Raw genomic sequence first — 138,705 nt, 5'->3', positions numbered from 1 at the left:
TAGAGGTTCCCAGTTTGTTTCGAGGTTTTGGCGAGCCTTTTGTGCTAGGATGGGCATTGACTTGTCTTTTTCCTCGGCTTTCCATCCTCAGACTAATGGCCAGACCGAACGAACCAATCAGACCTTGGAAACATATCTGAGATGCTTTGTTTCTGCTGATCAGGATGACTGGGTGTCCTTTTTGCCTTTGGCTGAGTTCGCCCTTAATAATCGGGCCAGCTCGGCTACCTTGGTTTCGCCGTTTTTCTGAAACTCTGGGTTCCATCCTCGTTTCTCTTCAGGGCAGGTTGAGTCTTCGGACTGTCCTGGTGTGGATACTGTGGTGGACAGGTTGCAGCAGATTTGGACTCATGTAGTGGACAATTTGACCTTGTCCCAGGAGAAGGCTCAACGTTTCGCTAATCGCAGACGCTGTGTGGGTCCCCGACTTCGTGTTGGGGATTTGGTTTGGTTGTCTTCTCGTCATATTCCTATGAAGGTTTCCTCTCCTAAGTTTAAACCTCGTTTCATTGGTCCGTATAGGATTTCTGAGGTTCTTAATCCTGTGTCTTTTCGTCTGACCCTTCCAGATTCTTTTTCCATTCATAACGTATTCCATAGGTCATTGTTGCGGAGATACGTGGCACCTATGGTTCCATCTGTTGATCCTCCTGCCCCGGTTTTGGTGGAGGGGGAGTTGGAGTATATTGTGGAGAAGATTTTGGATTCTCGTGTTTCGAGACGGAAACTCCAGTATCTGGTTAAGTGGAAGGGTTATGCTCAGGAAGATAATTCCTGGGTCTTTGCCTCTGATGTCCATGCTCCCGATCTTGTTCGTGCCTTTCATATGGCTCATCCTGGTCGTCCTGGGGGCTCTGGTGAGGGTTCGGTGACCCCTCCTCAAGGGGGGGTACTGTTGTGAATTCTGTGGCAGAGCTCCCTCCTGTGGTCACAAGTGGTACTTCGGCTGATTCTCTCTATGAGCTTCCGTTGGTGGAGGAGAGTGGTACTGCGGCTTCTGAGTTTCCTTCCTCAGGTGATGTGGTGAAGTCGTTAGGTGCTGCTCTATTTAACTCCACCTAGTGCTTTGATCTTGGCCTCCAGTCAATGTTCTAGTATTGGACCTGTTTCCTCCTGGATCGTTCCTGTGGCCTGCTGCTCTGCATAGCTAAGTTCCGCTTTTGTTATTTTGTTTGCTGTTTTTTCGGTCCAGCTTGCTTATTTGTTTTTTCTTGCTTGCTGGAAGCTCTGGGACGCAGAGGGTGTACCTCCGTGCCGTTAGTTCGGTACGGAGGGTCTTTTTGCCCCCTTTGCGTGGTTGTTTGTAGGGTTTTGTGTTGACCGCAAAGTTACCTTTCCTATCCTCGCTCTGTTCAGAAAGTCGGGCCTCACTTTGCTAAATCTATTTCATCTCTACGTTTGTCTTTCCATCTTACTCACAGTCATTATATGTGGGGGCTGCCTTTTCCTTTGGGGTATTTCTCTGAGGCAAGGTAGGCTTATTTTCTATCTTCAGGCTAGCTAGTTTCTCAGGCTGTGCCGAGTTGCATAGGGAGCGTTAGGCGCAATCCACGGCTGCCTCTAGTGTGGTTGGAGAGGATTAGGGATTGCGGTCAGCAGAGTTCCCACGTCTCAGAGCTCGTTCTATGTTTTTGGGTTATTGTCAGGTCTCTGTATGTGCTCTGACTTCTATGTCCATTGTGGTACTGAATTACCTCATCATAACAGGACGCATGGATTCCTCTCAGTATCAGCAGTTTCTTGACAATAATGTTCATGAATCAGTGACAAAGTTGAATTTACGCAGGGAATGTTTTGTGAATTCTGCTTTTGGGCTCCATCCGGTGGTCGTAGATGGTAATGCAGTTGGGCCTGGACTGCAGGATTGGACAGGTGTATCTGCTAATTGCAAAGCTGACTGGGGTATTTAGCTTTGCAGGACTCATTAGTCCCTGCCAGTTGTCTATGTTCTATTGCCAGTAATGGTTCTCTGCCTGGCCTCTCCTGCCTGCTGCCATTTCAGCTAAAGATAAGTGTCTTATTCTTTTTCTTAGGCTCACAGGCTGTGTGGCTGTATTTTTTTGTGCTGTTCTTAGTTTCTATTTTGTTCCAGCTTCGATTGTCCTGTCGTTTTCTCAGTCTGGTTGGATTCGCTGGAGTTGCAGATATACTCTCCACACCTTTAGTTAGGTGGTGGAGTTTTTGTATTTTTCTGCTGTGGATATTTTGTAGATTTTGTGCTGACCGCTCATTATCCTGTACTATACTTCCCTATCTAGGTAGAAGTGGCCTCCTTTGCTAAATCTGTTTTCTGCCTGCGTGTGTCTTTTCCCCTCCTACTCACCGTCATTATTTGTGGGGGGCCGCCTATACTTTGGGGGTCTACTCTGAGGCAAGTCAGTTTTCCTATTTTCCATCTTTAGGGATAATTAGTCCTCCGGCTGTGTCGAGGTGTCTAGGTCTGGATAGGTACACCCCATGGCTACATCTAGTGTCTGTGATAAGTTCAGGGTTAGCGGTCTGTATAGTTACCACTACTCCAGCGAAGGTTTTTTCATGTTGTTCCAAGGCCGCCTGATCATAACAGTACAACTGGCCAACCATGAGTTAATTGCATCTCAGAAGAAGGGAGGAAAGGTTTTGAGCCATTTTTTTTTCCTCAGCCTGTTTTGTCTTCTCCTCCCTCTTAATCTCTGGGTGGCTGAGGAACCTAGTTCTAACATGAATGTTCAGGAATTAGCTTCTCGTGTGGATCAGCTTGCTGCTAGGGTACAGGGTATTTCAGATTATATTGTTCGACTCCTGCTTTAGAACCTAAGATTCCCACTCCTGATTTATTTTTTGGTGACAGATCCAAATTTTTGAGTTTCAAAAATAACTGTAAACTGTTTTTTGCATTGAGACCCCGGTCCTCTGGTGATTCCAACAAGGTTTCAGACGTCTCAACAGGTTGTGTTTTTATTGTGGCGACGCTTCTCATGTCATTTCTGTCTGCCCTAAGCGGACAAAAAGGATCGCCAGTTCATTTACCATCAGTACTGTACAACCTAAATTTCTGTTATCTGTGTCCTTGATCTGCTCATTGTCGTCATTTTCTGTCATGGCGTTTGTGGATTCAGGTGCCGCCTTGAATTTGATGGACTTTGACTTTGCTAGGCGTTGTGGTTTTCCCTTGCAGCCTTTGCAGAATCCTATTCCTTTAAGGGGCACTGATGCTACACCCTTGGCTAAAAATAAGCCCCAGTTTTGGATACAGGTGACCATGCGCATGGCCCCAGCCCACCAGGAAGATTCTCGATTTCTGGTGTTGCATAATTTGCATGATGCTGTCATGCTGGGTTTCCCATGGTTGCAGGTACATAATCCTGTTTTGGATTGGAAGTCCATGTCTGTGACTAGTTGGGGTTATCAGGGGGTTCATAATGATGTTCCCCTGATGTTAATCGCCCCTTCTCCCTCTTCTGAAATTCCGGAGTTTTTGTCTGATTTTCAGGATATATTCGATAGGCCTAAGTCCAGTTTCCTTCCACCGCATAGGGACTGCGATTGTGCTATTGATTTGATTCCAGGCTGTAAGTTTCCTAAGGGTCGACTTTTCAACCTATCTGTGCCTGAACATATCGCCATGCGCAGCTATATTAAGGAGTCTTTGGAGAAAGGGCATATTCGACCATCTTCTTCACCGTTGGGAGCGGGGTTCTTTTTTGTTGCTAAAACAGATGGTTCTTTGAGACCCTGTATTGATTATCGCCTCTTAAATAAGATCACGGTCAAGTTTCAATACCCCTTGCCTTTGCTTTCTGATTTGTTTGCTAGGATTAAGGGAGCTAGTTGGTTTACTAAGATTGACCTTCGGGGGGCTTATAATCTTGTTCGTATAAAGCAGGGTGATGAATGGAAAACTGCGTTTAACACGCCCGAAGGCCATTTTGAATACTTGTGATGCCATTCGGACTCTCTAATGCTCCATCTGTTTTTCAGTCCTTCATGCATGATATCTTCCGGAGTTATCTTGATAAATTCTTGATCATATATTTGGACGATATTTTGATTTTTTCCGATGATTGGGAGTCTCATGTGCAGCAGGTCAGGATGGTATTTCAGATCCTTCGTGACAATGCCTTGTTTGTGAAAGGGTCTAAGTGTCTTTTTGGGGTGCAGAAGGTTTCCTTTTTGGGCTTTATTTTTTCTCCCTCATCTATAGAGATGGATCCGGTTAAGGTTCAGGCCATTCATGATTGGATTCAGCCCACATCCGTGAAGAGCCTTCAGAAATTTTTGGGTTTCGCTAATTTTTATCGCCGTTTCATTGCTAATTTTTCCAGCGTGGTTAAACCCTTGACTGATTTGACTAAGAAGGGAGCTGATGTGGCGAATTGGCCCTCTTCGGCTGTCTCTGCCTTTCAAGAACTTAAACGTCGTTTTTCTTCTGCTCCAGTGTTGCGCCAGCCGGATGTTTCTCTTCCGTTTCAGGTTGAGGTTGACGCTTCTGATATTGGGGCAGGGGCCGTTTTGTCTCAGAGGGATCCTGTTGGTTCCTTGATGAAACCGTGTGCCTTCTTTTCCCATAAATTTTCGCCTGCGGAACGCAATTATGACGTCGGCAATCGGGAGTTGTTGGCTATGAAGTGGGCGTTTGAGGAGTGGCGACATTGGCTTGAGGGAGCTAAGCACCGTATTGTGGTCTTGACCGACCATAAGAATTTGATTTACCTCGAGTCTGCCAAACGGTTGAATCCTAGACAGGCTCGATGGTCCTTGTTTTTTTCTCGTTTTGATTTTGTGGTCTCGTACCTTCCTGGTACTAAGAATGTTAAGGCTGATGCCCTCTCTAGGAGTTTTTTGCCTGATTCTTCTGAGGTCTTGGAACCAGTCGGTATTTTGAAGGAAGGGGTGGTCCTTTCTGCCATTTCTCCTGATTTACGACGGGTTCTTCAGAAATTTCAGGCTGACAAACCTGACCATTGTCCTGTGGGGAAACTGTTTGTTCCTGACAGATGGACTAGTAGAGTGATTTCTGAGGTTCATTGTACTGTGTTGGCTGGTCATCCTGGTATTTTTGGTACCAGAGACTTGGTTGGTACTTGGTGGCCTTCTTTGTCGCGTGATGTGCGGTCTTTTGTGCAGTCCTGTGGGACCTGTGCGCGGGCCAAGCCTTGTTGCTCCCGTGCTAGTGGGTTGCTTTTGCCTTTGCCGGTCCCTGAGAGGCCCTGGACGCATATTTCTATGGATTTTATTTCCGATCTTCCTGTTTCCCAAAGGATGTCGGTTATCGGAGTTGTTTGTGTTATGATCTGGTGGTTTAGGAACAACATGAGACAAGCTCTCAAGGAGGTGGTATCTGTACTGACCGCAAACCCTGAACCTAGCAGCGCAACTAAAAATAGCCGTGGGAGGTACCTGACGCTCCCTAGACCCCTCGGCACAGCCTAAGATCTAACTTCCCCTAAAGATGGAAACAGGAAACCTATCTTGCCTCAGAGAAAATCCCCAAAGGAAAGATAGCCCCCCACAAATATTGACGGTGAGAGGAGGGGAAAATAACATACGCAGAAATGAAATCAGATTTTAGCATAGGAGGCCAGTCTAGCTTGATAGATAGGACAGGAAAGGATACTGTGCGGTCAGTATAAAAACTACAAAACAATCCACACAGAGTTTACAAAAATCTCCACACCTGACTAAAGGTGTGGAGGGTAAATCTGCTTCCCAGAGCTTCCAGCTAAGAGAAATAATCCATACTGACAAGCTGGATAAATATAGAATGCACAGAACAATAAGTCCACAACATGTGGACTGAAATGAGCAAAGCCAGAACTTATCTTTGCTGAACTGGTCAGGAAACCAGGAAAATCCAAGCAGAGATGTGAATCCAGCCAGGAAACATTGACAAGTGGCACTGGCTGAAGGAAAGAGCCAGGCATAAATAGCCGAGCAGAAAGACAATTAGTGGAAGCAGCTGCAGACTGCTAAATCCAAGGAGCAGCCATTCCACTCAAAACCACCGGAGGGAGCCCAAGAGCAGAACTCACAAAAGTGCCACTTACAACCACCGGAGGGAGCCCAAGAGCGGAATTCACAACAGTACCCCCCCCTTGAGGAGGGGTCACCGAACCCTCACCAGAGCCCCCAGGCCGATCAGGACGAGCCAAGTGAAAAGCACAAACCAAATCGGCAGCATGGACATCGGAGGCAGCAACCCAAGAATTATCCTCCTGGCCATAACCCTTCCAATTGACAAGATACTGAAGCCTCCGCCTCGAAAAACAAGAATCCAAAATTGTCTCAACCTCATATTCGAACTCTCTTTCAACCAACACCGGGGCAGGAGGATCAACCGAGGGAACAACGGGCACCACATATCTCCGCAACAAAGATCTATGGAAAACATTATGAATGGCAAAAGAGGCTGGAAGAGCCAAACGAAAAGACACCGGATTGATAATTTCAGAAATCTTATAAGGACCAATAAACCGAGGCTTAAACTTATGGGAAGAAACCTTCATAGGAACATGACGAGAAGACAACCAAACCAAATCCCCCACACGAAGCCGGGGACCAACACACCGACGGCGGTTAGCAAAACGTTGAGCCTTTTCCTGAGACAAAGTCAAATTGTCCACCACATGAGTCCAAATCAGCTGCAGCCTGTCAACCACAGAATCCACACCAGGACAATCAGAAGGCTCAAGCTGCCCCGAAGAAAAACGAGGATGAAAACCAAAATTACAAAAGAAAGGTGAGACCAAAGTAGCCGAACTAGCCCGATTATTAAGGGCAAACTCGGCCAACGTCAAGAAAGCCACCCAATCATCCTGATCAGCAGACACAAAGCATCTCAAATAAGTTTCCAAGGTCTGATTAGTTTGCTCAGTTTGACCATTATTCTGAGGATGAAACGCCGAAGAAAAAGAGAAATCAATGCCCATCCTAGCACAAAAGGCCCGCCAAAACCTAGAAACAAACTGAGAACCTCTGTCAGACACAATATTCTCCGGAATGCCATGCAAACAAACCACATGCTGAAAAAACAATGGAACCAAATCTGAGGAGGAAGGCAGATTGGGCAAAGGTACCAGATGGACCATTTTAGAGAACCGGTCGCAAACCACCCAGATAACAGACATCTTCTGGGAAACAGGAAGATCCGAAATAAAATCCATGGAAATATGCATCCAGGGCCTCTCAGGGACCGGCAAAGGCAAAAGCAACCCACTAGCGGGGGAACAGCAAGGCTTGGCCCGGGCGCAAGTCCCACAGGACTGCACAAAAGTACGCACATCCCGCGACAAGGAAGGCCACCAAAAGGACCTAGCAACCAAATCTCTGGTACCAAAAATCCCAGGATGACCAGCCAACACTGAACAATGAACCTCAGAAATTACCCTACTTGTCCATCTATCAGGAACAAACAGCTTCCCCACAGGACAGCGATCAGGCCTATCAGCCTGAAATTCCTGAAGCACCTGCCGCAAATCAGGGGAGATGGCAGAAAGAATCACCCCTTCCTTAAGAATGCCAACCGGCTCAAGGACTCCAGGAGAGTCTGGCAAAAACTCCTAGAGAGGGCATCAGCCTTAACATTCTTAGATCCCGGAAGATTCAAGACCACAAAATCAAAACGGGAGAAAAACAGGGACCATCGAGCCTGTCTAGGGTTCAGCCGCTTGGCCGACTCCAGGTAAATTAGATTCTTATGATCAGTCAAGACCACAATGTGTTGCTTGGCTCCCTCAAGCCAATGTCGCCACTCCTCAAATGCCCACTTCATAGCCAACAACTCACGATTGCCGACGTCATAATTGCGCTCCGCAGGTGAAAACTTTCTGGAAAAAAAAGCACACAGTTTCATCAAAGAACCATCAGAATTCCTCTGAGACAAAACGGCCCCTGCCCCAATCTCAGAAGCGTCAACCTCAACCTGAAAAGGAAGAGAAACATCCGGCTGACGCAACAGGGGCAGAAGTAAATCGGCATTTAAGCTCCTGAAAGGCCTCAACAGCCGCAGAGGACCAATTCGTCACATCAGCGCCTTTCTTCGTCAAATCAGTAAGGGGCTTAACCACACTGGAAAAGTTGGCAATGAAACGGCGGTAGAAATTAGCAAAGCCCAAAAATTTCTGAAGGCTCTTCACAAATGTGGGTTGAATCCATTCATGAATGGCTTTGACCTTAACAGGATCCATTTCTATAGACGAGGGGGGAAAAATAAAACCCCAAAAAGAGACCTTCTGAACTCCGAATAGGCACTTAGACCCCTTCACAAACAAAGCATTATCACGAAGGATCTGGAATACCATCCTGACCTGCTTCACATGAGACTCCCAATCATCGGAAAAAATCAAAATATCATCCAAATACACTATCATGAATTTATCAAAATAATTGCGGAAAATATCATGCATGAAGGATTGGAACACAGATGGAGCATTAGAGAGCCCGAATGGCATCACAAGGTATTCAAAATGGCCTTCGGGCATATTAAATGCAGTTTTCCATTCGTCACCCTGCTTAATACGGACAAGATTATATGCCCCTCGAAGGTCAATCTTAGTAAACCAACTAGCCCCCTTAATCCAAGCAAACAAATCAGAAAGCAAAGGCAAGGGGTATTGGAATTTGACCGTGATCTTATTAAGAAGACGATAATCTATACAGGGTCTCAAGGAGCCAACCTTCTTAGCAACAAAAAAGAAACCCGCTCCCAATAGTGACGAAGACGGTCGAATATGCCCCTTCTCCAAAGACTCCTTAACATAACTCCACATGGCGGCATGCTCTGGCACAAACAGATTGAAAAGTCGGCCCTTAGGGAACTTGCAGCCAGGAATCAAGTTAATAGCACAATCACAGTCCCTGTGCGGTGGAAGCGAACTGGACTTGGGCTCATCAAATACATCCTGGAAATCCGACAAAAACTCAGGGACCCCAGAAGAGGGGGAAGAGGAAATTGACGTCAAAGGAACGTCACTATGTACCCCTTGACAACCCCAACTAGTCACAGACATAGTTTTCCAATCCAGCACCGGATTATGTTCCTGTAACCATGGAAAACCCAGTACAACAACATCATGCAAGTTATGCAACACCAGAAAACGGCAATCTTCCTGATGTGCTGGAGCCATGTACATAGTCATCTGCGTCCAGTACTGAGGTTTATCCTTGGCCAATGGTGTAGCATCAATACCCCTCAAAGGAATAGGGCTCTGCAAAAGCTGCAAGGAATAACCACAGCGCCTGGCGAATTCTAAGTCCATTAAGTTCAGGGCAGCACCTGAATTCACAAATGCCATGACAGAAAAGGGTCAAATCAGGGTCACAGATAAGAGAAACTTAGGCTGTATAGTACTAATGGTAACAGACCTAGCGACTCTCTTAGTACGCTTAGGGCAATCAGAGATAACATGAGCAGAATCACCACAGTAAAAACACAGCCTATTCTGACATCTGAATTCCTGCCGTTCTGTTCTAGTCAAAATCCTATCACATTGCATAGGCTCAGGACTCTGCTCAGAGGACACTGCCATATGGTGCACAGCTTTGCGCTCGCGCAGACGCCGATCAATCTGAATGGCTAGAGACATAGATTCGCTCAAACCGGCAGGCGTAGAGAAGCCCACCATAACATCTTTAAGGGCTTCAGAAAGACCTTTTCTGAAAATTGCAGCCAGAGCCTCCTCATTCCATTTAGTGAGCACAGACCATTTTCTAAATTTCTGGCAGTATAAGGCTACGTTCAGATTAGCGTTTCCCGACGCTGCGTCGGGAAACGCAGCGGCGACGCACGCGTCATGCGCCCCTATGTTTAACATGGGGGACGCATGCGTTTTTCTTGTTGCGTTTTCCGACACGTGCGTCGGTTTTGACGCTAGCGTCGGACGCAAGAAAACGCAACAAGTTGCATTTTTCTTGCGTCCGATTTCATCAAAAAAACGACGCACGCGTCGCAAAACGCAGCGTTTTTGCGTGCACTTGCACGCGTTTTTTCGTGCGCCGTGCGTTGCGTCGCCGACGCAGCGGCACCCAACGCTAATCTGAACGTAGCCTAATTCTGCCGCTTCCTGACCTTAACACAAGGCCAACAGGGTTTTTTCTGCATGATCCACAGAATTAGGTTCGTCATACAATAATCCGAGTGCTTGAAAAAATGCGTCTACATTCAGTAATACCGGATCCCCTGATTCAAAAGAAAAAGCCCAGTCTTGAGGGTCACCCCGCAGCAAGGATATGATGATTTTTACTTGCTGAATGGGATCACCAGAAGAACGGGGTTTCAAAGCAAAAAACAATTTGCAGTTATTTTTAAAGTTCAAAAACTTGGATCTGTCCCCAAAAAACAAATCAGGAGTAGGAATTCTAGGCTCTAAAGCCGGAGTCTGGACAACATAATCTTGGATACTCTGCACTCTTGCAGCAAGTTGATCCACACGAGAAAACAAACTCTGAACATCCATGCCAGCGCCAAAATCCTGAACCACCCAGAAATCAAGAGGAAAAAAAGAGACAAAACAGAACACAGAAAAAAAAATGGTTCAGAACTTTCTTTTCCTTCTTTTGAGATGCGTTTAATTCATTTTTGGCCACTTGTACTGTTATGATCTGGTGGTTTAGGAACAACATGAGACAAGCTCTGAAGGAGGTGGTATCTGTACTGACCGCAGACCCTGAACCAAGCAGCGCAACTAGAAATAGCCGTGGGGGGTACCTGACGCTCCCTAGACCCCTCGGCACAGCCTAAGATCTAACTTCCCCTAAAGATGGAAACAGGAAACCTATCTTGCCTCAGAGAAAATCCCCAAAGGAAAGATAGCCCCCCACAAATATTGACGGTGAGAGGAGGGGAAAATAACATACGCAGAAATTAAATCAGATTTTAGCATAGGAGGCCAGTCTAGCTTGATAGATAGGACAGGAAAGGATACTGTGCGGTCAGTATAAAAACTACAAAACAATCCACACAGAGTTTACAAAAATCTCCACACCTGACTAAAGGTGTGGAGGGTAAATCTGCTTCCCAGAGCTTCCAGCTAACAGAAATAATCCATACTGACAAGCTGGACAAATATAGAATGCACAGAACAATAAGTCCACAACATGTGGACTGAAATGAGCAAAGCCAGAACTTATCTTTGCTGAACTGGTCAGGAAACCAGGAAAATCCAAGCAGAGATGTGAATCCAGCCAGGAAACATTGACAAGTGGCACTGGCTGAAGGAAAGAGCCAGGCATAAATAGCCGAGCAGAAAGACAATTAGTGGAAGCAGCTGCAGACTGCTAAATCCAAGGAGCAGCCATTCCACTCAAAACCACCGGAGGGAGCCCAAGAGCAGAACTCACAAAAGTGCCACTTACAACCACCGGAGGGAGCCCAAGAGCGGAATTCACAACAGTTTGTGACCGATTCTCTAAGATGGCTCATTTGGTGCCTTTGCCTAAATTGCCTTCTTCTTCTGATTTGGTTCCGTTGTTTTTTCAGCATGTGGTCCATTTGCATGGTATTCCAGAGAATATTGTGTCCGACAGAGGTTCCCAGTTTGTTTCTAGGTTTTGGCGGGCCTTTTGTGCCAAGCTGGGAATTGATTTGTCTTTTTCTTCTGCATTTCATCCTCAGACAAATGGCCAGACTGAGCGAACTAATCAGACCTTGGAGACCTATTTGAGATTCTTTGTGTCTGCTGATCAGGATGATTGGGTGGCTTTTTGCCATTGGCCGAGTTTGCCCTTAATAATCGGGCTAGTTCGGCTACTTTGGTTTCGCCTTTTTTTTGTAATTTTGGTTTTCATCCTCGTTTTTCTTCTGGGCAGGTTGGCTCAACCTTCTGACCTTCCTGGTGTGGATTCGGTTGGCGACAGGTTGCAGCAGATTTGGGCTTATGTTGTGGACAATTTGGTACTGTCTCAGGAGGAGGCTCAACGTTTTGCTAACCGTCGTCGGTGTGTTGGTTCCCGGCTTCGGGTTGGGGATCTGGTTTGGTTATCTTCCCGTCATGTTCCTATGAAGTTTAAGCCTCGGTTTATTGGTCCTTATAGGATTTCTGAGATTATTAATCTGGTGTCCTTTCGCCTGGTGCTTCCGGCCTCTTTTGCTATTCATAATGTCTTCCATTGATCTTTGTTGCGGAAATATGTGGAGCCCGTTGTTCCCTCTGTTGATCCTCCGGCCCCTGTGTTGGTCGATGGGGAGTTGGAATATGTTGTTGAGAAGATTTTGGATTCTCGTTTTTCGAGGCGGAAGCTTCAGTACCTTGTCAAATGGAAGAGTTATGGCCGGGAGGATAATTCTTGGGTTTCTGCCTCTGATGTCCATGCCGCTGATTTGGTTCGTACCTTTCATCGAGCTCATCCTGATCAGCCTGGGGGCTCTGGTGAGGGTTCGGTGACCCCTCCTCAAGTGGGGGGGACTGTTGTGAATTCTGCTTTTGGGCTCCCTCCGGTGGTTGTAGATGGTAATGCAGTTGGGCTTGGACTGCAGGATTGGACAAGTGTTTCTGCTAATTGCAAAGCTGACTGGGGTATTTAGCTTTGCAGGACTCATTAGTTCCTGCCAGTTGTCTATGTTCTATTGCCAGTAATGGTTCTCTGCCTGGCCTCTCCTGCCTGCTGCCATTTCAGCAAAAGATAAGTGTCTTATTCTTTTTCTTAGGCTCACAGGCTGTGTGTCTATTTTTTCGTGCTGTTCTTAGTTTCTATTTTGTTCCAGCTTCGACCGTCCTGTTGTTTTCTCAGTCTGGTTGGATTCGCTGGAGTTGTAGATATACTCTCCACACCTTTAGTTAGGTGGTGGAGATTTTGTATTTTTCTTCTGTGGATATTTTGTAGATTTTGTGCTGACCGCTCAGTATCCTGTACTATACTTCCCTATCTAGGTAGAAGTGGACTCCTTTGCTAAATCTGTTTTCCACCTGCATGTGTCTTTTCCTCTCCTACTCACCGTCATTATTTGTGGGGGGCTGCCTATACTTTGGGGGTCTACTCTGAGGCAAGTCAGTTTTCCTATTTTCCATCTTTAGGGATAATTAGTCCTCCGGCTGTGTCGAGGTGTCTAGGCCTGGATAGGTACACCCCACGGCTACATATAGTGTCTGTGATAAGTTCAGGGTTAGCGGTCTGTATAGTTACCACTACTCCAGCGAAGGTTTTTTCATGTTGTTCCAAGGCCGCCTGATCATAACAGGGATGGATCTTTCAGTAAGACAATGATCCAAAACTCCGCTCCAAATCTACTCAGGCATTCATGCAGAGGAACAATTACACTGTTCTGGAATGGCCATGCCAGTCCACAGACCTGAATATCATTGAACATCTGTGGGATCATTTGAAGAGGGCTGTCCATGCTCGGCGACCATCAAACTTAACTGAACTGGAATTGTTTTGTAAAGAGGAATGGTCAAAAATACCTTCATCCAGGATCCAGGGACTCATTAAAAGCTACAGGAAGCGACTAGAGGCTGTTATTTTTGCAAAAGGAGGATCTACTAAATATTAATGTCACTTTTCTTGTGGGGTGCCCATACTTATGCACCTGTCAAATTTTGTTTGAATGCAGATTGCACGTTTTCTGTTAGTACAATAAACCTCATTTCAAGGCAGAAACATTACTGTGTCCAACAGTTATTAGATATATGAAACTGAAATAGCTTTTGTAAAAAAAAACAATTTTTATAAAACGTTATGCTTAAAATTAATAGGGGTGCCCAAACTTTTTCATATAACTGTTTATACCTGTATGTCCTCTCCCCTCTATATAGTATATACCTGAATGTCCTCTCCTCTGTATATAGCATATACCTGTATGTCATCTCCTCCTCTATATAGTGTATATACCGGTCTGTCATCTCCCCTGTATATAATATATACCTGTGTATCATCTCCCCTGTATATAGTATATACCTGTGTGTCATCTCCTCCTGTATATAGTATACACCTGTATATCATTTCCTCCTGTATATAGTATATATCTGTATGTCATCTCCCTGTATATAGTATATACCTGTGTGTCCTCTCCCCTGTATATAGTATATACCTGTATGTCATCTCCTCCTCTATATAGTGTATATATCTGTGTGTCATCTCCCCTCTATATAATATATACCTGTGTGTCATCTCCTCCTGCATATAGTATATACCTGTGTGTCCTCTCCCCTGTATATATTATATACCTGTGTGTTATCTCCTCCTCTATATAGTATATACCTGTGTGTCCTGTCCCCTGTATATAGTATATACCTGTGTGTCCTCTCCCCTCTATATAGAATATACCTGCATGTCATCTCCTCCTGTATATAGTATATACCTGTTTGTCCTCTCACCTGTATATAGTACATACCTGTATGTCCTCTCCCCTGTATATAGTATATACCTGTGTGTCATCTGCTCCTGTATATAGTATGTACCTGTGTCATCGCCTCCTGTATATAGTATATACCTGTGTGCCATCTCCCCTGTATATAGTATATACCTGTATGTCCTCTCCCTTGTATACAGTATATACCTGTGTCCTCTCCCCTGCATATAGTATATACCTGTGTCCTCTCCCCTGTATATAGTATATACCTGTATGTCATCTCCTCCTCTATATAGTGTATATACCTGTGTGTCATCTCCCCTCTATATAATATATACCTGTGTCATCTCCCCTGTATATAGTATATACCTTGTGGTGCAGTAAAAGGTTTAGTGCTGGACGGAAGATATATTTCTCCCAGCATGATAAGATTTGGCCTGGTTTTTCCCTAAGGTTGAGGACCTGCAGTGATGTCACAATCATGTGATCAGCCCATGTGATAGGTTCCTCACCTGTGGGTGTGGATATAGTCTATGTAATGGAATTTCTTTTTGTTTGGTACGTGTTCTATGTGAGGAGCTAGACTGGAGTGAGCCTGAATTGTTTTTTGTCAGTTACATATGCTGCAAAGGTTGGTGACAAGAGTTATAGCAACACTGGGAATTGCAGCTGGCGGACGCCGCTGACCTGGCAGCCGCTTAGTTAAGCCCGTCCCATGCAAGGGTGAGTCTGAGACCAGTGGTTCTCCAAGCTGGAGTATGTTTGTGTTTTTTCCTTACTTTTTGCTGCCTAATGTTTAAATTGTTAATAAACCCCTGATGTTTGGACTGAAAGCCTGTGTGTTGCTTCATCAATGTGGCCCTGACACTGCCTACCAGATCAAAAACCTACATTTTGGTGGCTTGAATGTGGGCATATGCAGTAAGGTCAGGCTGTTTTTGCTTATTTTTACTTTGGACTCCAGCTTATTGCAATATTGGATTGAAGTTCATTCTCTGTCCTCCGTATTACATGCCTGCACAAGGTAATCTTGCCTTGCACAGGCGTCTACTATGTAGGACAGAGAATGAACTTCAATCCAATATTGCAGCCAGCATGCAGCCAGCGGGTAAGGAAAGGGTGAATAAAAAACCCAAAAACCCCGCCTCCATGGCTGAAGATTGTTCCCTCCAAATTCAGGTGACAGTGTCCCTTTAAAAGACTATCCTACCACACTAGTGATAAACACGGCAAGTTAAAGTTATGAATTGATACTTGGAAGAGACTTTCCTTCATTTTCTGTACTTTGGCCAACAGTTGTCTCACCCAGTGGACAACTGCCGACATCGGTGGCAACCAGGTTACATTCTCCAGAAGTGGGGCATGAACCTGGTGGCCCAGAGGAAGAAGTGTTGGCGGTAGGGGTAACCACCCCTTCAGTAGAAGAGGGGAAACATTCTCCCATAGAAGTGATGGCCAGGGATGTGGAAGACTTGCCGCCAGGACCTGAGTTGTTAGATTTAAATGTATCGGGCAATAATTTTGGTACGGCGCAACTCCGAGACCCTACTTTGGCTCGAGCCATGGAAAATGTACTGTTTATTAACGGGGAACCCCAACTACCTGGGGCAGCCACAGTGTTGCCATGCTTTGAGCTGACCCAAGACCTGTATCAAGTCAAGAAAATACATGGGGAAACGGTAGAGCAGTTACTGGTACGTCAGGCATATCGTAGGCTGGATAAAAACCAAGGAAGAAAGCCCGAAGCAATGTCCAATTATAGAATATATAACAACATTTATTCAAACATATATAACAATGTGTGATAGAATGGGGAAAAATACTAAATAGGGACATTATACCAGGGACATACAGAATTATAGAAGAGTGGCATCAATAAAACACATATCAGCACTTAATATAGACACAATGCGACGTGGAGGGACGCGGGGATGACGGATGGAGATCCCTGGGGCGGATGGAGATCCCTGGAACTCAATGCCGGCCTGCGTTCCACCCAGCCCACTGTCATCAGATGGACGGTGGTCATGTGATGCAAGGTCCTGGAAGGTGACACGAAGACAGAAAAGGTCCTTAAGTTGGCGTTGTGACTTGGCTGAGCCAAAGGTTCAATAAGACCTACATTTATATATGTGAGAAAAATATGGAGAATGATGGGAGAAGGCGTTGGAAAACGAAATAAAGGCAATATGTGGGAAAAGAGAAATACGTAATATGGTGAATATATAAATATAAGTATAAAGTGGGTCAGCTACTAATAGTGAAATATACATATAGGAAAATGCATGGTAGGACATAGGAATAAGGATAGCAAAATATATAAAAATAGAAAATGAAATAAGTAAAAATGCGATACATAAATAATTAGAATTATAAAAATAATGAATGAAAAGAAAACTGGATAAAATAATAATAGATAAATGAACAAGGAAAAAAAAATAACAAATAATAAAATGGATGTTAGAAAATGTAAATAATGATAAAAATAATAATAAATAGAAATAATAACCAATTATGCAAAAAAATTTAATAAATATAAATGAGATGAGGAAAAAGATGGAAAGAAAGTGAATACTAATAATAAAGTGAATATTAACAAATTAATAGTAATATTAGTGGAGAATGCAATGTATAAATATTTGTGAAAATTATTGTGTAAAAATATATATATTTATAAGTGCATATTAATCCAGATTTTAACAGCAACAAATATACATAATATACATAATCATGCACATATACAGTTAGGTCCATATATATTTGGACAGAGACAAAAAAAATTTAATTTTGGTTATAGACATTACCACAATGAATTTTAAACAAAACAATTCAGATGCAGTTGAAGTTCAGACTTTCCTCTTTCATTTGAGGGTATCCACATTAAAATTGGATGAAGGGTTTAGGATTTTCAGCTTCTTAACATGTGCCACCCTGTTTTTAAAGGGACCAAAAGTAATTGGACAATTGACTCCAAGGCTATTTCATGGACGGGTGTGGGCAATCCCTTCGTTATGTCATTCTCAATTAAGCAGATAAAAGGCCTGGAGTTGATTTGAGGTGTGGTGCTTGCATTTGGAAGGTTTTGCTGTGAAGTAAACATGCTGTCAAAGGAGCTCTCCATGCAGGTGAAACAAGCCATCCTTGAGCTGCAAAAACAGAAAAAATCCATCCAAGAAATTGCTACAATATTAGGAGTGACAAAATCTACAATTTGGTACATCCTGACAAAGAAAGAAAGCACTGGTGAACTCATCAATGCAAAAAGACCTGGGCACCCACGGAAGACAACAGTGGTGGATGATCGCAGAATAATCTCCATGGTGAAGAGAAACCCCTTCACAACAGCCAACCAAGTGACCAACACTCTCCAGGAGGTAGGCGTATCAATATCTAAATCTACCATAAAGAGAAGACTGCATGAAAGTAAATACAGAGGGTTCACTGCACGGTGCAAGCCGCTCATAAGCATCAAGAATAAAAAGGCTAGACTGGACTTTGCTAAAAAACATCTAAAAAAGCCAGCACAGTTCTGGAAGAACATTCTTTGGACAGATGAAACCAAGATCAACCTCTACCAGAATGATGGAAAGAGAAAAGTATGGCAAAGGCATGGTACAGCTCATGATCCAAAGCATACCACATCATCTGTAAAATACGGCGGAGACAGTGTGATGGCTTGGGCATGCATGGCTGCCAGTGGCACTGGGTCACTAGTGTTTATTGATGATGGAACACAGGACAGAAGCAGCCGAATGAATTCTGAGGTATTCAGAGCCAGCCAAATGCAGCAAACCGATTGGTCGTCGTTTCATACTACAGATGGACAATGACCCAAAACATAAAGCCAAAGCAACCCAGGAGTTTATTAAAGCAAAGAAGTGGAATATTCTTGAATGTCCAAGTCAGTCACCTGATCTCAACCCAATTGAGCATGCATTTCACTTGTTAAAGACTAAACTTAAGACAGAAAGGCCCATAAACAAACAGCAACTGAAAATCACCGCAGTGAAGGCCTGGCGGAGCATCAAAAAGGAGGAAACACAGTGTCTGGTGATGTCCATGAGTTCAAGACTTCAGGCAGTCATTGCCAACAAAAGGTTTTCAACCAAGTACTAGAAATTAACATTTTATTTAAAATTATTGAATCTGTCCAATTACTTTTGGTCCCTTTAAAAACAGGGTGGCACATGTTAAGGAGCTGAAACTCCTAAACCCTTCATCCAATTTTAATGTGGACGCCCTCAAATGAAAGCTGAAAGTCAGAACTTCATCTGCATCTGAATTGTTTTGTTTAAAATTCATTGTGGTAATGTCCATAACCAAAATTAGAAAAATGTTGTCTCTGTCCAAATATATATGGACCTAACTGTATATCATAAGAAACCATCGTATCGTAGGCTAGTAACGGGCCTAGCGCATGCTCATGTACTCGGTGGGCATTTGGGCCAAAAGAAAACCCTAGACTGAATTTTGCAGCGGTTTTACTGGCTAGGGGTCCATGAAGAAGCTAAACGGCATTGTAATTCCTGTCCAGTGTGCCAGGTAACCAGTCCCCAGCCACACTTTGGTGCCTCTACCTATTATAGAGGTACCTTTCGAAAGAGTCTATAATAGGTAGAGGCACCAAAGTGTGGCTGGGGACTGGTTACCTGGCACACTGGACAGGAAGTACAACACCTCCCTCATTTTCCCTTACTCCCATTCACTACACATTCTGTCAGCTTACACCATAGTAGCTTGGCCCCGATACATGCTCACTAGGTTTATGTCTCCTGTCACCAGAACAGCCGCGACCAGGAACCAACACGCGCTCTTCAAATAGACAGCCGTCACTTACAAGATCCAATCACATTCTTGTGTTGTCAGCACTTCCATTTCTCACTATGTAACACCCCAGGCTGACATTCATTCTTATTACTTATTAACCATTGGGTTACGGATTTGTCTTTTGCTTCAATGGATTCTTTCCCAATAATCCTATTTTTTCAGTCCAATGCTGATCCATCAAGTCCACTAGTGGTGCCCAGCTTTACACCGCTATACCTGTTACTTCAGAACCTTCCAGAACACCAGGTCACATCTCATATAGGAAACTACTGACACAACTCAATAACACCATTTATAAATGATTTATTTACTGGCAAGAACTTTCTCATTCACATCACATACAGGTTTATTCATTCTTTTAGGTGACCTCACTTCATTCATAAGTACTTTTTAATATAATTAATGTATGGAAATGTTTTTTTGTTTTTTTTTCAAGAACCATAATTTGTGTTTGTTTGACGGAATTTCTCATGAACTTTAACATATCGTGCTTTGTTTGGCTTTTTCCCCCCAAAAGACTGCATATAAAACGTTCCAAGCTTGACATGTTCATCCGCTATCAGGTTTTCTCCTGAGGAAGAGGTCCTGCATGACTCTGAAAATCTATTTGAATAAACATTTTTAAGGAAATCTCCATATCTGATAGTCTTCATCAGCAGTGCAGGTACAGACACATTATACCCGGATCAGCTATTCTGCTCGGTCTTTGGCCCCATGTCCGGCAGCAGCTGATTTGTGCATTGAACATGTTGCTGAGGTGCCTGTCATGATCTGGTAATTCAGTACCACAATGGACATAGGAGTCAGAGCACATACAGTGACCTGACAATAACCCAAAAACATAGAACGAGCTCTGAGACGTGGAAACTCTGCTGACCGCAATCCCTAATCCTCTCCAACCACACTAAAGGCAGCCGTGGATTGCGCCTAACGCTCCCTATGCAACTCGGCACAGCCTGAGAAACTAGCTAGCCTGAAGATAGAAAATAAGCCTACCTTGCCTCAGAGAAATACCCCAAAGGAAAAGGCAGCCCCCACATATAATGACTGAGTTAAGATGAAAAGACAAACGTAGAGATGAAATAGATTTAGCAAAGTGAGGCCCGACTTTCTGAACAGAGCGAGGATAGGAAAGGTAACTTTGCGGTCAACACAAAACCCTACAAACAACCACGCAAAGGGGGCAAAAAGACCCTCCGTACCGAACTAACGGCACGGAGGTACACCCTCTGCGTCCCAGAGCTTCCAGCAAGCACGAGAAAAAAAATAAGCAAGCTGGACAGAAAAAAACAGCAAACAAAAAGCAAAAGCGGAACTTAGCTATGCAGAGCAGCAGGCCACAGGAACGATCCAGGAGGAAACAGGTCCAATACTAGAACATTGACTGGAGGCCAGGATCAAAGCACTAGGTGGAGTTAAATAGAGCAGCACCTAACGACTTCACCACATCACCTGAGGAAGGAAACTCAGAAGCCGCAGTACCACTTTCCTCCACCAACGGAAGCTCACAGAGAGAATCAGCCGAAGTACCACTTGTGACCACAGGAGGGAGCTCTGCCACAGAATTCACAACAGTACCCCCCCTTGAGGAGGGGTCACCGAACCCTCACCAGAGCCCCCAGGACGACCAGGATGAGCCATATGAAAGGCACGAACAAGATCGGGAGCATGGACATCAGAGGCAAAGACCCAGGAATTATCTTCCTGAGCATAACCCTTCCACTTAACCAGATACTGGAGTTTCCGTCTTGAAACACAAGAATCCAAAATCTTCTCCACAATATACTCCAACTCCCCCTCCACCAAAACCGGGGCAGGAGGATCAACAGATGGAACCATAGGTGCCACATATCTCCGCAACAAAGACCTATGGAATACGTTATGTATGGAAAAAGAATCTGGAAGGGTCAGACGAAAAGACACAGGATTAAGAACCTCAGAAATCCTATACGGACCAATGAAACGAGGTTTAAACTTAGGAGAGGAAACCTTCATAGGAATATGACGAGAAGATAACCAAACCAAATCCCCAACACGAAGTCGGGGACCCACACAGCGTCTGCGATTAGCGAAACGTTGAGCCTTCTCCTGGGACAAGGTCAAATTGTCCACTACATGAGTCCAAATCTGCTGCAACCTGTCCACCACAGTATCCACACCAGGACAGTCCGAAGACTCAACCTGCCCTGAAGAGAAACGAGGATGGAACCCAGAGTTTTATACATAACCAAAATCCAATTAGTGGACAACCCACCTCAGAGAAACATATTTATACACAAAGGACACCACACCAATAGTGGGTGAATAAGAGGCATAGGCAAAATACTTTACTCATAAAAATAGAATTTTATTACACATATAATTTTAAAAGCCAAACAAGAAGACTCATACGAAAAATGACTGATGGAATACAGAGCAAAAACAATTAAATGGTAAAATGCACTGTGATGAATAGGCTACCCTCAGATAGAATGTCCATACGTATATATAGCTTTAATAAACAAAGTGCCTGATGCATAGGACCTATCCAGTAAAAGTTCAAACAGGGCACAAATATATAACTTCAATTTATATCCTGCCACATGCTATTAGAAAAATGCCTATGGGGCAGAGACATATGTAAACATTAGTGCAGCTCCTGCAAAACAAATCCTCATTTACTCACATCTGTATGTGTCCCGCTCTGGATAACCACCAGTGACCCCGACAGCGCCGTTTCGCCCAATGGCTTCCTCAAATGGGGGCATATATGTGCGCTGCAAACACCCGTGTATTTATACCTCCCCTCTTCTCAGCTGAAATCATTATCGGCATTACCGGCTTGTAAGTGCGCATGCGCCGATTGCCGAAACGCCCTCCAAAACAGTGACTTCCTATACTCCGCGCCTGGAACGCAAGCGTGAGGCGCTCCACGTCACCATAACTGCGCGGAGCAGGAAGTCACAGGGTCGATCCAATCCACGTATGCGTCCACCAGGTACCGAGATGAATACATGCAGTGCTCATGAATATGTAAATGCATAGATAACGCATCATGTTGCACAGATAGAATTGCATACCAAACAATATTCCTTAAAAGTTGCGGTAAAGTATCTCTAAACTATGCAAATACCCAAACTTATGATGGAAAAAATGAAAAATAAAGTGTATTTAAAAAGGCTTATACCTACATATTACAAATTAGATATATACATAAATACTTGATCAAAGCTAAATACCCCAAATACATCTTATAATCATACAATACATTTTATGAAAATAAATAATTTATACACCTAATATACAATAAATAGTGAACCACAACATTATATACAGTTATTACCTACAGCATTTTACATCCAAAATACATATGAATATAATATACAAAGTAGTGAACAAGTGACATGAAATCCAGACAACAGCGTTATATACAATTACTACCTACAACACCTCTCCATCCAAAATACATCCAAATATCCACAAAGGAGAGGAGGGGGAGGGAAAACAGAGAAAAAGGGGAGGTAAAGAAAAAAACAAACACACACACCGGGACAAAATTAAAACATTTTTATAAAACTATATTGATTATCAAATAATTCCTCGGCCGTCAGTAGGGAGAACTCCCATTTCCAATAATCCCAAATATTCAGGCTCTTCCATATTTCCGAATTCCTTTTTCATACCAAGACAATGGGAAAAATTTCCCCCATACCCGATCCTCCTTGAAAAAACAAATGATAATCAGAAAAATTAAAAGTTATAAAATGGCAACACACAAACACAAAATTTAAAACCAGGATATACGGAGAAAATTAGATACCATTAAATGTCTATAGAGATCTCTCCTACAAAAATGCACTGAACCCTAAGCTCTCATTTAAACCTTGTGGAGCCATTGTTCCCAGAAGGTAGATCCACCTACTTTCTTTTTGTGCTAGGATTTTTCCGAGGTTACCTCCTCTGACACCTAGGCTTACCTGGTCAATAGCTTGGATCTTAAGACCTGTGGGATCACATCCATGATATAATCTAAAATGTCTTGGTAGAGTCTTGAGAGTGCTAACATCCTCAATTGTGGATGATTTTTTGATGTCTCTTATGTGCTCCCTTGTTCTCACTCTTAATTCCCGTGTCATTAGGCCTACATAGATCTTGTTGCACGGACAACGGGCGTGATAAACGACACCTTTTGAGACACAGGTCAAGGTCTTCAGTATCTTGTAAACTCTTGACCCATCATGATTCTCAAAAGTAGTACTTTTGAAATGATTATTACAAGCTTTGCAGGAATTGCAGGGAAAAAAAACATTCTTTTCCTTTTTCACCTTTCCCTTTGGGGTGTCAGAGTAATGGCTGTGCACCAGATAGTCATTTAAATTTCTTGACCGTTTTGGCATCATTAAAGGGTAATTTGGTAAAATCCCCTTTAAAATTGGGTCTAATTGCAGTATCCCCCAATGTTTCTGCATAATTGAAACAAGTTCCGGCCATTGCTTGTTGTATTCTGTAGTAAACCTCACTTGATTGGTTGTTCCTATCTCATTTCTCCTCTTTTGAGTATACAACAGATCATCCCTAGAGAGTCTAGATGCCTTTTTGAGACCCCTCTTAATTTGCCTCTTGCTATATCCCCGATCTTCCAACCTTCGAGCAAGGTCCTCCGCCTGATTATTGAAATCCTCTTCTGTGGTGCAGATCCTTTTGATCCTCATGAATTGTCCTATAGGTATGCTATTTAAGGTAGAGCTATGGTGGGCAGAGGACGCACATAGGAGGGTGTTTGTGGCTGTTGGCTTTCTGAAAACATTGGTGACGACTCTTCCATCTGGGAGTGCCTCTATATTTAGATCTAAAAATTCCACTTTTCTACCATAATTAAACGTTAGTTTTATATTGAGGCCATTATGGTTCAATCTTTCCATCAATTCAACCAGGTTTTCCGTAGAATCCTCCCAGATGAAGAGAACGTCATCAATATAACGACTCCAACCCTGAATAGCCTCAATCCCAAAAATGCCATCCCCCTGAAAGATCTCACGTTCCCACAAACCTAAAAATAGGTTTGCATATGCGGGGGCACATTTGGCCCCCATAGCTGTCCCTTGCATTTGCATATAAATGTCTCCATTAAAAATGAAGACATTGTGTTCTAATACAAATTTCAATAGGGTAAGTATTAACCCAATCAAAGGCGGGTCTAGGTTACTCTCATACAAATAATGAGAGGCAGCATTAAGACCATCTTCATGCCTAATGGAGGAGTACAGCGCCTCTACGTCCGCCGTGACAAAGAGTGCACCTTCCTCCAATTGCAAAGAATCTAATCTTTTTAGCATCATTGTGGTGTCCTTTATATATGAAGGCAATGTCAGTACCAGGGGCTGGAGATAATGATCTATGACTGCACATACTATTTCACACAACCCTCCTATTCCTGACACTATCGGCCTTCCGGGTGGGTCTATTGGATCTTTGTGCAGTTTTGGTAAGATGTAAAAAGTAGCCAATTTCGGTTGTAATTTGCTTATTGTCTCGACAAATTTTTTTGGGATGATTCCATCCTCATACGCTGTCTCTAGAATACTGACCAATTCCTGTTGAAATTGTGTCAGGGGGTTGAAACAAAATTTCTTATAGCATCTTTTATTATTTAATATCTTGGCTACTTGCTTTTCATACATCTCACTTGGCCATATGATTGTATTCCCACCTTTGTCCGCCTTTTTTATTACCACACTGTCTAAATCCTGTAGCTCTCTAAGAGCCTTTCTTTCATCATTACTCATATTTGACACCCAATTAGGAATTGTTCACTACTTTGTATATTATATTCATATGTATTTTGGATGTAAAATGCTGTAGGTAATAACTGTATATAATGTTGTGGTTCACTATTTATTGTATATTAGGTGTATAAATTATTTATTTTCATAAAATGTATTGTATGATTATAAGATGTATTTGGGGTATTTAGCTTTGATCAAGTATTTATGTATATATCTAATTTGTAATATGTAGGTATAAGCCTTTTTAAATACACTTTATTTTTCATTTTTTCCATCATAAGTTTGGGTATTTGCATAGTTTAGAGATACTTTACCGCAACTTTTAAGGAATATTGTTTGGTATGCAATTCTATCTGTGCAACATGATGCGTTATCTATGCATTTACATATTCATGAGCACTGCATGTATTCATCTCGGTACCTGGTGGACGCATACGTGGATTGGATCGACCCTGTGACTTCCTGCTCCGCGCAGTTATGGTGACGTGGAGCGCCTCACGCTTGCGTTCCAGGCGCGGAGTATAGGAAGTCACTGTTTTGGAGGGCGTTTCGGCAATCGGCGCATGCGCACTTACAAGCCGGTAATGCCGATAATGATTTCAGCTGAGAAGAGGGGAGGTATAAATACACGGGTGTTTGCAGCGCACATATATGCCCCCATTTGAGGAAGCCATTGGGCGAAACGGCGCTGTCGGGGTCACTGGTGGTTATCCAGAGCGGGACACATACAGATGTGAGTAAATGAGGATTTGTTTTGCAGGAGCTGCACTAATGTTTACATATGTCTCTGCCCCATAGGCATTTTTCTAATAGCATGTGGCAGGATATAAATTGAAGTTATATATTTGTGCCCTGTTTGAACTTTTACTGGATAGGTCCTATGCATCAGGCACTTTGTTTATTAAAGCTATATATACGTATGGACATTCTATCTGAGGGTAGCCTATTCATCACAGTGCATTTTACCATTTAATTGTTTTTGCTCTGTATTCCATCAGTCATTTTTCGTATGAGTCTTCTTGTTTGGCTTTTAAAATTATATGTGTAATAAAATTCTATTTTTATGAGTAAAGTATTTTGCCTATGCCTCTTTTTCACCCACTATTGGTGTGGTGTCCTTTGTGTATAAATATGGAACCCAGAGTTGCAGAAAAACGGCGAAACCAAGGTAGCCGAGCTGGCCCGATTATTAAGGGCGAACTCAGCCAAAGGCAAAAAGGACACCCAGTCATCCTGATCAGCAGAAACAAAGCATCTCAGATATGTTTCCAAGGTCTGATTGGTTCGTTCGGTCTGGCCATTAGTCTGAGGATGGAAAGCCGAGGAAAAAGACAAGTCAATGCCCATCCTACCACAAAAGGCTCGCCAAAACCTCGAAACAAACTGGGAAACTCTGTCAGAAACGATATTCTCTGGAATGCCATGTAAAAACGAACCACATGCTGGAAGAACAATGGCACCAAATCAGAGGAGGAAGGTAATTTAGACAAGGGTACCAAATGGACCATCTTAGAGAAGCGATCACAGACCACCCAAATGACTGACATCTTTTGAGAGACGGGAAGATCTGAAATAAAATCCATAGAGATATGTGTCCAAGGCCTCTTCGGGACCGGCAAGGGCAAAAGCAACCCACTGGCACGAGAACAGCAGGGCTTAGCCCGAGCACAAATCCCACAGGACTGCACAAAAGTACGCACATCCCGCAACAGAGATGGCCACCAAAAGGATCTAGCCACTAACTCTCTGGTACCAAAGATTCCAGGATGACCAGCCAACACCGAACAATGAACCTCAGAGATAACTTTATTCGTCCACCTATCAGGGACAAACAGTTTCTCCGCTGGGCAACGATCAGGTTTATTAGCCTGAAATTTTTGCAGCACCCGCCGCAAATCAGGGGAGATGGCAGACACAATTACTCCCTCTTTAAGGATACCCGCCGGCTCAGATAAACCCGGAGAGTCGGGCACAAAACTCCTAGACAGAGCATCCGCCTTCACATTTTTAGAGCCCGGAAGGTACGAAATCACAAAGTCAAAACGGGCAAAAAACAGCGACCAACGAGCCTGTCTAGGATTCAACTGCTTGGCAGACTCGAGATAAGTCAAGTTCTTATGATCAGTCAAGACCACCACACGATGCTTAGCTCCTTCAAGCCAATGACGCCACTCCTCGAATGCCCACTTCATGGCCAGCAACTCTCGATTACCCATATCATAATTTCGCTCAGCAGGCGAAAACTTCCTGGAAAAGAAGGCGCATGGTTTCATCACCGAGCAATCAGAACTTCTCTGCGACAAAACAGCCCCTGCTCCAATCTCAGAAGCATCAACCTCGACCTGGAACGGAAGCGAAACATCTGGTTGACACAACACAGGGGCAGAAGAAAAACGACGCTTCAACTCTTGAAAAGCTTCCACAGCATCAGAAGACCAATTGACCACATCAGCACCCTTCTTGGTTAAATCGGTCAATGGTTTAGCAATACTAGAAAAATTGCAGATGAAGCGACGATAAAAATTAGCAAAGCCCAGAAACTTTTGCAGACTTTTCAGAGATGTCAGCTGAGTCCAATCATGGATGGCTTGGACCTTAACAGGGTCCATCTCGATAGTAGATGGGGAAAAGATCAACCCCAAAAATGAAACCTTCTGAACACCAAAGAGACACTTTGATCCCTTCACAAACAAAGAATTAGCACGCAGAACCTGGAACACCGTTCTGACCTGCTTCACATGAGACTCCCAATCATCCGAAAAGATTAAAATGTCATCCAAGTACACAATCAGGAATTTATCCAGGTACTCTCGGAAGATGTCATGCATAAAGGACTGAAACACTGATGGAGCATTGGCAAGTCCGAATGGCATTACTAGATACTCAAAATGGCCCTCGGGCGTATTAAATGCAGTTTTCCATTCATCGCCTCGCTTAATATGCACAAGATTATACGCACCACGAAGATCTATCTTGGTGAACCAACTAGCCCCCTTAATCCGAGCAAACAAATCAGATAACAACGGCAAGGGGTACTGAAATTTAACCGTGATCTTATTTAAAAGGCGGTAATCTATACAAGGTCTCAGTGAACCATCCTTCTTGGCTACAAAAAAGAACCCTGCTCCTAATGGCGACGATGACGGGCGAATATGACCCTTCTCCAAGGACTCCTTCACATAACTCCGCATAGCGGCGTGCTCAGGCACAGATAAATTAAACAGTCGACCTTTTGGGAATTTACTACCAGGAATCAAATTGATAGCACAATCACAATCCCTATGCGGAGGTAGGGTATCGGACTTGGGCTCATCAAATACATCCCGGTAATCAGACAAGAACTCTGGAACCTCAGAAGGGGTGGATGACGAAATAGTCAGAAATGGGACATCACCATGTACCCCCTGACAACCCCAGCTGGACACAGACATGGATTTCCAATCTAATACTGGATTATGGACTTGTAGCCATGGCAACCCCAACACGACCACATCATGCAGATTATGCAACACCAGAAAGCGAATAACCTCCTGATGTGCAGGAGCCATGCACATGGTCAGCTGGGTCCAGTACTGAGGCTTATTCTTGGACAAAGGCGTAGCATCAATTCCTCTCAATGGAATAGGACACTGCAAGGGCTCCAAGAAAAACCCACAACGCCTAGCATACTCCAAGTCCATCAAATTCAGGGCAGCGCCTGAATCCACAAATGCCATGACAGAATACGAAGACAAAGAGCAGATCAAGGTAACGGACAGAAGAAATTTTGACTGTACCGTACCAATGGTGGCAGACCTAGCGAACCGCTTAGTGCGCTTAGGACAATCAGAGATAGCATGAGTGGAATCACCACAGTAGAAACACAGCCCATTCAGACGTCTGTGTTCTTGCCGTTCAACTCTGGTCAAAGTCCTATTGCACTGCATAGGCTCAGGTTTAAGCTCAGGTAATACCGCCAAATGGTGCACAGATTTACGCTCACGCAAGCGTCGACCGATCTGAATGGCCAAAGACATAGACTCATTCAGACCAGCAGGCATAGGAAATCCCACCATGACATCCTTAAGGGCTTCAGAGAGACCTTTTCTGAAAATAGCTGCGAGCGCACCTTCATTCCATTGAGTGAGTACGGACCACTTTCTAAATTTCTGACAATATACCTCTATCTCATCCTGACCCTGACACAGAGCCAGCAAATTTTTCTCTGCCTGATCCACTGAATTAGGCTCATCGTACAGCAATCCGAGCGCCAGGAAAAACGCATCAACATTACTCAATGCAGGATCTCCTGGTGCAAGGGAAAATGCCCAGTCTTGAGGGTCGCCACGCAAAAAAGAAATAATAATTCTCACTTGTTGAACTGGGTTACCAGAGGAGCGAGGTTTCAAGGCCAGAAACAGTTTGCAATTATTTTTGAAATTCACAAACTTGGCTCTATCACCATAAAACAAATCAGGAATAGGAATTCTTGGTTCTAACATAGGCTTCTGAACCACCAAATCTTGAATCTTTTGTACATTTATAACGAGATTATCCATTGAAGAGCACAGACCCTGAATGTCCATGTCCACACCTGTGTCCTGAACCACCCAAATGTCTAGGGGAAAAAAAAGGCAAAACACAGTGAAGAGAAAAAAAAAAATGGTCTCAGAACTTCTTTTTTCCCTCTATTGAGAATAATTAGTACTTTAGGCCTCCAGTACTGTCATGATCTGGTAATTCAGTACCACAATGGACATAGGAGTCAGAGCACATACAGTGACCTGACAATAACCCAAAAACATAGAACGAGCTCTGAGACGTGGAAACTCTGCTGACCGCAATCCCTAATCCTCTCCAACCACACTAAAGGCAGCCGTGGATTGCGCCTAACGCTCCCTATGCAACTCGGCACAGCCTGAGAAACTAGCTAGCCTGAAGATAGAAAATAAGCCTACCTTGCCTCAGAGAAATACCCCAAAGGAAAAGGCAGCCCCCACATATAATGACTGAGTTAAGATGAAAAGACAAACGTAGAGATGAAATAGATTTAGCAAAGTGAGGCCCGACTTTCTGAACAGAGCGAGGATAGGAAAGGTAACTTTGCAGTCAACACAAAACCCTACAAACAACCACGCAAAGGGGGCAAAAAGACCCTCCGTACCGAACTAACGGCACGGAGGTACACCCTCTGCGTCCCAGAGCTTCCAGCAAGCACGAGAAAACAAATAAGCAAGCTGGACAGAAAAAAAACAGCAAACAAAAAACAAAAGCGGAACTTAGTTATGCAGAGCAGCAGGCCACAGGAACGATTCAGGAGGAAACAGGTCCAATACTAGAACATTGACTGGAGGCCAGGATCAAAGCACTAGGTGGAGTTAAATAGAGCAGCACCTAACGACTTCACCACATCACCTGAGGAAGGAAACTCAGAAGCCGCAGTACCACTTTCCTCCACCAACGGAAGCTCACAGAGAGAATCAGCCGAAGTACCACTTGTGACCAAAGGAGGGAGCTCTGCCACAGAATTCACAACAGGTGCCGCTCTATCAGGTGAGTGTAATACTCCTCTATTCTCATTAGATCTTGTTATCAGATAAGACCCTATTTTTTTGCCTGTTTGATCCTCAGTATCTCGACTACAAGAAATCTATGTAAGGCCGGCCTCACACTCAGCGTATAAAAATACGGTCCGTATTTTGCGGCCGTAATACACCACAAAATTCAAAAAATGGTGATCCGTAAGTACTCCGTAGGCAGGGTGTGTCAGCGTATTTTGCGCATGGCATCCTCCGTATGTAATCCGTATGGCTTCCGTACTGCGAGATTTTCTCGCAGGCTTGCAAAACCGACATACGGACATACAATAGGTCCATGTGCTCAAAAAATCATAAAAACATATATACTGTATATATATATATATACAGTGGGGCAAAAAAGTATTTAGTCGGTCAGCAATAGTGCAAGTTCCACCACTTAAAAAGATGAGAGGCGTCTGTAATTTACATCATAGGTAGACCTCAACTATGGGAGACAAACTGAGAAAAAAAAATCCAGAAAATCACATTGTCTGTTTTTTTAACATTTTATTTGCATATTATGGTGGAAAATAAGTATTTGATCAGAAACAAACAATCAAGATTTCTGGCTCTCACAGACTTGTAACTTCTTCTTTAAGAGTCTCCTCTTTCCTCCACTCATTACCTGTAGTAATGGCACCTGTTTAAACTTGTTATCAGTATAAAAAGACACCTGTGCACACCCTCAAACAGTCTGACTCCAAACTCCACTATGGTGAAGACCAAAGAGCTGTCAAAGGACACCAGAAACAAAATTGTAGCCCTGCACCAGGCTGGGAAGACTGAATCTGCAATAGCCAACCAGCTTGGAGTGAAGAAATCAACAGTGGGAGCAATAATTAGAAAATGGAAGACATACAAGACCACTGATAATCTCCCTCGATCTGGGGCTCCACGCAAAATCCCACCCCGTGGGGTCAGAATGATCACAAGAACGGTGAGCAAAAATCCCAGAACCACGCGGGGGGACCTAGTGAATGAACTGCAGAGAGCTGGGACCAATGTAACAAGGCCTACCATAAGTAACACACTACGCCACCATGGACTCAGATCCTGCAGTGCCAGACGTGTCCCACTGCTTAAGCCAGTACATGTCCGAGCCCGTCTGAAGTTTGCTAGAGAGCATTTGGATGATCCAGAGGAGTTTTGGGAGAATGTCCTATGGTCTGATGAAACCAAACTGGAACTGTTTGGTAGAAACACAACTTGTCGTGTTTGGAGGAAAAAGAATACTGAGTTGCATCCATCAAACACCATACCTACTGTAAAGCATGGTGGTGGAAACATCATGCTTTGGGGCTGTTTCTCTGCAAAGGGGCCAGGACGACTGATCCGGGTACATGAAAGAATGAATGGGGCCATGTATCGTGAGATTTTGAGTGCAAACCTCCTTCCATCAGCAAGGGCATTGAAGATGAAACGTGGCTGGGTCTTTCAACATGACAATGATCCAAAGCACACCGCCAGGGCAACGAAGGAGTGGCTTCGTAAGAAGCATTTCAAGGTCCTGGAGTGGCCTAGCCAGTCTCCAGATCTCAACCCTATAGAAAACCTTTGGAGGGAGTTGAAAGTCCGTGTTGCCAAGCGAAAAGCCAAAAACATCACTGCTCTAGAGGAGATCTGCATGGAGGAATGGGCCAACATACCAACAACAGTGTGTGGCAACCTTGTGAAGACTTACAGAAAACGTTTGACCTCTGTCATTGCCAACAAAGGATATATTACAAAGTATTGAGATGAAATTTTGTTTCTGACCAAATACTTATTTTCCACCATAATATGCAAATAAAATGTTAAAAAAACAGACAATGTGATTTTCTGGATTTTTTTTTCTCAGTTTGTCTCCCATAGTTGAGGTCTACCTATGATGTAAATTACAGACGCCTCTCATCTTTTTAAGTGGTGGAACTTGCACTATTGCTGACTGACTAAATACTTTTTTGCCCCACTGTATATACTGTATATATATATACATATATATATATATATATATATACATATATATATATATACATATATATATATACACACAATGTCAGTGAGACACGTATATGTATATATATTAATATTTCATACAGTGCGAGATAGCTTAAAAGCCGGTAATTCAATTGCCGGCTTTTGCTATCTCCTTCCTAAACCCGACATGATATGAGACATGGTTTACATACAGTAAACCATCTCATATCACCATTTTTTTGCATATTCCACACTACTAATGTTAGTAGTGTGTATGTGCAAAATTTGGGCGCTCTAGCTATTAAAGGGTTAAATCGCAGAAAAAATTGGTGTGGGCTCCAGTGCAATTTTCTCCGCCAGAATGCTAAAGCCAGTGACTGAGGGGACATATTAATAGCCTGGAGTGGGACCATGGTTATTGCCCCCCCTGGCTAAAAACATCTGCCCCAAGCCACCCCAAAAAAGGCACATCTGGAAGATGCGCCTATTCTGGCACTTGGCCACTCTCTTCCCATTCCCCTGTAGCGGTGGGGTATGGGGTAATGAAGGGTTAATGTCACCTTGCTATTGTAAGGTGACATTAAGCCAGATTAATAATGGAGAGGCGTCAATTATGACACCTATCCTTTATTAATCCAATAGTATTAAATGGTTAAAAAATACACACACACAATATTACAAAGTATTTTAATGAAATAAATACCCAGGTTGTTGGAATAGTTTATTATACTGGTAATCCACCTGAAGACCCTCGCTCTGTAAAAAAGGTAAAATAAAAAAACAATATCACATACCTTCCGATGATCAGTCTTGTCCCACGCCGTAAATCCATCTGAAGGGGTTAACTAATTTTACAAGCAGAAGCCTGCTAATGCAGCTGTGCTCCTGCCTGTAAAACCCCGGGGAATGAATGGAATGTAGGTCAATGACCTGTAGTTACCCTCAGTCGCAGTGATGCGCCCTCTGCTGGATGTCCTCATATGAACTCGAGCTTGGGAAAATATTCTGAAAAGTTCCCAGGCTCGAGTTCATATGAGGACATCCAGCAGAGGGTGCATCACTGCAACTGAAGGTAACTACATGTCATTGACCTACATTCCATTCATTCCCCAGGGTTTTACAGGCAGGAGCACAGCTGCATTAGCAGGCTTCTGCTTGTAAAATTAGTTAACCCCTTCAGATGGATTTACATCATGGGACGAGACTGATCATCGGAAGGTATGGGATATTGTTGTTTTTTTATTTTACGTTTTTTACAGAGCGAGGGTCTTCAGGTGGATTACCAGTATAATAAACTATTCCAACAACCTGTGTATTTATTTCATTAAAATACTTTGTAATAATGTGTGTGTGTGTTTTTTAACAATTTCATACTATTGGATTAATAATGGATAGGCAAAAAAAGAGAAGGAAAGCACTACCGCACAGCTGTTATACGTCAAATCCAAATACCTCTAACCCTTTCCAATCCACACTAAGCCGTATTACTATAGCCCCATAAATCCTTCAGGTGCAGCTCTAAAAATACAGGTCCATAAAACAGTCTGATAGAAGAAAGTAGAGCACACTCACCGGAGTAAAAAGCATCAATCTTTTATTCGGACATACAAAAAATCCAACAGGGAGAACAGTGGAGACAGACGGACGACGGCCATTTCGTGCATAACTAGCACTTCAACGGGTCCTGACATTAACAGGAAACAGGGAGGATTCTTTAACCTGTGCAGTTCTCAATGCTCCTCCCAGACCTGTAACGTCATGACAGGTGCAATACCTATATTTTCGAAAAATTGTGAACATTCAAGACATATACATTTAAAAACAATACTTATAAACACCTCTATTAACTGGAACTTTAAAATCGGCATCTAATTCCCTTCTTCATTTTAATAGCACACACCCGGTGTATACGAAGCAAGCCCTCCCTTTCAGTCAATTTCTGAGGGTAAAAAGAATCAATAGCCACGAAGCAGGGTTCAAAAAACAATCAGACGAACTCTATGGTAATTTGAAAAACGCGGTTACCCCCAATCTATTCTTGACCAGGCTTTAAAAAGGGCAGTTGAAACTAATGTTCATAATGCGCCCCCTAGGAAAAAGATGGAAGATAAAAAATTTGTGTTTTCATTCAAGTTTGGCCCCATGGATTCTCAAATTAGGTCGGCCATTAGAAATAATTGGCAAATCTTAGGACAGGATAGTGATCTAAGAGATATGGTAGAAAAAGGTCCATTATTTGCGTGCTGTAGGAGCAAAAATATCAGAGATTGTTTAGTACGAAATCGGGTTTCATCTGATCGTGAGAATTGGCTTAGTGAAAGTGTCCCAAAAGGGAATTTTAAATGCGGCCACTGTAATTTTTGTATATACCACCTTACAGTGAATAATATTAAAATCGGCCTGATCCATCATAAAGTACGTGATTTTATTTCATGTAGAACAACCCACGTAGTGTATGCGATTTTTTGCCCATGTGGCTTGTTCTAAATTGGTAAGACGATTCGGCCCCTTTTTATGAGAGTGAGGGAACATCTTACCTCGTACTGGAAAAGGTGTCCCCAGATTGATAAATCATGTAAGAGAGCAGCACGGCAGTGACATCCAAGGTCTGCGATTCGCAGGATTAGAAAAGGTCTCCCTACCTAGGCAAGGGGGAAATCTACATCGCCTCCTGTTGCAGAGAGGGGCGAGGTGGATAATGCGCGCAGGCGCATTGGGACCTCTCGGTCTCAATGAAAAGCTAGACATGTCGGTATTCCTTTGAACGTAAAATATAAGGTTTTAAAGTTCCAGTTAATAGAGGTGTTTATAAATATTGTTTTTAAATGTATAGGTCTTGAATGTTCACAATTTTTCGAAAATATAGGTATTGCACCTGTCATGACTGTCATCCTCCCTGTTTCCTGTTAATGTCAGGACCCGTTGAAGTGCTAGTTACGCACAAAACGGCCGTCGTCCGTCTGTCTCCCTGCTGGATTTTTTGTATGTCCGAATAAAAGATTGATGCTTTTTACTCCGGTGAGTGCACTCTACTTTCTTCTATCAGACTGTTTTAATAATGGATAGGTGTCATAATTGACACCTCTCCATTATTAATCTGGCTTAATGTCACCTTACAATAGCAAGGTGATATTAACCCTTCATTACCCCATATCCCACCATTACACGGGAATGGGAAGAGAGTGGCCAAGTGCCAGAATAGGCGCATCTTACAGATGTGCCTTTTCTGGGGTGGCTGGGGGCAGATGTTTTTAGCCAGGGGGGGGGGGGGGGGGCAATAACCATGGACCCTATCAGGCTATTGTTATCTGCCCTCAGTCACTGGCTTTACCATTCTGGCTGAGAAAATTGCGCGGGAGCCCACGCCAATTTTTTCCGTGATTTAACCCTTTAATTTAATAGCTAGAGCGCCCAAATTATGCACATACACACTACTAACACTAGTAGTGTGGAATATGCAAAAAAAATGGGGATATGAGATGGTTTACTGTATGTAACCATGTCTCATATCATGTCGGGTTTGGGAAGGAAATAGCAAAAGCCGGCAATTGAATTATCGGCTTTTCTCCTATCAAGCGCTGTATGAAATCTTAATACATATACATATATGTGTATCACTGATATATATATATATATATATACCCCTATACTATGTGTAGACATTTATCTTAGCTATCCTATTCTAACCTGTCAGTGTGATTTTACTGTACACCGCACTGAATTGCCGGCTTTTCTCTCTAACACCGCTGCGTATTTCTTGCAAGTCACACTGTTGGTCCGTGTGTAATCCGTATTTTTCTGGCCCCCATAGACTTTCATTGGCAGATTTTTGGTGCAATACGATGACAACCGCAGCATACTGCATTTTTCTACGGCCGTAGAAGACCGTATAATACGGATCAGTAAAATACGGCTGATAGGAGCTGGGCCATAGAGAATCATTGTACCGTATGCAATCCGTATTTTCAGCACCTCGCATACGTCTGTAAAACACGCTAGTGTGAGGCCGGCCTAACATTTTCAGGTTACTTGGTTAAGAGTAGGGTTGAGCGACTTTTACTTTTTTGGGATTGAGTCGGGTTTCGCAAAACCCAACTTTGTCAAAATTCGGGTCGGGTGAAAACGGCCGATTACTGCGAAAAGTCGGGGACCGACTAAAACACGAAACCCAATGCAAGTCAATGGGGAATCAAAGTCGGCAGTGAGTGGAGGACAGGAAAACACCTACAGTGCCCATTTTAATGCCAAAAACATCAATTCTTATTACTTAAGCTTGGCAATCTTAATTTACCTTATAAAAATAGTAAGGCCTTGAAAACTCAGGATAATTTGGCTAAAGTTGCAGGGGTGTAGGGCTGGCTCAAGATTTTCGTGGGCCCAGGAAATGCAGAATACGTCACGGCGGTGGAGCAGGGAGAGGTAAGTATTTAAACTTTGCAAGTGCTGTGATCTTGAGCAAGCGGGGGGGCCACTCGTTGACAATGGCACTGGCACAGGGCCCCTCATAGTATGGAGGTGTGTTTGATGGTGGGTGGTGCCTCACACTGGCAGAGACACTTGCGTACTATGAGGGGCCCTGTGCCAGTGATGTCGCCAACGAGTATGCCCCCCCCCCACCTGATGAAGGAACCTGCACTTTCATCTGCACCTTCCTCTTTGTCCCCGTGTAAGGTGGTATAGTATGCGGGAAGGGGATCCTGACTTTCAGCAGGGTCATATTCTGGCTGTGTAGAGTGCAAGGGGAATGTAGTGGTCTGGGTCAATGTACCAGCAGACTCATGTAGCAGTGGCTGGGCAATGGGCAGGATGAGGAGGAAACACAGATATAGGCCCAAATAATAAAGTAGGCTAAATGAAGTTCAAAATTGGTAACAGGACTAACCAGGGGGCATTGCTTTGTTCAGTGGAGGAAAACTGTAATGAGTGGCAGACACAGTTAGTAGGCCCAAATAAGAAAGTGGGCTAAATGTCTGCCAAAAAATTGTTCATAAATAAACAGGCGGCATAGCTAGGTACTGGGGTGGGCTCCTCTGCTGAGTAGCAGACAGTGGTAGTAGGCGCAAAGTATTAACTGATCTAAATGGAGGCCAGGGCCCCTGTATATTTTAACTATCATCTATCATTTCAACAAATTTGTAATGGCAGTGCCATTGAAGGATTTAACAGCATAGACTACACAGTGGTGGAGCAGGGAGAGGTAAGTATTGCAAGTGGTAGAGCACTGTTCGAGCTGGGGGGAACCCTCTCTCGTGGGCAGCGGTACTGGCACAAGGCCCCTCATATTACGACGGTGTGTCTGACGTTGGTTGTGCACCACCACCATCAGAGACACTTCATTGTACTATGAGGGACCCTGTGCCAGTGCCGTCGCCCAAGAGTGGGCCCACCCACCTGACCAGGCAAACAGCACTTGCACGGGTGCTTGTGCCAGGTGGTGACCACGGCCCTGTGGGGGGAGTCAGCCCATTTAAGGAGGTATAAAAATGGCCTATGGTGGACATTCAGCAGCTGCAAATGGAGGAATTGGAGCAGTCAGTAAGAGGAGGCCAAAAGCAAGACATTTTTCAGGCAAGCTACGTGTCAGCAGGGGAAGGTGGGGCAAAATAATTTGAAATCCATGATTGGTTCCTTTTAATGAAGGTTAGATCATCAACATTCTGGGTAGCCAGACGTGTCCTTTTTTCGGTCAGTATTGAACCAGCAGCACTGAATACTCTTTCTGATATCACACTAGCAGCAGGGCAAGCGAGCTCCTGTAATGCAAATTCTGCCAATTCAGGCCAGGTGTCTATTTTAGATGCCCAGTAATCAAGGGGAATGACCTGTGAGGGAGAACCTCGATAAGGGAGGAAAAGTAGTTTGTAACCATACTGGACAAACGCTGTCTCTTGTCCTTTTGAATCAATGCAGCAGTACCTGTCGTGTCAGCGGTCATTGCGAAATCACTCCACAACCTGGTCATAAAACCCCTCTGTCCATGTTGCCATGTTGCCCCCTACAGCTCGTGTGAGAACCATCACCACCGCTGTGTGCTGGGAATGCCTGAACCAAATGGACTACAAGAGTTGCTTGTTTGGTAGCCAATATTTGCTCAAGGTTCTCATGTGGCATGATATTTTGTAATTGTCCTTTATATCGTGGGCTAGGCAGAACTGTCCCACTATGGCTGTCCCCTGTGGACCCTGCATCCACCACATTAACCCAGTGCGCCGTGATGGACACGTAACTTCCCTGGCCATGCCTACTGATCCATGCATCTGTTGTGAGGTGCACCTTTCTACTGACTGATTGCCTCAGTGCATGGACAATGCGGTCATGCGGACATGCTGGTGGAGGGCTGGGATGGCTTTTCTCGCAAAGAAGTGCCAACTGCGTAGGTCATAGCGTGGTACTGCATAGGCCATCAGGTCTTTGAAAGCTTCGCTTTCAACCAACCGGTAGGGCATCATCTCTAACGAGATTAGTCTAGCAATGTGGGCGTTCAAACCCTGTGTACGCGGATGAGAGGATGAGTACTTTATTTTCCTAACGAGAGTCTCTTGTAGGGTGAGCTGGACTGGAGAGCTGCAGATGGTGCATGGCTGCATATATGGTGGACATGGCGGATTGAGAGAGGGTTGGTGATGGTATTCTTGATGTAGGCCTACATACAGTGTTTCCTACCGATAACCTTGTGATTCCCTGACTGCTTTGGCCTTGCGACGATACCTCCACATTTGCTGCTGGTGGTGTCTTTACCGGTGGGCTTACAGTGAGGGAAGCAATGTAGCATTGCTGACTACCTTCATTCTGAGCAGGTGCACCAACGGTACTGGACGTTTGGTAGTTAGTCCAGGCTTGCAAGTGCATGCTGGTTAAATGTCTAAGCATGCACGTTGTATTTAAATTTTGAAGATTCTTCACTCTGCTAAAGGTCTTTGAGCATTTCTTACAGATAACTTTTGACTTATCATTTGGATCTTGGTTAAAAAATTGCCACACTACACTCTTCCTACTATGGAATACCTTTTCAGGCATTGCACGCTGTGCTACTTTCACCGGATGGCCACGCTGTCCTAAAACGGTTTTTGTTTTTGACACACGTTTTTCGCCAGATACGGGCCTGCCAGATGACAGCTGTTGCGATGTAGATGGCTGCTGCGGATCATCCTCCTCCGCTTCTGAGCTACTGACAGCGGCACCCTCTTCCCCCAATGGCTGCCAATCTGGGTTAACAACTGGGTCAACTATCACCTCCTCTTCAATGTCATGTGCCCTTTCTCTGTGTCACCGTGTAAGGTGCTATAGCGTTTGGGACGGGGCACCAGAGTCTTATCAGGGTTAGATTCTGGCTCAGTACACTGCGAGGGCAATGTAGTGATCTGAGTCAATGGAGCAGCATAATAATCTAGCTGTGGCTGTGCATCAGTGCACTCCATGTCCGATTCATCTTGTAATGGGCAGTTAACAATTTCCTGTTCTAACCCAGGCACGGTATGTGTAAAGAGCTCCATGGAGTAACCTGTAGTGTTGCCTGACGCATCCTTCACTTTTGGTTTGGGTGAAGGACACAAGGAAACGTCTTATTCCTGACCGGGAGCTTCCACTGACGACTCGCTTTTATATTTGGAACTTTCTAAAGAGGAGGCGGAAGAGCTAGAGGCTGAGTCAGCAAGGAAAGCCAAAACTTTTTCCTGCTGCTCCGGCTTTAGAAGCTGTTTTCCTACTCCCAGATAAGGGAGCCTTCGAGGCCTTGTGTAGCCAGACGATGACGCTGGCTCAACAACTCCAGCAACCACCGCCCACGGCCATGGGCTCTTCCACCAGACTTCCTCATTTTTTGGAAAATCTAACCAAAATAACAACCATTATATGGTACTGTAAAACAAGGTAGGTGTATATAAAATTGTTGAGAATTTAAATCTCCCCTTTTTGGGGGAGACTGAACCAAAACTCAGGCCCTGTGCATAAAACAACACAATGTAAGGGTCAGAAAGTGGCTGGCTGATATACGACAAACTAACAAGACTGAGGTATATCCACTTTGTGAGAATTTAAATCTCCCTTTTTTTGGGGGGGAGACTGAACCAAAACTCGGGCCCTGTGTATAAAACACAATGTAAGTGGCAGAAAGTGGCTGGAAGATATATGAAAAAATACAAAGACTGTAGTACAATTTCAATCTCCCTACAATGATCTCAGGACAAGTATGGCAGCAATAAAAAGGACTGCTGCACACAAAAGTGTGGACAAAGAAACAAGAGAACTGTGCAGAAAGGAGCAGCGGGATTTTTGCTTTTAAAAAAGCAGTTGGTTTGCACAGCGGCGTGCAAACAGCAATGCAGCCATCAGGGAGCCTTATAAGGCAGCCTAATAAGCTACAGAGCTGATGCACAAAAAACTAGCCTCCACTGTCCCTGCAAAGAAAAGGTGGTGTTGGACAGTGGAAATCGCTACAGCACAAGCAGTTTGGGGGTTAATCTTCCCTCCCTAACTATATCCCTTCTTCTGATGAAGCTGCAGCAACCTCTCCCTATGCTACGATCGGCAGAAGTAAGATGGTGGTCGGCGTGCATGCCCCTTTATAGCCCCTGTGACGCCGCAGAAAGCTAGCCAATCACTGTCATGCCCTTCTCTAAGATGGTGGGGACCGAGACCTATGTCATCACGCTGCCCACACTCTGCGTCCTCCTACATTGGCTGAAAAATGGCGCTGAATGCGTCAAACGAAACGCGACTTTGGCGTGTAGATCGCCGACCTCATAGCCGATCCCACACTAGGATTGGGTCGGGTTTCATGAAACCCGACTTTGCCGAAAGTCGGCGATTTTTGAATTTGTCCGATCCGTTTTGCTCAGCCCTAGTTAAGAGCAATCAAGGACTGCTTGGACCTTAACGGGGTCCATCTGAAACCCCAATGCAGAAGCCAAATGTCCTGAGAACTGGACCTGCTGTACCACAAATTGACATTTCTCCAGGTTAGCAAATAAATAGTTGTCACGTAGAACCTGGAGAACCTTTCTGACATGCTCACCATGCTCCTCCAGAGTACGTGAGGAACATCATCCATGAAAATCACCACAAATCTACCAATCAGTGAGAAAAAAATATAATGAATGACATTTTCAAAGACTGCCGGAGCATTGATTAACCCAAATGGCAGCATCAAATGTTCAATCTGCCCCTCAGGTGTATTGTGTGCGGTCTTCCCTGCGTCACCATGGCGATACGTATAAGGTTATATGCCCCTCTCATGGTAAGTCTGTAAAACCATTTATCTCCAGGTAATTGGCTAAACAGATCAGGTGTAAGGGGTAAAGGACAGGGAAGGTGAGCTGTGATTTTATTACTCTCTCTGAAGTCCAACCATTGACGCCGCCCTCCATCCTATTAACAAACCCCCACAGTGACTGGAGAGGGGCATGGCCGTATATGACCCTTAGCCGAACACTGGAAGGGGTTAAATAAGCGAGATTTCGGCATTTTAGCTCCCGGTGTGGAGGCGATAGCACAATCATATGCCGCCATATACTAGACGTCTGGTAACCGGTAATAATTCCCTCATGTGTGGGGTCTATTTGTCTCCAGAGAAATCACACGTTACATTCCACACAGAACATTGTGTAGAAAAGGCGGCGCGAGGTAATTGTGCCAGTAGTGAGGGCGAATAATGGCGGAAATGTCACTGACTGAGGAGAAGTCTCCATGTAGCGTCTTCACTGCGGATCACGTGACCCCTGACTCCTCCCCCCTGTGACCTCATCACAGGTCCTGTGCGCACAGAGCAGCCATATATGTGGAGTGCGGCTCTGCAGGTGGAGGTATGTGGAGATTCCCCATTACTGAGCGCGGGGACATTAACCCCTTCTGCACGGAGACTCTTTATAAGAATCATAACGTTGTTGTTCTGTTTCCTGTAATAGATACATACGAGCCAACTATGGAGGACAGGAAGTGAGGGAGCGGATTGTTCTCCTAGTACAGGGCCCCTTTCTTGGCCCCACACAGTGTAATGCCCCCATTATGCCCTGTAAGCAGGTTCTGCCCCACACCCAGCTGCCTCGGGCACTTTACCATGAGCTGGTACCTCAGATTCTTCCCCGCACCCCTTTCCTTTGTTGGCGCCAAATCTGTTCTGCCTTTGGGGCTCCGGCCTTTATAATATCAGTAACTGCGTCATCAAGGTCTCCTGACCAGGTGCACCCTCTAGACTCTTCCCTCCGGAAACCCTCCCTCTTCCCATTGATGTCACATGGTCCCGTCTGGACGGCAGATAGCAGTCTGTACAAATGCAGCACAGCCCTGAGGAGTCTTTTTTATGACTCCTTTTTACACCCCTTATGTAATATATATGATGGCGCTCACACAGTATAATGTTTCCACAGTACTGGCATCTCTCGTAAAAAAGGTATTTTCACACTACCGCCATACCCCCACACACTGTATAATGTTCTCATAGTACCGCCATACCCCCACACACAGTATAATGTTCTCATAGTACCGCCATACCCCCACACACAGTATAATGTTCTCACAGTACCTCCATTCCACCACACACAGTATAATGTTCTCATAGTACTGCCATACCCCCACACACAGTATAATGTTCTCATAGTACCGCCATACCCCCCCACACAGTATAATGTTCTCATAGTACCGCCATACACATTATAATGTTCTCACAGTACCTCCATTCCACCACACACAGTATAATGTTCTCACAGTACTTCCATCCCACCACGCACAGTATAATCTTCTCAATAGTACCGCCATAGCCCCCACACAGTATAATGTTCCTACAGTACCTTCATCCCACCACACACAGTATAATGTTCTCATAGTACCGCCATACCCCCACACACAGTATAATGTTCTCACAGTACCGCCATATCCCCCCCACACAGTATAATGTTCTCATAGTATCCCCATACCCCCACACACAGTATAATGTTCTCATAGTACTGCCATACCCCCACACACAGTATAATGTTCTTATAGTACCGCCATACCCCCCCACACAGTATAATGTTCTCATAGTACCGCCATACACAGTATAATGTTCTCACAGTACCTCCATTCCACCACACACAATATAATGTTCTCATAGTACCGCCATACACAGTATAATGTTCTCATAGTACCGCCATACCCCCACACACAGTATAATGTTCTCATAGTACCGCCATACCCCCACACACAGTATAATGTTCTCATAGTACTGCCATACCCCCACACACAGTATAATGTTCTCATAGTACTTCCATACACCCACACACAGTATGTTCTCACAGTACTTCCATCCCACCACGCACAGTATAATCTTCTCAATAGTACCGCCATACCCCCCACACAGTATAATGTTCCTACAGTACCTTAATCCCACCACACACAGTATAATGTTCTCACAGTACCGCCATACCCCCACACACAGTATAAAGTTCCCACAGTATTTTCATCCCACCACATACAGTATTTTGTTCCCTCAATAGTGGCTTCCCACATACATAATGTTTACACAGGACTGGCATCCCCCTCCCACACAGTATAATGTCCCCCACAGTACTGCCATCCCCCCCACTTTTTAATCTTCCCATAGTACTGCCCCCTACATGCACAATATGGTACCATCCACCTCACTAACTACCTCCGATCACTGACAGTTAATGAATAAATACTCACTTACCCTCATGTTAGGGGACGAGTTCCCGCCTCTGCACAGGGGGAATATCGGGCCATCTCCACTGCGGTCTCCCATTCTTCTCCTGCCACAGTGGAGCCTGCTCGGCGGAGACGTCGGTCCCAGCGTCTCGCTCAGTTTGACTCTGTACAAAGGGTTACTACTGCTTTTCCAGCTTCTGCTATTGAAGCCAGTGTTGGGCAGCGGCGAGCAGATGCTTTTTGGACTAAGTCCTGCTTTTTCCCTTCTGAGCATGCCCAGGGTAAGATCTCTCATTGGAGATCGAGGGTCACATGCTTAGATACTGCAGCAAGACCCATTGGTTCTCCAGGAAGGTCCTGAAGTTCCTCAGGCTCTGTGGCATTCTCTCATTGGTCCTTCTAGGAAGGTCCTGTACGTGCTGCAGCTATATAAGGTTCGCATGGCTGCACGGCCATGCGCTAGTGTCAATGCATGACATGAGTTTTGCGCCAGTGTGGTCACGCTTGTGTATATTCAGGGACCCGGCTGACATAAGCCACTAGAATACCGGCACCTCCTGTGAGGAGATTGTATGTTTGCCTCCTGTACTGCGTGACCACAAGCTGCTATCTGCTCAGCAGTTACTGTGTATTCCTGTGGAGTTTAACAGGACACAGTCCTTTCTTTATAGTGACTCTGTGAAGCAACAGAGTTAGCTTCTACCGCCATATTGTGCCGCCGTTTGCCAGCAGCAGGTTCTTTCCTTCACGGTGGACCCCGGGCTGCAAATAACATCTCTATATTTACTCGGTGCATTCCGCCAGCCCTAACACCTCATTCTTGGTGCAAATGTTATTGAACCCAGGATCTTTAAGATATTTACCATACTACAATTGGATAGGCAGGAGTGTATCATCCAAAACGGTAGCCCACTCGGTTGCTATGATGCCTATGAATTGTCAGGGCTCGGTGGGGTGTGGTATTGGTCACCCTCTCCTTCCCATCATCACAATTTCAGCGATATCCACACTTCCATGACGGTGATACCGCTGAATACATTAGTGAATCAGGGAGTGGAAAGCTCCTGATCCACCATTCAGCCTTCAATTCTGAGTCTGAGACTCCGTGCACTGCAGGCACAATGACGTCACTACATCACACCTGTAGTACGGAGCCTCAGTACTAATACCGCACAGACCAGAGCAGCGCTCCTCAGGAACCGTGATGGCTGAGCAGTGTGTGTGTGTTTTTTTCAAATATCAGGAATTGTGGGGGCCTCATATTAAGAGAAGAGCTGTTGGGACTCTCATACTGAATGTGTGGCTGGTAGGGGCCATTATACTGGGGTTGTGGTGGACTGTAAATGCCTCCATACTGAGTGGGGATTTTATTTAGTGTAGCAGGTTGTGGTGGCCATAATTAGAGATGAGCGAATATGTTTGGAAAACGATCGCCAAATATAAATTCGGCACGAATATGATATATTCGGATTCATGATCGGTAACACGAGCATTTTTCTTAAGATCGGAAAAAGTCGGTAACATTCGGTAAAAGATATAATAGAAGCCGGCAATACATGTGCCGCGTTTAGTAAAATCACAGCCACCAATGTGGGAGACTGGGGTTCAAATCCTGGCTCTGCCTTGTTGGACATAATCTACCAGTAGTGGTCCATAACACTATGGTGCCTACCTCAATAAACATGAGAGTGTCTGGAGCAAAGAGAGTCAGACGTCACCTGATTAAGGCTATGTGCCCACGTTGTGGATTTTGCTGCAGATCCGCAGCGTTTCCGCACCTGCGGATCCGCAGCAGTTTCCCATACGTTTACAGTACAATGTAAACCTATGGGAAACAGAAAACACTGTGCCCATGCTGCGGAAAAAACGTGCGGAAACTCAGCGGATTATTTTCTGCAGCATGCCAATTCTTTGGGCAGAATCTGCAGAAGTTTTACATCTGCTCCAATAGAAAACTGCAGATGGAAAACCGCAGCGGAATCCGCAGTAGAAAACGCGATAAATCCGCAATAAAAACCGCAGCGGTTTTCCAATGCGGATTTATCAAATCCGCTGCGGAAAAATCCGCAGAGGATCATTCTATGTGTGCACATACCCTAACAAGGCCTGCATCAGATGTTGAGGAATCAGGACAATCTGATGATAAATGGGCTACTGGACCAAACCATACATGGACAAGGCAAGAGAACCTGGATCTGATTAAATGCTATTATAACAGCAGACCAAATGGGAGAGGATATATGAAGCGTATGAGGAAACTCTGGATGGATACAAGACCTGCATGTCCACTAACTGAGAAACAACTAGTCACCCAACGTTTCAATATCATAAAGAGAGAGCTATTATCACAACTTGAGATGGATCAACTGCACTGCAGATCCGCCCCACATGAAGACCTGGAAGAACAACATGTGCAACCCCCTGAAGATCCTGATCCAACCCTGCAACTAGAGAGCACTGCAGCTGGTCTGAAACAGAAGATCTTAGATAAACTAAATACCATCAATACCAGAGATCGACTGCCACGGCTTAGCAAAGAAAGCCTAACAAACAGTATGCTAGAGGATGCCAATAGAGCAGCACTTCCATCAATACCTACCACCACCATAACTCAAACTAATAACCTGATCCATGCTACTGCCTCAGCAATAATAGAAATGCTTGGCTATACAACCAGCAAGAACAACAGAAGTACATGCCCCCTTGGAAAAGAAGACTAGAAAAAGATCAAGGTACCACAAATGGAATCAGCCAACTATCAGAAATATAGAAGTGTGTGAAGATCAAGGATAAGACCAAGCTGGACAAGTACAAAGGCCTAACCCCAACTGAAGAGACTGCTAAACAAAGGCTCACAGCACTCGCTGCAAGACTAGGGAGATACATTAGAGAAGCTGAGGTCAAGAAGATAAATGCCCTGTTCTCAAAAAAACATCCAAAGTGTACTCCCAACTAAAAGGAACAGCACAAAGACAGCAACTCCACCAATAGCAGAGACTGAACAATACTGGAGGAACATATGGTAGAAGGAAAAAACACAACACCAGTTCAATGTGGCTGCATTATCTGAGAATTAAACAGAGCAACCACCTAGAGCAAGAACCAGTCACCATTACAGAAACAGACATCCAACAGCGGGTCAAGAACTTGAAGAGCTGGACAGCACCTGGCACAGACATGATCCTCACCTACTGGCTAAAGAAATTCACAGTGGTACATGAAAGCATGGCAAAGCAGATGAACCAACTGCTAGAAGCAGGCCACCACCCAGCTTGGCTAACACAAGGAAGAACAGTGCTGATCATGAAGGAACAGTTCCATCCAACTACCGCCCAATAACCTGCCTTACAACAACATGGAAACTTCTGTCAGGCATCTAAGCCACCAAGCTAGAGAACCATATGAACCAGTACATGAATCCAGCTCAGAAAGGCATTGGGACTGACACCAGAGGCTCTAAGCACCAGCTCCTAGTAGATAGAGCAGTCGCTCAAGACTCAAGATCCAGACAGACCAATCTCAGCACAGCCTGGATTGACTACAGGAAAGCCTATGACTCAATGCCACACACATGGATCTGTGAATGCTTGGCTCTGTACAATGTCAACAGGAAATTAAGAACCTTCCTCAGAAACTCACTGGGGCTTTGGAGAACAACATTTTAAGTCAACTCAACACAACTAGCACAAGAGACCATCAAATGCGGCATATAACAAGGTGGTGCACTGTCCCCATTGCTGTTCTGCATAGGCTTGAACCCCCTCAGTCAGATAATTACAGAGTCTGGCTATGGATACAAGTTCAAGAGTGGAAACCCCATCAGCCACCTCCTCTACATGGATGACATCAAGCTGTATGCGAAAAACGAACAAGACATCAATTACTGATCCACATGACAAGGATCTACAGTAAAGACATGGGGATGTCCTTCATACTGGAGAAGTCGGCTGGTTTGTAAAAAAGAGAGACAAGGTAGTCAAGACTGATGGAGTGGAATTACCAATAGGGCACATAGCAGATCTACAGACATGCTACAAGTACCTCGGCATCCCACAGGGATACGGTAACCATGTTGAGGAGGCAAGGAAAGCAGCAACATCCAAATACAATCAAAGGGTAAGACAGGTCCTGAAGAGACAGCTCAATGGGAAGAATAAAATATGTACCATCAATACATATGCCCTGCCAGTTATCAGATACCCTGCTGGCATAGTGTGCTGGCCAAAAGAAGAGATTGAAGCTACAAATGTGAAAACACGAAAGCTCCTCACAATGCATGGAGGTCTCCACCCTAAAGGTACCGTCACACTGAACGATATCGCTAGCGATTCGTGACTTTGAAGCGTCCTGGCTAGCGATATCATTGAGTTTGACAGGCAGCAGCGATCAGGATCCTGCTGTGCCATCGTTGGTCGGAGCAGAAAGTCCAGAACTTTCGTCGCTGGACTCCCGCAGACATCGCTGAATCAGCGTGTGTGACGCCGATTCAGCGAAGTCTTCACTGGTAACCATGGTAAACATCGGGTTACTAAGCGCAGGGCCGCGCTTAGTAACCCGATGTTTACCCTGGTTACCAGTGTAAATGTGAAAAAAAAAACAAACACTACATACTTACATTCCGGTGTCTGTCCCCCGGCGCTGTGCTTCTCTGCACTGTGTAAGAGCCGGCCGGAAAGCAGAGCACAGCGGTGATGTCACCGCTGTGCTTTCCGGCTGTCCGGCGCTCACACAGTGCAGAGAAGCACAGCGCCGGGGGAAAGACACCGGAATGTAAGTATGTAGTGTTTGTTTACGTTTACGCTGGTAACCAGGATAAACATCGGGTTACTAAGCGCGGCCCTGCGCCTAGTAACCTGATGTTTACCCTGGTTACCCGGGGACCGGCATCGTTGGTCGCTGGAGAGCTGTCTGTGTGACAGCTCTCCAGCGACCACACAGCGACGCTGCAGCGATCGGGATCGTTGTCTAGATCGCTGCAGCGTCGCTTAGTGTGACGGTACCTTAAGACTAACACCCAAAGATTGTATACCAACAGAAAGGAGGGTGGTCGAGGCTTGATAAGCATCCAGGCCACCATCACGGATGAAACGAGGAGTATCCAGGAAAACATCAGAAAAATGGCACCAAAATATGAGATGCTGAGAGGAAGCCTAAGGCAGCAACAACAGGTCTGGAAGGAAGAACAGGAACATGAAGTGCCATGGCAAGACAAGCCACTGCATGGGCTGTACCATCGACTGATAATGGAGGTGGCTGACATGGAGAAATCCTACCAATGGCTGCAGAAAGCTGGACTCCGAGACAGCACAGAGGCACTAAACATAGTAGCATGTACTAAGTACCACATCCATAGATGCAGGAATCTACCACACAACACAAGACCCAAGGTGCAAACTATGCAAAGAAACCTCAGAAACCATCTAACGCATAGTGGCAAGATGCAAAGTGCAAGCATGAACAGCGTATACTGAATGCCATAACCAAGTAGCGGGAGTTGTATACAGGAACATCTGCACAGCATATGGGCTAATTCCCCCTAAGTTTAGGTGGGAGACCCCAGAAAAAGTGGTGGACAAGGAAAGAGCTAAAATCCTGTGGGACTTCAAGATCCAGATGAATAAGCAGGTGTTGGCTAACCAACCAGACATTGTGATGGTAGACAAGGATGAGAAGACAGCAATGATAATAGATGTGGCCGTGCTAAGTGACAGCAACATCAGAGAGAAGGAATATGAGAAGCTGGAGAAACACCAGGGCCTCAAAGGAGAACTGGAGAAGATGTGGAAGGTGAAGGCAACAGTGGTGATAGGAGCACTTTAAGCAGTGGCCCCTAAGTTGAAAGAATGGCTACAGCAGATCCCAGGAGCAACATCTGAGCTCTGTCTAGTAAAGCGCAATGCTAGGAACAACTAAGATCCAGTGCAACACCCCTCAAACTCCAAGGCCTCTGGTAGAGGACCCGAGAATGAGAAAAGACAAAAAAAGGCCATCCCATTGGGGGTGAGAAGGAAGTTTTTTTTTTTTTATAGATTTCAGTGACAGTGTGTATGTATATGTATATATTGTGGTGCAGTGACCCACGTTACAGCCAGGGGGCGCTGCGTGTGCACTTCAAGATGCACTTGGAGGCTTAAATGTGATGAAACAATGACTGGCAGAGTTGTGAATGGCCGATATGTGTCGCAGAGGGAGTCTGCGTGGTAAGTCTGATGCAATGTTGTTGTTCTGGGACTTGTAGTCCCTCAAGAGTTTGTATAGTTATGAAGGGAGACTTACTAGGCTAGTTATGTGAGATGGGGGGACAAACTAGCAACACATCTACACTCCCACCCAGGGGAGTGGTTAAAAGGTATATAATGTGACCAGGGTGTGGGTCACATGGTTCCTGTGTTTGGATCTGAGTGGTCCAAGTGCAAGGCCCTGGAAGCCTGTGTTGGAAATCCTGGGAATTCCTGAATAGCACATGGTTGGGATTTGGCACTGAGTAGCCTGTGTGCTGTAGGTCCTGTACGGTCAGTATTGGAGGCTCCTGGGAGTGGAGTCGTCCTGGAAGCACTGTGAGACCGTCGACCTGGACGGTCAGTGTTGAGGGCCTGGGACTGACATGGAGTCAACCTGTGGAGCAGGAGCTCCTGTGAGGTAACCCCTGGTATGGGGAAAAAGAACTGTGTGTGCTAACATAGGACAGTTGCTGAACTGTGCAGTCACGCGGTGACTGGAGAGATTCAGGCTTGAATAATGAATGATTTGTAAAGCCATATATCATGAAGTAAAGGACTATGTGAGGTCTGTGATACGTAACATGGCCTACAGTGGTTTATGCTGAGAGTATAATAAACCACATGGACTGTTTATGTGAAAAACCATGCCTGTCTATGATTATTATGCTGCCAAGTGAGTGTCCCCCAAGACACATAGTGGGTGAAATGCTATACAATATGTATATGTATATATACACACACATATTACATAGAAAAATAAAGGCCTGTAATTCTGAAGCCGTGGTAGTGTAAAATCACTACCGGAGGCGACAGGCTAGAAGACATGGATTACATACAGTAAATACAAATAGAATAGGTAGATATATAGATGTCAGTGACAAATACAATTAGTACAGTGTGTGCAACTTACTGTACATGTATTTAATTCATGAACTATAATTTTTCTGAAAAAAATGGCATGGGCTGTGTGAGATCCCCGCTATCACCGTGAAGAAGTCGCACGGTGCAGAGGCGAGGTCATGGGAGAATTTCACTGCGATGAATTTCAACTCTCCTCTGCACTGTGCGACTTTCCCATGGTGCTAGCGGGGATCTCACAGAGGTCACCGCAGTTCAGCCCGGCTGGGAGCGCAGCCTCAGTGATGTCACCGCTAGACACTGACGCTGCATACCCAGCAGCTCATTCACCAGTGGTTCTCAGCCTGGACGGTCACATCTTGGCACCGTCCAGGTTGAAAACTATTTCACTCCCAGACATGGATTACGGGGTGGGACAGTACGACAGACAGGTATGGTATGTTGTTTTTTTATTTTAGTTTTAGTACAGGAGATCGAGTGCTTTGGTGGAATTAGGCGAGGTCGTAAATATGGTTTAATTGAGATTACTAAAGGAGTCTTTACCATTTTTTCAATTCACTTTATTCTTGCTGTGTCTTTATTTACCACATAACTATAGGATTAGTAATGGATAGGTGTCTTACTCTCTATTACTAAGCCGTGGGCTTAATGTCACCTGACAATACAAAGGTGACATCAACTACACAAATTTGAACCCCACTTGCCACAGCTACAGGGCAAGTGGGAAGAGCCAGGCAAAGTACCAGAATTAGTGCATCTAATAGATGTGCCTTTTCTGGGCAGCAGCGGGCTGCTATTGTTAGGTTTGGGGGTCAATATCCATGGGCCCTTAGCAGCCTGAGAATACCAGCCCCCAGCTGTCAGCTTTAGAAAGGCTGGTGGTCACAAAATGGGGTGGACCCTCTGCCATTATTTAAAAAATTTAAAAGAGAGCGTGAGGACCCCTTTATTCTTGATAACCAACCTTGCTGAAGCTGACAGCTGAGGGTTGCAGCCTCCAGCTGTGAGTTTTGTCTGGCTGATTATCAAAAATAGGGGGGAACCCATACCTTTTTATTATTTATTTACAGCACAAGAACGACTGATGAATACCCACCATCATCTGCTTCTGCTCTCACAGGTATGTTCACACTGGGCGTTTTTGCTGCATTTTTATATGCTAATTTTCATCTGCTTTTTCCATTACCAGCAAAGTCTATGAGATTTCAGAAATCTCATACACACACATTGTTTTTTTTGTCATCAGGATTTTGTGCTTTGCAGCGTGCTTTTGACATAGAGCATGTCACTTCTTTCAGAGTTTTTGCAGCATTTTTCACCCATTGACTTGAATGGATGGTAAAAAAAACACTGCAAATACGCAGGTTGACCTTTTTTTTGTAGCGTATTTGCTGCAGAAAAGTCAAGGACAGCCGGATGTGACGTCACACTCGGCGCTACTACCTCTAGATGGCAGGCTGCATGATGCGTCCATATAGCCTGTTATTGAGCAGAGTGGACCCAAACCCCATTCACTTGAATGGGGCCTCGACAATACAGTGTTTGACACGCTGTCATATGCAAACACCACTTCTTAACGGCGGTGAAACAATCCCTGACTGTCAGAGAGCCGCAGTTCCCCCACTGTCAAAAGACCGTGAGAGCGCTCAGCTGTGATCGGAGGTATACAGGTTACCTCCGGTCACTGGTGTCAGCTGATGAGACAACTGCTCCCATCATCCGACACCTGCTACTGCTAATAACAGTGAGAGCAGGAGCGGATGATAGGAGTATTCATCAGCTGCTTCTGTGCGGTAAATACATAATTTTAAAAACCTGTGTGGGTTCCCCCTATTTTTGATAACAAGTCAGGCAAAACTCACAGCTGGGGGCTGCAACCCTCAACTGTCAGCTTCAGCAAGGCTAGTTATCAAGAATAAAGGGGTCCCCACACTGTAATTTTTAATAATTCTCCCAGTGAACTCGTCTCTGCACTGTGTGACTTTTTCGCGGTGCTAGCGGGGTTTCTCACTGAGGTCACCACAGTTCAGCCCAGCTGGGAACGGAGCATCAGTGATGTCACCGCTAGATACTGAGGCTGCGCTCACAGCAGCTCATTCACCAGTGGTTCCCAGCCTGGACGATCACATCTTGGCACCATCCAGGTTGGAAACTATTTCTCCCCCAGACATGGATTACAGCATGGGACAGAATGATGGAGAGGTGAGGGATATTGTTGTTTTATTGTTTTTGGTTTATTACAGGAGATTGCGGGCTTCGGTTGAATTACGTGAGGTCGTAAGTATCGTTTAATTGAGATTACTAAAGGAGTCTGTGTTATTCTTTCAATGAAAGGACTTTTTTTCTGGGTGTCTACGTTTTCTTACAATGTGGCTATGGGGTTAGTAATGGGGACATCTTATTGATGCCTCTCCATTACTAACCTCGGGGCTTGATGTCATCGGACAATACAAAGGTGACACCAACCCCCCCCCCCAACTATTACCCCACTTTCCACCGCTAAAGGGCAAGTGGGAAGAGAGAGGCTAAGTGCCAGAATTGGTGCATCTTAGAGATGTGCCTTTTCCGGGGTGGCTAAGAGCTGATGTTTTTGGCCTGGGGGGCCAATAACCATGGCCCCTTCCTAGGCTATTAATAGCGACCCACAGCTGTCTGCATAGCCTTTGCTGGTTATTAAATATAGGGGGACCCTATGTAACGATCCTATAACGAGAATTAGCGTTATGGAAGATGAGTCTATGAGAAACGTATTCAGCTGCCGACTCCGAGGAAGAAACTGCTTGTTGTCTGTGGCCTAAATATATAGGATTTATTAGTAGATGTAAAGAAGAAACTAAATACTGTAAAATAATAAATCTCCTCATATGTTTCCCTTATTATCTCCACTAATTGTATTATTACAGGATTCTTATGATGTTACATCGGCTCATCTTCTCATTCAGGTCTCTACAATATTGGATCCTCTCAGTGAAGATCTTCTACAAAAGAACATTTTCCTGATTTACCCATCAAAGATGTATATGGACAGAGACAAGATAGCAGAGAGGATATTACACCTCACCCTAGAGATCCTCTTCCGGCTTACTGGAGAGGTGAGAGATTCTGATGACGTCACATTACATCATTCTTATCTATGGCAATAACAGATGGACAGAACTGGAGAGGTGAGGACTCTGGAAATGTCTGTAGTGAGATTTATTAATGTGTCTCTCCATTACCAGGATTACACAGTGGTGAAGAAGACCTCTAGTGATCGCTGTCAGGACCCTGTGTCTGAGGGATGGGGAAGACCCCTGAGCCCAATCACGGGGCCTCCACCTCACCCCCTGATCCATGAGGACATCAATGACCAGAAGATCCTAGAACTCACCTACAAGATGATTGAGCTGCTGACTGGAGAGGTGACACTGCTGGGAATGCTGGGACATTATACAGTAACACTATGAAGGGATCGGGGGATGACGGTATCATTGTATGTGTCAGGTTCCTATAAGGTGTCAGGATGTCGCTGTCTATTTCTCCATGGAGGAGTGGGAGTATCTAGAAGGACACAGAGATCTGTACAAGAATGTCATAATGGAGGTTCCCCAGCCCCTCACATCTCCAGGTAATAGACAGGACTAAATACACAAGGCCTATAATTATCTGTATGTAAAGAATGAATCTACTCCCTGTATGTGTTTCCTCCAGATCTATCCAGTAAGAGGACAACACCAGAGAGATGTCCCCGTCCTCTTCTTCCACAGGACTGTAACCAAGAAGATCCCAATGCTCCTCAGGATCATCAGGTAGATGGAGAGAAGGTGTAAGGAGATCTCCCATATGATGTGTAGACGCCGGTGAAGGTCTTGTGTTCAGTCTTGCTTTATCCACCAGTATTATATGTTTTATACTTGTGTAATGAGAGCGGTGGAGATGGCAGGATTAGAGCTGATCATAGATGTGACTTCTCCATCTGTCGGTGACTTTTACAATATTTGTTTCAGGGTGAAGATCTGACCCATATTAATACTACGGAGACATATGTGAGGGGGGATGAGTGGTGTAAAGAGGAGATTCTTACATATGGCTACCCAGGTGAGTAGTAACCACTAAATACAGAGAGGTCACAGATTCTTCTCATCACCGGCTGTGGCTGCTTTATCGGTGGTGTAGTCCGGCCGTATTACCATGATCACCATTTTGCCTCTAGACCACAACATTCTCCTCCACCCAAAACTGTTCAAATTACTTTGGTCATTGAAAGCCCTTTTCTGTAGAACTTACAACCTGGTAGATCCACCTCCCCCCTGGGTTTAGGAGACGCTGTTACCTGCCCAGTTCTGTGAACTATAAAGCCAAGTGACAGCATACGTAGAATGTGCTGACAAAATAGAAAATCACTAGAAGAAAAATATTATGATGGGCCTGTAAGAGAAAGCGGAGGGTAATAATGCTGTTGGCTTCCTAGAACCCGGAGATCTTATCGGAGGAATCTCCCTTCTCACCCTTCTGTGCTGCTGAATGTGATCATATGGTCCCTACAAGACCAGGTCCAGTCTGTCTGGCCAAACTTCACTTTTTTTTTTTTTTTTTTTTTATCAATTAGTGTTTATTGAAGATTTCCAAAACAATACAGTGCAATCAAACAGTAATAACAGTAACAGAGGTCAACTAAAAATGAGTAAGGAGAAAAACCAAACCAATCAGAAAGGAAGAAGTAGGGGAGAAAGGCGGGGGGAGGGATAGGTACAGTAGGGGGAATAGGGGGGGGGGGAGGAAAGGAGTATAGGCATTCACAAGACATTATCTAGCAATTCAGTTATAGACAAGGGGTCCTGGCAAACTATGGCAGAATAAGAATATTACAAACACAAAAACAGACATGTCAATTATGCTTACTTATTCCCACTCAAGTAAACGATCAAACAAGGTGGTGCGGGTCAATAGAGGAATGACCACTATGTAACCAAGGGTGCCAAATATTTTGTCTTTTGGTTTTGGCAGTCATGGAGTGAGCGAAAGCAAGTTCATATTGGCAGTGGACATTAAGTTTATTAATTAATTCACTAATATTGCGAGGATTAGTGTCTTTCCATCTTGATGCGACTAATAACCTGGCAGCTATTAGAATATGTGATAGTGTACCTCGCAGTATGTGTGGAATGTCCTCCAGGCCGATGTGAAGAATGGCCTGCCTAGGTGACATAGTCAGCTGGATCCCCACGACCTGTGCAATTAAAAGGTCTATATCTCTTCACCAGGGCTGAAGAATTGGACACGACCACCAGGTGTGTTCCAGAGTTCCCCTGTGACCGCACCCCCTCCAGCATTTGTCCGACCCGGTAGGGTCATAGTGAGCCACCTGAACCGTATATTGATACCATCTAAGGTGTACTTTTTTCAATTGTTCGAGATGATTGACACAAGCTGATACCCGTAATACTTCACCCAGTCCCTCCTCCCAATCTATCGGGTCCGATAGGAAGTCCAGATCCTGTTCCCACTTGATCATATATGGCAGTTTAACATCTTCTGCTGGGTCGTTTAAGGCTTTATATAATATTGAAATTCCCTTCGGGCCAGAGTCAGGCAACAAGAAATAACCATTAACCCTGTTATTTAAATGGGAGTTGAAGAAAGGCGAGTTTGGGGAATTATGAAGTAGATGACGTATCTGCAAATATTGATAGAAATATCTCCGGACATTCAGGAAGCTGGAGGCCAAGCGGTCAAAGGGGACAAGGCCAGCGGCATCCAATATCTGCCGTAATGTTACGATTCCAGCATCAACCCAAGGCTGGAGATTAATAAATGGGATGTGTGTCTCAAGGGCTTTTAAGGATAGGGAGTCATGAGATAATTTAATCAAGGAAGGGACCAGTGTCCTCCAATTGTGGAGCGCGATTTTCATGATTGGTAAAGGAGGGGAATAATCAGTGATTGCAATAGATTCAGCCTCAAGAATTGTGCGGGTAGATCTAGTTTTGGCATAATAGTTTTCTATTTGGAGCCATCTGTGGTCTTTGTCTGCCTGCCACCAGTCTCTAAGTCCAGTTAGTATGGCCGCTCTATGGTACAGCATGAGGTTCGGCATTCCCAGCCCTCCCCGTTTGTACGGATAGTACATCAAGGTCCTAGAGATTCTGGATTTTTTGTGTGACCAAATATAATCGTATGTCATAGTTTGTAATTTCAAAATCAAACGTTTGGGGATTTTTAATGGGATACACCTAAGGAGATACAGTATTTTAGGCAGGATCATCATTTTGAAAACCTTAATCCTGGCAATCCAGGATGTCATAACTTTGTGAAAATGGTCAAGTTGTGCCCTAACCTGTGTGATCAATTTAGAGAAATTCTTCTCGACAATCTGTTCAGAGCCCGTCAATATAACTCCCAAGTACGCGATACCCTCTGTCATCCATTTAAATGGAAACTCAGCCTCCATTTTCGACTTGGCCGCGCACGGAACCGCCACCGGAAACAACAAGGACTTCGCCAAACTTCACTTTTATGATCGACAACATTAAATGTGCAGTGAGGCCAAGTGTGAATTTCTGGACAATAACAGAGTTTCCCTTTATCCTGACTTTTCAATTTGTATTAAAACCGACTAACTTCCAGGAGGAATGTGATAATCTACATAGACCCATCACACCGGTGCCATGATATATCTCTGAGCTGTGCGTGGCTGATGGCTGTAATATACATTTATTCCGCCTGCAGGAGATGTGTTGGCTCCAGCCCTGGTTTCATGGATTCTCTCCACCTCATAAATTACATTGTTTATGATCCTAAGAAATTCAGATTTCTGCACAATCTCTCCTGAAATGGGGAGCAAAATTATTTCCTCTAATCTTCTGGTCAGGACTCATAGTAGCTCCAATGGTCCAACATAAATGAATGCAACTCTGGTTTACTGTTGTTTCATCTTTATTTGTAGTTTCAGTTAATGAGATTCTTGTGCGTTGGGGCGGGGCTGTGGGCGGGGCTTTATGTGGTGCTCTGAGGCGGGGCTGTGGGCAGGGCTTTGTGCGGTGCTCTGATTACATATTCATCTGTATTGGCCTGTGACAGGTCACTGATCCCTCAATGTCCTGCCCCCATTTTACATAATGCATATAATATCATTAATATTATTGTTGATAATGCCTATAATATTATGGCTATTGGGAGGCTTAGAAAAAAAAATTACATCAAGCAAAATGACACCAGCTGCGCCTGTCCAGTAGCCTCTTTTTCTTATAGATGCTACTGCGCAGGCAATCACTGCAGCACATAAAGCTCCGCCCCAGAAAAGCAAAAAAGCCCAACCCACAGGCCATCCACAGCCCCGCCCCAGAGCACCACATAAAGCCCTACCCACAGCCCCGCCCCAGAGCACTACATAAGGCCCCGCCCTAGAGCACGAGAATCTCATTAACAGAAAACTACATATTAAACAACTGTTGTGAATTCTGTGGTCAAGCTCCCTCCTGTGGTCATGAGTGGTACTTCAGCTGGTTCTGTCTGAGCTTCCTCTGGTGGATGTGAGTGGGGCTGCGGCTTCTGAGTTTCCTTCCTCAGGTGACGAGGTTAAGTCGTTAGGTGCTGCTCTATTTAACTCCACCTAGTTCTTTGTTCCTTGCCTCCAGTCAATGTTCCAGTATTGGTCTTGCTCTCTCTCCTGGATCGTCCTTGTGGCCTGTCTTCACTGCATAAGCTAAGTTCTGCTTGTGTTTCTTGGTTTGCTATTTTTTCTGTCCAGCTTGCTATTTTGGTTTGTCTTGCTTGCTGGAAGCTCTGGGACGCAGAGGAAGCCCCTCCGTACCGTTAGTCGGTGCGGAGGGTCTTTTTGCGCCCTCTGCGTGGTTGTTTGTAGGTTTTTGTGCTGACCGCAAAGCTATCTTTACTATCCTCGGTCTATTCAGTAAGTCGGGCCTCACTTTGCTAAAATCTATTTCATCTCTGTGTTTGTATTTTCATCTTTACTCACAGTCTTTATATGTGGGGGGCTGCCTTTTCCTTTGGGGAATTTCTCTGAGGCAAAGTAGGCTTATTTTTCTATCTTCAGGGCTAGCTAGTTTCTCACGCTGTGCCCGAGGCGCCTAGGTCTGGTCAGGAGCGCTCCATGGCTACCTCTAGTGTGGTGTGATAGGATTAGGATTGCGGTCAGCAGAGTTCCCACGTCTCAGAGCTCGTCCTATGTTATCAGTAACTATCAGGTCACTTTGTGTGCTCTTAACCACCAGGTTCATTGTGTTTCTGAACCACCAGTTCATAACAGTACTGGAGGCCCAAAGTACTAATGCTTCTCAATAGAGGGAAAAGAGAAGTTCTGAGACCATTTTTTTTTCTTTGCACTGTGTTTTGTCTTTCTTTTCCCCTAGACATTTGGGTGGTTCAGGACACAGGTGTAGTGATGGACATTAAAGGTCTGTTTTCTTGTGTGGATCATCTCACTGCAAGAGTACAAAATATTCAAGACATTGTGGTTCAGAAATCTATGTTAGAACCTAGAATTCCTATTCCTGACTTATTTTCTGGAGATAGAGCTAAGTTTCTGAATTTCAAAAATAATTGTAAACTGTTTCTGGCTTTGAAACCCCGCTCCTCTGGTGACCCAGTTCAACAAGTTAAGATCATTATTTCTTTATTACGTGGCGACCCTCAAGACTGGGCATTTTCCCTTGCGCCAGGAGATCCTGCATTATGCGATATTGATGCGTTTTTTCTGGCGCTCGGATTGCTGTATGATGAACCTAATTCAGTGGATCAGGCAGAGAAAAATTTGCTGGCTCTGTGTCAGGGTCAGGATGAGGTAGAGATATATTGTCAGAAGTTTAGGATGTGGTCTGTGCTCACTCAATGGAATGTGCGCTGGCAGCAATTTTCAGAAAGGGTCTCTCTGAAGCCCTTAAGGATGTCATGGTGGGATTTCCTATGCCTGCTGGTCTGAATGAGTCTATGTCTTTGGCCATTCAGATCGATCGAAGCTTACGTGAGCGTAAAAATGTGCACCATTTGGCGGTATTACCTGAGCATAAACCTGAGCCTATGCAATGTGATAGGACTGTGACCAGAGCTGAACGGCAAAAACACAGACGTCGGAATGGGCTGTGTTTCTACTGTGGTGATTCCACTCATGCTATCTCCGATTGTCCTAAGCGCACTAAGCGGTTCGCTAGGTCTGCCACCATTGGTACGGTACAGTCGAAATTTCTTTTGTCCGTTACTTTGATCTGCTCTTTGTCATCCTATTCTGTCATGGCATTTGTGGATTCAGGCGCTGCCCTGAATTTGATGGACTTGGAGTTTGCTAGGCGCTGTGGGTTTTTCTTGGAGCCCTTGCAGTATCCTATTCCATTGAGAGAAATTGATGCTACGCCTTTGGCCAAGAATAAGCCTCAGTACTGGACCCAACTGACCATGTGCATGGCTCCTGCGCATCAGGAGGATGTTCGCTTTTTGGTGTTGCATAATCTGCATGATGTGGTCGTGTTGGGGTTGCCATGGCTACAAGTCCATAACCCAGTATTGGATTTGAAATCTATGTTTGTGTCCAGCTGGGGTTATCAGGGGGTACATGGTGATGTTCCAGTTCTGTCTATTTCATTATCCACCCCCTCTGAGGTCCCAGAGTTCTTGTCGGATTACCGGGATGTATTTGATGAGCCCAAGTCCAGTGCCCTACCTCCGCATAGGGATTGCGATTGTGCTATCGATTTGATTCCTGGTAGTAAGTTTCCTAAGGGTCGACTGTTTAATTTGTCTGTGCCTGAGCATGCCGCTATGCGAAGTTACGTAAAGGAATCCTTGGAGAAGGGTCATATTCGCCCGTCGTCGTCGTCGCCATTGGGAGCAGGGTTCTTTTTTGTGGCCAAGAAGGATGGTTCGTTGAGACCTTGTATTGATTACCGCCTTCTAAATAAAATCACAGTCAAATTTCAGTACCCCTTGCCGCTGCTGTCTGATTTGTTTGCTCGGATTAAGGGGGCTAGTTGGTTCACCAAGATAGATCTTCGTGGTGCGTATAATCTTGTGCGTATTAAACAGGGCGATGAATGGAAAACAGCATTTAATACGCCCGAGGGCCATTTTGAGTACCTGGTTATGCCATTCGGGCTTTCCAATGCTCCATCAGTATTTCAGTCCTTTATGCATGACATCTTCCGAGAGTACCTGGATAAATTCCTGATTGTATACTTGGATGATATTTTGGTCTTCTCGGATGATTGGGAGTCTCACATGAAGCAGGTCAGAATGGTGTTCCAGGTCCTGCGTGCGAATTCTTTGTTTGTGAAGGGGTCAAAGTGTCTCTTTGGTGTTCAGAAGGTTTCATTTTTGGGGTTCATTTTTTCCCCTTCTACTATCGAGATGGACCCTGTTAAAGTTCAGGCCATTTATGATTGGACTCAGCCGACATCTCTGAAAAGTCTGCAAAAGTTCCTGGGCTTTGCTAATTTTTATCGTCGCTTCATCAATAATTTTTCTAGTATTGCTAAACCGTTGACTGATTTAACCAAGAAGGGTGCTGATGTGGTAAATTGGTCTTCTGCTGCTGTAGAAGCTTTTCAGGAGTTGAAGTGTTGTTTTTCTTCTGCCCCTGTGTTGTGCCAGCCAGATGTTTCGCTCCCGTTCCAGGTCGAGGTTGATGCTTCTGAGATTGGAGCAGGGGCTGTTTTGTCGCAAAGAAGTTCTGATGGCACGGTGATGAAACCATGTGCCTTCTTTTCCAGGAAGTTTTCGCCTGCTGAGCGTAATTATGATGTTGGCAATCGAGAGTTGTTGGCCATGAAGTGGGCATTCGAGGAGTGGCGTCATTGGCTTGAAGGAGCTAAGCATCGCGTGGTGGTCTTGACTGATCACAAGAACTTGACTTATCTCGAGTCTGCTGAACGGTTGAATCCTAGACAGGCTCGTTGGTCGCTGTTTTTCTCCCATTTTGACTTTGTGGTTTCGTACCTTCCGGGCTCTAAGAATGTGAAGGCGGATGCCCTGTCTAGGAGTTTTGTGTCTGACTCTCCGGGTTTGCCTGAGCTGGCGGGTATTCTCAAAGAGGGGGTAATTTTGTCTGCCATCTCCCCTGATTTGCGGCGGGTGCTGCAAAAATTTCAGGCTAATAGACCTGACCGTTGCCCAGCGGAGAAACTGTTTGTCCCTGATAAATGGACGAGTAGAGTTATCTCTGAGGTTCATTGTTCGGTGTTGGCTGGTCATCCTGGAATCTTTGGTACCAGAGATTTGGTGGCTAGATCCTTTTGGTGGCCGTCTCTGTCGCGGGATGTGCGTTCGTTTGTGCAGTCCTGTGGGATTTGTGCTCGGGCTAAGCCCTGCTGTTCTCGTGCCAGTGGGTTGCTTTTGCCCTTGCCGGTCCCGAAGAGGCCCTGGACACATATCTCTATGGATTTTATTTCGGATCTCCCCGTCTCTCAAAAGATGTCGGTCATTTGGGTGGTTTGTGATCGCTTCTCTAAGATGGTCCATTTGGTACCCTTGTCTAAATTGCCTTCCTCCTCTGATTTGGTGCCATTGTTTTTCTAGCATGTGGTTCGTTTACATGGCATTCCGGAGAACATCGTTTCTGACAGAGGTTCCCAGTTTGTTTCGAGGTTTTGGCGAGCCTTTTGTGCTAGGATGGGCATTGATTTGTCTTTTTCCTCGGCTTTCCATCCTCAGACAAATGGCCAAACTGAACGAACCAATCAGACCTTGGAAACATATCTGAGATGTTTTGTTTCTGCTGATCAGGATGATTGGGTGTCCTTTTTGCCTTTGGCTGAGTTCGCCCTTAATAATCGGGCCAGCTCGGCTACTTTGGTTTCGCCGTTTTTCTGCAATTCTGGTTTCCATCCTCGTTTCTCTTCAGGGCAGGTTGAGTCTTCGGACTGTCCTGGTGTGGATACTGTGGTGGATAGGTTGCAGCAGATTTGGACTCATGTAGTGGACAATTTGACATTGTCCCAGGAGAAGGCTCAACGTTTCGCTAACCGCAGGCGCTGTGTGGGTCCCCGACTTCGTGTTGGGGATTTGGTTTGGTTGTCGTCTCGTTATATTCCTATGAATGTTTAATCTCCTAAGTTTAAGCCTCGTTTCATTGGTCCATATAGGATTTCTGAGGTTCTTAATCCTGTGTCTTTTCGTTTGACCCTTCCAGCTTCTTTTTCCATCCATAATGTATTCCATAGGTCATTGTTGCAGAGATACGTGGCACCTGTGGTTCCATCCGTTGATCCTCCTGCCCCGGTTTTGGTTGAGGGGGAGTTGGAGTATATAGTGGAGAAGATTTTGGATTCTCGTATTTCAAGATGGAAACTCCAGTACCTGGTTAAGTGGAAGGGTTATGGTCAGGAAGATAATTCCTGGGTCTTTGCCTCTGATGTTCATGCTGCCGATCTGGTTCGTGCCTTTCATTTGGCTCATCCTGGTCGGCCTGGGGGCTCTGGTGAGGGTTCGGTGACCCCTCCTCAAGGGGGGTGTACTGTTGTGAATTCTGTGGTCAAGCTCCCTCCTGTGGTCATGAGTGGTACTTCGGCTGGTTCTGTCTATGAGCTTCCTCTGGTGGATGTTAGTGGGGCTGCGGCTTCTGAGTTTCCCTCCTCAGGTGACGAGGTTAAGTCGTTAGGTGCTGCTCTATTTAACTCCACCTAGTTCTTTGTTCCTTGCCTCCAGTCAATGTTCCAGTATTGGTCTTGCTCTCTCTCCTGGATCATCCTTGTGGCCTGTCTTCACTGCATAAGCTAAGTTCTGCTTGTGTTTCTTGGTTTGCTATTTTTTCTGTCCAGCTTGCTATTTTGGTTTGTCTTGCTTGCTGGAAGCTCTGGGACGCAGAGGAAGCCCCTCCGTACCGTTAGTCGGTGCGGAGGGTCTTTTTGCGCCCTCTGCGTGGTTGTTTGTAGGTTTTTGTGCTGACCGCAAAGCTATCTTTACTATCCTCGGTCTATTCAGTAAGTCGGGCCTCACTTTGCTAAAATCTATTTCATCTCTGTGTTTGTATTTTCATCTTTACTCACAGTCTTTATATGTGGGGGGCTGCCTTTTCCTTTGGGGAATTTCTCTGAGGCAAGGTAGGCTTATTTTTCTATCTTCAGGGCTAGCTAGTTTCTCAGGCTGTGCCCGAGGCGCCTAGGTCTGGTCAGGAGCGCTCCATGGCTACCTCTAGTGTGGTGTGATAGGAATAGGGATTGCGGTCAGCAGAGTTCCCACGTCTCAGAGCTCGTCCTATGTTATTAGTAACTATCAGGTCACTTTGTGTGCTCTTAACCACTAGGTCCATTGTGTTTCTGAACCACCAGTTCATAACAAACAACCACAAGACGGATTTCATCACCAGGTATCGGTGTAATCAGTATAACGGCACTGACCTGACAGTGTCTGTAGTCACTGAGCACAATCCTGCTGACAGGTTCCCTTTAAGACATCTCCGCTCTGCACTATTATACACAGTTCTCTTTAAATGTGTAATATTTCTTCTTGAAACTCATCTGACAGAAAATATTGGAGCTTCCGATAGTTTAGATCGTGAAGTCACCGAGCCCCGTGCTCTAATTACCCCAGAGAGGTTTCACCACTAGCTGCTCATTTATTACTGATGGAGACTGTTCAGTTTGAGCATTTCAGTAGATGTTATTGTCTATAGTCAGGTTTTGATTACAGTAGTGTCCAGAATCCTCTGATTTATCCTCTTCCTGGTGCCAGTTTTGTGTTCTTAATCCGGCCCCATTTTTACAATCTGACGTGGTCACTGTATGTGGTGATAACTTTGGAATTATTCACAAAGGATAATAGAAAACAAATGGATCTTACAAATTATTTTCCAGCTTCTCACAATACCCTACATACGATTGTACACTACTCTCTGGGCACATGGCCGTGTTCAGAAGGGAAGGAGCGCCATTTAGCTGTTTGACTGCAGATCTAGCTGGAATAATTTGCAGACACAATGTATTGGGAGCACTGTTCATGGTCAACTTGTAGCTCAAAAGATCTCCACCATGAACATGCTTGGCATAGGGTTGAGCGAAACGGATCGTTAATTTTCGAAAGTCGCTGACTTTTGTCACAGTCGGGTTTCACGAAACCCGACCCGACCCCTGTGTGGGGTCGGCCATGCGGTATGCGACTTTCGCGCCAAAGTCCCGTTTCAATGTCGCTAAAAGCGCCATTTCTCAGCCAATGAAGGTGGACGCAGAGTGTAGGCAGCGTGATGACATAGGTCTCAGTCCCCACCATCTTAGAGAAGGGCATTGCAGTGATTGGCTTGCTGTCTGCGGCGTCACAGGGGCTATAAAGGGGCGTTCCCGCCGACCGCCATCTTACTTCTGCCGATCTTAGCATAGGGAGAGGTTGCTGCCGCTTCGTCAGAAGCAGGGATAGCGTTAGGCAGGGTCCATTAACCACCAAACCGCCTGTGCTGTAGCGATTTCCACTGTCCAACACCACCTTTTGTTTGCAGGGACAGTGGAAGCTACATTTTTTTTTTCCTCAGCGCTGTAGCTCATTGGGCTGCCCTAGAAGGCTCCCTGATAGCTGCATTGCTGTGTGTACGCCGCTGTGCAAACCAACTGCTTTTTTCAAAGCACAAATCCTGTTGTTCCTTCCTTTCTGCACAGCTATCTTTTTTGTTTGTCCACACTTTTGATTTAATTTGTGCAGCAGTCCACTCCTTCTTATTGCTGCCTGCCATACCTGGCTGAGATTACTGCAGGGAGATAGTAATTGTAGGACAGTACCTTTTTTTTTTTTTTTTTTTTTTTTTTTAATTCTCCCTAAAAAAAAAGTTGTGGGAGATTAAGATTGGCATTTCTGCTAGAGTGCCATCCCTGTGTGTGCCATCTCTCTCAAATAGTGGGCCATAGAAAGCCTAGTGTTTTTTTTTTAAATTTGGTTTCTAAATTCTCCCTGAAAAAATAAAAAAAACAGTGGGAGATTAATATTGGCCTTTGTGCTTCTGTGCCAGTCGTGTGTGCCATCTCTCAGAAATAGTGGGCCACAGAAAGCCTAGTGCCTGTTTTTGGTTATTAAATTCTCCCTGAAAAAAAAAGAAACAGTGGGAGATTAATATTGACATTTGTGCTTGAGTGACAGTCCTGCTTGTGTGGCATCTCTCTCATTTGGTGCCACAGAAAACAGAGTGTGTAACATCGTGCCTGATTTTCCTTGCGGTCTCACCCACCTATAAAGGGATATCTAAATCATACAGAAGTTAGAGTTCACCTTGTAAGTTCTTTGACAGTAACAAATACCGTTACTTTGGTGACGTTTTTAAAACAATGAGGAAGTCTGGTGGAAGAGGTCGTGGCCGTGAGCGTTCATTGCCAGCTGGTAATGATGGTAGTGGTAGTGGAGCATCAGGTGGTCGTAGGAAAAACAATATAGCACCTAAGTCTCGAGCTGTGGAGCCAGGTTCGTCGTCTGGCTGCACAAGGCCTCGAACGCTCACTTTTCTGGGAGTAGGAAAACCGCTTTTAAAGCCGGAGCAGCAAGAGCAAGTTTTGACTTACCTTGCTGACTCAGCCTCTAGCTCTTTTGCCTCCTCTTCTGAAACTGGTAAATGTAAAAGCAGCGCGTCGTTAGTGGATGTTCACGGTCAGGGACAAGTCGCTTCCTTGTCCTCTTCAGCAAAAACAACAACAGAGAAGAATGCAGCAGGCAACACAACGGGTTACTCCATGGAGCTCTTTACACATAACGTCCCTGGCTTAGAAAGTGAAACAGTTAGCAGGCCATGCCCATTACAAGTTGAATCTGACATGGAGTGCACTGATGCACAGCCACAGCCAGACTACTATGCTGTTCCTTTGACTCAGACCACAACCTTGCCCTCGCAGGGTACTGATCCAGAATCAGACCCTGATGAGACTATGGTGCCCCGTCACGAACGCTATACCACCGACTTACACGGTGACACAGACGAAGTTGCACACGAGATAGAAGAGGAGGTTATAGATGACCCAGTTGTTGACCCCGATTGGCAGCCATTGGGGGAACAGGGTGCAGGCGGCAGTAGTTCTGAAGCGGAGGAGGAGGGGCCGCAGCAAGCATCAACATCGCAACAGGTTCCATCTGCCGGGCCCGTATCTGGCCCAAAACGCGTGGCAAAGCCAAAACCTGTTGGAGGACAGCGTGGCCATCCGGTTAAAGCTCAGTCTGCAATGCCTGAAAAGGGATCCGATGCTAGAAAGAGTGCAGTCTGGCATTTTTTTAAACAGCATCCAATTGATCAGCGCAAAGTCATCTGTCAAAAATGTTTAACTACCTTAAGCAGAGGTCAGAATCTGAAAAGTCTAAATACAAGTTGCATGCATAGACATTTAACCACCATGCATTTGCAAGCCTGGACTAACTACCAAATGTCCCTTAAGGTTGTAGCACCCTCGGCCAATGAAGCTAGTCAGCAACGCTACATCCCTTCCGTCACTGTAAGGCCACCATTTTCCGCACAACCTGCAGTATCTGTGCAGGTTTCTTTGCCAGGCCAAAGCAGTCAGGGTCAGGGAATCACCAGTTTCGTAGTAGGAAACACGGCATCTAGGGCACCGGCGGCAACAATACCGTCTCCAACCGTCTCTCAGTCTGCCATGTCCACCGGCACCCCCGCTAGTTCCACGATCTCCAGCTCTCCAGTCCAGCTCACCCTACATGAGACTCTGATTAGAAAAAGAAAGTACTTAGCCTCGCATCCGCGTACGCAGGGTTTGAACGCCCACATAGCTAGACTAATCTCGTTAGAGATGATGCCCTACCGGTTAGTTGAAAGCAAAGCTTTCAAAGCCCTGATGGACTACGCTGTACCACGCTACGAGCTATCCAGTCGACACTTCTTTTCGAGAAAAGCCATCCCAGCCCTCCACCAGCATGTTAAAGAGTGCATCGTCCATGCACTCAGGCAATCTGCGAGTACAAAGGTGCACCTGACAACAGATGCATGGACCAGTAGGCATGGGCAGGGACGGTACGTGTCCATCACGGCACGCTGGGTGAATGTGGTGGATGCAGGGTCCACAAGGGACAGCAATTTTGGGACAGTTCTGCCTAGCCCATGGTCTAGGAAACAGTTGGCTGTAGCCGTTCGCACCCCCTCCTCCTCCTCCTCGTCCTCCTGCAGAAGCGAGAGCTCGTCCACAGACCGCAGTCGCCCAACCACTCCATCCGCAGCTGCCACTGTTGCACACCAGTTGTCCCATTATGGGGCAGCTACTGGCAAGCGTCAGCAGGCTGTATTGGCTATGAAGTGTTTGGGTGACAACAGACACACCGCGGAAGTTCTGTCCGAGTTCTTGCAGAAAGAAACGCAGTCGTGGCTGGGCACTGTAGATCTTGAGGCAGGCAAGGTAGTGAGTGATAACGGAAGGAATTTCATGGCTGCCATCTCCCTTTCCCAACTGAAACACATTCCTTGCCTGGCTCACACCTTAAACCTGGTGGTGCAGTGCTTCCTGAAAAGTTATCCGGGGTTACTCGACCTGCTCCTCAAAGTGCGCGGACTTTGCTCGCATATCCGCCGTTCGCCCGTACACTCCAGCCGTATGCAGACCTATCAGCGGTCTTTGAACCTTCCCCAGCATCGCCTAATCATAGACGTTGCAACAAGGTGGAACTCAACACTGCACATGCTTCAGAGACTGTGCGAACAGAGGCGTGCTGTTATGTATTTGTGGGAGGATACACATACATGGGCAGGCAGTAGGATGGCAGACATGGAGTTGTCAGGTGTGCAGTGGTCGAAGATACAAGACATGTGTCAAGTCTTTCAGTGTTTTGAGGAATGCACACGGCTGGTTAGTGCAGACAACGCCATAATAAGCATGAGCATCCCCCTAATGCGTCTGCTGATGCAAAGTTTGACGCACATAAAGGAGCAGGCGTCTGCAGCAGAGGAAGAGGAAAGCCTTGATGACAGTCAGCCATTGTCTGGTCAGGGCAGTGTACAGGACGAGGTAGCGGGCGAACAGGAGGAGGAGGACGAGGAGGATGATGGGGATGAGTATTTTTTTAATGAGGAAGCTTTTCCGGGGCCACTGGAAATTGGTGGCAAGGCCGGGTTCTGGTTTTTTGAGGGACACAAGTGACGTAGATTTGCCTGAAACTGCCCCTCAACCCAGCACAACCACAGATTTGACAACTGGAACTTTGGCCCACATGGCGGATTATGCCTTACGTATCCTCAAAAGGGACACACGCATTACTAAAATGATGAACGATGACGATTACTGGTTGGCCTGCCTCCTTGATCCTCGCTATAAAGGCAAATTGCAAAATATTATGCCACATGAGAACTTGGAACTAATATTAGCAACCAAACAATCAACTCTTGTTGACCGTTTGCTTCAGGCATTCCCAGCACACAGCGCCCGTGATCGTTCTCACACGAGCTGCAGGGGGCAGCAGACCAGAGATGTTAGAGGTGCACAAATCAGAAGTCGCCTTGGACAGAGGGGTTTTCTGACCAGGTTGTGGACCACAACTGGATTTCGAATTCTTTTGCCCCACCTTGCCCGGCTGACACCTAGCTTTCCTATGAAAAGGTCTTGCTTGTGGACTACTCTGAATGACTTTTCCAATCTCGTAATTTGCAGCAGCTGATTGTCCAGCATACGACATGTTTACACCTCCCTAAATGGCCAAACTCCCCCCACGGGGCCGTGGTCTCGCCACTTGGCGCAAGCACCCGTGAGAGTGCCGTTTGTCTGAAGAGGTGGGTGTGCCCGCTTTTGATCGACGGCACTGCCACTGGGTTCCTCATAGTACAATAAAGTGTCTCTGGCGGTGGTGGTGCACACCCAATGTCAGACACACTGTTGTAACATGAGGGGCCCTGGGCCTGTACCGCCGGCCACAAGAGAGTCCCCCCCCAGCTCAAACATTGCTCTACCACTTGCACAATTATCTCTCACAGTTCCACCAATGTTTAGTCTATGCGCTGACATCCTTCAATGCCTGGCACTGACAATACCATTGTGTTGACATGTATGATGGTACTTAACATAGTCAGGGGCAGTGTCCTATATTTACACCAGTAAATAATTAGCGCCAAATTACTAGGTCTAAAACTCAGTAGAGGAGCCCACCCCTGTACCTAAGTATTCCACCCTTTTGTGTTTTGGTTTTGTTGTAATGCGAGACATTAACATCTATTTATTTTTTTTGAGTACTAACTGGCAGACACTCATTACAATCGGCCTCCGCTGACAACACCAATGCTGCCTGTGTACCCCTGCAAGAGAAGTGCCTACAGCTGAATTTTGTTATGTTAGGCCTACTATGCCCGTCTGCAGTTCCTCCTTCCACTAGTCCTCCACTGACCAGACCACTGCTGCCCGTGTACCCCTGTAACCTTTTTGAAACTGCATTGAGCCAAATTTATTGTTTAAGGCCTACTACCTGTGTCTCTCTGCGCCACTCAATACAGCTGTCCTCCTTTTAAAAAAGCTGATCGTCAATAGTCTGGTTTTCAGCCTATAGGAATTTGACAACTGCATTGGGGCTACTACTTCGCTACGGCCTACTAACGGTGTCTTCCGCTCCAAGGTGTTCCCCAGGTTTCCTCGCCATTGCTTCGATCTTCATGCTCGTCTTAAGTAGTTGTTGAAAACAACACTGCATTAGGCCTACAAGTTGGGTCTGGGGTGTAGAGACGGTGTGTTCCACTCCAAGGTGTTCCCCAGGTTTCGTCTCCATTGCTTCGATCTTCTGGCTCTCATTTAGTAGTTGTTGAAAACAACACTGCATTAGGCCTACTAGTTGGGTATGGGGTGTAGAGACGGTGTGTTCCACTCCAAGGTGTTCCCCAGGTTTCGTCTCCATTGCTTCGATCTTCTGGCTCTAGTTTAGTAGTTGTTGAAAACAACACTGCATTAGGCCTACTACTTGGGTCTGGGGTGTAGAGACAGTGTGTTCCACTCCAAGGTGTTCCCCAGGTTTCCTCTCCAGTCTTCATTTCTTCGATCTTCTGGCTCTACTTTAGTAGTTGCTGAAAACAACACTGCATTAGGCCTACAAGTTGGGTCCGGGGTGTAGAGACGGTGTGTTCCACTCCAAGGTGTTCCCCAGGTTTCATCTCCATTGCTTCAATCTTCTGGCTCTCGTTTAGTAGTTGTTGAAAACAACACTGCATTAGGCCTACTAGTTGGGTATGGGGTGTAGAGACGGTGTGTTCCACTCCAAGGTGTTCCCCAGGTTTTGTCTCCATTGCTTCGATCTTCTGGCTCTCGTTTAGTAGTTGTTGAAAACAACACTGCATTAGGCCTACTAGTTGGGTATGTGGTGTAGAGACGGTGTGTTCCACTCCAAGGTGTTCCTCAGGTTTCATCTCCATTGCTTCGATCTTCTGGCTCTCGTTTAGTAGTTGTTGAAAACAACACTGCATTAGGCCTACTACTTGGGTCTGGGGTGTAGAGACAGTGTGTTCCACTCCAAGGTGTTCCCCAGGTTTCCTCTCCAGTCTTCATTTCTTCGATCTTCTGGCTCTACTTTAGTAGTTGTTGAAAACAACACTGCATTAGGCCTACAAGTTGGGTCCGGGGTGTAGAGACGGTGTCTTCCACTCCAAGGTGTTCCCCAGGTTTCCTCTCCAGTCTCCATTTCTTCGATCTTCTGGCTCTCGTTTAGTAGTTGTTGAAAACAACACTGCATTAGGCCTACTACTAGGGTCTAGGGTGTAGAGACGGTGTGTTCCACTCCAAGGTGTTCCCCAGGTTTCCTCTCCATTGCTTCGATCTTCTGGCTCTCGTTTAGTAGTTGTTGAAAACAACACTGCATTAGGCCTAGTAGTTGGGTATGGGGTGTAGAGACGGTGTGTTCCACTCCAAGGTGTTCCCCAGGTTTCGTCTCCATTGCTTCGATCTTCTGGCTCTTGTTTAGTAGTTGTTGAAAACAACACTGCATTAGGCCTACTACTTGGGTCTGGGGTGTAGAGACGGTGTCTTCCACTCCAAGTTGTTCCCAAGGTTTCCTCTCCAGTCTCCATTTCTTCGATCTTCTGGCTCTACTTTAGTAGTTGTTGAAAACAACACTGCATTAGGCCTACAAGTTGGGTCTGGGGTGTAGAGACGGTGTGTTCCACTCCAAGGTGTTCCCCAGGTTTCGTCTCCATTGCTTCGATCTTCTGGCTCTCGTTTAGTAGTTGTTGAAAACAACACTGCATTAGGCCTACTATTTGGGTTGGGGCCTTCTATCTGTGTCTGCCGCTCCTTGCTGTTCTCCTACAGTGAACAAAGCTGTGCCACCGGTTTACTACTGTTGCCAATTTTGAACTGCATTTAGAATACTTACTGATTTGGGCCTACTCTCTGTGTCAGCCTCTCATTCCAGTTGTCCTCCACTGAACCAAAAAATGCCCCCTGGTTAGTCCTGTTACCAATTTTGAACTGCATTTAGCCCACTTTATTCTTTGGGCCCATATCTGTTTCCCCCTCATCCTGCCCATTGCCCAGCCAGTGATAGATGAGTCTGCTGGTACATTGACCCATAACGCAACATTCCCCGTGCACGCTACACTGCAAAATTGTGACCCTGCTGCAAGTCAGGTCCCCCTTCCCGCATACCATACCACCTTACACGGGGACAAAGAGGAAGGTGCAGATGAAGGTGCAGGTTCCTTCATCAGGTGGGGGGAGGAATACTCGTTGGCGACGTCACTGGCACAGGGCCCCTCATAGTACTCAAAAGTGTTGCTGCCGGTGGGAGGCGCCCCAGCCGTGCAAACACATCGCTGTACTTTGAGGGGCCCTGTGCCAGTGCCAATGCCAACGAGTAGGCCCCCCCTGCTTGCTCAGGATCACAGCACTTGCAAAGTTGAAATACTTACCTCTCCCTTCTCCACTGCCGTGACGTGGTCCAGATTTACTGGGCCCACTAATTACTTGAACCAGCCCTACCCCCCACAACTTTAGCCAAATGACCCCCAATTTCAAATGCATTACAATTATTATAAGCTAAATTAAGATTGACAAGCTTCAGTAACAAGAATGGATGCTGTATGCTGTAATGTCTATTGTATGTACAAGTCCCCTCTATAATTTGTAAAGCGCTGCGGAATATGTTGGCGCTATATAAATAAAAATTATTATTATTATTATTATATGGATGCTTTTGCCATTAAAATGGGCTCTGTACATGTTTTCCTGGCCTCTACTCACTGCCGACTATGCTCCCCCATTGACTTGCATTGGGTTTCATGTTTCGGTCGATCCCCGACTTTTCGCGATAATCGGCCGATTCCACTCGACTTGACTTTTGAGATAGTCGGGTTTCGCGAAACCCGACTCGACTCTAAAAAGGTCAAGGTCGCTCAACCCTAGCTTGGCACTATCTTCTCTGCTTTCCATATCCCAAGGATTGCCTTGCTCATCGCCCTTTAACACTATTACATGGATCTGGACTTACACTGGGACCCCTAGGCTTGGACCATGGTGTTACCTGCTATTCTGTGGTATTAGATGGCAAGAAGAATAGTCAGGTAGCTGGATCAGAACCGGAAGGACAGAATCAGAAGACACAAGAGTCGTCAGTAAACGGGCCACGATCACAACAGGAAACAAATACCCAAGCCACAAGCTGAGCACAGAGGACTGAACCAGAGGAGAACAACGCTGTTTCTGGCAGATTCCGGTCATGTGCTTTGAGCTTTAGTAGGGTGTGGTACTTTCCAATTGGCTGAAGTAGGGAGCAGATTACTCCAGCTGGACAGCAGGAACAGATCCCAGATGAGATTGGACACACCATATGAAGGAGCCCTAATATGACTAAATGGCAGAAAACCAGAATAGTTCTGAATTAACTTGAATCTGACAAAAGTAATAATTACAAAAGTGATAATAAAAAAATCTATGAAAATGAACAAATGAAAGTCAGACATTGCTGTTCAACCATGCTTCCACAGAATAAAAAAAAAAATAAAACTTGTGAAATAGGCCTGGACAGAAATGATGGTTCCCCTGAAAATAATGTGACAAAGGAAAAAGTTAAATCTCGGTGTGTCCACTAACCAGCATCACAGGGGTCTACAATCTTGGAATCGGTGAGTGGCCTGCAGGGCCGGACTGGGACTAAAATTCAGCCCTGGCATTGGAAGTTACACAGGCCCACTTGTCATGTGGTGACTGTATACAGGGCCGCCATCAGGGCATGACGGCCGTGACTGGCGTATGGGGCCCGGTGAGCAGAGGGGGCCCGCATCGGGCCCCGTCGTATCTGCTCACCGGGCCCCTACCGGCAGCCGCAAGCTGAACCGGGCCCGCGCCTGCACGTCAATAGTTAGCAGCCGCCAGCCAATCTGAGGCTGGCAGCTGACGTCAGCCGCAGCGTGCAGGTCACTGGCATCTGACGTCATTGTCAGTCGCCGGCGAGTGCATGCTGCAGCTGCGTGGAGGGAGCAGGAGCGCGGCAGGTAAGCAGAATTGGTGTTTTTTTTTTATTGAGAGCGACAATCTGGGGGGGCCCAGGGCAGAAAGCTGGACACAGGGGGGCAGAAAGTTGGACACAGGGGGGGGGGGGGGCAGAAAGCTGGACACAGGGGGGCAGAAAGCTGGACACGGGGGGGGGGGGGGGCAGAAAGCTGGACACAGGGGCAGAACGCTGGGCACAGGGGCAGAACGCTGGGCACAGGGGCAGAACGCTGGGCACAGGGGCAGAACGCTGGGCACAGGGGCAGATTGCTGGACAGAGGGGCAGAACGCTGCACACGGGCAGAACGCTGCACACGGGCAGAACGCTGGACACGGGGGGCAGAACGCTGTGCACGGGCAGAACGCTGCGCACGGGCAGAACGCTGCACACGGGCAGAACGCTGGACACGGGGGGCAGAACGCTGCGCACGGGCAGAACGCTGCACATGGGCAGAAAGCTGCACACGGGCAGAAAGCTGGACACAGGGGCAGATTGCTGGACACAGTAGGAGAAAGCTGCGCACAGGGGCAGAACGCTGGACACAGGGGGGGCAGAAAGCTGGACAGGGGGGGGCAGAAAACTGGACACAGGGAGGGCAGAAAGCTGGACACAGGGGGGGGCAGAAAGCTGGACACAAGGGGGGCAGAAAGCTGGACACGGGGGGGGCAGAAAGCTGGGCACAGGGGCAGAAAGCTGGGCACAGGGGCAGAAAGCTGGGCACAGGGGCAGATTGCTGGACACGGGCAGAATGGAGAAACGGGGCATGATTGGAGACACAGGGGGCAGGATGACAGACATGGCGGCATGACTGGAGACACTGGGGCATGACTGGAGACAGATGGGGCAGAATTAAGACACAGGGGGCATGATTGGAGAGGGGGCAGAATGGTGATACGGGCATGATTGGAGACACTGGAGGCAGGATTGGAGACAGATGGGACAGGATGATGGGGCAGAATGGATACGATGGAGACAGATGGGGCAGGATGGGGAGATCATATGGGGCAGGATGGGTACTCATTAGGGCAGGATGGGAGAACATATGGCTGATGCCAGAAATGAGACACACGGGGACTAGGATGGCGAATTTTATTACCATAGGGACTAATTAAGGGATATTATTACTGCAGTGATGTATTTATTTTATTTTTTGAGTATACTGTTTTAAATGGGGGGGGCGGTCCTATTACTGTGTAGAGTGATACTATGTCGCCTTCTTCATGTGGTGTAATGTAGGAGTTGGGAAAATTAAGTAATGTGTTCTGCAAGTGGAACTCGAGATAACGGTGTTATTTCCTGCAGAGACAAGTCCTGGCTCGATGAAGTGATGGGGGTCTGTGCTGGATGAAAGATGAAGGACTTCACCTAGAGACGTCACTGGTGAGTCAGTGTGTTACCTATACACTGACACTATACACTGTATACTATATACAGAGGTCCTGTGTATAATGTCACCAGTGATAACTGGATTACCTATACACTATATACAGAGCTCCTGTGTAGAATGTCACTGGTGATCACTGTATTACCTGTACACAGACACTGCATACTAAGTACAGATCTCCTGTGTATAATGGCACTGATGGTGATAGTATTGTGTTTTTTTTTTAAATTATTGATCAGTATTGTAGTATTCAGTCACTATGTGGTGATAATATGTGGTCTGGTCATGATGTTGTGGTATTTGTTCCTTGTATTTGATATTATTCGATCACTGTGGTGGTAATATGTCATCTGGTCATGGTGTGGTGGTATTTGTGCCTTGTAGATAGTATTATAGTTCACTGTAGTGATATGGTGTCTGGTCATGGTGCTGTGGTATTTGTTCCATGTATGTGGTATTATAGGTCATTTTAAAAATTGAAAAATAAATAAAAATATACCTAAATTTTATTGCATATTTTAACAAATATTTAATAGGTTACAGCAGAGTAGGGCCTGGCCAAAAGTGTCTACCTTGTTATTTTGGTGGCTTAAAAAATCTTTTGGCCAAAACAAAAGCTGCCAGCTATGTGTGTGATCTGGTGATGGGAACTGTCAATGTGTGATAGGTGAGAAGTGGAGATTTTCCAAGAGAGAGCGGTGGGACTGTTGACAGTTCGTGGGGTGGAGCCTGGAGGCAGGGCTGGGGTGGAGCCTGGGCGTAGTCTCAATGGGGCCCCGGAAATTTTGCCAGTATGGGGCCCCGAAATTTCTAGTGGCAGCCCTGACTGTATAATATCTTTGTATACTTGTAGGTTACAAGAAGTGAGGTGAGTGTAGCACGACTATATAACATATGATCAAAGCTTCACTTTGACTCTTTCCGATTGCTCTGCTGCGGTGGTAATCAAGTTAACAGTAGCTGATGTCGATGTCAGCTGTGAATTGTCCAAAAACACAGATGGCATCAAGCCCTGGTTTTAGTAATTGAGAGGAATCTATTAGACACCCCCATTACTAACCCGGAAATAAAAAAAAAAAAAACACAAAAAAATACTTTAGTTAAATAAACACTCCTTAAGATATTCTCTTGTTCACCACTTTAATCAAAAAGGAAAAAATCCCACGCCGGTCCTCCACAGTTCACCAAATCCAACATAGTCCAGGGATTAGGACGACCTCAATCTGATGCTCCACAACCTTTGCCCACAGCCACTCTCGGTTCCGCTGCTCAGCACGAGACGCGGTGACTCTGAAGAGCAGTGACATCAGTAACTCATTAACGTCACCGCTCTTCAGATATTCTGGGTCTTGCGCTGAGCTCGGTGACTATGAAGAGCGGTGACATCAGTAACTCAGTAACGTCACCGCTCTTCAGATATTCTGGGTCTTTCGCTGAGCTTGGCAACTGTGAAGAGCGGTAATGTTCCTGCCATCTCCGCTCTTCACTGTCGCTGGGTCTCGCCAGGTTTAGGTTATTAGTGGGGATGTCTGATAGACACCTTTCCATTACTTACATCAGGGATTGATGGCAGCTGACATTACACAGCTGACATCAACCCCAAAAATCATTACACATACCAGAATTAAATGCTTTGGCGGCTGGAAAAAGCAGTACAGTTAGCGCTATTCCCAGGTGCCGGGTGCTAACTACAACTGTCATCATCCTTGTCTGGTCTCCCTGCGATCAGCGACAGTTGTAGTCAGCACCTGGGAATAGCGTGCATTAAATAAATTATTAAATTAAAAAAACGGCCTGGGGTGCCCCTTATATTTTAAAACCAGTGCAGATAAAACAGACGGCTGTGGGCTTCTATTATCAGGCCGGGACAGTCCATGGTTATTGGCCCGTCCTGAGCCAAAAAAGAGAAGCCCACAACCTCCACAGAATTGGCGCATCAGGTTAGATTTGCCTATTCTGGCGCTTTACCCAGCTCATCCTGATGCCCTGCTGTGGTGGCAATCGGGTTAATATATGGTGTTGATGACAGCTTTATAAAAAGTCACATATGCCATCAAGCCCTGAGGCTAGTAATGGAGAAGTGTTAGTCAGACACCCCCCTTACTAACCCTGTAAGTTAAAATCATTACAGCACACACAGAAAATACTTTATTTAAAAAAAAAAACACCGTCTTGCACCTATTTATTTTCTCCAAAACACCTCCGCAGGTACGTTGTAATCCACATTGATGTCCCACAACGATCCTCAACTCTGCTGCATCTGGAGGATGTGAGGAGCGGTGACATCAGTGACATTACCGCTGCTCACCACGGCTGCTGGAACACACAGAGTAGTGTGAGAACCAGCGGCAGTGACGAGCGGTGACGTCACTAAGGTTATCACAGGTCACAGCCGGCGACTCTCACGGTAACCTCTGTGTGATCCGTAAATGACAGCGTGTGAGCAGCAGCTGTGAACTGCGGTAACCATACTGATGTCACAGGTCACAACGGCTGCTGGAACATAGAGTAGTGTGAGAATCAGCAGCAGTAACGAGCGGTGACATCACTAAGGTTATCACAGTTCACAGCCGGCGATTCTCACTGTAACCTCTGTGTGATCTGTAGATGACAGCAGGTGAGCAGCCAGCTGTGAACTGCGGTAACCTTACTGATGTCACCGCTCACCACGGCTGCTGGAACACACAGAGTAGTGTGAGAACCAGCAGCAGTAACGAGCGGTGGCGTCACTAAGGTTATCACAGGTCACAGCCAGCGATTCTCACGGTAACCTCTGTGTGATCCGTAGATGACAGCATGTGAGCAGCAGCTGTGAACTGCAGTGACCTTACTGATGTCACCACTCATCACAGCCTCTGGATATAACCGCGTCGGGGATCGATGTGAGACATCCATGTGGATTACAACGGGCCTGTGGCGATGTTTTTTGGAGAAATAATAGGTGAAAGATGTTGTCTAGGTTTTTATTTTAAAAAAAGGACTTTTCTGTGTGTTTAATCATTTTTATTTACAGGGTTAGTAATGGGAGTGTCTGACTGACACTTCTCCATTACTAACCCTTGGACTTGATGGCAGAGATGTGATTATTGACAAATCATAGCTGTCCTAAAACCTATATATTACCCCGATTGCCACTGCACCAAGGCATCGGGACTGGGTAAAACACCAGAATTGCCAAATCTGATGTGATGTGTCAATTTTGGGGCAGCTGTGGGCTCCTATTTTTTGGTTGGGACAGCCAATAACACTGGACTGTCCCAGCCTGATAATAGAAGCACCCAGCTTTATCTGTGCTGGTTTTAAAAAGTAGGGGGACCCTGCGCCGTTTTTTAATTTAATATGTAAAAAAAAGAAAAAACAGTATCTATTTATCTCTTTAATTTCTATACTGCATTTCATGTCATACGCAGTCAGCACACACGTATACACGGATGGCACATGGACATGGACCACGGATCTCACCTGTACTGGTTTTCCAGTACCAGAAACACCAGGACGTGTGGAGGCCTATTATCTTTGCACATATGTAAAGCTACAAATCAGTAATTCATGATTAATGCATTATATTGTGGTATATGTCTTGCGGATTGGAAAAAACATGCAAACGGATGCTGATAAAAAAAAATGCACGGATGGTGAAAACGGAATGTCCCAGAGCTGCGGAATCTGATGGCGCTATATAAAGAATATATAATAGAATACACAACAATTCACCACTAACTGTTTAGAGTTGTGTGAAAGGTTTTTTTTTAAATGAAACCAGCTGGAGTGTTTATTGGTACTAAGTTGCGGTACTTTTGATTTTTAAATCACTTTTTTTTGTGCAGTGGGATAAACAAAAACAAGATGGTGTGCACTGATTTATGAAATCCTTTATTTTTTGATGGGTTCAGAGGTTTTTCTGGCACAGTTTGCTTCCAGATTGAGAAATGAGAGGGGTTGACATTCTGCCATCAAGCAAAACGGTCAATCATGCATCTGTCCTGTCAGGTACCTGTAGACATGATGTCCTCAACGCTGCTCACCTACCAATGCAGCACTGAGAAAGCCTTAAAGTGAACCTGTCAGCTGATACAGGCTACCTGATCCATGGGCAGGATGCTTCTGACATTGGCTTGTTGTGAATTCTGCTCTTAGGCTCCCTCCGGTGGTTATGAGTGGTAGTGTGGCGGTCTGTAGATCGCAGCATCTATCAGGTGTGTTCACTTTTTGCAATTTGAAATCAGCTATTTAGTCCTGCTTGATCCTTTAGTCAGTGCCAGTTGTCCATTGTTTTTGGAGGATTCACTTCCCTTCTGGTCTCTCCTGTTTGCTGTGCTTTTCTACAAAGATAAGTCCTGGCTTTGTTTTTGCTGTCCACCTGCTGTGGACCTTATAGTTCTGTGCATTTTCATGTTTGGTCTTGTCCAGCTTTGTCTGTGAAGGATTTTTTGCAGCCAAGCTGTGTCTCTGGAGATGCAGATATACCCTCCATGTCTTTAGTCAGATGTGGTGATTTGTATTTTCTGTGGTGGATATTTTCTAGCGTTTTTATACTGACCGCATAGTACTCTGTTCTATTCTTTCTTTTTAGCTAGTATAGCCTCCTATGCTAAATTCTGATTTCATGTCTGCGTATGTTATTTCCCTCTCCTCTCACAGTCAATATTTGTGGGGGGCTATCTATCCTTTGGGGATTTTCTCTGAGGCAAGATAGGTTTCCTGTTTCTGTCTTTAGGGGATGTTAGTTCTTAGGCTGTGTCGAGGGGTCTAGGGAGTGTTAGGTACCCCCCACGGCTACTTCTAGTTGTGCTGCTAGGTTCAGGGTTTGCGGTCAGTACAGGGACCACCTTCTCCAGAGTCCGTCTCATGCTGCTCCTAGGCCACCAGATCATAACAGTACAACTGGCCAACAATGAGTTAATTGCATCTCAGAAGAAGGGAGGGAAGGTTTTGAGCCATTTTTTTTTTCCTTAGCCTGTTTTGTATTTTCCTCCCTCTTAATCTCTGGGTGGCTACGGAATCTAGTAATAACATGAATGTTCAGGAGTTAGTTTCTCGTGAGGATCAGCTTGCTGCTAGGGTACAGGGTATTTCAGATTATATCGTTCATACTCCTGCCTTAGAACCTAAGATTCCCACTCCTGATTTATTCTTTGGTGATAGATCCAAATTTTTGAGTTTCAAAAATAACAGTAAACTGTTTTTTTGCATTGAGACCCCAGTCTTCTGGTGATCCTATTCAGCAGGTTAAAATCATCATATCTCTGCTACGTGGTGACCCACAGGATTGGGCATTTTCCCTGGAAACTGGCAATCCTGCTTTGCTTAATGTTGATTCTTTCTTTCAGGCATTGGGGTTGTTGTATGATGAGCCTAATTCTGTGGATCAGGCTGAGAAAATCTTGTTGGCCCTGTGTCAAGGTCAAGAAGCGGCAGAATCGTATTGCTAGAAATTTAGAAAATGGTCTGTACTGACTAAATGGAATGAGGATGCCTTGGTGGCAATTTTCAGAAAGGGTCTTTCTGAATCCATTAAAGATGTTATGGTGGGGTTCCCCACGCCTGCTGGTCTGAGTGATTCTATGTCTCTGGCCATTCAGATTGATCGGCGCTTGCGCGAGCGCAGAGTTGTGCACACTGTGGCATTGTCCTCTGAGCGGAGCCCTGAGCCTATGCAGTGTGATAGGATTTTGTCTAGAGCTGAACATCAAAGATTCAGGGGTCAGAATAGGTTGTGTTTTTACTGCGGCGATTCTGCTCATGTTATTTCTGATTGCCCTAAGCGTACAAAGAGAATCGCTAGTTCTGTTACCATCAGTACTATACAACCTAAATTTCTGTTATCTGTGACCTTGATCTGCTCATTATCATCATTTTCTGTCATGGCATTTGTGGATTCAAGCGCCGCTCTGAACTTAATGGACTTAGAATTTGCCAGACGTTGTGGTTTCCCCTTGCAACCTTTGCAGAACTTTATTCCTTTAAGGGGCATTGATGCTACACTGTTGGCTAAAAATAAACCTCAGTTTTGGACACAGCTGACCATGCGCATGGCGCCAGCCCATCAGGAAGATTGTCGTTTTCTGGTGTTGCATAATTTGCATGATGATATTGTGCTGTGTTTTCCATGGTTACAGGTACATAATCCGGTGTTAGATTGGAAATCTATGTCTCTGACTAGTTGGGGTTGTCAGGGGGTTCATGGTCACGTTCCTTTGATGTCAATTTCCTCTTCCCCCCCCCTTCTGAAATTCCTGAGTTTTTGTCAGATTTTCAGGATGTATTCGATGACCCCAAATCCAGTTCCCTTCCACCGCATAGGGACTGTGATTGTGCTATTGACTTGATTCCAGGTTGTAAGTTCCCTAAGGGCCGACTTTTCAACCTGTCTGTGCCAGAACATGCCGCCATGCGGAGCTATATTAAGGAGTCTTTGGAGAAGGGGCATATTCGGCCATCTTCTTCACCATTGGGAGCAGGTTTTTTTTCTTGTTGCCAAGAAGGATGCCTCCTTGAGACCCTGTATTGATTATCGCCTCTTGAATAAGATCACGGTCAAATTTCAATACCCTTTGCCTTTGCTTACTGATTTGTTTGCTAGGATTAAGGGGGCTAGCTGGTTTACTAAGATTGACCTTCGAGGGGCATATAATCTTATTCGTATTACATAGTAACATAGTAAGGCCGAAAAAAGACATTTGTCCATCCAGTTCAGCCTATATTCCATCATAATAAATACCCAGATCTACGTCCTTCTACAGAACCTAATAATTGTATGATACAATATTGTTCTGCTCCAGGAAGACATCCAGGCCTCTCTTGAACCCCTCGACTGAGTTCGCCATCACCACCTCCTCAGGCAAGCAATTCCAGATTCTCACTGCCCTAACAGTAAAGAATCCTCTTCTATGTTGGTGGAAAAACCTTCTCTCCTCCAGACGCAAAGAATGCCCCCTTGTGCCCGTCACCTTCCTTGGTATAAACAGATCCTCAGCGAGATATTTGTATTGTCCCCTTATATACTTATACATGGTTATTAGATCGCCCCTCAGTCGTCTTTTTTCTAGACTAAATAATCCTAATTTCGCTAATCTATCTGGGTATTGTAGTTCTCCCATCCCCTTTATTAATTTTGTTGCCCTCCTTTGTACTCTCTCTAGTTCCATTATATCCTTCCTGAGCACCGGTGCCCAAAACTGGACACAGTACTCCATGTGCGGTCTAACTAGGGATTTGTACAGAGGCAGTATAATGCTCTCATCATGTGTATCCAGACCTCTTTTAATGCACCCCATGATCCTGTTTGCCTTGGCAGCTGCTGCCTGGCACTGGCTGCTCCAGGTAAGTTTATCATTAACTAGGATCCCCAAGTCCTTCTCCCTGTCAGATTTACCCAGTGGTTTCCCGTTCAGTGTGTAATGGTGATATTGATTCCCTCTTCCCATGTGTATAACCTTACATTTATCATTGTTAAACCTCATCTGCCACCTTTCAGCCCAAGTTTCCAACTTATCCAGATCCATCTGTAGCAGAATACTATCTTCTCTTGTATAAACTGCTTTACATAGTTTTGTATCATCTGCAAATATCGATACTGGCCTATAATTTCCAGGTTCACTTTTAGAGCCCTTTTTGAATATTGGCACCACATTTGCTATGCGCCAGTCCTGCGGAACAGACCCTGTCGCTATAGAGTCACTAAAAATAAGAAATAATGGTTTATCTATTACATTACTTAGTTCTCTTAGTACTCGTGGGTGTATGCCATCCGGACCCGGAGATTTATCTATTTTAATCTTATTTAGCCGGTTTCGCACCTCTTCTTGGGTTAGATTGGTGACCCTTAATATAGGGTTTTCATTGTTTCTTGGGATTTCACCTAGCATTTCATTTTCCACCGTGAATACCGTGGAGAAGAAGGTGTTTAATATGTTAGCTTTTTCCTCGTCATCTACAACCATTCTTTCCTCACTATTTTTTAAGGGGCCTACATTTTCAGTTTTTATTCTTTTACTATTGATATAGTTGAAGAACAGTTTGGGATTAGTTTTACTCTCCTTAGCAATGTGCTTCTCTGTTTCCTTTTTGGCAGCTTTAATTAGTTTTTTAGATAAAGTATTTTTCTCCCTATAGTTTTTTAGAGCTTCAATGGTGCCATCCTGCTTTAGTAGTGCAAATGCTTTCTTTTTACTGTTAATTGCCTGTCTTACTTCTTTGTTTAGCCACATTGGGTTTTTCCTATTTCTAGTCCTTTTATTCCCACAAGGTATAAACCGCTTACACTGCCTATTTAGGATGTTCTTAAACATTTCCCATTTATTATCTGTATTCTCATTTCTGAGGATATTGTCCCAGTCTACCAGATTAAGGGCATCTCTAAGCTGTTCAAACTTTGCCTTCCTAAAGTTCAATGTTTTTGTGACTCCCTGACAAGTCCCCCTAGTGAAAGACAGGTGAAACTGCACAATATTGTGGTCGCTATTTCCTAAATGCCCAACCACCTGCAGATTTGTTATTCTGTCAGGTCTATTAGATAGTATTAGGTCTAAAAGTGCTGCTCCTCTGGTTGGATTCTGCACCAATTGTGAAAGATAATTTTTCTTGGTTATTAGCAGAAACCTGTTGCCTTTATGGGTTTCACAGGTTTCTGTTTCCCAGTTAATATCCGGGTAGTTAAAGTCCCCCATAACCAGGACCTCATTATGGGTTGCAGCTTCATCTATCTGCTTTAGAAGTAGACTTTCCATGCTTTCTGTTATATTTGGGGGTTTGTAACAGACCCCAATGAGAATTTTGTTACCATTTTTCCCTCCATGAATTTCAACCCATATGGACTCGACATCCTCATTCCCTTCGCTAATATCCTCCCTTAAAGTGGACTTTAGACAAGACTTTACATAGAGACAAACCCCTCCTCCTCTCCGATTTTTACGATCCTTTCTAAACAGACTGTAACCCTGTAAGTTAACTGCCCAGTCATAGCTTTCATCTAACCATGTCTCGGTTATTCCCACTATGTCAAAGTTACCTGTAGATATTTCTGCTTCTAGTTCTTCCATCTTGTTTGTCAGGCTTCTGGCGTTTGCGAGCATGCAGTTTAGAGGATTTTGTTTTGTTCCAATCTCCTCACTGTGGATTGTTTTAGAAATGTTCTTACCTCCCTTCTGAGTATGTTTTCCTGGGTCGTCTTTGTTCGAGTCTAATGTTTTTCTTCCCGTCCCCTCTTCTTCTAGTTTAACGCCCTCCTGATGAGTGTAGCGAGTCTTCTGGCGAATGTGTGTTTCCCAGGTTTGTTGAGGTGTAGTCCGTCTCTGGCGAGGAGTCCATCATACCAGTAATTCACACCGTGGTCCAGGAATCCAAATCCTTGTTGTCTGCACCATCGTCTTAGCCAGTTGTTTGCATCAAGGATCCTGTTCCATCTCCTGGTGCCATGCCCGTCTACTGGAAGGATAGAAGAAAAAACTACCTGTGCATCCAGTTCCTTTACTTTCTTCCCCAACTCTTCAAAGTCCTTGCAGATTGTCGGTAGGTCCTTCCTTGCCGTGTCATTGGTGCCAACATGTATCAGAAGAAATGGGTGGACGTCCTTGGAGCTGAAGAGCTTTGGTATCCTATCGGTCACATCCTTGATCATCGCACCTGGAAGGCAGCATACTTCTCTTGCAGTTATGTCCGGTCTGCAGATGGCTGCTTCGGTGCCTCTCAGTAGTGAGTCTCCCACCACCACCACTCTTCGTTGCTTCTTGGCTGTACTTTTTGCTGTCACTTGTTGCTGTGTGCCCTTTTCTTTTTTGCTTGCTGGTATTGCTTCATTCTTAGGTGTGCCATCTTCATCCTCTACAAAGATTTGATATCGGTTCTTCAGTTGTGTGGTTGGTGATTTCTCCATGGTCTTCTTGCTTCTTTTGGTCACATGCTTCCACTCATCTGCTTTTGGAGGTTCTCTGACACTTTTTGCACCTTCTGTGACCAGTAGAGATGCTTCTGTTCTGTCTAGAAAGTCTTCATTCTCTTTGATGAGTTTCAAAGTTGCTATTCTTTCTTCCAGACCCCGCACCTTTTCTTCTAAAAGGGCCACTAGTCTACACTTCTGACAGGTGAAATTGGATTCTTCTTCTGGTCGATCTGTGAACATGTAGCACATGCTGCAGCTCACCATGTAGGTTGTCACATCTGCCATGTTGCTCCTAGATCCTGCTGACTTGCTGTGTGTTTTCCTTCTTGTGTAATCTACTCAGCCAAGCTCTCTTGCAATAATGTCCTACAGGCAAAAATTACGGCGCGCGGTTTGGTGATGCTTTCGAAGCAGCTGGTCCCGGCTGTACCCAACGATCTTCTAGCTTAGGGAGACTTCGCTTCTCCCAGAAGGCACCTGGAATATGCAAATTAGCCTCCTGAAGCTAATTAAGCAGGGTGACGAATGGAAAACTGCATTTAATACGCCGAAGGCCATTTTGAATACCTTGTGATGCCATTCGGACTCTCTAATGCCCCATCTGTGTTCCAATCCTTCATGCATGATATCTTTCGGAGTTATCTTGATAAATTTATGGTTGTATATTTGGATGATATTTTGATTTTTTCCAATGATTGGGAGTCTCATGTGAAACAGGTCAGGATGGTATTTCAGATCCTCCATAATAATGCTTTATTTGTGAAGGGGTCAAAGTGCCTCTTTGGAGTGCAGAAGGTTTCTTTTTAGGGTTTCATTTTTTCTCCCTCATCTATAGAAATGGATCCCGTTAAGGTTCAGGCCATTCATGATTGAATTCAACCCACATCTGTGAAGAGCCTTCAGAAATTCTTGGGCTTTGCTAATTTTTATCATCGTTTCATTGCCAACTTCTCCAGTATGGTTAAGCCTCTGACCGATTTGACGAAGAAAGGCGCTGATGTGACGAATTGGTCCTCCGCGGCTGTTTCTGCCTTTCAGGAGCTTAACCCCTTAATCCCATATGACGTACTATCCCGTCCAGGTGACCTGGGACTTAATTCCCAGTGACGGGATAGTACGTCATATGCGATCGGCCGCGCTCGCGGCCGGGTGTCAGCTGACTATCGCAGCTGACATCCGGCACTATGTGCCAGGAGCGGTCACGGACTGCTCCCGGCACATTAACCCCCAGCACACCGCGATCAAACATGATCGCGGTGTGCCGACGGTACAGGGAAGCATCGCGCAGGGAGGGGGCTCCCTGCGTGCTTCCCTGAGACGATCGGTACAAGGTGATGTGCTCACCTTGTACCGAACGTCTTCTCCCTGCAGGCCCCGGATCCAAAATGGCCGCGGGGCTGCATCCGGGTCCTGCAGGGAGTACTTCCGGGTCGCCTGCAGGTGCTGATAAGCCTGCAGCGATGTCAGTGAGATCGCCGATCTTACAGAGTGCTGTGCAAACTGTAAGATCGGCGATCTGTGATGACCCCCCCCCTGGGACAAAGTAAAAAATTTAAAAAAAAATTTCCACATGTGTAAAAAAAAAAAAAAAAAAAAAAATTACTATATAAATAAATTAAAAAAAAATATTATTCCCATAAATACATTTCTTTATCTAAAAAAAAAAACAAAAACACAAAACAATAAAAGTACACATATTTAGTATCGCCGCGTCCATAACGACCCGACCTATAAAACTGGCCCACTAGTTAACCCCTTCAGTGAACACCGTAAGAAAAAAAAAAACGAGCCAAAAAACAACGCTTTATTATCATACCGCCGAACAAAAAGTGGAATAACACGCGATCAAAAAGACGGATATAAATAACCATGATACCGCTGAAAACATCATCTTGTCCCGCAAAAAACGAGCTGCCACAAAGCATAATAAGCAAAAAAATAAAAAAGTTATAGTCCTGAGAATAAAGCGATGCCAAAATAATTATTTTTTCTATAAAATAGCTTTTATCGTATAAAAGCGCCAAAACATAAAAAAAGATATAAATGAGGCATCGCTGTAATCGTATTGACCCGACGAATAAAACTGCTTCATCCACTTTACCAAACGCGGAACGGTATAAACGCCTCCCCCAAAAGAAATTCATGAATAGCTGGTTTTTGGTCATTCTGCCTCACAAAAATAGGAATAAAAAGCGATCAAAAACTGTCACGTGTCCAAAAATGTTACCAATAAAAACATCAACTCGTCCCGCAAAAAACAAGACCTCACATGACTCTATGGACCAAAATATGGAAAAATTATAGGTCTCAAAATGTGGAAACGCAAAAACTTTTTTGCTATAAAAAAAAGTGTATTTTAGTGTGCGACGGCTGCCAATCATAAAAATCCGATATAAAAAATGCTATAAAAGTAAATCAAACCCCCCTTCATCACCCCCTTAGTTAGGGAAAAATAATAAAATTTAAAAAATGTATTTATTTCCATTTTCCCATCAGGGCTAGGGTTAGGGCTAGGGTTAGGGTTGGGGCTAGGGTTAGGATTAGGGCTAGGGTTGGGGCTAGGGTTGGGGTTAGGGTTGGGGCTAGGGTTAGGGTTAGGGCTAGGGTTAGGGTTGGGGCTAGGGTTAGGGTTGGGGTTAGGGTTGGAGCTAAAGTTAGGGTTGGGGCTAAAGTTAGGGTTAGGGTTGGGGCTAAAGTTAGGGTTAGGGTTGGGGCTAAAGTTAGGGTTAGGGTTTGAATTATATTTATGGTTGGGATTAGAATTAGGGGTGTGTCAGCGTTAGGGGTGTGGTTAGGGTTACCGTTGGGATTAGGGTTAGGGGTGTGTTAGGGTTAGGGTTTAAGGTAGAATTGGGGAGTTTCCACTGTTCAGGCACATCAGGGGCTCTCCAAACGCGACACGGCGTCCGATCTCAATTCCAGCCAATTGTGCGTTGAAAAAGTAAAACAGTGCTCCTTCCCTTCCGAGCTCTCCGGTGCGCCCAAACAGGGGTTTACCCCAACATATGGGGTATCAGCATACTCAGGACAAATTGGACAACAACTATTGGGGTCCAAGTTCTCTTGTTATCCTTGGGAAAATAAAAATGTGGGGGGCTAAAAATCATTTTTGTGGGAAAAATACGATTTTTTTTATTTTCGCGGCTCTGCGTTGTAAACTGCAGTGAAACACTTGGGGGTTCAAAGTTCTCACAACACATCTAGATAGGTTCCTTGGGAGGTCTAGTTTCCAATATTGGGTCACTTGTGGGGGGTTTCTACTGTTTGGGTACATCAGGGGCTCTGCAAATGCAACGTGACGCCTGCAGACCAATCCATCTAAGTCTGTATTCCAAATGGCGCTCCTTCCCTTCCGAGCTCTGCCATGCGCCCAAACAGTGCTTCCCCCCCCCACATATGGGGTATCAGCGTACTCAGAACAAATTGGACAACAACTTTTGGGGTCCAATTTATCCTGTTACCCTTGTGAAAATACAAAACTGGGGACTAAAAAATCATTTTTGTGAAAAAAAAAAAGAATTTTTATTTTCACGGCTCTGCGTTATAAACTGTAGTGAAACACTTGGGGGCTCAAAGCTCTCAAAACACATCTAGATAAGTTCCATAGGGGGTCTACTTTCTAATATGGTGTCACTTGTGGGTGGTTTCAATGTTTAGGCACATCAGGGGCTCTCCAAACGCAACATGGCGTCCCATCTCAATTCCAGTCAATTTTGTATCAGCGTACTCAGGACAAATTGCACAACAACTTTTGTGGTCTAATTTCTTCTCTTACCCTTGGGAAAATAAAAAATTGGGGGCAAAAAGATCATTTTTGTGAAAAAAAATGATTTTTTTATTTTTACGGCTCTGCATTATAAACTTCTATGAAGCACTTGTTGGGTCAAAGTGCTCACCACACATCTAGATAAGTTCCCCAAGGGGTCTACTTTCCAAAATGGTGTCACTTGTGGGGGGTTTCAATGTTCAGGCACATCAGGGGCTCTCCAAACGCAACATGGCGTCACATCTCAATTCCAGTCAATTTTGCATTGAAAAGTCAAATGGCGCTCCTTCCCTTCCGAGCTCTGCCATGCGCCCAAACAATGGTTTACACCCACATATGGGGTATCAGCGTACTCAGGACAAATTGCACAATAACTTTTGTGGTCTAATTTCTTCTCTTACCCTTGGGAATATAAAAAATTGGGGGCAAAAAGATCATTTTTGTGAAAAAATATGATCTTTTATTTTTACGGCTCTGCATTATAAACTTTTATGAAGCACTTGTTGAGTCAAAGTGCTCACCACACATCTAGATAAGTTCCCCAAGGGGTCTACTTTCCAAAATGGTGTCACTTGTGGGGGGTTCAAATGTTTAGGCACATCAGGGGCTCTCCGAACGCAACATGGCGTCCCATCTCAATTCCAGTCAATTTTGCATTGAAAAGTCAAATGGCGCTCCTTTCCTTCCGAGCTCTGCCATGCGCCCAAACAGTGGTTTATCCCCACATATGAGGTATCAACGTACTCAGGACAAATTGTACAACAACGTTTGGGGTCCATTTTCTCCTGTTACCCTTGGTAAAATAAAACAAATTGGAGCTGAAATAAATTTTGTGTGAAAAAAAGTTAAATGTTCATTTTTATTTAAACATTCCAAAAATTCCTGTGAAACACCTGAGGGGTTAATAAACTTCTTGAATGTGGTTTTGAGAACCTTGAGAGGTGCAGTTTTTAGAATGGTGTCACACTTGGGTATTTTCTATCATATAGACCCCTCAAAATGACTTCAAATGAGATGTGGTCCCTAAAAAAAAAATGGTGTTGCAAAAATGAGAAATTGCTGGTCAAATTTTAACCCTTATAACTCCCTAACAAAAAAAAATTTTGGTTCCAAAATTGTGCTGATGTAAAGTAGACATGTGGGAAATGTTACTTATTAAGTATTTTGCATGACATATCTCTGTGATTTAAGGGTATAAAAATTCAAAGTTGGAAAATTGCGAAATTTTCAAAATTTTCGCCAAATTTCCGTTTTTTTCACAAATAAACGCAAGTTATATCGAATAAATTTTACCACTAACATGAAGTACAATACGTCACGAGAAAACATTGTCAGAATTGTCAAGATCCGTTGAAGCGTTCTAGAGTTATAACGCCGATTTACTTCTGCCCCTGTGTTACGTCAGCCGGATGTTTCTCTTCCATTTCAGGTTGAGGTTGACGCGTCTGAGATTGGGGCAGGGGCCGTTTTGTCTTAGAGGAATTCTGATGGTTCCTTGATGAAACCGTGTGCCTTCTTTTCTCGGAAGTTTTCGCCTGCGGAACGCAATTATGATGGCGGCAATTGGGAGTTGTTGGCTATGAAGTGGGCATTTGAGGAGTGGCGACATTGGCTTGAGGGGGCCAAGCACCGTATTGTGGTCCTGACCGATCATAAGAATCTGATTTTGTTATGGTCTGGTGATTATGGAGCGACATGAGACTAGCTCTGAGCAGGTGGTATCTATAATGACCGCAGACCCTAAGCTCAACACACAACTAGAAGCAGCCGTGGATTGCTCCTAACCCTCCCTATGCAACTCGTCACAGCCTAAGAGCTAACTACCCCTAAAGATAGAAGCAGGAAAACTATCTTGCCTCAGAGAAAATCCCCAAAGGAAAGACAGCCCCCCACATGTAATGACTGTGAGAGGAGAAGGAAATGACATACGTAGTATGAAACAAGATTGAGCACAGGAGGCCACTTCTAGCTAGAAAGGAAAGTACAGAAAAGAGCTCTGTGCGGTCAGTAGAAAAAACTATAAAAGTCCACCGCAGAGAAATGCAAAAATCTCCACACCTAACTAAAGGTGTGGAGGGCAAACTCTGCTGCCCAGAGCTTCCAGTTTAACTAAATAGATCCATACTGATAAACTGGACAAATGAGCAAAAACAAGACAGTACAAAACAACAAGTCCACAATAAGTGAACTGCAAAGGACATGGAAGGACTTAGCTTAGCAGAACTTGGTCAGAGTGTCAGGAAAGTCCAAAGAGCAATGACTCCAGGCAGAGACAATTGACAACTGGCATTGAATGAGGGCTAAGGCCAGACTAATATAACCGAGCCCAAAAGACAATCAAAGGAAACAGCTGAGAAGCTAAATCCAAGAAGCAGCCATACCACTAAAGACCACAGGAGGAGCCCAAAAGCAGAACTAACAAAAATACTACTTCAACCAAGAACGGAATTCACAACAGATTTACCTCGAGTCTGCCAAATGGCTGAATCCTAGACAGGCTCGATGGTCCCTGTTTTTCTCCCGTTTTGATTTTGTGGTCTCATACATTCCTGGTACTAAGAATGTTAAGGCGGATGCCCTCTCTAGGAGTTTTTTTCCTGATTCCCCTGGGGTTCTTGAGCCGGTGGGCATTTTGAAGGAAGGGGTTATTCTTTCTGCCATCTCCCCTGATTTACGACGGGTTCTTCAGGAATTTCAGGCTAATAAACCTGACCGCTGTCCAGTGGGGAAACTGTTTGTTCCTGATAGATGGACTAGAAAAGTGATTTCTGAGGTTCATTGTTCCGTGTTGGCTGGCCATCCTGGGATTTTTGGTACCAGAGATTTGGTTGGTAGGTCCTTTTGGTGGCCTTCTTTGTCGCGGGATGTGCGTTCTTTTGTGCAGTCTTGTGGGATTTGTGCGCGGGCTAAGCCTTGCTGTTCCCGCGCTAGTGGGTTGCTTCTGCCTTTGCCGGTCCCTGAGAGACCTTGGACGCATATTTCTATGGATTTTATTTCAGAGCTTCCGGTTTCCCAGAGGATGTCTGTTATCTGGGTGGTTTGTGACTGGTTTTCTAAGATGGTTCATTTGGTACCTTTGCCTAAATTGCCTTCCTCTTCTGATTTGGTTCCATTGTTTTTTCAGCATGTGGTTCGTTTGCATGGCATTGCGGAGAATATAGTCTCTGATAGAGGTTCCCAGTTTGTTTCTAGGTTTTGGCGGGCCTTTTGTGCTAAGCTGGGCATTGATTTGTCTTTTTCTTCCGCATTTCATCCTCAGACAAATGGCCAAACTGAGCGAACTAATCAGACTTTGGAAACCTATTTGAGATGCTTTGTGTCTGCTGATCAGGATGATTGGGTAGCTTTCTTGCCATTGGCCGAGTTTGCCCTTAATAATCGGGCTAGTTCTGCTACCTTGGTTTCGCCTTTTTTTTGTAATTTTGGTTTTCATCCTCGTTTTTCTTCAGGGCAGGTTGAGCCTTCTGATTGTCCTGGTGTGGATTTGGTGGTTGACAGGCTGCAGCAGATTTGGGCTCATGTGGTGGACAATTTGGTGTAGTCTCAGGAGGAGGCTCAGCGTTTTGCTAACCGTCGTCGGTGTGTTGGTTCCTGGCTTCCGGTTGGGGATTTGGTCTGGTTGTCTTCCCGTCATGTTCCTATGAAGGTTTCTTCTCCTAAGTTCAAGCCTCGGTTTATTAGTCCTTATAAGATTTCTGAGATTATCAATCCAGTGTCTTTTCGTTTGGCCCTTCCAGCCTCTTTTTCCATCCATAATGTTTTCCATACATCTATGTTGCGGAAGTATGTGGTGCCCGTTGTTCCCTCTGTTGATCCTCCGGCTCCGGTGTTGATTGATGGGGAGTTGGAGTATGTGGTTGAGAAGATTTTGGATTCTCGTTTTTCGAGGCGGAAGCTTCAGTATCTGGTCAAGTGGAAGGGTTATGGCCAGGAGGATAATTCTTGGGTTGTTGCCTCCGATGTTCATGCTCACGATTTGGTTCGTGCCTTTCATTTGGCTCGTCCTGATCGGCCTGGGGGCTCTGGTGAGGGTTCGGTGACCTCTCCTCAAGGGGGGGTACTGTTGTGAATTCTGCTCTTGGGCTCCCTCCGGTGGTTATGAGTGGTAGTGTGGCGGTCTGTGGATCGCAGCATCTATCAGGTGTGTTCACTTTTTGCAATTTGAAATCAGCTATTTAGTCCTGCTTGATCCTTTAGTCAGTGCCAGTTGTCCATTGTTTTTGGAGGATTCACTTCCCTTCTGGTCTCTCCTGTTTGCTGTGCTTTTCTACAAAGATAAGTCCTGGCTTTGTTTTTGCTGTCCACCTGCTGTGGACCTTATAGTTCTGTGCATTTTCATGTTTGGTCTTGTCCAGCTTTGTCTGTGAAGGATTTTTTGCAGCCAAGCTGTGTCTCTGGAGATGCAGATATACCCTCCATGTCTTTAGTCAGATGTGGTGATTTGTATTTTCTGTGGTGGATATTTTCTAGCGTTTTTATACTGACCGCATAGTACTCTGTTCTATTCTTTCTTTTTAGCTAGTATGGCCTCCTATGCTAAATTCTGATTTCATGTCTGCGTATGTTATTTCCCTCTCCTCTCACAGTCAATATTTGTGGGGGGCTATCTATCCTTTGGGGCTTTTCTCTGAGACAAGATAGGTTTCCTGTTTCTGTCTTTAGGGCAGGGGTCCCCAACTCCAGTCCTCAAGGCCCACCAACAGGTCATGTTTTCAGGATTTCCTTTGCATTGCACAGGTGATGGAATTATTACCTGGGCAAGACTAAGGAAATCCTGAAAACATGACATGTTGGTGGGCCTTGAGGACTGGAGTTGGGGACCCCTGCTTTAGGGGAAGTTAGTTCTTAGGCTGTGTCGAGGGGTCTAGGGAGTGTTAGGTACCCCCCACGGCTACTGCTAGTTGCACTGCTAGGTTCAGGGTTTGCGGTCAGTACAGGGACCACCTTCTCCAGAGTCCGTCTCATGCTGCTCCTAGGCCACCAGATCATAACATTGGCTGTACTCTCAGCCATGTATGATTGACTCTGAAAGGCACAGAGAAAAAACATACTGTATAAACTCGAGTATAAACTGAGATTTTCAGCCCATTTTTTTAGGCTGAAAGTGCCCCTCTCGGCTTATGCTCGAGTCATTGTCCCAGGGGGTCGGCGGGGGAGCGGCGGCTGTCACATCATACTCACCTGCTCCCGACACGGCCTCTACACGTCCCTGCTTCTCAGATGGTCTCCGGCACCCGCAGCTCTACCTGTGTTCAGCGGCCACCTGGTACCGCTAATTAAAGTTTAGCGATGGCCGGGGGACCACCACGGTGCAGGAAGACTACTGTACACAAGATAAGGTGCAAACAACAAAGGGTAGATTTATTGGGAGGCAAGGAATGCAGTGGGTGAGGAAGATGCAAACAGGGGTATGTAATGACAAGAGACACTTTACAAGAGTTATAAACTTTATCTTGTCCGTAATAGCACAGTGCTCCAACTATTACAGACTCAGAATATGTCTCACAAGCAACTTTACACAATAAACAAATAACGATGCTACTCTGCATATAACCTCCCTGGCCTTTACTAAGCAGGCCACACGGCTCCCGTGTACTGACTACTGAAGCTTGCACTAGGCCCTAATAGGTGCACCAAACAGGAACAGACTCACGGTGATGTTGGGGACTCAGGTCCAGTCCCAGGGGGCCCCCAGCAGTCCAATATGGTGGTGCGCACGACTTTCTGTCAGCTCTGTGAAGCGTGGTCTTTTCCTTGCTTCTGGATCCTAGGGATACTCCAGGAAACTGTAAGTCCCTTTCTCAGTATCTTCGTTGCTTCACAAACTGGCACAGAACAGCCACCTTTGCTGTACCCGAAAAAGTCTTGGAAATTTCACAAGTACAGTTCGTCCCAAGCTGTGGGACCTTTCTTGTAGTAAACACCACACAGTTCTCTCTCTAGCAGCTTCAGCTCACACGCACAGTTCAGGCTCAACTCCTCCCTCATTCTAGGGCAGTTCATCTTCACAGCCTATAGCAGGGGGAAGCAAGACATTCCATCACACCAGACAAGGGGGTGCTGTCTTTTAACGTGGCAGCGTGCTACTGTCCATAACAGCACCATCCTCTTACAAAAGTAATGAGTATGGATGCGCCTCCACTCCCATGGGTGTGGAGCGCATATTCATTACTTTAATGAGCGGTACCAGTGAACGCTGGACACAGGAACATGCCGGCGCACACTGGAGACCATCAGAAAACCAGGGAAGTGCAGACCACGCCAAGAGGGGGTGAGTATGACGGGGAGGGTGAGCCATGCAATATTCACCTGTCCCTTTCCATCGCCAGGCTGTTTTCCACATCCTCTGGCTGTGATGTTCAGGCAGAGGGCATGATGATTTGGTTAGTGCGCCCCCTCTGTCTGACAAGTCACTGAAGAGACCCGGAGAAGACTGCAGAGAGCGGTGCGCGGTGGTGCAACGGGGTCAGGCACTCTCTAACGGTGGCTTCCACCTTTCTCACACACCCCGCCCCAGCAGCAAACATGGCGGAGGAGTTGGTTTTCTCCTGTCAGATAACTGCTCCTTCACCCCAATCCCACTGCCACCCTCTGTTACTCTCCCTTCCTTTGAGGTGCACTCTGTGCGCATCTACTCCCCCTCCAACCTCCAACTTACTGTCATTTACCGCCCCCCAGGGCCAACCACCACCTTCTTTGACCACTTCACCACCTGGCTACTTCATTTCCTTTCCACGGACATCCCCACTATCATCATGGGCGACTTCAACATCTCCATTGACACTTCCCTCTCAGCTACCACTAAACTTCTATCTCTCACTTCCTCCTTCGGCCTCACTCAATGGTCTTCTACAGCCACCCACAAAGATGGTCACACACTGGACCTCATCTTCCCCTTCCTCTGCTCCCTATCTAACCTCTCTAACTCACCTCTTCCTCTCTCTGACCACAACCTTCTCACATTCTCTCCCCTCTCCACTCCATGTCTACAATCCCCACCCCACAAACTTTCACACCCTCGCAGAAATCTTAAACATCTTGACCTACATTCATTCTCTGAATCCCTCCTCCCTCTCACATTGTGTAAGTTCCTTACACAATGCGGATGACGCTGCTGCTCTATATAACACCACAATAGCTGTAGCTTTGGAATCTGCTGCTCCACTTACATATACCAAAGCTCACAAAATCAACAGACAACCCTGGCACACCAGCCTGACCAAAGAAATGAGGCAAGCTTCCAGGGCTGCTGAGCGCAGATGGAAAAGATCCCACTCAAATGAGCACTTCATCGCATTCAAACAGTCCCTCACTACTTTCAAGACCACACTTGCCACAGCTAAACAAATCTACTTCTCATCGCTCATATCCTCCCTGTTTCACAACCCTAAACAGTTATTCAACACCTTCAATTCTCTCCTCCGTCCCCTAGCATCTCCTCCCTCCCCACTTATCTCAGCTGAAGACTTTGCCTCATTTTTCAAGCAGAAGATTGATAACATCAGAGACAGTTTTGGTCAACAACCCCCAGAGCCCTTCCTCCGGACTTCCCAGCCCTTCACCTCCAAAACCAACTTCTCCACCATTACAGAAGATCAACTCTCTACTCTACTCTCAAGATCGCATCTCACCACCTGTGCACTTGACCCGCTCCCATCCCACTTCATCCCAAACCTCACCAAAGTTTTCATCCCAACCCTAACCCATCTCTTCAATCTATCACTAACAACTGGTGTTTTCCCCTCAAACTTTAAACATGCCTCCATCACACATATCCTCAAAAAGCCCTCTCTTGACCCATCCACTGTATCTTGCTATCGCCCTATATCACTTCTCCCCTATGCCTCCAAACTACTGGAACAACACGTCTACCTTGAACTGTCCTCCCATCTCTCTTCTTGCTCCCTCTTTGACCGCTTACAATCTGGCTTCCGGTCACACCACACCATTCCACTGAAACTGCCCTAACTAAGGTCACCAATGACCTCGTAACCACCAAGAGCAAGCGACACTACTCTGTCCTCCTCCTCGACCTGTCGGCTGCCTTTGACACAGTGGACCATTCCCTATTATTACAGACCCTCTCATCCCTTGGCATCACAGACTTGGCCCTATCCTGGATCTCATCATACCTAACAGACCGGACATTCAGCGTCTCCCACTCACACACCACCTCCTCACCTCGCTGCCTATCTGTCGGAGTCCCACAAGGTTCAGTCCTAGGGCCCCTGCTCTTCTCCATTTACACCTTTGGCCTGGGACATCTCGTAGAATCTCATGGCTTTCAGTATCACCTCTATGCTGATGACACACAGATCTACATCTCTGGACCAGATATCACCTCCCTACTAACCAGAATCCCTCAATGTCTGTCCACTATGTCATCCTTCTTCTCCGCTAGATTTCTGAAACTTAACATGGACAAAACAGAATTCATCATCTTTCCCCCATCTCACGCGACCCCCCCAACGAACCTATCCATTACAGTAAATTGCTGTCCACTCTCCCCAGTCCCACATGCTCGATGCCTCGGGGTAATCCTTGACGCTGATCTCTCCTTCAAACCACATATCCAAGCCCTTTCCACTTCCTGCCGACTTCAACACAAATCCGTACATTCCTCAACCAAGAATCTGCAAAAACACCCCTCCAATCTATTCTAAACTCTGCTACCCGACTAATGCACCTGTCCCCCTGCTATTCCCCAGCCTCTCCCCTCTGTCAATCCCTTCACTGGCTCCCCATTTCCCAGAGACTCCAGTACAAAACCCTAACCATGACGTACAAAGCCATCCACAACCTGTCTCCTCCGTACATCTGTGACCTCGTCTCCCAGTACTTTCCTGCACGCTTTCCTCCTCTTCCCACAATCGTATACAAGATTTCTCTCACGTATCACCCCTACTCTGGAACCCTCTACCACAACACATCAGACTCTCGCCTACCATCGAAACCTTCAAAAATAACCTGAAGACTCACCTCTTCCGACAAGCCAACAACCTGCAGTAACCACCGATCGACCAAACCGCTGCATGATCAGCTCTATCCTCACCTATTGTACTACTGTATTCTCACCCATCCCTTGTAGATTGTGAGCCTTCGCGGGCAGAGTCCTCTCTCCTCTTGTATCCTCACCCATCCCTTGTAGATTGTGAGCCTTCGCGGGCAGGGTCCTCTCTCCTCCTGTACCAGTTATGACTTGTATTGTTTAAGATTATTGTACTTGTTTTTATTATGTATACCCCTCCTCACATGTAAAGCGCCATGGAATAAATGGCGCTATAACAATAAATAATAATAATAACATTACAAGTGCCGGGGGCCTGAGCCAGCGGCGACACCGGCACCTGGCCCCCACAGCGAATCGGTGTCCCCGCCTGCTCAGGACATCAGCACCTGTTCCCCAGTTATGAGAGGTGAGTATGTAATTTATTTTTTTTTAAATCACAGCAGCAGCATATATGGCATATTATTCCATGGAGCATCTTATGGGGCCATCATTAACCTTTTATGCAGCATTATGTGGGGCATATTTTAATATTGAACATCGTATGGGGCTATCATTAACCTTTGTGCAGAATTATGTGGGGCATATTTTTTGTATGGAGCATCTTATGGGGCCATCATTAACCTTTGTGCAGCATTATATGGGGCATATTTTTTGTATGGAGCACCTTATCAGGCCCATCATGAACTGTATGGAGCATTATATGGGGCTCCTGGTTCAATATGGATATTCAAAAACACTTAACCTACTGATGTTGCAAATAATTTTACTTTTATTGGTATCTATTTTTATTTTTGAAATTTACTGGTAGCTGCTGCATTTCCCACCCTAGGCTTATACTCAAGTTATTAAGTTTTCCCAGTTTTTTGTGGCAAAATTAGGGGTCTCGGCTTATACTCAGGTCGGCTTATTCTCGAATATATATGGTACTTTGGCTTCTTCTCTCCTGCTGTCAGTGACTGACAGGAAAAAATTTGAGTTAATGGGAGCAAATGGGGAGAAGATACAGAGGACCTAACTGTCCGACTATTCTTTCTTGTGGCTTGGTCCCTGTCACCAGTTTTGGCCAACATCATTTATGGCCGTCACCTTTCAGGGCTGATATACAGCATTCTATAATGCTGCTCCCAACCCGACCTGCAAGAGAAGAATAATAACTTATTATTAGTGATGAGCGAATATACTCGTTGCTCGAGATTTCCTGAGCACGCTTGGGTGACCTCCGAGTATTTGTTAGTGTTCGGAGATTTAGTTTTCATCACGGCAGCTAATTGATTTACAGCTAATTGCCAGGCTGAGTACATGTGGGGGTTGCCTGGTGGCTAGGGAATCCCCACATGTAATCAAGCTGTCAATTAGCTGTAAATCATTTAGCTGCCGCAATGAAAACTAAATCTCCAAACACTAATACTCGCAGGTCACCCGAGCGTTCTCAGGAAATCTCGAGCAACGAGTATATTCGCTCATCACTACTTATTATACTCACCAGCAGGGCGGTCTGGTCCGAGAGATGTCGAAGGTCTTGGTCCGCCATCCTGTTGCTTCATATGGATGACGCGTCCCTACATCATCCACACAGTCTCCTGGGCACCGCGCTCCTGTGCAGGCGTTCTTATGTGCCCTGTTGAGGGCAGCGCAAAGTACTGCAGTGCACGGGCACCAGGAAAGGTCTGAGAGGCCCAGAGCCTGCGCACTGCAGTACTTTACGCTGCCCTAAACAGGGCAGATAAGTACGCCTGCGCAGGAGCGCTGGGCCAGGGATCCTGTGTGGATGATGCAGGGATGCGTCATCCACATGAAGCAAACAGGAGGACGGCATCATAAGAAGATGGGAGGCACCGGACCAGGACCTGCGACACCCCTCGGACCGGACCGCGGCCCCAGGTGAGTATACTAAAACTTATTTTTCTTCTGTTACTGGTCGGGTTGGGGGAAGATGTACAGCATTATAGAATGCTGTATATAAGCCCTGAAAGGTGATGGCCGTAACTTATATTGGCCAAAATTTGTGACAGATTCCCTATAACCCCTTTCTGTCCTCGGATGGAATAGTACGAACGAGGGCAGATCCCCTGCTTTGATGCAAGCTCCGGCGGTGAGCACACATCAAAGCCTGGACATGTTAGCTGTTTTGAACAGCTGAAATGTGCCGCGCAATAGGTGCAGGCGGAATCACGAGCCACCCATGTCTATTAACTAGCTAAATGCCACTGTCAAACTCTGACAGCGGCATTTAATAAGTGCTTCCCACCATCCGGCCGTAAATGCGAGCAACAGTGAACCTTGGTTGGCGCGTCGGCATGACAAACAGAGGTCTCCTTGAGACCTCTATGGTTGTTGATGCCAGATTGCTGTGAGCGCCACACTGTGGTCGGCGCTCATAGCAATGCAGTAATTCAGCTACATAGGAGCGATCTATGCTTCGCTCCTATGTAGCAGAGCCGATCGAGTTGTGCTAGCTTCTAGCCTCCCATGGAGACTATTGAAGCATGGCAAAAGTTAAAAAAAAAATGTTTTAAAAAATATAAAAGTTTAAATCACCCCCCCTTTCTCCCCATTCAAAAAAAGAAAAAAAATCAAGCCTACACATATTTAGTATTGCTGCGTTCAGAATCGCCGATCTATGAATAAAAAAAAAACCTGATCACTAATCGGAATAGCGATAAAAAAAATAAAAACACCAGAATTACGTTTTTTTGGTCGCTGTTACATTGCATTAAAATGCAATAACAGGCGATCAAAAGAATGTATCGGCACCAAAATGGTATCACTAAAAACATCAGCTTGGCACGCAAAAAATAAGCCCTCACCCACCCCAAGATCATGAAAAGTGGAGACGCTATGGGTTTCGGAAAATTACACAATTTTTTTTTTTTTTTAGCAAAGTTTTGAATTTTTTTCACCACTTAGATAAAAAAGAACCTAGACATGTTTGGAGTCTATGAACTCATAATGACCTCGAGAATCACAATGGCAGGTCAGTTTTAGCATTTAGGGAACCTAGCAACAGACAAACAAACAAAAAACAAGTGTGGGATTGCACTTTTTTTCCATTTTCACCGCATTTGGATTTTTTTCCCATTTTCTAGTACATTACATGCTAAAACCAATGGTGTTCTTCAAAACTACAACTCATCCTGCAAAAAAATAAGCCCCCACATGGCCATATTGACGGAAAAATAAAAAAGTTATGGATCTGTGAAGAAGGGGAGCAAAAAACGAAAATACCCCTAAAGTATGTTTTCCCCTAAAACGCAGCAAAGTTTGGGGGAAACGTGTGGCTGAAATCATGCAGCCAGTGTCCATTGCATGTTGCCCATGGATCAGGCAGCCTAGATAAGCAGACAGGTACCCTTTAAGACCCCATAAGTGCTACTTATGTCAAGAGGTGATGTTATGTCACCATTATCCTTTTGAGAACTATAACTCCCAGCATGTCCTGAAGCTCCAAAGGCATGCTGGGTGGTATAGTTCACCAGAGGAGCTGTACAGCGCTTTTATTTACTCTTATGTTTATTTTGACACTTGCCTGAAATCAACTTACAACAAATGAACTCCGGTTCTCTCTGCGGCGTGAGTTCAAGTTTTCTTGCCCTGCTGCCGCGCTGGACAGGAGGAAGTGAGTGGTCTTAAGTCCAGATCACCAGCTGCAGTGGTGCAATTGTAGAGGCAGTGCCAGGGGAGCTGCGCGCTGTACTTCTCCAAACCTGCCTCCTCAACTACGACACTGCAGCTCGTGATCTGGATGGAAGACCACCCACTTCCTCCTCTCCAGCGCAGCGGTGAGTACAGAATACTGCATGATTGCGGCGCTGATAGTGGACGAGCCAGCATGAACGGACCGAGCGGCCCACTACAGGCACCAGCCCTTCTGGCAATTGCCAGAAGTCCCCGATGCTCATTCCAGCCCTCGTGGCCTGTATATAGGGCTATAGATACTCACTGTGCTGTTTGGTGACATGATGTGTATCGCACTCAACATGGACCAGAGAAAGCGAAGGAAAGAGTGGTCTCAGGAGGTTAGAAAGAAAATTATAGGCAAACATGTTAAAGGTAAAAGTTATAAGACCATCTCCAAGCAGCTTGATGTTCCTGTGACTACAGTCACACATATTATTCAGAAATGTAAGATCCATGGGACTGTAGACAACCTCCCTGGACACAGGAGGAAAATTGATGACAATCAAAAAGACGGATAATACAAATAACATAGTAACATAGTAACATAGTTAGTAAGGCCGAAAAAAGACATTTGTCCATCCAGTTCAGCCTATATTCCATCATAATAAATTCCCAGATCTACGTCCTTCTACAGAACCTAATTGTATGATACAATATTGTTCTGCTCCAGGAAGACATCCAGGCCTCTCTTGAACCCCTCGACTGAGTTCGCCATCACCACCTCCTCAGGCAAGCAATTCCAGATTCTCACTGCCCTAACAGTAAAGAATCCTCTTCTATGTTGGTGGAAAAACCTTCTCTCCTCCAGACGCAAAGAATGCCCCCTTGTGCCCGTCACCTTCCTTGGTATAAACAGATCCTCAGCGAGATATTTGTATTGTCCCCTTATATACTTATACATGGTTATTAGATCGCCCCTCAGTCGTCTTTTTTCTAGACTAAATAATCCTAATTTCGCTAATCTATCTGGGTATTGTAGTTCTCCCATCCCCTTTATTAATTTTGTTGCCCTCCTTTGTACTCTCTCTAGTTCCATTATATCCTTCCTGAGCACCGGTGCCCAAAACTGGACACAGTACTCCATGTGCGGTCTAACTAGGGATTTGTACAGAGGCAGTATAATGCTCTCATCATGTGTATCCAGACCTCTTTTAATGCACCCCATGATCCTGTTTGCCTTGGCAGCTGCTGCCTGGCACTGGCTGCTCCAGGTAAGTTTATCATTAACTAGGATCCCCAAGTCCTTCTCCCTGTCAGATTTACCCAGTGGTTTCCCATTCAGTGTGTAATGGTGACATTGATTCCTTCTTCCCATGTGTATAACCTTACATTTATCATTGTTAAACCTCATCTGCCACCTTTCAGCCCAAGTTTCCAACTTATCCAGATCCATCTGTAGCAGAATACTATCTTCTCTTGTATTAACTGCTTTACATAGTTTTGTATCATCTGCAAATATCGATATTTTACTGTGTAAACCTTCTACCAGATCATTAATGAATATGTTGAAGAGAACAGGTCCCAATACTGACCCCTGCGGTACCCCACTGGTCACAGCGACCCAGTTAGAGACTATACCATTTATAACCACCCTCTGCTTTCTATCACTAAGCCAGTTACTAACCCATTTACACACAATTTCCCCCAGACCAAGCATTCTCATTTTGTGTACCAACCTCTTGTGCGGCACGGTATCAAACGCTTTGGAAAAATCGAGATATACCACGTCCAATGACTCACCGTGGTCCAGCCTATAGCTTACCTCTTCATAAAAACTGATTAGATTGGTTTGACAGGAGCGATTTCTCATAAACCCATGCTGATATGGAGTTAAACAGTTATTCTCATTGAGATAATCCAGAATAACATCCCTCAGAAACCCTTCAAATATTTTACCAACAATAGAGGTTAGACTTACTGGCCTATAATTTCCAGGTTCACTTTTAGAGCCCTTTTTGAATATTGGCACCACATTTGCTATGCGCCAATCCTGCGGAACAGACCCTGTCGCTATAGAGTCCCTAAAAATAAGAAATAATGGTTTATCTATTACATTACTTAGTTCTCTTAGTACTCGTGGGTGTATGCCATCCGGACCCGGAGATTTATCTATTTTAATCTTATTTAGCCGGTTTCGCACCTCTTCTTGGGTTAGATTGGTGACCCTTAATATAGGGTTTTCATTGTTTCTTGGGATTTCACCTAGCATTTCATTTTCCACCGTGAATACCGTGGAGAAGAAGGTGTTTAATATGTTAGCTTTTTCATCATCATCTACAACCATTCTTTCCTCACTATTTTTTAAGGGGCCTACATTTTCAGTTTTTATTCTTTTACTATTGATATAGTTGAAGAACAGTTTGGGATTAGTTTTACTCTCCTTAGCAATGTGCTTCTCTGTTTCCTTTTTGGCAGCTTTAATTAGTTTTTTAGATAAAGTATTTTTCTCCCTATAGTTTTTTAGAGCTTCAATGGTGCCATCCTGCTTTAGTAGTGCAAATGCTTTCTTTTTACTGTTAATTGCCTGTCTTACTTCTTTGTTTAGCCACATTGGGTTTTTCCTATTTCTAGTCCTTTTATTCCCACAAGGTATAAACCGCTTACACTGCCTATTTAGGATGTTCTTAAACATTTCCCATTTATTATCTGTATTCTTATTTCTGAGGATATTGTCCCAGTCTACCAGATTAAGGGCATCTCTAAGCTGGTCAAACTTTGCCTTCCTAAAGTTCAGTGTTTTTGTGACTCCCTGACAAGTCCCCCTAGTGAAAGACAGGTGAAACTGTACAATATTGTGGTCGCTATTTCCTAGATGCCCGACCACCTGCAGATTTGTTATTCTGTCAGGTCTATTAGATAGTATTAGGTCTAAAAGTGCTGCTCCTCTGGTTGGATTCTGCACCAATTGTGAAAGATAATTTTTCTTGGTTATTAGCAGAAACCTGTTGTAACAAAAGAGCCCAGAAAAACTTCTAAACAGATTAAAGGTGAACTTCAAGCTCAAGGAACATCAGTGTCAGATCGTACCAACCGTCGTTGTATGAGCCAAAGTGGACTTCAAAGGAGATGACCAAGGAGGACACCATTGTTGAAAACAAATCATAAAAAAGCCAGACTGGAATTTGCCAAACTACATGTTGACAAGCCACAAAGCCTCTGGGAGAATGTCCTGTGGACAGATTTTTGGAAATGCACATCAACTCTATGTTCACAGATGGAAAAATGAAGCATATCAAGAAAGGAACACTGTCCCTACTGTGAAACATGGAGGAGACTCTGTTATGTTCTGGGGCTGCTTTGCTGCATCTGGCACAGGGTGTCAAGAATCTGTGCAGGGTACAATGAAATCACAAGACTATCAAGGGATTGTAGAGAGAAATGTGCTTCCCAGTGTCAGAAAGCTTAGTATCAGTCGTAGGTCATGAGTCTTGCAACAGGATAATGACCCAAAACACACAGCTAAAATCACCCAAGAATGGCTAAGAGGAAAACATTGGACTATTCTGAAGTGGCCTTCTATGAGCCCTGACCTAAATCCTATTGAGCAGCTTTGGAAAGAGCTGAAACATGCCGTCTGGAAAAGGCAACCTTTAGACAGGAGACAACTGGAGCAGTTTGCTCCAGAGGAGTGGATCAAAATACCTGTCAAGAGGTGCAGAAGTCTCATTGACAGTTACATGAATTGTTTGATTGCAGTAATTGCCTCAAAACGTTGTGCAACAAACTATTAAGTTAAGGATTTCATCATTTCTGTCCCGGCCTATTTCAGGAGTTGCTTTTTTAATTCTGTGGAAGTATGGTTGAAAAGCAATGTCTGACTTTCATATGCTCATTTTCATAAATTATTTATTATTACTTTTGTCAGATTCAAGTTATTTCTGTCATCATTGTAGGTTTTTCTGTCATTAGGAAACACACCCCTCAAATTAAGTGGATTCTTCTCACTATAAGGCCGGCCTCACACTGGCGAGTTTTACGGATGTAAGAGAGGTGCAGAAAATACGGATTGCACACGGTACAATGCATCTCTATGGCCAAGCTTCTACCTGCCGTATTTTACGGATCCGTATTATACGGGCTTCTACGGCCGTAGAAAATCGCAGCATGCTGCGTTTGTCACCGTAGTGCGCCAAAAGTTCGCCAATGAAAGTCTATGCGTGCGAGAAATATACGGATTACACACAGACCAACAGTGTGACTTGCGTTAAATACGCTAGACATCTCCAGACATCGCCAGGTGCAAGGAATTGAGACAAGCCCTCAATCATGAATCCCAGAGATGCTAATTAGCTCAAAAAGACACACAGACATCCCGGAAGTCTGGTGCTCGCCTCCACAGAGTTTCAAGCAGCATGGCAAACATCATAAATGTAGATATGTTCCTCATCCTGGTCCAAGAAAGGCCTGAAATATGGGACCAGCGGGATCCTAACTATTCTAACCGGGCCAGGAAAGAGGCAGCTTGGAGGGCCATCTGTGGGATCCTATTCCCTGATTATGCCCAATGGCCACGTGCGGAGCAGACAAGTCTATGTAAGTACACTCATGTATTCACAAGATTTAACTTTACAAGATGCTTTCCCTACATGATTACTTTAGCAATCCTTTTTATCTTTATATGTCATTTATGTCCATTTTTGGAAATGTATAAAGCTGAGTAACATGATAAAGTGTTTCTGGACATAGGTAATCTTGATCTTGCCCTGCTAAATATTTTCTTGGCCTCATACCCCGTCCAGAGGGTTGTTGTCCCTTGTCTTATTTTGACATAATTTCGCACATTAGTCTCATTATTGCACAAGGCATTTTCCTTTCCTATCCTATCCTATCTTACCTAATGTATGTTTGCTAGAACAGGGTTCTCTCCCCTCTCTACCAGTCTGTTACTGTCAAGTTATTAACTGTGGGCGATATATAGACCTCTGCATGTAACCCCTTTATCATCTGACTCACCATGGAAATTATTGTGCTCTACCAACTTTTTGCTTAAAAATTCCAAATATGACTGACAACTGGAATAAGCTATGTTCAGAATGATATAGAACATTATTTGTGCCCTTGTAATTGCAGTGGATGATGTTATGACACGATGGCGCAGCATCCGAGACCAATACCGGCGGGAAAGACAGCAGCGGGCTAGAAGTGGGTCAGCAGCCCCACTGAAGAAGCGGAAATATATTTACTATGACCGTCTTTCCTTTTTGGATGTCAGTATGGATCTTAGGCAGTAAGTAAAAACCACTCAACACATTTGTAATGAAAATAAATCATAGTCTGTTTTGTTGATTATGGTTATTACATTGCAAATTCCATGTAAGGATGTGTCAATATAGTGCAAACAATAATGTAAACAAGCATAAATTCCAAAAGGGTCCTGGAGGAGAGAGGACCCTGGCCACCAAGCATCCCAAGATTCAACAAGGGATGTGTGAGAATGTAGTATGCGAGTTTAGAGATGTTCATGCAGTGTTTTGTTGGATGGGTTGTTACTGCATGTTATCTGATTGTTTGAAGAGGTGGGTCTTCATGGTTTTTGTCTAGCTTGAAATGGTATGCCACATTATGATGTGTCGTGATAGTGTTTTGTACATTTGTGGGGATCCACAAGACAAATCTTGTATATTCTTGTGTGAATATGAGATAAGAGGGGAGTAGAGAAGGAGATGTTGTGCTGATCTGAGGTTGTGTTTTTTGGGGGGTAATATTGCACACAGATGTGTAAATAAACAATGTCAAAATAATAATTACCTTTTATTGTTTTATTAACAGAACACAGTCAAACCTCACAGAGAGGGAAACCGGATCAGAATCTGACCCTATCATTGATCCTGTAAGTGTGGAGGAAGAGTTTGCAGGACCATCTTTGGCTTCATCAGCATCCATCATTGAGGACCCATCAGCATCATCATCACTGCAGGTAGCAGCAAGTGATGAAGATGCTGCACCACCACCCTCAGCAGCACATGATGTGGAAAGGCTTGTGGAACATGGACACAGCAGCAGCCCTACAGGCCCACTGGTGTCATCCCCACAGGCAGCTGGGCCTTTACGGAGAACCCGCCGAAGGAGAGAGCTGGAAGCCAGAAGAAGTGATGTTGATGCTGGGGTCCTCAATTATTTGGCCAGGGCAGCCACGGATGATGGCGAGGAGGCCTTTGCCCGCAGCCTTGCCCGTTACCTTAGACCCCTTCCCCATGAGGGGAGGCTACGTGTGAGAGGGTGTATACAAATCCTGATTGATATAAGCACCCCTCCAAATAGGTTTTTGAATACCTGGAGCGAAGGCAGCTTGGCCAAACCAACCTCTTGCGCCTTCAATTCCCTCAACAGGAGCCAAATCAATCAGGATTTGCTGCACCTACTCCACGTATGCCTCCACTTCAACCCCTCCCATCCCAAAATCTACAAAGGCAATTAGATTACCAAATGACAGGCTACAACCCCTAATCCCAATATGGCCACTTCTCCAGACCCAGTGATGTTGGCTGGTCCCAACCTGGGTTTGGACAAAATGGCCATTTTGGGTTGGGGTATGATGCAAGGCAATCTGTACCTCAGCATGATGCACAGAGCCAAATGGCTTATGGTCAACACACATCTGGCCAATATGGACAAGGCCAGTATTCTGGCCCACAAGCCACTGCATACTCACAGGATGAACTGCCATCGGCCCAACAAAGGCCCCCTGACCAGGACCCAGAGCTGGCAACATCTCCCCCACCAACTTACAGGGATCTGTAATATGTGTTTTTGTTTTGGTAGCTGGCTACCATGTTAATTTTGTGTTTGCAAAACATTTCCACTTTGTTGTGGATACTTGTTATAAAGCAACCCATAAAAAAGGCTTATAAAAACCATATGGCTAAAATATGGTGTAAAAATACAAACAAAAGGGTTGCAAAGTTAGTAAAAAGTTTTCAAAAATGCCAAGTGATGTTTGTAGACTAATCATTTTTGCATCACGCACATATTCAGAAAACAGAAACATATGGTCATTAAGGAAAAAACACACACAGTACGTTTTCAGTGGATGAAAATAGTATATTTCAAAAACATATCTTTAAACAAATGAAATCACAACTGAGAAACAGCATAATCTTGCCAGGGAGTAGAACCCTGAGGAGAAACAAAATAATTGGTCAATACATCCCTAACTTTTATGCCAGAAAGGGGACGGCGCGGAGGAGGGACATGTGGTGTGGGCCTAATTACACTACGCAACATGTGTTCATCATTACCATCTGAGAAGCAATCATGTATGCGGGTATAGTTGTGCAAAATTACTGATGCTTTGATAACTTCATTTACTGGTGCCTCACTGAGCTGCATGGCAGTCTGTAGGACACGCCATTTGGCCACCAGAATACCAAAGGCGCACTCGACCAGTCTGCGCGCCCTAGAAAGGCGCAAATTAAATATCCTCCGATGGTGGTCCAGGTTGCGCCCGGGATAAGGCCTCATGACGTGTCTGGTGAGTTGGAAGGCTTCATCTCCAACCAAAAAAAAAAGGCAGTGCTTCTGCAGTGGAGCCTGGGAGGAGTTGTGGTGGGGGGAGGTCTAACTGGTTTCCACGTAGCCGCTGACCCATCATAGACGAATTGAAGACCCTAGAGTCTCCAGTTCGGCCATAGGCCCCAATGTCTACAATTATAAACCTGTAGTTACTGTCAACTACAGCTAACAGAACTACAGAGAAAAACTGCTTATAGTTGTAGTATTGGGAGCCAGAGTTCGGCGGCTTACGTACCCTAATATGTTTCCCATCCACCGCTCTAATGCAGTTTGGGAAGTCACAATTGACCTGGAACCCACAGGCAATTTTGAGCCAATCAGCCTGTTTTGGCTCAGGCATCACAAGGTCCTTAAGTCTATCCCATATTTGGCGACAAGTTAACCGCACAATGCCAGAAATGGTGGACCGGCCAATCAAAAATTCAAGGTGGAGACCCGCAAAGGACAATCCAGTGGACAGAAATCTGTAAGTGAACCAAAAAAAAGGAAAATCAGGTATGTTTCAAGAGTGAACACAAAACATGAATAAGCACAATCATATTTACATTTGTCTGATACTAGATTAACGCTGGAAAAGGAAAAATGTACTTAAGGGCCTTAACTATAACAGTTACGTCACTTTGTCACATTTGCTTGGGACATAATGTACACATATTCCGGCCCAAAACAGATTTTAAACCAAAAAAGGGCAAAAGAAAACATCATCAACATACAGTATGTGAGGATGTAGAATACATGCCGTAACGTGAGGAGAAGACGCTCCTCAGCAGAGATGGCTTTGCGCAGCCTTGTGTCCTGAAATGTTATTCCTGGGCGTAATATCTCCAACAATCTGTCAAATGTTTGGATAGACATGCGACAGTAGAGATAAAACTTGTCTGGATGTTCCCGCAGAGCTGTATATAGCCGATGAAAATGGCCTTTAGTGAGGCGTTTAGTCAGAAGAGGATGCACCCACATTCTTCTGCTCCTCCTTCGCGGATCCACAATCACAGGGTATGGGTGGCCAAACCGACGAGACAATAGCCAGTTAAACAAAACCCGCTGCGTTGGGGTGAACTGCAGGTGGTCAGACATGGTCCAAATGTTACAACAACACTCCAACAGTTGACAAACCACAAAATGGTCATATGGGAGTGAGACACCTGTTGTAGAGGCCTTAAATAGGGTTGATGAGGGAAATTTAAATAAATTTCAGCCGCCAAAACCGTTAAATGTCCATTTTGTCAGGTTGCGTGAAAAATACGCATTACGGTGGGCATACGGATTACACACGCAACATTACATGCGCAAAATACGCGACCACACCTTACGGAGTTCTTACGGATCACCGTATTTCTAATTTTGAGGCGTATTACGGCCGTAAAAAACGGACCGTATTTTCATACGCTGAATGTGAAGCCGGCCTAATATTGCTAAACACAGGGTTCATAAATGTTGTTTGAGCACACTGCAAGACTCAGAAGTGAGAGTGGATTTTGCTTGGTTGATTTATAGAAACTGTTATTTTTCAACAACCTTTGAGCCACTAATAGTGTGAGAACCTCTGTTTTTCCATTGACAGATGATGGACCTGAGTGGGGACTTGTTTTTTGTGAGATGAGAATTGGTAATATTTTCGCATACATTGATTGGTTTCTATTTATTTGATATTTGGGAGGCAGAATGAACAAACAGTTGAACATCATGCACTACTGGTTCATCCAACAAGGTTTTCTATTCGACTGTGAACTGTCATTGTCTTGGTAAATAAAGGTTTTTTACATAGCTTATCATTTTTATGGACAGTTTAAGTAGAACTGTTCAAAAATATAAAAAGATATTTTAATAAAAAAATGTTTTTTTATCTTAGCAGATGACTGTACCAGGAGATCAGAGGGACAGTTGACATCTTCAATTTTTAAATCTGATGATCTTGCGATCCTACAAGACACAACAGAAGTGAATGCCATTACTCCAGATATATCATCATCCATTCACAGCAAAGATCTGTCATCTGATCCTATGAAACAGGTCCCATCTTCTGATTCATTACCGACTACTAAGGAAAATAAAAGTCACAAAAGAGGCATTCAAATACAAACTGCTCCTAAAGCAAATACGTCATTTTCATGTTCAGAATGTGGGAAATGTTTTAACAAGAAATCACATTTTGTTAGACACCAAAGAACTCACACAGGGGAGAAGCCTTTTTCCTGTTCAGAATGTGGGAAATGTTTTGCAAGTAAATCACATTCTGTTAGACACCAAAGAATTCACACAGGGGAGAAGCCTTTTTCCTGTTCAGAATGTGGGAAATGTTTTGCACATAAATCAGATTTTGTTACACACCAAAGAACTCACACAGGGGAGAAGCCTTTTTCCTGTTCAGAATGTGGGAAATGTTTTGCACGTAAATCAGATTTTGTTACACACCAACGAACTCACACAGGAGAGAAGCCTTTTTCATGTTCAGAATGTGGGAAATGTTTTAAAAAGAAACCAGAGCTTGTTTCTCATCAGAGAACTCACACAGGGGAGAAGCCTTTTTCATGTTCAGAATGTGGAAAATGTTTTAGGAATAAATCAAATTGTGTTAAGCACCAGAGAACTCACACAGGGGAGAAGCCTTTTTCCTGTTCAGAATGTGGGAAATGTTTTATCCAGAAATCAGATTTGATTAATCACCAGAGAACTCACACAGGGGAGAAGCCTTTTTCCTGTTCAGAATGTAGGAAATGTTTTATCCAGAAATCAGATTTGGTTAATCACCAGAGAACTCACACAGGGGAGAAGCCGTTTTCCTGTTCAGAATGTGGGAAATGTTTTACCCAGAAAGGGACGCTTGTTAGACATCAGAGCAGTCACACAGAGGAGAAGCATTTTTCATTTTCTTAATGTGGGAAATATTTTACTTGGAAATCAACTGTTAATAAACATCAGAGACGTCACATAGGGGAGAAGCCTTTTTTATGTTCATAATGTTGGAATAGTTTTAACCAAAATTGAATCTTCTGAAATGGGTTGTCTCTTGTCATTCCTCATGTTTGCTGAAAAAAAAGGATAAAACTAAACTTTATTAATTCCAAATGTAAAACTATACCCATAATTCAACATGTAAATCTCGGTATATAGGGTGATGTGACGTATACACACTCACTCTCCAAGCCTCTCATTATTACGGGTTTCATCGTCGTCACCAAAGGCGACTCATCAAGAGACTTTAATATTGACCTATATTCAAGCGAGACTAGTCAAAAAAAAAACTAAAATCATGTATCATGTTTTCCTAAACAGTCAGAAAACCCGCCACATATTGGCGGATCCCAGACCTCAAACTATATACTTCTTGTGATGAGCGAGCACTAAAATGCTCGGGTCGAGCAGATTGGTATACTCGGGTACTCGGCCAGAACAACGAGCCCAATGTAAGTCTATGGGAGACCTGAGTATTTTTACCGCGATCCCCCTGGGGGTCCTTTAAAAGTCTTAAAAAGTCTGAAAATCATGGAAACACTCATCAATCAATCATGACACAGGAACATCATGGGGATCACCCCTGGAAGCATTCCTGACTCTTAGTTCACAGCTTTAAACATTTTTTTCCGAGAATTATGCCATTTTTCCCGGTGCCACAAAAAACACAAAAACGAAACCAAAACAGATTTTGCGGGGAAATATGTCAAGGTACATCCTTTGCAGGTTAATTACTTGCCTGTAAGGCCAAATATTTAACCCCTGACCAAAAATTTCCTCCCCCACTTAGGCTTAGTTCAGACGCAGCAATTTTTAAGCGTTTTTCAACTTTAACATTGCTTTCAACCACTACAAATGCATTCACTGGGAAATGTCATTGTAACATGTAACAACCCTAGCTGGCCATGTGGTGTGTGAGACATAAGCAGACCCATCTTGTTTCATTTATGAAGGAGGGACTCTTAAAGTCACAGAGCCTATTTTACTGGTGCATCAGGCAGCATTAATCTTCTTAAAGGGCCATTATTAAACAGTGGGTCTCCTAAACTGTTGTAGCCTATGCTGTGAGTGGATGGGCTGCCAAGAATTACTACGCACCACAATACTACTTTCATAACATAACTAAATCCCATAATGGATACAATCCTGCTCCTATGTTCGTTCATCTTTTCATAGATGAACCATGAACACTGGGCCAAAAAATCACAACAGGACACTCCATACTTAGAGCATTTAACCATATACAACCACGGAGTTCAAGTCCAAACTAGTATATAAAAGTATAAATTTTATTAATCTTCAATATTAATAACAATCATAATAAAATACCACATATCTGACATTACATGCTCAGCAAGGGAAAGCAACAACGGTACCAGACCTGTGTGATCAGCCACTCACTGCCATAATATAAATAAAGTGCTTAGTGCAACTATCATATTTAATGGGACAAGAAAAAGAACCCCAGGACCAAATGTTATTGTATATTAAGAAAAAAGGAGTGCACTCAGCTATCTTAGGTTGGTGCTGGCTGTACTTGGGAAAAACCCAACAACAAGTCCAATATAGAAAAATCAGCCGCACTCTTATGGTATATCTTTGCAAAAATGTGATGTATTTATTCACATGTGTTGAGACAAAATTTTCATATATATATATACACACACACAGCAGGGAGTATAAACGAAGTAGTAACTTTTCGACCCTGCCTCGGGTCTTTCTCAAACTCCTATTGTTGTGGTGTCAGGTCTTCCTGCTTCTGTGGGCGTGTGTTATTGTATATCTAACATCAAAATGTAACTTATTTCTCCTGGCACTTTCCCTTACCCATGTAGCAGGCAGCGGATGGTCACACAGCACAGCCCCAACGCGCGTTTCGCGTTGGCTTCGTCAGGGGGCGGTACTGTGGTGTGTGTAGGGGAGATATTTATATGGTAAATGATCGTCCCTAATTGCGCACAAAATATGGCGCATGTGCGTCACCGACTGCGCCGGGTACTGCATCATGTCCGGCGCCCACCATTACACTATTACATTTATCTATTTTCTGATGTCACATATATAATGTCAGTTATGTGGAAACATATCTTTTTAACTAATTAGCACTGTACCTGTTGTATTGAGCACGGTTATTATTATTTTTGTTTTTCAGAATTTTAGCACTGTATTACATAAGTTCAGTATTAAGGACATTTTTAGTATATTTGTCCAGTATTTTTATTAAAATGTGTAATGCGGGAAGTTTTCCTGTAAAAATGGTGGGTTGGCACACTAGTTGGCAATGAGTTAACAATCACACGCTGCAGCGTAGTTTTTCCCCTGTATAATATGGGCGGCTTGTCTTCCTGCGCACAGTGTGCATGTGCGCCGTGGCTGGCGTCCCGGGGCATTGTGGACGACGCCCGAGAGTGACATGCGCACCTCAGTGATGTCATTTTGGTGTCGCTGGTGCGTTCCGTCATGGTGGGCGGCGGACATGATGCAGTACCCGGCGCAGTCGGCGACGCACATGCGCCATATTTTGTGCGCAATTAGGGACGATCATTTACCATATAAATATCTCCCCTACACACACCACAGTACCGCCTCCTGACGAAGCCAACGCGAAACACGCGTTGGGGCTGTGCTGTGTGACCATCCGCTGCCTGCTACATGGGTAAGGGAAAGTGCCAGGAGAAATAAGTTACATTTTGATGTTAGATATACAATAATATTTGGTCCTGGGGTTCTTTTTCTTGTCCCACTAAATATGATAGTAGCACTAAGCACTTTATATTATGGCAGTGAGTGGCTGATCACACAGGTCTGGTACCGTTGTTGCTTTCCCTTGCGGAGCATGTAATGTCAGATATATGGTATTTTATTATGATTGTTATTAATATTGAAGATTAATAAAATTGATACTTTTATATACTAGTTTGGATTTGAACTCCGTGGTTGTATATGGTTAAATACTTTCATGACATGTCCAGGAGGGCCTCTTGAAAAAATGTTGCATTGAAACAATGAAAACCCTATATTAAGGGTCATCAATCTAACCCAAGAAGAGGTGCGAAACCGGCTAAATAAGATTAAAATAGATAAATCTCCGGGTCCGGATGGCATACACCCACGAGTACTAAGAGAACTAAGTAATGTAATAGGTAAACCATTATTTCTTATTTTTAGGGACTCTATAGCGACGGGGTCTGTTCCGCAGGACTGGCGCATAGCAAATGTGGTGCCAATATTCAAAAAGGCTCTAAAAGTGAACCTGGAAATTATAGGCCAGTAAGACTTACCTCTATTGTTGGTAAAATTTGAAGGGTTTCTGAGGGATGTTATTCTGGATTATCTCAATGAGAATAACTGTTTAACTCCATATCAGCATGGGTTTATGAGAAATCGCTCCTGTCAAACCAATCTAATCAATTTTTATGAAGCTATAGGCTGGACCACGGTGAGTCATTGGACGTGGTATATCTCGATTTTTCCAAAGCGTTTGATACCGTGCCGCACAAGAGGTTGGTATACAAAATGAGAATGCTTGGTCTGGGGGAAAATGTGTGTAAATGGGTTAGTAATTGGCTTAGTGATAGAAAGCAGAGGGTGGTTATAAATGGTATAGTCTCTAACTGGGTCGCTGTGACCAGTGGGGTACTGTAGAGGTCGGTATTGGGACTTGTTCTCTTCAACATATTCATTAATGATCTCGTAGAAGGTTTACACAGTAAAATATCTATATTTGCAGATGATACAAAACTATGTAAAGCAGTTAATACAAGAGAAGATAGTATTCTGCTACAGATGGATCTGGATAAGTTGGAAACTTGGGCTGAAAGGTGGCAGATGAGGTTTAACAATGATAAATGTAAGGTTATACACATGGGAACAAGGAATCAATATCACCATTACACACTGAACGGGAAACCACTGGGTAAATCTGACAGGGAGAAGGACTTGGGGATCCTAGTTAATGATAAACTTACCTGGAGCAGCCAGTGCCAGGCAGCAGCTGCCAAGGCAAACAGGATCATGGGGTGCATTAAAAGAGGTCTGGATACACATGATGAGAGCATTATACTGCCTCTGTACAAATCCCTAGTTAGACCGCACATGGAGTACTGTGTCCAGTTTTGGGCACCGGTGTTCAGGAAGGATATAATGGAACTAGAGAGAGTACAAAGGAGGGCAACAAAATTAATAAAGGGGATGGGAGAACTACAATACCCAGATAGATTAGCGAAATTAGGATTATTTAGTCTATAAAAAAGAGGGGCGATCTAATAACCATGTATAAGTATATAAGGGGACAATACAAATATCTTGCTGAGGATCTGTTTATACCAAGGAAGATGACGGGCACAAGGGAGCATTCTTTGCGTCTGGAAGAGGGAAGGTTTTTCCACCAACATAGAAGAGGATTCTTTACTGTTAGGGCAGTGAGAATCTGGAATTGCTTGCCTGAGGAGGTAGTGATGGCGAACTCAGTCGAGGGGTTCAAGAGAGGCCTGGATGTCTTCCTGGAGCAGAACAATATTGTATCATACAATTATTAGGTTCTGTAGAAGGATGTAGATCTGGGGATTTATTATGATGTAATATAGGCTGAACTGGATGGACAAAAGTCTTTTTTCAGCCTTACTAACTATGTAACTATGAATTCAAGGCCTGCCCTGCTACCAATTCATATGCACACTAATAAGCCTTTGAACCCAAATACTGGATGGACCCATGCAAATCTGGAGCGCCCCCGTTAGGGCAGTGGGGTACTCGGTACCGGGTCCTTCAGTTCTCGGGGGGATGTCACGGTGGCTGACCCGGTCTGTGGCCCTTGGGATGTCCGTGTTAAAGGGAAAGGTCTTAAAAGGGATATGTTCGTGACGCCACCTGTGGTATTCTGTCAGGGTGACCGATGCTGCTTTAAGGGGTCTGCTGGGTGATGTTATGGCAGCTAGATGGTATACCTTCCCACAGGTGAAGTTTGTCCCCAGGGCTTCCCAGTGTGTAGATGGTGGATGGTGTGAGGCGAAGTGAAGAGGGAGGACACAAGGTTGCAGTCTCTTTACCTTTTACTGAAGGCTTCAGCATCCACAGTCCAGAGCACAGATCACACGGCTGGCAGAGTCCGGCCGGTTTGGAGGAAAATTCAGAGTCCCCTTATCCAGGTGGAAATCAGTAGCCTTCCTCTAGCTCCTTGGTGTTTTAGTACGTAGTACCTTACTGCTAAGCCTCTCATAAGGTCCTCAGGGGAACAGTGGCCAAGTTCTGGGACAGTTTTCTCAGACACTCCCATCGTAGCGGCACAGAGGCAAGGGGTGCTGTTACAAGTAGTGCATTGTTTGGGAAGATGGTGAGGGAGTACCTTGCAGATTGTGCAAACGTCCTCCTTGATTCTCTATGCCTTTGAATTATTGGGTATCCAAGCTGGATACGTGGCATGAACTGGCTCTCTTTGCCTTGGAGGTCCTGTCCTGCCCTGCTGCTAGTGTTCTGTCAGAGAGGGTTTTTCAGTGCCGCTGGTGGAATTATAACAGATAAGCGCATCCGCCTGTCAACTGAAAATGCTGACAGGCTGACTGTTATAAAAATGAACAAGGCCTTGATTGGGAAAGACTTCTGTACACCACCAAGTTAAAACAGCGAAACATAACCTCCAATACATTCTCTCTTTTGGGGATGCGTATTTTCATGCACCTCTTCACAGCCCCACATGGGTATACGCTTCCAGATTTTGTCTGTTTGTTCTTATCTTCCTCCTTATCCTCATCCTCCTCTTCTAGAACCAATATATCACCAGGGTGAACGTGGTCTGTAAGGTGCATTTTGGCCAAGGGTGCTGTGATGGCAATCTTTTATTTTTTTTAAAAAAGGACAACACATTGGGGAACTGGGCATGACATTATATTGGGCCTACTTCTTAACTCGGTCGCCTGCAATCTGTCCTGTACCTGCCAGTAGATCACCAGGATGAACGTGCTCTGTACGGTGCATTTTGGCCAAGGGGGCTGTGATGGCACGCTTTTATTTTTCTTAAAAAGGATCCCACATTGGGGAATTGGGCATGACATTCCATTGGGCCGACTGCTTAACTCAGTCTCCTGCAATCTAAAATGTTCCTGCCACTATATCACCATGGTAAACTTGCTCAGTACTGTTATAGGCCGTTGATATTTTGGCTAGGGGCATGCGATGGCACTAGTGTATGTTTAAAAAAGGTACCCCCATTGGGGAATTGTTTGACAGATCATGCACTGCATTACAAGTCTCAGAGACCCACACCACTACATTGGCCCTAATTCTTAACTCTGTTTCCTGCAATGTCTCTTCCTTATCTACGACGACATGACCTGGGTGAACATGCTTTGTAATGTTATGGGCCCGTGAAGTTTGGGCAAGGGTGGCTGTGATAGCAATAGTATATTTTTTTAAACCGGTACCCCCCATTGGTGAAACCACATCCTTGATGGCAAACACTTCACATTTGTGTACCTTAAAGAGCTCACTGGAAAAGCTCCTTTTTGTGTTGCCTGGTTGCTCAAATTGGACACAATACACTTCATATAAATTTGATAAAGCAATGCTGTTAGTTTGGCTCAGTAGTTTATTACAAATATTTCTTTGTCCACTATATTAGTTTCTCTCCTTGAGAGCCATAACTTTGGCTGCCTCAAATGTACAAATGGCGAATATAAAAATGGCGATTTGTAAACAAGATTGAAATACTGTACACCGAATGCATTCAGACAATCACATAGCTGCATGTATTGTAAAACATCTACAGATGTGACAGACAATGCTCATAGTGACACTATCTTGATAAATGTTTGTTTTCTCACTTCAGAAACAGTTCGAAGCCTCTATATGTTTGCTGTTTGTCATTGTAAAACATTAAGGTTTACTGAAACTCTGCCTGTGGTGGTTTGATCTAAATCCTTGTGGCTTTTATTTTCTAGTGGTTTATGGCCCCTCGTCTGATGACTCCATGATATATCAGTTTCATACAACCTTGAAAGCAGGCCACTTGAAGGTCTGGGTGAAACTAGAGTTACTACATAGTGTAAATCATTATATAAATCCAGAGAAACATGACTAAGACAGATGCCAAAACTGGGGTACCTGTACATGTACAGTGTGCTGATACCTGCAACATTGGGGATGCCCATGCAGTGTAGGTGATCTCCCAGGAGTTCTCTGTCTTAGTGTTGCTTCTCGGATATTCCAGATGGATGATATTTAAAAGTCTCTTGGTGATGATCTAAGTAGACTGTATGAAGTTAATCTTCATATATACGTAATCAGTATATTTATGTAATCCTTATATGTAATTATTAACCTTTGTATGTTATTGTTAACATATACAAAAATGTACGCACTCACACTATTCAATCTTAATATTCCTTGAATTTTGTAGTTTGCAATGAAATTGCTTTGTATTGCAAGGATTAGACTTTTTAAAGCCATATCTGAACCTTAGTGTTAAAAACATGGCAAACACCATTGCCAAATTCTCCTGTAAATAATTCTGCAAAGAGGGAACCATCATACCATAAAAAATACGAGTGGATTTTCATGGGCACATCCAGTATGTGGGTTCCAAGGCCTAATGGGGTGCATATGACTATGCAGCAGGGCTAGTCTTGCCGTCAATGTGTAAAACAAAGGAGTACGGAGTACAAAATGCATATTGTGAAGTGGATTTTCATGGGTCCATCCACTATGTGGGTTCAAAGGCTTATTGGGGTGCATATGAATTGGTAGCAGGGCTGGCCTTGAATTCAATGCAGCACTTTTTCAGGAGTCCCCCTGGACATCTTATGACAGGGATATTGTGGTGTGTTGTAATTCTTGGCAGCCCATCCACTCACAGCATAGGCTACAACAGCTTAGGAGACCCACTGTTTCATAATGGCCCTTTAACCTTTGTCAGGCTGCATATTTTTATGTTAACAGGCTGCAGAGGTACAATTGTACCTTCATATATATTTTATTGAAATTTGGCCAATATATTCTGGACCAAAACTGCAGAGATGTCACGAAATTTCAGCCCTCTACGGCTTTTCGAAAAAAAAAGTTATTGCAATTTTAAAACGGAATAGTTACAATTGTACCTACTCAGCCGGACGAAGGTTAAGAAGATTAATGCCACCTGATGCACCAGTAAAAATAGGCCCTGTGACTTTAAGAGTCCCTCCTTCGTAAATGAAACAAGATGGGTCTGCATATGTGTCACACACCTCATGGTCAGCTAGGGTTGTTACAGGTTACACTGACATTTCCCAGTGAATGCATTTGTAGTGGTTGAAAACAATGTTAAAATTAAGAAACGCTTCAAAAACGCTGCGTGTGAACTAAGCCTAAGAGGGAGAGGAAATTTTCGGTCTGGGGTTAAATATTTGGCCTTACAGGCAAGTCATTAACCTGCAAAGGATGGACCCTACCTACATATATCCCAGCAAAACCTGTTTTGGTTTTGTTTCAATGTGTCTTTTGTGGCACCGGGAAAAATGGTATGAATCTTGTAAAAAAAATGATTAAAGCTGTGAACTAGGAGTCAGGAATGCTTCCAGGGGCGATCCCCATGATGTTCCTGTGTCATTTGAGCAGTGTTTCCATCATTTTCAGACGTTTTTAGACCTTAAAAGGACCCCCGGGGGGGGGGGGGGATGGGGGAAATCGCAGTAAAAATACTCGCGTCTCTCATAGACTTACATTGGGTTCGTTGTTCTGGCCGAGTACCTGAGTTTTTCAATTTGCTCGACCCGAGCAACGAGCACCCGAGCATTTTATTGCTCGCCCATCACTATTCAGAAATTAATATTTTGTGGAATAACCATGATTTTTAATCACAGCTTTCATGCATCTTAATTTTTGCCAGAGCTGTATATATTACCCCAATTGCCACTGCACAAAAGCAATCAGGAAGAGCCGAGTCGATGCTCAAGAATTAGCGCTTCTAATAGATGCTCCATTTCTCATGCGGCTGAGGACTAGTCTTATTAGCGTTGGTAGGAGCCAATTTCCATGGACCTTCACAGCTTTTTAATATCAGCCCTTAGCTGTCTGTTTTGCCTTAGCTGGTTATTAGAAATGGAGGGGGCCCCAATTAATTTTTTGGGTGAGTCCACCCATTTGTTAATAACGAGCAAAGAAAAAGCAGACAGCTGTTGACTGATTAATAGGCTGAAAAGGTAAATGTTTATTGGGCCCTTCCCAGCATAATGAGACCAGCTCACAGCCAATGTGGTCTCGAACTTTCGTGCTGTAAAATGGGGATAGTAAGCGGTAAAGGTGAAAAATGGAACAAAAAGGGGGTAAGCAGGACAACAGCCCTGAAAACAAATGTGGATAGTAAGATCAGTTAAAATAACAGAGAATAAAAAGTAATAATAATAATCTTGAAAAAAGAGGCATAGGTCCAAATGTAGGAGGAGGTGTAGTAGGTGGATGAGCTTGAGGCGAATGTGGCGATGAAGGTGGAAGAGGCAGGGGATGAGGTATCCAACAGTTTTTTTTGGAGGGGGTTTCTTATTAATTTTTTTTTAGGCACAGCACTTAAAAGAACATAGTATAAAATAAAATAAAAAACAATGCAGATACAGTAGTTGGATGTCCTAGTGGAGGAGGAGGTGGTGTAGGTGGACTAGCAGTAGGTGGACATTGCAGTGTAGGTGGAAGAGGCAGGGCTGATGGTATCCAACATTATTTTTATGGATTTTATTTCTCTTCCTTTTTGGTAAGGCCCCAAAATAAAACAAATGGCAAATAAAATATAACAATGTCTGGGTGCAGATGGTACATTTGTCTGGTCAGCCAAAGGTACAGACAAGTCCTATGAACTCCACTTCTGTTTTTTTTTTAATGAATGCGAGAGTGCCCACGTTGGCTTTGGACAGGTGGATGCGCCTATGTGTGATTATATCCCCTGCTGTGATAAACACACATGGTAACAAGACCAGGCAACATAATAAATATACAAGGGGAATTCAAAGCACTAAATAGTGCAGAAAGACCCCTCACCAAACGCAAGAACCAACTCCATAAAGATTACAAGAAAGGAGTACACCAGGAGCATATAGGTAATAGAAAATAATAACAATACTTTATTAAACCACATATGTTAGTACAAAAGTGTGACTAGTATCATCAAAATAGTATCAAAAAATACAACGTACAAGGATGATAAAAACATGAGTGGGTATCCCCCCGGTGCGTACTGACTATGGGGCCAATATAACAGTTAAAATATAAACGCATGTCACTGTAGGTTTAACTGTGTCAGGTATATACTACTTAGTCGACAACACCCAGTGGTATGACAGTCCAAAAGTAAACCGGAGCAGCGCTTACCAATGCAGGGTCCCAGAGCCAGGCGCAGCGGGAGAGATCCACCAACAGAACCCCCGACGCGCGTTTCGCCCACGAGTTAGATAGCTTTATCAAGGGGAGATAGCTCTGACCGAGTGTGACATCATTAAATAGCGCCGGCCTGCCGCCATGTAAGCGGTCACCTGTTGTACCCTGGCCAATGGCAGCGGAATGTTCGGCGCATGCGCGCGTCTCAGCCCCAGGCCCCGCGTCACGGAAGGCGTCATGCATCGCAAGGGTGCCTGGGAAAACACCCAGGACGCACGCGCGGTGCAGGGAAAGACGCCGCCGCGGCGGGGAGCCAGGGGGAGAAGACACAGCGCATGCGCACTACCGCAATAGACCGGCTAAAGGGTATGGGATCTCTCACTGCTGTGAGCCCCAACACAACACCTAAGGGAAGGGGAACAAACACATCATAGGGACCAACATATGAAACCGAACCACAGAGTACATATATCATATATAGAGCCCGGCGGTGCAGTCCACAGTGATTTGGATTTCCAGCAGTATCCACCGCAATACATATAGGGCTCCTCTGGTCGGTTCTATGTTGGAGATGAAATGGTGGCAGACTCATGTGATTTTGGAGAGAGGTTCCATTCCGGTCAAAGCCAGTAGAATTGTTCCGATGTCACTAACTCAGTCATTGCTGTAGAATAGCTACAAAAGATAATAAGCAAGTAAAAACTAAGTGAAAATTAAAAAAACATATTTAAAATCAAACATGAGGATCCCAAATAGGAACCCACTCAAGGGGGGAGATGTAAACAAGGAAGGGAAACGAATGCACACAAGCAGAACTCATATTGCAGCTGTTAGGGTAAATACATGACCACATCATCAATGTCATTATAGGGCTGTAGGGGAACCAGGCACCACACAGAAAACCCAGAACTATAGAAGGTTTAAAGAAAAGAGGAGAAGCTTAGAGACTCATTCAGTCCTTTGGGTGTCATAGTATCAACCCGAATGATCCAACCTGCTTCCCGCTGGGCAAGGGTCTTCTTATAATTCCCACCCCTCGCTCCAAGATGGATACACTCGATGCCTCTGATCTGAAGAGACCCCGCATCGCAGTTGTGAAATTGTTTGAAATGGCGGGGAATAGTCTTCAGATCAGAGGCATCGTCCAGAGAGCGTGCTGCCCGTATGTCCCTCACGTGTTCGCGGACACGTACCCGTAACTCCCTAGATGTCAGTCCGATATAAATTAAAGGACACCCACACGTGGCATAGTACACTACGTTGGAAGTGCTACATGTGATGTGTTGCCTGATCGTAAATTCTTTACTGCCATCAGAAGATTTAAACGTTGTGGCCCTTACCATGTTTTCGCATGCCAGACAGTGGCCACATTGGAAAGAGCCGAGGGACGGGCCCCTGGATCCAAAAGGGTTGATTAAAGGGGGGACGTAATGACTGCGAACCAGCAAGCTACTAAGGTTGGGAGATCTTTTAGCGGTCATCAATGGGAAGTCACCCAAAGCATGGGCCAGAGAGGGCTCAGTCATCAGAACTGACCAGTGCCTCTTCAGTATGTCTCTCATGTTGGACCATTCGTGGTTATATGTTGCAATAAACCTAATTTTGTTTGTATCCGTTCTCTTACTCCGTCTACTAGCATTAGTATATAGCAGGTCCCTACGGGGCGTCCTCCTAGCCCTCTCAAAGCCCCGTCTAATGCTTCTGCGGCTATATCCGCGATCCCTGAAGCGCCCCTCGAGGTCACCAGCCTGCGCAAAAAACCTTTCATCAGTGGAGCAGATCCGCCTCATTCTTAGGAACTGTCCGACCGGGATAGCCCCAATGGTGGAAGAATTATGTGCTGAATCCGCATGCAGTAGAGCGTTCACCGCAGTCGACTTCCTGAAAACGTCAGTCTGGATCCGACGTGTGTTGTCGACCTCCAGCTTGACGTCCAGGAAGTCGATCTGCTGTAAGTCAAAATTATACGTGATAAACACACGTTGCAACATTACACTTGCCACGGGGCACGCCAGCACTTCCAAGTCAAAAAGTACAAGCTTAGGCCATGTGTTCAGTTTGGAAACCAAGAAGTTAAATGGGCAGAGCCATCACTTAGTACATGCAGACGTGTGGACATGGACATGTACTCTTCCATCATGTTGTTGTAACGCTGGCACCTGGTTGTATAGACCGTATCAGATGGTGGTGCTGGATGCTGTGTCATGCCGATAAATTTTTTTTCACATTTTAGCCATGCAAACCCTCCCTTCCGAGGTGGTGCCCCAGCTGCGTTGGCGACTTCCTCCTCCTCTGCCTTGTGTTTCTTCTGTCAGCTGGGAGTGCCATCAGTAGTGCCCCTACCAGCATGTGCTTGTATTCACATTTTGCCATCCCACCACAGTGACGGAAGTAATAATGGTACTTTGTCATTGCAGCAGGGATCCAGCAAGGTGGCCACCCAGTAATAAGTAGGGGTATGCAGGGCTGCCACTAGAAATTTCGGGGCCCCATACTGGCAAAATTTTCGGGGCCCCCTTGAAACTCCGCCCAGGCTCCACCCCAGCCCCGCCTCCAGGGTCCACCCCACGAACTGTCCATAGTCCCACCGCTCTCTCTTGGAAAATCTCCACTTCTCACCTATCACACATTGACAGTTCCCATCACCAGATCACACATATAGCCGGCAGCTTTTGTTTTGGCCAAAAGATTTATTAAGCCGCCACCATAACACGATAGACACTTTTGGCCGGGCCCTACTCTGCTGTAACCTATTAAATATTTGTTAAAATATGCAATACAATTTAGGTATATTCTTATTTATTTTTCAATTTTTAAAATGACCTATAATACTACATACAAGGAAGAAATACCACAGCACTATGACCAGATGACATATTACCACCACAGTGATCGAATAATATAAAATACAAGGAACAAATACCGCTACACCATGACCAGACCGCATATTACCACCAATGACTGAATACTACAATACTGATCAGTAATTAAAAAAAACCACAATACTATCACCATCAGTGCCATTATACACAGGAGATCTGTAATTAGTATGCAGTGTCTGTGTAGAGGTAATACAGTGATCACCGGTGACATTACACACAGGAGCTCTGTATATAGTATACAGTGTATAGTGTCAGTGTATAGTTAACACTGACTCACCAGTGACGTCTCTAGGTGAAGTCCTTCATCTTTCATCCAGCACAGACCGCCATCACTTCATCCAGCCAGGACTCGTCTCTGCAGGAAATAAAACAGTTATCTCGAGTTCCGCTTGTAGAACACATTACTTAATTTTCCCAACTTCTACATTACACCACATGAAGAAGGCAACATAGTATCACTCTACACAGTAACAGGACCACCCCCCCCCCCCATTTAAAACAGTATACTCAAAAAATAAAATAAATACATCACTGCAATAATAATATCCCTTAATTAGCCCCTATGGTAATATTCCCCATCCTAGCCCCCGTGTGTCTCATTCCTGGCTCCAGCCATATGTTCTCCCATCCTGCCCTCATGAGTATCCATTCTGCCCCATATGATCTTCCCATCCTGCCCCATCTGTCTCCATCGTATCCATCCTGCCCCATCTGTCTCCAATCTTGCCCCATCTGTCTCCATTCTGCCCCATCTGTTTCCAATCCTGCCCCATCTGTGTCCAGCACTCTGCCCCATCTGTGTCCAGCACTCTGCCCCATCTGTGTCCAGCACTCTGCCCCATCTGTGTCCAATCCTGCCCCATCTGTGTCCAGCACTCTGCCCCATCTGTTTCCAATCCTTCCTCATCTGTGTCCAGCACTCTGCCCCATCTGTGTCCAGCACTCTGCCCCATCTGTGTCCAGCACTCTGCCCCATCTGTGTGTCCAGCACTCTGCCCCATCTGTGTGTCCAGCACTCTGCCCCATCTGTGTGTCCAGCACTCTGCCCCATCTGTGTGTCCAGCACTCTGCCCCATCTGTGTGTCCAGCACTCTGCCCCATCTGTGTGTCCAGCACTCTGCCCCATCTGTGTCCAGCACTCTGCCCCATCTGTGTCCAATCCTGCCCCATCTGTGTCCAGCACTCTGCCCCATCTGTGTGTCCAGCACTCTGCCCCATCTGTGTCCAGCACTCTGCCCCATCTGTGTCCAGCACTCTGCCCCATCTGTGTCCAATCCTGCCCCATCTGTGTCCAGCACTCTGCCCCATCTGTTTCCAATCCTGCCTCATCTGTGTCCAGCACTCTGCCCCCCCCTGTGTCCAGCTTTCTGCCCCCCCCCGTGTCCAGCCTTCTGCCCCCCCCCCGTGTCCAGCTTTCTGCCCCCCCCGTGTCCAGCCTTCTGCCCCCCCCGTGTACAGCCTTCTGCCCCCCCCCCCCGTGTCCAGCTTTCTGCCCCCCCCCTGTGTCCAGCTTTCTGCCCTGGCCAACCCCCACCCCCCCCCCCCACCCCCCTCCGGATCGCCGCTCTCAATAAAAAAAAAAAAAGTTCTGCTTACCTGCCGTGCTCCTGTTCTCTCCACGCAGCTGCATGTGCACTCGCCGGCGACTAACAATGACGTCAGACGCCGGCGACCTGCACGCTGCGGCTGGCGGCTGTTAACTATTGATGTGCGGGCGCGGGCCCGCACGTCAATAGCGTTAAACAGCTGTAGCGCCGGCCGCCGCTAAGGGCCCGGTTCAGCCTGCGGCTGCCGGTAGGGGCCCGGTGAGCAAATAAGAGGGGGCCCGATGCGGGCCCCCTCTGCTCACCGGGCCCCATACGCCAGTCACGGCTGTAATGCCCTGATGGCGGCCCTGGGGGTATGATCTGGACAACTCCGCGGTCGTTGCGCAGGCACAGCAGACTGTATTGGCTCATTCCGCCCTGTCTGTTGGAGTCCCTCAAGGCTCTGTCCTGTGGCCCCTACTTTTTTCCATCTACACCCTTGGCCTAGGAGAACTCAAAGTCCCATGGCTTCCAGTATCACCTGTGTGCTGATGACACTCAGATCTACCTCTCTCGCCCAGATGTCACCTCTCTGCTGTCCAGAATCCAGAAGTGTCTATCAGCCATATCTTCCTTCTTCACCTCTCACTTCCTAAAACTCAATGTAGACAATACCGAACTCATCTTTCCTCCATCTCGCGTATCCCCCTTACCTGATCTGTCTATTATGGTAAGCAGCATCACGCTCTCTCCCACACCTGAAATCCGCTGCCTCGCGGTAACTCTTGACTCTGCCCTGTCCATGAAACGGCACGTCCAAACTCTTGCCACCTCCTGTCGCCTTCAACTCAAACATATTGCCATAATCCGTCCTTTCTTCTGCCCTCAATCTACTAAAACGCTTGTGCATGGCCTCATCATCTCTCACTTTGACTACTGCAACACCCTCCTCTGTGGCCTCCACGCTAACGCTCTTGCACCACTCCAGTCTGTCCTCAACTCTGCTGACCGGCTAATCCACCTCTCTCCTCGCTACTCCCCTGCTTCTCCCATCTGCAAATCTCTCCACTGGCTCCCAATTCCACAATGAATCCAGTTCAAACTACTAACACTGATCTACAAAGCCATCCACAACCTGTCCCCTCCCTATATCTCTGAACTATTCTCCCAATATCTTCCCTCACATAATCTCCGATCCTCCCAAGACCTCCTACTCTCCTCCACACTTATTCATTCCTCACACAACCGCCTCCAAGATGTCTCCCCAATATCCCCCATCCTCTGGAATTCCATGCCTCAACAAGTCCGATTATCCACCACCCTCGGCTCCTTCAGACGGAACCTGAAAACCCATCTCTTCAGGAAAGCCTACAGCCTGCAATAACCATTCTGCCGCCTCCCCACCACCAGAGCTGTTGCACCCCCGACCTTCTGTGTTGTGAATTCTGTGGCTGAGTTCACTTCTGTGGTCACAAGTGGTATTGCAGTCTCTGGGCTTCCTCCCTCAGGTGTTTTGGTGAGCTCGTTGGCTGCCTTGCTATTTAGCTCCACCTGAGTCTGTCTTCCTGGCTCCTTGTCAATGTTCCAGTGTTGGATCTGAGCTACTGCATCTTTCCTTGGGCCTGCTGCTCTGCTAGATAAGTGCTTCTAGTTTGTTTTCTGTTTTTTCTGTCCAGCTTGTTATTATCTTTTGCTGGAAGCTCTGAGAAGCAAAGGGGTGCACCGCCGTGCTGTTAGTTCGGCACGGTGGGTCTTTTTTGCCCCTTTGCGTGGTTTTCGTTTTAGGGTTTTTTGTAGACTGCATAGTTCTCTTTGCTATCCTCGCTCTGTCTAGAATATCGGGCCTCACTTTGCTGAATCTATTTCATTCCTACGTTTGTCTTTTCATCTTGCTAACAGTCATTATATGTGGGGGCTGCCTATTCCTTTGGGGTATTTCTCTGAGGTAAGTCAGGCTTGTATTTCTATCTTCAGGCTAGTCAGCTCCTCAGGCAGTGCCGAGTTGCATAGGTAGTTGATAGGCGCAATCCACTGCTGCTTCCAGTTGTGTGAGGACAGTTCAGGTACTGCAGTCTACAGAGATTCCACGTCTCAGAGCTCGTCCTATTGTTTTGGGTTTTTGCCAGATCTCTGTATGTGCGCTGATTACTGCACGCTGTGTTGCCTGATTGCCAGCCATAACAGTACAAGGAGCCATGCACATGGTCAGCTGGGCCCAGTACTGAGGCTTATTCTTGGCCAGAGGTGTAGCATCAATTCCTCTCAACGGAATAGGACACCGCAAAGGCTCCAAGAAAAATCCACAACGTTTAGCATAATCCAAATCCATCAGATTCAGGGCAGCGCCTGAATCCACAAACGCCATGACAGAATACGATGACAAAGAGCACATTAAGGTAATGGACAAAAGGAATTTGGACTGTACAGTACCAATAACGGCAGAGCTATCGAACCGCCTAGTGCGTTTAGGACAATTAGAAATAGCATGAGTAGAATCACCACAATAGAAACACAGTCTGTTCAGACGTCTGTGTTCGTGCCGTTCTACTTTAGTCATAGTCCTGTTGCACTGCATAGGCTCAGGCTTACTCTCAGACAATACCGCCAGATGGTGCACAGATTTACGCTCGCGCAAGCGACGACCGATCTGAATGGCCAAGGACATAGACTCATTCAAACCAGCAGGCATAGGAAATCCCACCATTACATCCTTAAGAGCTTCAGAGAGACCCTTTCTGAACAAAGCCGCTAGTGCAGATTCATTCCACAGAGTGAGTACTGACCATTTTCTAAATTTCTGACAATATACTTCTACATCATCCTGACCCTGGCATAAAGCCAGCAGATTTTTCTCAGCTTGATCCACTGAATTAGGCTCATCGTAAAGCAATCCCAGCGCCTGGAAAAATGCATCAACATTACTCAATGCAGAATCTCCTGGTGCAAGAGAAAACGCCCAGTCCTGTGGGTCGCCGCGCAAAAAAGAAATAATAATCAAAACCTGTTGAATAGGATTACCAGAAGAATGAGGTTTCAAGGCCAAAAATAGCTTACAATTATTTCTGAAGCTCAGGAACTTAGTTCTGTCACCAAAAAACAAATCAGGAATCGGAATTCTTGGTTCTAGCATCGATTTCTGATCAATAGTATCTTGAATCTTTTGTACATTTACAACGAGATTATCCATTGAGGAGCACAGAGCCTGAATATCCATGTCCACAGCTGTGTCCTGAAGCACTCTAATGTCTAGGGGAAAAAAAAGACTGAAGACAGAGCTAAGAAAAAAAAATGATGTCAGGATTTCTTTTTTCCCTCTATTGGAAATCATTGAATTGGCTCCTTGTACTGTTATGGCTGGCAATCAGGCAACACAGCGTGCAGTAATCAGCGCACATACAGAGATCTGGCAAAAACCCAAAACAATAGGACGAGCTCTGAGACGTGGAATCTCTGTAGACTGCAGTACCTGAACTGTCCTCACACAACTGGAAGCAGCAGTGGATTGCGCCTATCAACTACCTATGCAACTCGGCACTGCCTGAGGAGCTGACTAGCCTGAAGATAGAAATACAAGCCTGACTTACCTCAGAGAAATACCCCAAAGGAATAGGCAGCCCCCACATATAATGACTGTTAGCAAGATGAAAAGACAAACGTAGGAATGAAATAGATTCAGCAAAGTGAGGCCCGATATTCTAGACAGAGCGAGGATAGCAAAGAGAACTATGCAGTCTACAAAAAACCCTAAAACGAAAACCACGCAAAGGGGCAAAAAAGACCCACCGTGCCGAACTAACAGCACGGCGGTGCACCCCTTTGCTTCTCAGAGCTTCCAGCAAAAGATAATAACAAGCTGGACAGAAAAAACAGAAAACAAACTAGAAGCACTTATCTAGCAGAGCAGCAGGCCCAAGGAAAGATGCAGTAGCTCAGATCCAACACTGGAACATTGACAAGGAGCAAGGAAGACAGACTCAGGTGGAGCTAAATAGCAAGGCAGCCAACGAGCTCACCAAAACACCTGAGGGAGGAAGCCCAGAGACTGCAATACCACTTGTGACCACAGAAGTGAACTCAGCCACAGAATTCACAACAGTACCCCCCCCTTGAAGAGGCCTTGGACACATATTTCGATGGATTTCATTTCTGACCTTCCCGTTTCTCAAAAGATGTCTGTCATTTGGGTGGTCTGTGATCGCTTTTCTAAAATGGTCCATCTGGTGCCCTTGGTTAAATTGCCTTCCTCCTCTGATTTGGTGCCTTTGTTCTTCCAGCATGTGGTTCGTTTACATGGCATTCCTGAGAATATTGTTTCTGACAGAGGTTCCCAGTTTGTCTCGAGGTTCTGGCGAGCCTTTTGTGGTAGGATGGGCATTGACCTATCTTTTTCCTCGGCCTTCCATCCTCAGACTAATGGCCAGACCGAACGAACCAATCAGACCTTGGAAACATATCTGAGATGTTTTGTTTCCGCTGACCAGGATGATTGGGTGTCATTTTTGCCGTTGGCTGAGTTCGCCCTTAATAATCGGGCCAGCTCGGCTACCTTGGTCTCTCCATTTTTCTGCAATTCTGGGTTCCATCCTCGTTTCTCTTCAGGACAGGTTGAGTCTTCGGACTGTCCTGGTGTGGATTATGTGGTGGACAGGTTGCAGCAGATCTGGACTCAGGTAGTGGACAATTTGACCTTGTCCCAGGAGAAGGCTCAGCTTTTCGCTAATCGCAGACGCCGTGTGGGACCCCGACTTCGTGTTGGGGATCTGGTTTGGTTATCTTCTCGTCATATACCTATGAAGGTTTCCTCTCCTAAATTTAAACCTCGTTTTATTGGTCCGTATAGGATTTCTGAGATTCTCAATCCGGTGTCTTTTCGTCTGACCCTCCCAGACTCCTTTTCCATACATAATGTATTCCATAGGTCGTTGTTGAGGAGATACAAGGCACCTATGGTTCCATCTGTGGAGCCTCCTGCCCCTGTTTTGGTGGAGGGGGAATTGGAGTATATTGTGGAGAAGATTTTGGATTCTCGTGTCTCTAGACGGAAACTCCAGTATCTGGTCAAATGGAAGGGTTATGCTCAGGAAGATAATTCCTGGGTTTTTGCCTCTGATGTCCATGCCCCAGATCTTGTTCGTGCCTTTCATGTGGCTCATCCTGGTCGGCCTGGGGGTTCTGGTGAGGGTTCGGTGACCCCTCCTCAAGGGGGGGGTACTGTTGTGAATTCTGTGGCTGAGTTCACTTCTGTGGTCACAAGTGGTATTGCAGTCTCTGGGCTTCCTCCCTCAGGTGTTTTGGTGAGCTCGTTGGCTGCCTTGCTATTTAGCTCCACCTGAGTCTGTCTTCCTTGCTCCTTGTCAATGTTCCAGTGTTGGATCTGAGCTACTGCATCTTTCCTTGGGCCTGCTGCTCTGCTAGATAAGTGCTTCTAGTTTGTTTTCTGTTTTTTCTGTCCAGCTTGTTATTATCTTTTGCTGGAAGCTCTGAGAAGCAAAGGGGTGCACCGCCGTGCTGTTAGTTCGGCACGGTGGGTCTTTTTTGCCCCTTTGCGTGGTTTTCGTTTTAGGGTTTTTTGTAGACTGCATAGTTCTCTTTGCTATCCTCGCTCTGTCTAGAATATCGGGCCTCACTTTGCTGAATCTATTTCATTCCTACGTTTGTCTTTTCATCTTGCTAACAGTCATTATTTGTGGGGGCTGCCTATTCCTTTGGGGTATTTCTCTGAGGTAAGTCAGGCTTGTATTTCTATCTTCAGGCTAGTCAGCTCCTCAGGCAGTGCCGAGTTACATAGGTAGTTGATAGGCGCAATCCACTGCTGCTTCCAGTTGTGTGAGGACAGTTCAGGTACTGCAGTCTACAGAGATTCCACGTCTCAGAGCTCGTCCTATTGTTTTGGGTTTTTGCCAGATCTCTGTATGTGCGCTGATTACTGCACGCTGTGTTGCCTGATTGCCAGCCATAACACTTCTGTCTCTTCCCCATTATCCCATAGAATGTAAATCTGCAAGGACAGGGTCCTCTCCCCTCTGTAACGGTCTGTCATTGTAAATTTGTTCACTGTAAATGATATCTATAACCCGGTATGTAACCCATTCTCATGTACATCACCATGGAATTAACCCCTTCATGACCCAGCCTATTTTGACCTTAATGACCTGGCCATTTTTTGCAATTCTGACCAGTGTTCCTTTATGAGGTAATAACTCAGGAACTCTTCAACGGATCCTAGCGGTTCTGAGAATGTTCTTTCGTGACATATTGGGCTTCATGTTAGTGGTAAATTTAGGTCGATAATTTTTGCGTTTGTTTGTGAAAAAAATGGAAATTTGGCTAAAATTTTGAAAATTTCACTATTTTCAAATTTTAAATTTTTATTCTCTTAAACGAGAGAGTTATGTGACATAAAATATTTAATAAATAACATTACCCACATGTTTACTTTGCATCAGCACAATTTAGGAAACAAAAAATTTTTTTGCTAGGAAGTTATAAGGGTTAAAATTTGTCCAGCAATTTCTCATTTTTACAAGGAAATTTACAAAACCATTTTTTTAGGGACCACCTCACACTTGAAGTCAGTTTGAGGGGTCTATATGGCTGAAATTACCCAAAAGTGACACCATTCTAAAAACTGCACCCCTCAAGTTGCTCAAAACCACATTCAATAAGTTTATTAACCCTTCAGGTGTTTCACAGCAGCAGAAGCAACATGGAAGGAAAAAATGAACATTTAACTTTTTAGTGACAAAAATGATGTTTTAGCAACAATTTTATTTTCCCAATGGTAAAAAGAGAAATTGGACCCCAAAAGTTATTGCACAATTTGTCCTGAGTACGCCGATACCCCAAATGTGGGGGGAACCACTGTTTGTGCACACGGCAGGGCTCTGAAGGGAAGGAGCGCCATTTGACTTTTTCAATGAAAAATTGGCTCCAATCTTTAGCGGACACCATGTCGCGTTTGGTGAGCCGCTGTGTGCCTAAACAATGAAGCTCCCCCACAAGTGACCCCACTTTGGAAACTAGACAGCCCAAGGAACTTATCTAGATGCATAATGAGCACTTTGAACCCCCAGGTGCTTCACAAATTGATCCGTAAAAATGAAAAAATACTTTTTTTCACAAAAAAATTTCTTTTAGCCTCAATTTTTTCATTTTCACATGGGCAACAGGATGAAATGGATCCTAAAATGTGTTGGTCAATTTCTCCTGAGTACACCGATGCCTCATATGTGGTCACAAACCACTGTATGTGCACACGACAAGCCTCGGAAGGGAAGGAGCGCATTTGACTTTTTGAATGAAAAATTAGCTCCAATCGTTAGCGGACACCATGTCACGTTTGTCAGAGCCCCTGTGTGCCTAAACATTGGAGTTCCCCCACATGTGACCCCATTTTGGAAATTAGACCTCCCATGGAACTAATCTAGATGTGCGGTGTCCACTTTAAACCCTCAAGTGCTTCACAGAAGTTTATAACGCAGAGCCGTGAAAATAAAAATCATTTTTCTTTCCTCAAAAATGATGTTTAACAAGCAATTTTCTATTTTCACAAGGGTAACAGGAAAAATTGAACCCCAATAATTGTTGCCCAGTTTGTCCTGAGTATGCTGCCCATATGTGGGGGTAAACCACTGTTTGGGCACACGTCAGGGCTCGGAAGGGAGGGAGCACCATTTGACTTTTTGAAAGCAAGATTGGCTGGAATCAATGGTGGCGCCATGTTGCGTTTGGAGACCCCCTGATGTGCCTTAACAGTGGAAACCCCTCAATTCTAACTCCAACACTAACCCCAACACACCCCTAACCCTTATCCCAACTGTAGCCATAACCCTAATCACAACCCTAACCCCAACACACCCCTAACCACAACCCTAACCCCAATACACCCCTAACCCTAATCCCAACCCTAACCACAGCACACCCCAAACGCTAACCACAGTCTTAACCCTATTTCCAACCCTAGCCCTAATTCCAACACTAACTCTAATTCCAACCCTAAGGCTATGTGCCCACGTTGCGGATTCGTGTGAGATTTTTCCGCACCATTTTTGAAATATCCGCAGGTAAAAGGCACTGTGTTTTACCTGCGGATTTATAGCGGATTTCCAGTGTTTTTTATGCGGATTTCACCTGCGGATTCCTATTGAGGAACAGGTGTAAAACGCTGCGGAATCCGCACAAAGAATTGACATGCTGCAGAAAATACAACACAGCGTTTCTGCGCGGTATTTTCCACAACATGGGCACAGCGGATTTGGTTTTCCATAGATTTACATGGTACTGTAAACCTGATGGAAAACTGCTACAAATCCGCAGCAGCCAATCTGCACCGTGTGCTCATAGAACTAGGGTTAGCGTTAGAATTAGGCTAACCCTAATTCTAGCCGTAACCCTAACCCTAGTGGAAAAACTTTTTTTTTCTTAATTTTATTATTGTCCCTACCTATGGGGGTGATAAAGGGGGGGGGTGTTATTTATTATTTTCTTTATATTGATCGCTGTGATAGGTTCTATCACAGTGATCAAAATGTACATGTAACGAAACTGCGCATGCGCCTGCCATTTTGGAAGATGACGGCGCCCATGGAGCAGACGGAAGGACTCCGGGAGGGACACAGGAGGTCGGTAAGTATGAGGGGGGGGGGGAAATCGGACAGCGGGGTGGGGGGGAAGTCGGACTGCGGGAGGAGCGGACAGGACGGAGGGGAGCGGAGGACAGCAGATGACAGGACGGAGGGGAGGAGATCGGTGGCGGGGGGCAGATCGCGATCTCCAGCCATGGCTGATGCTATTGCAGCATTGGCCATGGCTGGATTGTAATATTTCACCAATTTTCATTTCGTCATAACGTCATATGCACGTCATAATAGACGACCTCTCACATATGGGTAATTTTTAAGAAAGATTTGCACCACTAAACTTGACACATGTGCCAGGCAAGGGATGTGGTCAAACCAGCTAGGCCTAGAGCTGCTACCAGATTTCGCCCGTTATCGCACACCACCAGGCCTGGATTTAAGTCCAGCGGCACCAACCACTCATCAGTCTCGTTTATTCCTTGTCAACAGCTCTTGCGCAGTATGGAACTTGTCCCCCAAAATGATGAGTTTGAGACGGTGGTGAGCCCGCATCAAAGCCGGGACATGTCAGCTGTTTTGAACAGCTGACATGTGCCCGTAATAGGCACGAGCAGAATCGCGATCTGCCCGCGCCTATTAACTAGTTAAATGCCGCTGTTAAACGCAGACAGCGGCATTTAACTAGCGCTTCCGGCCGGGCGGCTGGAAATGATCGCATCGCCGACCCCCGTCACATGATCGGAGGTCGGCGATGCTTCAGAATAGTAAACATAGAGGTCATTGAGACCTCTATGGTTACTGATCCCCGGCAGCTGTGAGTGCCACCCTGTGGTCGGCACTCACAGCACACCTGCAGTTCTGCTACATAGCAGCGAACAGCAGATCGCTGCTATGTAGCAGAGCCGATCGCGTTGTGCCAGCTTCTAGCCTCCCATGGAGGCTATTGAAGCATGGCAAAAGTAAAAGCCCCATTTAAAATAAATCAATAAAAAAAAAAAAAATAAAATCTACGCATATTTGGTATCGCCGCGTTCAGAGTCGCCCGATCAAAAAAAAAAAAAAGCATTAACCTGATCGCTAAACAGCGTAGCGAGAAAAAAATTTGAAACACCAGAATTACGTTTTTTTGGTCGCCGCGACATTGAATTAAAATTCAATAATGGGTGATCAAAAGAACGCATCTGCACCAAAATGCTATCATTAAAAACGCCAGCTTGGCATGCAAAAAATAAGCCCTCACCCGACCCCAGATCACGAAAAATTGAGACACTACAAGTATCGGAAAATTGCGCAATTTTTTTTTTTTTCTAGCAAAGTTTGGAATTTTTTTTTTCACCACTTAGATAAAAAATAACCTAGTCATGTTAGGTGTCTATGAACTCGTAATGACCTGGATAATCATAATGTCAGGTCAGTTTAAGCATTTAGTGAACCTAGCAAAAAACAAGTGTGGGATTGCACTTTTTTTGCAATTTCACCGCACTTGGAATTTTTTTCCCGGTTTCTAGTACAAGACATGGTAAAACCAATGATGTCGTTCAAAAGTACAACTCGTCCCGCAAAACATAAGACCTCACATGGCCAAATTGACGGAAAAATAAAAAAGTTATGGCTCTGGGAAGGGAGTGAAAAACGAACATGGAAAAACGGAAAATCCCAAGGTCATGAAGGGGTTAACCCCTTTTCCCCCCAAGGGTGGTTTGCACGTTAATGACCAGGCCAATTTTTACAATTCTGACCACTGTCCCTTTATGAGGTTATAACTCTGGAATGCTTCAACGGATCCCAGTGATTCTGACATTGTTTTCTTGAGATATATTGTACTTCATTATAGTGGTAAAATTTCTTTGATATTACCTGCGTTTATTTGTGAAAAAAACGGAAATTTGGCGAAAATTATGAAAATTTCGCAATTTTCCAACTTTGAATTTTTATGCAATTAAATCACAGAGATATGTCACACAAAATACTTAATAAGTAGCATTTCCCATATGTCTACTTTACATCAGCACAATTTTGGAACCAAATTTTTTTTTGTTAGGAAGTTATAAGGGTTAAAAGTTGACCAGCAATTTCTCATTTTTGCAACACCATTTTTTTTTTTTAGGGACCACATCTCATTTGAAGTCATTTTGAGGGGTCTATATGATAGAAAATACCGAAGTGTGACACCATTCTAAAAACTGCACCCCTCAAGGTGCTCAAAACCACATTCAAGAAGTTTATTAACCCTTCAGGTGTTTTACAGGAATTTTTGGAATGTTTAAATAAAAATGAACATTTAACTTTTTTTCACAAAAATTTAATTCAGCTCCAATTTGTTTTATTTTACCAAGGGTAACAGGAGAAAATGGACCCCAAACATTGTTGTACAATTTGTCCTGAGTACGTCGATATCCCACATGTTAGGGTAAACCACTGTTTGGGCGCATGGCAGAGCTCGGAAGGGAAGGAGCGCCATTTGACTTTTCAATGCAAAATTGACAGGAATTGAGATGGGACGCCATGTTGCGTTTGGAGAGCCACTGATGTGCCTAAACATTGAAACCCCCCACAAGTGACACCATTTTGGAAAGTAGACCCCCTAAGGAACTTATCTAGAGGTGTGGTGAGCACTTTGACCCACCAAGTGCTTCACAGAAGTTTATAATGCAGAGCCGTAAAAATAAAACAAAAATTTTTTCCCACAAAAATTATTTTTTTAGCCCCCAGTTTTGTATTTTCCTGAGGGTAACAGGAGAAATTAGACCCCAAAATTTGTTGC

The 138,705-nt window shown here is 44.9% G+C and overlaps 2 protein-coding genes across 2 annotated transcripts; both read left to right on the top strand.

Annotated features, from left to right (window-relative positions):
• The first annotated feature begins 42,143 nt into the window (after positions 1-42,143).
• Positions 42,144-112,752, top strand: LOC138662988 (zinc finger protein 773-like). Its single transcript, XM_069749021.1, has 8 exons — positions 42,144-42,169; positions 52,156-52,205; positions 53,989-54,177; positions 54,307-54,486; positions 54,569-54,692; positions 54,776-54,873; positions 55,072-55,162; positions 111,517-112,752. The coding sequence occupies exons 2-8, from the start codon at positions 52,170-52,172 to the stop codon at positions 112,539-112,541; spliced, it is 1,743 nt and encodes a 580-aa protein (XP_069605122.1). The 5' UTR covers positions 42,144-42,169; positions 52,156-52,169; the 3' UTR covers positions 112,542-112,752.
• On the top strand, positions 105,981-109,076 carry LOC138662989 (uncharacterized). Its single transcript, XM_069749022.1, has 3 exons — positions 105,981-106,685; positions 107,223-107,379; positions 107,922-109,076. The coding sequence occupies exons 1-3, from the start codon at positions 106,505-106,507 to the stop codon at positions 108,568-108,570; spliced, it is 987 nt and encodes a 328-aa protein (XP_069605123.1). The 5' UTR covers positions 105,981-106,504; the 3' UTR covers positions 108,571-109,076.
• Positions 112,753-138,705: the final 25,953 nt, after the last annotated feature.

Source organism: Ranitomeya imitator, chromosome 2 (assembly GCF_032444005.1).
Source record: "Ranitomeya imitator isolate aRanImi1 chromosome 2, aRanImi1.pri, whole genome shotgun sequence".
Taxonomy (NCBI): domain Eukaryota; kingdom Metazoa; phylum Chordata; class Amphibia; order Anura; family Dendrobatidae; genus Ranitomeya; species Ranitomeya imitator.
Note: the sequence above shows the minus strand (reverse complement) of the source record. Positions and strands in the feature narration are given on the sequence as shown.

Coding starts and splice junctions, on each gene's coding strand:
- LOC138662988 (XM_069749021.1), top strand. CDS start 52,170: ATGAATACCCACCATCATCTGCTTCTGCTCTCACAG. Junction 54,874..55,071: donor ATGCTCCTCAGGATCATCAG/GTAGATGGAGAG, acceptor TATTTGTTTCAG/GGTGAAGATCTGACCCATAT. Junction 55,163..111,516: donor TCTTACATATGGCTACCCAG/GTGAGTAGTAAC, acceptor TTTTTATCTTAG/CAGATGACTGTACCAGGAGA.
- LOC138662989 (XM_069749022.1), top strand. CDS start 106,505: ATGGCAAACATCATAAATGTAGATATGTTCCTCATCCTGGTCCAAGAA. Junction 106,686..107,222: donor TGCGGAGCAGACAAGTCTAT/GTAAGTACACTC, acceptor TTGTAATTGCAG/TGGATGATGTTATGACACGA. Junction 107,380..107,921: donor GTCAGTATGGATCTTAGGCA/GTAAGTAAAAAC, acceptor TTTTATTAACAG/AACACAGTCAAACCTCACAG.